Raw genomic sequence first — 144,179 nt, forward strand, 5'->3', positions numbered from 1 at the left:
ATCTGGCAGAAAATCCATGGTTAAGAAGCCCGCAGACTAAGTGACAGGAGTGTAGTTGCAAAGAATTATTTCATTTTTGAAAATCACCTCATGTAGAATATTTTGAATCTGGAGACATGCAGAAAGATTCCTCCTTTTCCAGCAAATACTTTAGCAATCACATAAGAGGTTTACAGATTAAGAAATCCTGTCAATAAGACTGGTTTTCAGTTGTGATAACTCAGAATGTTGAGCCATCACTCTATATTTAAAATTTTGATAGTATTTTAGATGTTAGTGGTAAGTTCCTTTCAGTGCTGCTTACTCTACTTCAAAGAGATGAAATTTCTGTGAAGTAGAATTATAGGAAAAAGGATAGAGAGAAAGATCTGAAAATTATTCTGAGGGTTAAAGAACCTCAGACGCTGTATAATGAGTGACTAAATTGCCTAGGACTTCTTAGGACTGTCAAAGAAAGTACATTAGTGCTTGATGGAAGAGGTGATTTAAGTGGTGATTTTTCATTTCTTGTAACATTTTCCTGAAGAAGTGAGAAGCACCTGTAAAATTCCACAGGTTATATTTAAAATCAGATTCCTCACATTATTTATGATAGAAGGAGTTTCTCTTTCCTGTTCTAAAAGGAAATTGGACAAGGTAGCCAGCACACAAATAAGTTTCCACAGATGCAGTGAACTTAATGTGAATTTTTACTCTTGTGGCCTAGAAGATGGTGGATCTCCACAAATATCCCCTTTTTATAAGTTAACTAAACTACCAGAAATAGTCATATTGTTATGGTCCAGGATTTCCACCATCCACAGTCAGCTGCAGCATCCTACTGCCATCATGTGTTCAGCTCTCTCAGGGCATAGTCACACAATCATTTTGAAAACAACTGGAGTGGTTTCAGATATTTCTGCCTTTCAGCTATTATTTACTGCATTATGGCTGGAGCTTTCAGTCCCTAACAGAAAGTAGCAGAAGAGGAGAAATTGAAGTTTTATCAGCAGCGTCACTGATGTGCCTTAGTAAGCTCAAAGGATGTTATACTGCTCTGTATGACAAGTATCTGATAAATTATGGCTCAAGCACACAGAAGCTCAAAGCAAAGCTCCTGGCCATTTGGAAATTGTCAGTGCATGCTAAATAGACTACACTCTACATGATAGATGTTGTTCAGGAATAAGTCCCATGGGAAACATAAGATTCATATCTGTAACTGGTGACTAGTCTCCAAACACTGTAGTGTTTGAAGACATGTCTTTAAACACTCAGTTCTTTTCCTTTTCCTCTCTCCCCTCTTTTGAAAATATACCAACCTCTCCCACAGTTAAAGTAGCTCCTCAAACTACTACTCAAATTGGCTGCAGCCTCATCAATCCAAAGATCAAAGATCCCAGAACTTTCATCACTACTTGGGGGTATGTTCATGTGGAAAGGCATGCAGATGAACATATTTTAAGTCTGAAAAAACTGAGTCTTCACATTACTTTTATATGCTGCCAGGTTTCATACACTTTCTTCTGAAAATGACAAATAAAGGGGTCCTTATTTCTGCATGTTGAGCCCTTACAGTCAAAAACCATCAGTCATCCACACTCCACCCTCTAAGCTGTCCAGCTGAGATGCTGGATAAAAGAGTTGTGCTAAGGCACAGAACAAATCCCCTGTCTAAATCTACTGTAATTTACCTTTTTGATGCAATACCATTCCAATCTCTATTTCTTAATGAAACAGAGCACAAAAAGTGCTTCCTACTTTCAGACTGAAGAAGCTGCTATATTTTGAATTATCACTGTTTTCCACCTAGAATAGGATCCCTGCTGTTTCGGGAGCATACTGCTTCTGGAGCATCCTCAGGTACGAAATTCCATATGTCAGCCTTGCACTACAAGCACTGCATAAATGACAAAAAAAAAAGATGAAGAACAGAAAAATTACCAAAATTAATGTGATACAACACACAGTACTGGTATACCTTGGACACATTCCTGAAATCTGACATTGTTCTGCACGATATCTTTGTCTCTGCACTGGAGAGACAAGGACCTGATGGCTGAAACACCCACTGAATAAGGAATTGGCTGGATGGTCGCACTGAAGAGTTGTGGTGAATGACTTGATGTCATCCAGAGGGACCTGGACTGGCTTGAGTGGTGGGTGTGTGCAACCTTGTGAAGTTCAGCAAGGCCAAGTATAAGGTGCTGCTTCTGGGTCAGGCAATCCCAAGCTGGTCAAATACGAGCTGGTCAGGGAATATATTGAGAGAAGCTCTGAGGAGAAAGACTTCAGGGTGTTGGTTCAGCAGAAACTCAACCTGAGCCAGCAATGTGCACTGGCAGCCCAGAGAAGCTGTCAATGCCCCAACCTTGAAAGTGTTCCAGGACAGTGATTTGAGCCACCTGGTGTGGTAGAATGTGTCCCCCTCCATGGCAGGGCATTGGAACTGAGTGTTCTTTAAGATCCCTTCCAACCCAAACTATTCTATGATTCTATAAAATTGTTTGGGAAGCACAAATAACTCACAAGTAGTTAAGAGTGTCCTTTAATGCCTTCAGATGGTAGGCAAGCTACAGTTGGTACGTTGCAGAACACATATTCTAATTATGTAAAAGAAGACCATCTTTCTTTGAATTTATTAGTGCCTTAGAGTTTTATGTAGAAGAAAAGCAAATAAACTTCAGTAAACAGGCAAAATCAAGGAAGCATATAATTTATCTTTTCTGACATCATAAGCTAGTAATGAAAGCAAACAAATGACAACAGCATAATTTTTTCCCCTTGACTTCCAAGTTTGAAAACATCTATAATCTTTTAAGTTAAGGAAAAAAAAAAAGAGAAAACAAATATAGATTTTGAGTGGAAATGCCATACATGTGAAAGTGTCCACGAAGTGCATTTTTTCAAATTATTTTTCTTCTGTTTTCTTTTAAATAAAATACTTACAAATAATTGTAATCCAAAACCTGTGCACCAGGCAATTTGCTTTTGCATTCTTGCTGTCATTGTCAATAGTTTATTCTTTGAAGGTCTAACCTCAGGTGCCAGACTTAGCCTGTTAATGCTAGGCTACATCCTCTTGATGGATTTCCAACAACAAAATTCTGCAAAATTGTTTTTGTTTTTTTAAGATTCAAGTTTCATTTGGAGCTTGGAGTCAAAGGAATTTGGAAAGAATGAATTTTTTTTTTTTTTTACCTAGCTCAGCACAATCCTTGTTATTTATTTAACTATTTAGAGTTTGAACCCTGTTTTATAGTGCTGACAAAAACTAATTCTATTTGGATTTTTCTAAACTTTTTATTTTTCACAGATGAATGTTTATTTATACCTTTATCCTGAAAGGTTAAAAGAAAAGAAAATGGCCTTTTTGCCATAAGTGATTGAATTGGTTACTCTGGGCAAACACTGTAATTAATTTCCCAACAATGGGTTTGGGTCACTGACAATTTCATGATGAAGTAAAATAAACAATTTCTTTAAAAATATAGAATTTAAAAAATGTTACACAGGAATTTTTTCTTCCAAAGCGTACTTTTGATAGAGAGCTAGACTTCTTTTTCACCCATATGTGAAGAAATATGGGTGCAAACAAGAATGGACACACATATCCCCTCATGCAAAGAAAAAACTCATGGACTCAGATATATTTTTTATTTTAGTCACTATTAAGGTATGTTCCTTCAAGTTTCACTAGCTTCCTAAGCTCTCCCTAAATTCCTTACACTCCATTTGTGTTGTACCCGTGCAAGGAGCTTAAACCACAATAAATGAGAATTGTCATCTTTACACAGGTTTTTCTTTCCTGTCTTCTATATATTTTCATCTCAGGAGCTGCCTTTTCCAGGATTACTCCCTTACCTCAAACTACTAATGTGGGATGAAAGATTTCCAAAATTGACGTTAAAAAGATTAGGGGTAGAATAAGGTATATTAGGGCCAAAACCACCTGCAAAGAGAAATGGAGGGGAGGGGGAAGGGAAGGGAAGGGAAGGGAAGGGAAGGGAAGGGAAGGGAAGGGAAGGGAAGGGAAGGGAAGGGAAGGGAAGGGAAGGGAAGGGAAGGGAAGGGAAGGGAAGGGAAGGGAAGGGAAGGGAAGGGAAGGGAAGGGAAGGGAAGGGAAGGGAAGGGAAGGGAAGGGAAGGGAAGGGAAGGGAAGGGAAGGGAAGGGAAGGGAAGGGAAGGGAAGGGAAGGGAAGGGAAGGGAAGGGAAGGGAAGGGAAGGGAAGGGAAGGGAAGGGAAGGGAAGGGAAGGGAAGGGAAAAGAAAAGAAAAGAAAAGAAAAGAAAAGAAAAGAAAAGAAAAGAAAAGAAAAGAAAAGAAAAGAAAAGAAAAGAAAAGAAAAGAAAAGAAAAGAAAAGAAAAGAAAAGAAAAGAAAAGAAAAGAAAAGAAAAGAAAAGAAAAGAAAAGAAAAGAAAAGAAAAGAAAAGAAAAGAAAAGTCTACTGATAGAAGTGAGTATCTCTGTCTTCATTGAGAATTATGCCCTTTAAATCCATTGAAACTATGTGGACAGCATTGAATAATAAGCTGATCAACTTCTGATGCCTATGGAAGACTGGATTTGAAAATACACAGAGTATATCACATACCTTTATTATTTCCTACAAAATGTGGGCGTATAAAAAACTTACAGCCCTCAGCAGAGAACTGTGGAAAACAAGAATGAGATCTGAAAGTTCTTCTCGTTCAGTTACAGTACATGTAGTACAACTGGAGAATAATGTGAAGAAAACATTGAAAAAAAAAATCAGAATTTTTTACCACTATGATACTAAGAGCTTTTAGCAAGAGCCATGCAGTTTAATACAAAAATTCAGCATTATCTCTTTTATGGGAGTAGAGGGATTCAGTTCTAGCTCTTATATAGCCTCTCTAAAAGCAGTTTTTTTAAGCTTGTGCTAATTTAGAAATTGTCATGCTCTTCTATTTTACTTTCATAGTTGAGTGTTTAAAATTTATTTAAGATTTAAATGTAACTAGTAAACTCAAGAAAAAAGATTGATGTTAATTATGGTCTTATGTCAGACTGGCTATTTTACTGCATGTTAATCTTGCACAGAAGAATATGACTTTTGAATCTGTTTTCTTAAATCAAAAGAAAGAGAAAATAAATGGTGTACCTTAGAATAAGGTACACTGTTAGCTTAAATGAAAGTATTTTTAGCAAAAACAATAGTGGAAACTTTCAGGCAAAGTCTCTTGAATTTTCCAGTTCTTTGAACTATGGTTCACACTGGCATGAACATGTTTTTTCTGGCCCTTAACAGAATACACGCTGAGAGCTGATGCATCTTTTCTTATATTCGCACCAGTTAATTGTTTCAGTGAATGCTGCACATTTGTCTACAACTTGAACAGGGAGTGCAATTCTCTGTATAACTTGACTAAAGTATTACAGCCTTCTTCATCAATATCATTATGTCAACAACAGTCTGTTACAGTTTCTAGCTTCTTCCTTGAAAAGCTAAAACCTAAGTAAAGAAAAAGCTAAATTGACCTTTTTTTTTTAATCTTCAGGTTGTTCTGATCTTGCAAAGAGCAACCACAAGTTCCAAATTCTTTCAGAGTATTTTCCCATACTACATTCTCTACATTCTCTTTCAGTACATTCTCTTTCAGTGAAATCCTCCTGTGTAAGTGGTACATATATCTGGTACATATATCTCAGTGACCTACTGATTTCTTCTGTGTTGGTCGTGGCTGTATGGTCCTCAGATTGAGATATACAGCAGTTTTTAAGAGCAGTCCCTTGTATGTACAGTATGTTTCTAACAGACAATTTCACAGAAACAGTCATATAGTATTTAAAGTGAAAAAATCAGCTGACCATTTAAAGTTTTTGGGCCAGATTGTAGAATAAGGCATGAAAGATCCATAGGCTTTTATATAGCCTCACCTCCTTTTAAAGTAGGTAACTCAGAAAGAAAGCAGAGTAAATATATAAGCAGGAATTATCCCCTTCCTTTCCACTTCTATTGCACACACTGCCCAGGCATATCTTGTTTAATATGCATATCCATGTTTCCTCCTTTCCATGGCATGTGAGACCCTGTGTAAGAACTCAGTCTAGCTGGGCTTTCACACAATTCAGGCTGGTTTCCTGAGTGAGTTAAAGAACAAATAAACTGCTGCTCTCAGCACTACCCTGAGAAAGAGCAAGCTTGGAAATCTCAGTGCTACTGATGATTTGCACTCATTTGTCCACCACTGCTGATTGGTTTTGCAGTTGATCATGCAAACACACCTGAAATGGTGTCAAAGCACCTCTTTACTCAGACTTCACCAACTGACCTTTGAATTCAAAAGAGCCTGGTTACACCATTGGTTTAGAAAGAAGAAACAAACCAAGAAATGAATGGAAAATTCATCAAGAAAGCAATCCCAAAATGCTAGGTGTAGAGACACATTGACACACATATTGACAGAAAAAATATGCTACAACCAGTAAGAATTCACCAAAAGCATTTTTTGAAATCAGATAGGCAGAAAAGGAAAAAATAAGCTCCAGATCATCAGCAAAACAAAACCCGAAATCCTAGCAACAACAATGACTTCAGTGAGTGAAGGACAACATTACCTGGTTCTTTGCCACTGGCAATTCTGTGCTTTTCAAGCATCACTTGCAGCATGCTCTTCAGATTAATGATTTGAATTCTCTTTGCATTGAAATTTGTTCCAGAAATAACAGTTTAGATCATATTAATTTCTGCTCTGAGTTCTAGGAAAAATACTCCTGAAAAATGAGAAGAGTTTTGTGGCATTTGTGATACAGAAAATTAAGGAGGGAAAAATACCAATTCTTCCCTTCCCTTCCCTTCCCTTCCCTTCCCTTCCCTTCCCTTCCCTTCCCTTCCCTTCCCTTCCCTTCCCTTCCCTTCCCTTCCCTTCCCTTCCCTTCCCTTCCCTTCCCTTCCCTTCCCTTCCTCCTTCCCTTCCCTTCCCTTCCCTTCCCTTCCCTTCCCTTCCCTTCCCTTCCCTTCCCTTCCCTTCCCTTCCCTTCCCTTCCCTTCCCTTCCCTTCCCTTCCCTTCCCTTCCCTTCCCTTCCCTTCCCTTCCCTCTAAACTGTTGTCCACTGTAGGGTATTTATCACCTTAGCTCTTCAGGGAGGAATCCATTCTAAAATTGTGTTTGTGGTCATCACATTAAAGCCCCAGTTTTGCTCAGGCTGCCTCAGTTTTTCTATAAAGTGTCCTAAATTATAACAGTAAGGAATCTGATAGGTAAGAAAAGAAAGGATTGATACTGAACAAAGCAATACAGAGTGTGATTAATCTGAGTCATCCTTTAAAATGTGTGTAATGTAGAAAAAAGTAGATCAATCCACAGGGGAAAAAAACCCGAAGAGCTTCAATGTAACCATGTTGTATGGGCCTCTCATGAACATTCAGTTTTCATTACTTACGTGAGAACTTACATATTTTATCTTGGACAGAACTGTGAAAAAGCACCAAGGTAGTTCCTCTTAGCAACAGCTGGAGGTCCTTTCACTATCAACTTTTTAGCACATCTTTGTGTGCTAAAAATGAAGAAGGAGAGATTTCCTTTTATTTTGTCTACCAGTACACCTTCCTACCCTACCTCTGACTTCCCAAGGTTGGCAGTTTGGGAAGACTATGTCTAGGACATCATCTTGTTACAGATTCTTAGCCTCCTTCATAGACTCCTAACAATTTACTTTGCTTCACTTTTGCCTTTCTTTAAATTTCCACAAAATTATTTTCTTTTAGTTATGTGACCCTCATTTGAATTTAAATTGAATGATCATTTTTTTCTATTAAAGCAACCAGTGGGGATAAGAATATCATGTTTCAATATCTTTCACCATGTTTATGATTATTTCTCCATTAACTTTCATTGCATGGCTGTCCTGTAAAGTTCCTGTGTACCATGGGCAACAGTTCTACAATCACCTGTTAGGCCTTTACAATTATCTCATTAATTTTTCATCAAAACATGGGTGTTGAAGATATTGGAAACTTTCAGTATGATAAGTTGATTGTAAGGCTGAATCTTTAAATAAAATTGATTGTGCCCAGATTTGTTTGGGGTTGGGGGGTTAATATTTTTTATTATTTTAATTTAAAGGATAAATGTGGATTGCTTAACATGTCTGTTTCAACACTTTGTGAGTAAATCACTTCATGCAGAAACATTATTGCTGACATTTAGTTGGGGGGCTGCCTTATTTTTGCATTCAGGAATGTACTTGTTCTCAACCAGTCAAGTAAGAATTTTGAAAATATCAAAATATCACTCTACTTTACTGGTTCACCAGAATATCTGATTCAAACCAACACTGAGAAGATCCTGAATGCTATGTTATAGGAAATCCACCTCTTGGATTAGGGATATGAAAGATCTTCATTCATTACAACATGAACAAAAGATTAACAGAACCAGTACCCTAATAGAGCTGACCATTGAACCTGTAAATACAGGTGTCCACCTCCCAAAGCTGTCTCCTCAAACAGAAGAAAATGAAGGAAGAGAGGGCAACTAGTGTAGCTGCAATTTTACATCACCAAAGGTTTTTGAAAGAGAATTCTGCCGCCTGAATCAAATGCTCTGCACAGAGTGCTGTCTTCTGGCTTCGATAGGCACTGGACCATGGGCCAGTGCCCATGTCATGATATATTGACTGTGTGAACATAATGACACAAATGTCTCACCAAAGATGAGCTGTCTTTGAATCATTTCATCAGTCTCTAAATACATATCTCATTTTCACCATCATTTATTTCCATCTTGTTCTATTTTTTTAAGACCACCATGTCTTACAGACTGAATAAACTGAACTGCTACTTTCAGATTTCATGTCATTTATGCCATTTTGTCAGCTTGCCATAAACTAAAACGTCAGCCCCTTTTCTTTAAGGAAACTTTTCACTATTTAAGGGTCTATACCAGCAAAAAGCTGACTGAGGACACCTTTTGCTTGTGAAGCTGAAGGTGGGAAAGTGAGCATGGCTAATAAGTTACAGTTCACTAAGCAGCATCACAGATGTCAGAAGCACTAGGTTTAATGACAGCTAACAAAGCAATGGGGAACAAAGACACGTGGATCTCTGCAAGGGTTTTTTTAAGAGCCACCATAATAGACCCCCACATAGTGAGGTGCCTATAAGTATTGGCATCATCATTCCTGACAATATTAAAAAGTTTCTTTCCTACTGCCTGCCAGGCTTGCGATTGGGAAGTCCCAGAAGAAGGGAAATCTTTTACATATATATATGGGCACCCAATCCAGCAAGGTGCTTAGCCAATGTAGGAGCTGCCATAACAGGTCTAGGCTCTGTCTTTGTTTCAGGGATATTTTTACTCCCATAATTCTTCCACTGCTCACCTGAGAGGTGATGGGCACGTATGCAGGTTCCTTTGCCAAACTTCTCCTGGTCTAACCCAATTCCTGGTCCAATGAAAGTGGCTACTGGTGCAGTCCACATCTTTCACCACCTTTGAAAGGTCCCGGTTTGGGCAGCCATTTGCAGCAATGAGGAACAAAGACACATGGACCTCCTTGCTTCTCCCAAAGAAGGTCATTTATGGTAACAAACCAAGAACGTTTATGTTCTAAACTTGAACCAAAACCAAGCACTCATTGGCTGCCTGCCACTGCACTGTCACTGTTCATGCATCCCTTTACCTAATCAGCTCTCTGATCATGTGGTGTCCATGCACCTCCTCAACCAGTCACTGCCTCATGCGCAAGGCAAGCACAGAAGCCATACAACCTGTGCTGGTTACATGACCTGTTTCTTACCTCCTTGCTAGCTGAAAGTTTCCCAGAGTGCTTTCTTTTGAGCAAGAATAGGATTGAATAGGATTTCTTGTCTCCCACAAGCTAAGACAGGGTTTTCAGGCAGGTTTGTAACCAGAGCAACGGAACTACCTGCTTCAGCTGTTTCTTGGTGGATGACTAGAGGTGAAAATGTCAAGTCTATGCTATGGTTTGCATGGTATGCCATTCCCCTACATGGTAAAAAATATCTGGGCACCAAGACACATTTCAAATTCATAGTCAAGTACAATGTCAGTCAGAGCTTGATTTAGGTGAAAACTATGAAGCCAATGCACCTATCCTGTCGTACAAAAATCCAAATAGGGGAAAAAAATATGTTGGTTGAAATAGTGAAATGACACATCTCATTAACTTGTGTAGGCCATTAAAATTGAGAATTTATATGACTTTTGAGCCTGAGTCAATGCTTCACTCAATAGCAAATGGATTAAGAATTTAAAGTTTCAGCTCAGCCACAGCCTCTTGAGGTAGGTGCAAAGGTTCCATAAGTCAGTGCTAGTCAGACCACGTGCAGCAACAGGATCACAATTATACACAGTTATACGCAGCGACTGGTAAGTCACTTGATTAACTGTTTGTCTTATCCTTTTTTTTTTTGTTTTGTTTGTCCTCATATAAGGAACTACCTTAAAATGTACTTGCTGAAGTATATTTTATGGATATAAGTGTTTAACTGCTGTTTTATATATTTGTATTAATAATTGTGAGTCAGTAGAACAAGTAACAGTTGCCTGACTAGGTTGATTTCAGAGACAAAAATAATTCTGTTCCTCAGCTCTATAAAAAGAATAACATAAACAAGGATATTCTGTAGTGTTTTACAGACTGAAACCAAGAAGCCCATATTCTGATGCTATCTTCAGGAAAATGTAAATTCATGGCCACCTTTTTTTTCCATGTGCTTAAGGAGAGCTCTGGATCTTTCTTTGATTTGGGGTTTCAGAGTATGCAGATGTGAATATCACAGCAGCACTTTGAAAATGTGTGAAATTAGAGAAGAATATAGATAGTTCAAAAGAGACCATTTAAACTTCAATAACAGAATATTCCTGAAAAAGGTATTTGATTTAAAAAAATATGCAAAAAATAATCTTTTATAGCTCATAGAATCCATGTGAAAAAGAAATGACACTTTTAAGAAATTAGACATATGATAAAGAGTAACTCTCTCCATAAAGAGACCAGAATAGGCAGAATTAAGAACATTCTAAGCCCATACAGGTAAACTTAGGAGCCAAGGAGGCTTTGTAAAGATTAAAAAAAAAAAAAAAAAAAAAAAAAGGATTTTAAAAAAGAGTGAGATGTCAGAAAAGAGCGAAACCCAGTGATACAGCCTGAACAAAAATACTGGCCCATTGAGAAACAGCTTACATATAAATATTGCTGATCCAATCTTTCCCAGGTTTCACTCTCAAGGATTTTAGTACAGTCATATTTTCTTCACTAATATAAGTAATCCCATTGCTTACATTTTCTTAGTTAGTCCAGATAATGGGCATAAATGCATATTTCAAAATTAGTCAGGACTAAATTATTGAATTATCTGTTTTCAGCTTTCTGCCTATGAAATTCATGACAGGACCATAAGTAATTGAACAAGAAAGACTTATATGCTGGACTCCTGAGGCTGACTAAGCAACACCACTGAGGTTCTTAGATTGGGATGGCCAGAAGTGGAGCAAAACAGCCATGGTGTTCAGTGACCCTCCCTAGACTGTTCTGCTCTGGGCATGGCACACAGGCCAGTAAAATCACGTTCTGCTGGACTAGGACACAATCTAGGGCAAACTAAAAGATCTTCTGAATTACTGTATTCAGGCCCTTTCATGCAAGATTTTTAATGCAAGATTAAATCCCATTAAAATCCACAGAGAACACTAGGAAATGTATCATACGTATCAAAAGATTGAGAAAAGTATGTTAAAAATGCTGGGGAGAGCCTAGTGTTAAAGGTACACTAAATTACAAAAATGTAGAAGACATTTAAATCCATTTATGTGGAAATTCTAGTTTGATACAGAAGCCAAAATCAAGTCTAGTCAATCAGTCAGCCCTGTTTTACAGGGTTTTTCTTTATTTTCCTTAATCCACAAAGAATTTAAAGCCTCAAGTTTTACCAGCATCCAAATGAGAGAGACAGATCTTGACAACGTGGACAAATATTAGAGATGGATGAAATAGTTAAGACAACACAGCGATCAGCCCAAACCTTTACTAAAAAAAGCAGATGGAAATTTTTGATAATTGAAAGTGTGCTGTCAATTTTAGGTTTTTCTACAGTTTCATGCATATATGAACTAATTCCTGAGTCTGAGGCTAGAAGAGATGGTGTGAAACTGACTAAGACAACATTATTATTTTCAGTGGGAATGGAAGATGATTGCATTAATGTTTTCACATGTACCTTTTTTTCTCATGGGATTTCCAGTGCAGCTATTTTTAAGCAACAGGAAGTTTGGCTAACTTGGAAATAAAATATGAACAAATATGATCATATAGATTTTGGAGGGCTGGATTTAACTTCTTCACCCTTCCTTTTTTCCCTTTAATGTCTGTCTAGCATATGAATAGCCAGCAGGAAACGAGAGGGAGAGGGGAAGAAGAAAGAATTTCACATTCCTGTATTTCAGCCAGCACATTCCTTGGGAGCATAAGTGAGGTGGTTCAAAAAATGCAGACTTTGGAATTTATGTGATTTTGGTATGTGTAGTAATGCACTTTGGATGCATTAATAAAAATGGTTAAAGAATGTGCACCTTTTCAGGGGGTCAGTTTAATCTACTTAGCTCTACAAATTTCAGCATGTTTTTTTCATAGATTACTCTGAATTAAAAGTCTCATAGAAGCATCTATAAACATCAAATTGTGCAGCTGTTCATGCATCTGCCAGTGGGAAGTGGAAGAGAAGAGAGTGTGATGCCTCTCAACATAGCGTTAAGAGCCAAGACCCTTGGATGCAATTCTCAGCTCAGCCACAAATGTCCTTGTGACCTTAAGAAAAAGCCTCTCTCAGCTTCACCTGTAAATGCTTCTCTTTCTCATAGGGTCACTGTCAACTCAAATTAATTAATAGCTCTTGGGCATTTTTCCATCCCTTTAGAGAAGGTACCATAAAACATAGTCTATTCCATTTGTCCTGAGATGAAAAATGTACAAAGAGAGGGAAAATCTGCAAAACAGATTAACACCACCCCCTAGCACGGCCAATAGGAAACAAAAACACAACTATAATGGGCCAGTCTGAACTGCTGACTCCTTGCAACCCTTTCACATGTGCCAGAATTCAGCCCTTTCCTTCTGTATTTCCCTTTGCTACCCTTCCTACTACCTGCACAGCTGCTAAAGATTTAAGTGCCCCACGTTTACCAGATTAAGTTATTTTAACTGCAGGTCATTTAACTGTTCATGCTCTCATTCCAGAGTTGGTACTGTTTCCACTGCAAGAGGCAAACCTGCAGCCAGAAAAAAATCTACATTTCTTCTCCTACTAGATTGCATCAGCTTTTCTGGCCTATATCCATTAAGACAGCTGAGCAAGTAGGGGAAAAAAGTCCATTTAGTGTTACTCAAGATATTTTAAACAATCCTATAAAACAATACAATCCCTACTTATAAGTCTACATATAGTAACCCGAAAATATTTTACAGTAGATCAAATATTTTTATTTTCTCTGCACATGGCTGACAGTTCATATTAAAATTTAGCAGGATTAATTTCAATGTCCATTTCAACTCTGTGTGATGTTGTTGATTGGTTATATACAGTGCATGTAAAAAAGAACCATCAGGAGTCAGCTCTAGGCTGAAATTCACTGAATGTAAATCAATACAGGAACCATAAAGTCCAATCAGGTTTGGGAGGTTGCATGGCTGGAAAACACTATAGATAGAAAAGAGAAAGCCTGATAAATTTTGAGTCCAAAAAGTAATTAGAGCTTTCTGTGTCATGGTACACAGAGATCAGTAATTTATTAATTGTTTCTCTGAATAGGAGGAAATTAATATCCTTTTAGAAAGGTATCAACTCAAATCCTCGTATTTCCATGGTTAAATTGTTCACACTATTTAAAATCAATCCTTCATATGTTGTCTGAATGTGTCTCCAAACACTGGTCTTGTTGTGCCTTTTTATGATACAATAAACTGTTGTTTGCTATCAGAAATCCTTACACATGCAGAAACTTTGAAACTGTAACCAAGCAATTTCTTCTCTTCCCGAATTTGTTCTTGGCTAATCCAAGGAGACTGAACTTCTTGGTTTATCTCTACAAGGCATACTTTTCAGATCCTAGACTCATTTTTTTTGCATTTTCAGAAAGATTTACAATTTTTTTTAGATGTAAAGATTTTCTTATACCCTATTTCTGTTTTAGAGTGGCTGTCTACTGTTCCCTTGGCTATGAAATGCAAAGTTCTTTTTGAAGCACTTACATTCCTGAATATAATACAATAAAATGGTTACATTGGAGTGTCATTAAGACTGGTGTGCATTACAGAAGAGAAATCACAGAATAGTTAGAGTTGGAAGGAACCTCGGGGATCATTTAGTCCGACCCCTGCACCAAGGTAGAGTCATGTAATTAGTTTCTCTAATTACCCATGGAACATATTCACTAATCAAATTAACATAAATGAGGATTCATTATGTTGAAAATTGCATAGAATGCAATTATAAAAGCATAGTAATATACTAGAGCAATATGTCGCATAACATATATTCTGTGTGGTAGCTGATTATAGTCAGTAAAAAAATTCTCCCATTTATTTTAGTTTTTGAACTGGTTAGCTGCAATAATTATAATAATTAATTAACAAATAATTATGTGTAGTTTATTTTAGCATAAAAACTGATGTGAAGGCTCATTATCCATTCTATGAAAAAGCAGGATGAGAGAGAAGCTGAAATAGAAAAAATCATTTTACTCACATGGTTACTGATTCACAAAGGCCAGCTGGCAGCATTTTCTTTAATGTTGTCAATAAGACATTGAGTTCAATTTTTTAAACTTGCTGTCCCAGTTATCACAAAATATAAACACAAAAGCACCTCTGCGTGCTAGAAAATAATTGTGTCACAGCAAACAGACTTTACTATGCAAAATTAGATAAAATCATAACTAAATGCAGTATAAGGAAAGAACAAAGTTAGAAGATGAAAGGAATGAAAAACTGGGAGGTTGTATAGACACTGTGCATTTCTTAATAATAACATTAATTTTATTAATATTAATTATTTTTCAGGTTACTGTTTCATTTTGTAAAGATAGACTTTGATTTTTACATACATTCTATAGTTGATTCCAATTTTATTTATGACTGTTCTATAGTGAAATTTTTTCTTTAGAATCCAAGATAAGCATGACAGAATTTCTTATTTTATTAATTCAGTGACACAGGAGCTTTAACATAGCCTTTAACAGTAGCTTTAACATAGCCTTTAGCTAGCATAAAAGTAACTTCATGTTTCTCCATGTACCTAGACAACATTATATTCAAGTCTGCAATATAAGCTTTCTGAGATAAGAAAGAAGCTTTTCATATCTACAGGTGCCTAGCCCCAGAAGCAGTTTAGGAGGTCTTCCTGACACAGGGTACATTACTGGAAGCCAAATAATATTTGTAATGCATTGGAAAAGTAATGAAAAAAGAATAAGAAAAATGTTCAAAATAAGGTAATTGAAGTCAAAGAATTAACTGGGCTTTTTTTGGTTTTTCTAGTTCTTAAATTGATGGCAATACTTGCTTTCACTATTCAGTTATGAGTCAGGAAGACAAAAGTGGTTCTTCCTGAGAAACTAGTAAGACCTGAGAAGATATTCAATCTTTGTGTTGCTCTTTCAGCCAGAGTACTCAATCTCCAGGATGCAAATTTTTTGAACCATTTCTAAATTCACTTTTGCTGTGCTGGGGGACCGGAACACTCAATGTCCAAGAAGATACTCTGAATTTATTAAAGGCAGGCATTTGCAAAAAAATCCAAACAAACCCAAACCAGTTGTAGTAAATGTTTAATATTTATTAATTAATTTGATTTTTTTGATTTTTCATGTGGAGATTTGCTTTTTGTTTTCTATTCTGTCTTTTTACCTCTCTTCCAAGTTTTCAAAACAAGCGAGTTCAGATCTTGCTTTGTTCATACTCAGAATTTTCAAGCTTGCAACCTAAACGTAGGTTCTTTAAACAAAAGTTTAAGACAATTAACCATACTGCCTGCTTTTAGAACCACAGAATTATTCAATCCTAGCCATCTGGGAATTTACAGGTGATTAGTATATTTTCTTATATTTCTGTTTAAAAAATGAACATCTAAGCATCTTGTTCAATGCATCTATTACATGTAACCAGACCCTGAAGTCTTGAAAGACTCCATTTTACTCATAGAGCATCTCCATCCTCCAGCAACTTTATATCCTGTATGTACTTAGCAATTAGCTATCAGAGTTTATTGATATCTGTAAATAAGATACTGGAATATCAGTTTTTACCAGCTGTAAATGTGGCCCTGCTTTCAGATACTTGCCTTTACTTACATGTAAAAATGGAAACATTCCAATTAGAATTTTCCTACCTGACAGATTTCAATTTTCTCTTTTGATTTCTTTTATTTTCTTGTGAAACCTCAGTAGAAAATGCTTGTAATGAGGTTATTAAAAGGGTCTTTCTTTGTGTGCTGGAGTTTTCAGAATAATAATAAAAACCTACATGCGTACGCACAAAATAATTGAAGGGGGAAAAGAAAAAAGCTCCAGAACACTCACTGAAGCTTCATGATCAATAACTTTTTTTGTTTGTTTTAATATTATTTCATTCCTGACATTGCATTCCCTGTAAAGTGCTCAATTATTAGCACTGGAAGAAAACAGGAGAATGACATGCTTTACAGGTCGTTCATCTGACTTAAGTTCATATGTTTCTGTAAATGCTGAGGTAGTAATGACTTCAATTGGAATTTGGCATCTCATCCATCTTTTCTCCTCTCTGTTAGGGAAATTGACCTTAATATGATGACATTTCCATGCACTAATATGTAACACAACATGCAAAATCACCAGGGAAATTTAAAGGGAGAGAGACTAGAAGGAACTGCTGGTGTAAAACAGCTTTAAAGTGAATGTGCAAACTCACACATTGGTAGGTTTTGGAATGAGTACCCAGTCTTATTCTTCAAAGGGACATAGTGCCCTTTGCCCAACCAAAAGCTAGTCCCAAGTGCTAGAGCAAAGGACAGGAAACGCTAACTTGTGTCAGAAAAGAGAAAAACACAGGTTCAAGAAAGCAAGACAAAAAGGGAAAGGAAGAAGAAAACCACATAGTTTCTTCATTTTACCCAGATAAAAAGACCTAGTCCGCCATACTCTGTGCAAAAAGAAATACACTGATGGTTTTTCTATCAAAATCTTTATCAGGGGAGATAAAAAAGCAAGATAGATAAAATATCACTCTAAAACGAAGGGAAAGACTTCTAAAGAATGCCTCAGAGTGGGTCTTTATGTCAGCTGTAACCCACAAATGTTTGGCAGGTTTTTTTAGCTGATGTTTGGTCATTAACAGTGGTAATAATAAATAAAGCAATCATAACCAAAAGCAAGGTAAGTTTCACATAACTAATGAACATTTTACCCAGCTTGAGAGGAAATCTAAAAGTAAAAGAACACTACTTACATCATGAATAGCTAGAAATCTTATCTTGTTAATTCTATGAGTTTTCCCAGGCACTATGTGTCTTCTATGTTGTCTTTTGCATAATGTCAAGAAAACTGTTGGCAGCTTTACAAATAGAGATAAGATTAGGTTGAACTAGTGATTTTCATAGATAAGGTGTTTTGCTAACAGTAATGGTCTCTCCGAAGACAAAGGCCATGCTGGTAATCAAAAGAACAGAGGATTTAATCCTCACGCACTTTTTTGATTACTAACAGCAAAGTTTTTAAAAGGCCTGCTTTTAAAGTAATATTCTGCTCAGCAACTGAAATTTCAAGAGGCACAGAACCCTGGTGGCACAACGGGGAATAGATGCATGCATTTTCCCTAGCAAGCTGTATTTCAGCTGTGGATTCGTTGCCTGTGTATATTCATAGGGAGGAAAGGAAAAAGGGACATGAGATGAGGTCGGATCCTGTGGATCCTAATTTTGATTTGTTGGTAAAGGATATTTGGGCAGGTTTCCTTTATCTCATTGGGTTCCATTATAACATTTGCCAAATGGTCTCAATTATGTGACTGTGAGGCTTTCTGAAATAAATAGAGAGAGCGGATCAACTTAAATCTAATAAATCGAAGTTTTGTTTTAATACTAATTTTCTGCTTCAGCAGGCATTTAGGCTGAAATGAGAAGCATGATAGACATGCTAAAGTTTAGATGATTAATATGGCTTTTAATAGTGATATCAGTGGACGGTATAAAGAAGGACAGGACTAAAACATTGAAAGAGTATATTCATGCAATTGCACCTGAGAGACCAGAGTACAATCTTCATATGGTTTTATTGCTACTATATTTGATGAACACAACTTGGATGCCTGCCTTTTCTTTCTTCCTCCTCCTTCATGTCTCCTGTTCAGTGTCTTGGTGTCTGTGAAACATATTTTTATGTTCCTTAGTGTTCCTTTCATATTGTGTGCTCTGGGCATCTTATAACTGTCATGTCCAATATAGAAGAAAAAATTCCCTTGGGCTTTATTGTGCCTGAATCAGCATCTAAGGTCTTGCCCTATCAGAAACTGAATGTCAATGGCAACTCTTCAATTGATAAAGAGGAAGTCTACCTTCATACTGAATGAATTTTGTTTTCAATGTGGATTGCAGGCCTGATCTCTTACCAGTGATGGAGTACATGAAAAGTCTGTGTAAAAAATTATGTCCAAGAATAAATTTAGCCTAACTTTATTAAGCCTAGTCTACATCTGTCTCCATAAAAAATACAATATTCTTGATTTACACAGCTTCATATTAAAACATTACATTTGGAATTATTACACTGCCACAGACAGTTAATGAAGAATCAGGTTGTCAAGCATAAATATGTGGTTCAGGAGACACAATGTGTCCCTGGTTCAAGCAGCAGCTTACACTCTAGATCAATTCACTTTTTCTGTTTTCTTCTTGAACACCAAAGAATATCTTTGAACATCTCATTCACCTTTCTTGTATGGAAAGAAACAGTGAATACAAATAAGATATTATTTGTAAATGCCAACTATTTTACTATAGAAATTTCTTCTTCGCTTAATGGGTCAGTAATTTCAGACAACTGAAAGCATAGAATTAAACTAACTTTAAAACTTTATTATGCAGGTCCTGTCATGTCATGTTAGAAAGTTAACTTACCAATTACAGAGTTTTCCAAATAGTTTCAACAAAGAGCATTGCACAAGAACACAAATATCCAAGGGTTCTGTGTTGCATTTTCCAAAGACAATTGCAGACACCTAATTTTTAATTTTCAAAAAGGCTTAGCCAAAGTCAGCTGAAACATATATATATATTATAAAGATTTTATCCCTCTTTCGTGGCATAATTCTCAACTGTAGATTACTTTAGATTGAGCAATGTCAGTAGTTGAGTTCCACTAAATAATAGGAACCTATTCCAAACAGCAGAATAAAAATTTTCAGCAACACATACTTAAAATTTGTACTATACCTTATTTGACTTGCACAGCTTCATTGATTTTGAAAATCAGCAGGTTTGTAGGTGCAGCAAGATGTGCAGAGCCCAACAACTCTGATGCACCATATTACCAAATGCATGGACAAACCTGTACCTCGGGAACTTAGGACTGTTTCACTCCCCATAAAGTACTGCATTGTAGAAGAACCTCTATGCAGTAAATGCATTCTGTTCAAAACGGTCTTACACAAAGTTTAGTAAAAGCAATATTAGTATTTTTAAATCATGAAAGAGTTAATCCTGTCAATGTAAATGTTCAGAAAATCCAAAGACTTGGTAAGAAGCCTAGAGTTGAGGATTGTACATTTCTTTTGCTTGAATACTAGAGATTTGAAGAAAGATGAGATAATGACACCCTTGAGATTACAGATGGGGATTTTTCCCCTATGAAAAATTCATAACTGATGGAAGTGGAATGATAGAGCATTAAAATTGTAAAAGCTACAAGGGTCTTGATTTCAAGAAGCATGACTATCTACACTGATGGATCAGGAGCACTGTTTTCCAGCAAGTGGCAGCAGCATCCAACATGAAGAAGTACACACCCAGGCAAAATCAGTCAGTCATTGTCTTGGATTGGAAAGACAGGTGTCTGCTAAGGAAGGCAGGAGCCTCCCCTGAAATGCAAAAATGTAAAACCCCTCTCTCTGAATTGTGATAAATTTGAAATTAAGGGGGGCTCTCAGGCAAAAATATCGGAGCAGGAATAACAGTTCTTTATTAGGGAAGAAAATAAAAAGATAAATTAAACAATGCAGCAAACTAAAACAACACTGACAGAGTCAGAACTCAACCTGACACCCTGTTGGTCAGGGTGTTGGTAGCAGTCCAGTTGGAGTTGTGGCTGCAGTCCTCCTGGAGTGTCAGGTGTGGCTCTGTTGGAGCAGGGATCCTGTAGAAGGGTGTAGTCTTCCTCCGAAGATCCAGTGGAAGAGGCAGCTGCTGTTCCTCTGGGAAATCCAGTGGAGAAGCCGTGCTGGCGTTCCAGAATCTCAAGACTATATCTGGGTATGAATGCTTGGCTCCTCCCTCTGGGCAGAGCGTCTCCCAATGGGATGCTGTAGTTCTTATCAGTCATGCAGTGACATTCAACAGCCTGTTATCAGCAGATGTCTCCCCGATGGAGGAGTGGGTGTGGAAGAGATAAGGAAATCTGCCCACTGAACAGAAGACAACTGCCATACAGATGGCAAATAGAATAAAACTTGCTTGGCAATCCAGGACAGTCATAATTTAGAATTCAGTGATACACTAAATTAAAATATAATAATTTTTTTTAAACTTTGAATAAAATTATGCAAGAATCAGATCCTTGGCTACTATAAATGAGACTCCACCTGGAGCCATCTGTTCAATTCTGGGACCTTCAAATTAAGAAGGATGTGGACCTCCTGGAGCGAGTCCACAGGAGGCCAGAAAGATGATCAGAGAGCTGGAGGACCTGTGAAGACAGGCTGAGGCAGTTGAGGTTGTTCAGCCTGGAGGAGATGCCAGGGAGACCTCACAAGATTTTCCAGTGCCTAAAGGAGCCCTACAAAAAAGTTGAAAAGGGAATTTTTACAAGGGTATGTAGTGACAAGGCATGAGGTAATGGTTTCAATCTGAAAGAGAGTAAGTTTATATGAGATATTAGCAGGAAATTCTTTACTGTGAGTGTGGTGAGGCACTAAAACAGGTTGTCCTGAGAAGTTTTGGTCCCTATCAGTGTTCAATGCCAGGTTTGAGCAACCAGGTCTGGTGGAACATGTGTCTGCCCATGGCAGGGGGTTTGGAACTAGATGATCTTTAAGGTCCCCTCCAAGTCATACCATTCTATGATTATATGCATTCTAGGCAGATCTTGGAATTATGTGAAGGTCTCCCACCTGCAGATGTGATGCACACTAGAATCAACTGGCCATATGTGCCATTGGTTGAATTTTCAGGTGGTAGAATGGCAAGAGTTTGTGTCAAAGTAACAAATTATTGGTTTTTCCTTATTATTACTCTTATGATTTGAACCATTATTGAAGACAGATAATGATCTTGCATTTTTCTGAAACAGAGCTGGAAACAGACCTGTAATATAAACTCAAGTCCTGTGACATTGTGTGTTTGTTTTTAGTAGATAGACAGTATGCGGTGGAATTTCCAAATAAAAAAATTTTTTTTTGACAACTTAAATTTTTAGATTTATGGCTCATGGTACCAGTCTTCTGAGTTAACTGGGGTCACACAGGAAAAGGCGAATCTGGTCTAAGACACTGTCAACAGTAATTTTCCCATGGACTTAAATAGGATAACATCAAACTGATCACATCGAAACTTTTTTTTTCAGGGAACTAGATTTAGATGCTTTGAACAAGCAGTCTTCACAGGTCAAAATACATACAAAAATGAACCATTCTATGCAAATTTATATTGCTTGTACAGTACTTTTCAGCACATCCCCAGTAAAAATGTCAAGCTAACTGCCCTCTATTGTGTTGAAATATCCTTTGTGCTTCATTTTTCCCTCTCATCTTGCTGCGTTGTGTGCAAATTTTGGATCTCTTTTATTTCTTCATTACTTTCCATGTGCTGTTTTTCTTCATTGCATTTACAGGCCTAGATATTCTGAAAATCAGGATCCGTGTTGGTATGGTTGGAATTCAGTGATTTCCATAAGCCTAAACAACTAGATTCTCGATCACTGTTAATTCTGACTAGTGAAATGTCACTGTGTATGTCATAAATTATCCAGTTTATATATATGGCAGAAATTTGGAAAATACTCATCCACATACAGGAAGGAGAACAAATATTGGACTGAGAGACCTAAGTATTTCCATGATGTATGCCCAAAGATTTTCCATTCCAAGGGGGATGAGACTCCAAAGGCAGCTATTGTGGCTGCCTTAGCCCATCTGAGACGCTGAGATATGCTTCAGCTCCAGCTGTGCTACACTTTGAAGTTGTTCCATGTGATCTCCATGTTGTTTCTATTCTTTATCTTGTCAAGAAAAAGCAAAGCTTTCAGTCTCTTACAAAAAAGAAATAAAGGAAATAAAAAGCTTGCAGGTCATCAATCTTCAAAATCTTTTTCTGCAATTCTGATCACTGTACCCAGAAAAATGGATTAGACAGAAAAAAGTCTATAAAAACAGACGGATAGAGTAATTTATGAAAGAATGTTGATTATTTGCAACATGTCGGAAAGTTCTGGGGATTCAATAACTTCTAGGCAATTTCAGCTGCTGAGAGTACAGGCTGACATAAAACTTCAGCTCCACTGTTCAGTAGGTCTCTGAGGACACGTTTTTCTCCTGCTGCCATCAGTTTAGCCTAAACTAAAGCTGAAGTATCCTTTAACATGTATATATGATAAACTATATAAAGCTCCATGAGAGAAAGAGGGTACTCAGTGGCATATGCTTTTTGTTTGCTATTTAAAGCATTTGTTTGCCATTTTGGGATTGCCATTTAAAGTGGATTTTGAAGAGCTATTGCTACTACTGTGTTACAAGCCATGCAAATATGACTTGTGAATGCTTTTCTTGGGTTTTTCCTTTTTTTTTTTTTTAAGCCTTTAAAAATCCTTTTTCTCCTGGGAAATTTGTTCTGCATTTTAAGCTCTTCAGTTTATATACTGCACTTTAGCTTTCAATATAAAAAAACTTATTTTTTTGGTATCACCAAGCACTGGAAATAACTTCTTGATAAAAATGTCCAAAATCATATTGGTTTCTATTGTTGCTGCCCCATAACAGAAGGATATGACAACTTCTCTCAGCTTTTGGCTTTCCCTACTTTAAAACCCTGAAGTGATCATCAAAGAACAATTTAATTCTTGAATGTTGTTTTCCTTTAAAAATAATCAAAATGTCCTAAGAGGTAAAAAGCTGGCAATATACAAATAACAATAGCAAATTCCTCTTTGACAGTCCTTTTAGTGGGTTACTTGAGTACAAATGCATTTATTTTCTTTTCACATGCCTAAATGCAGTGGTTTTTATCCCTATTCAGAAAGGATGAACTGTTTATTTGAGGGCAAGATCCTGCCTTTAATTACATTAGAAATAATTTTGTCCGTAAGCTTTTTCAGACTGGAGGAATCTTTATTATAATAACAATGATCTAACAAATAGAAAACATAGATAGCTTGCCTGTTTGCAGGACAAAAACATACCAGAGATACATCTAGAAATATCACATTGTTTCTGCTCAAGACAGTTCAGCTTGTCCACTATAACCTAACCTCATATAAAAAAACAAGAACGTATGGAGAATTTTGAATACTGCATGCCGCAGTTTAAGCCCAGAAGTCACTTAAGTACCTTGAAATCTCTTGCTGACACTTTGCTGTCTGGTGGGGAATAGACTTGGGAAAAAAAATTAGCCATCTTGGGATAAGAACTGCTTAATAATTGAAGTAAAAAAAAATTCAATAATGCAAATAAAAATCATAGCAGCAGCACAACAACAACAATACTACTACTACTACTACTACTACTATTATTAATAATAATGGGAGACAGAGAAGGGAATAAAATCCAAGAGAAACAAGTGGTGCTCAATACCCCAGCTCACCACCCGCTGTCAGGTGCTCAGCTGGTCCCTGAACAGCAATCGGGGGCTCGCAGACAACTCCCCCCAGTTTATGTACTGGACCATGTCCTATGGTATACAATATCCCTTTGGCCAGTTGGGGTCAGCTGTCCTGGCCAAGCTCCATCTCAGCTTCTTGTGCACCTCCTCACTGGCAGAGCATGGAGAACTGGAAAATCTTTGGCTCAAGGTAAGCACTACTTAGCAACAACTAAAACATATGTGTGTTATCAGCATTATTCACATGCTAAGTCCAAACCAAGGCTACTAAGAGGAAAATTAACTCCCTCACAGCCAAAATGAGGATATTGCATGAATTAATTTTTCAATTATGACAAATAAAACCTATTCCTATGCTTATCCTTACCAAATTTATGCCAAATCAATTAAGAAACATATTTTAGTTTTTATGCCATTTTAAAATTAGGAAGATTTAAAGAAAATATATTGGCCACAGAACCTACAGAAAAACATCTACAACTTGATGGGTACAGGACTTTATTCTGTGGCCTAAAAACTGTAAGGCATCTGTTACTGTCTGAGATGCCAAAAGATCCCACCCAATCCCTAGCCACCACTTTGAGACTGCAGATGTCCCAAGGCTTTTGGGCCAGCTCCTTCGGAGGCAGCTTGGATATCTGAGGAATTCTCTAATGACCCTAGCACAGGAAGTTTCAGCAAACAAATTGAGCTCTTCAAGCTTCTGTTCCTTCAGTTGTATTTTCAAAGCATATTTCAGCGGTAGAAAGTACTGAGAGCCATTTAAGTTTGCCTCTGAAGATTGCCAATCAGGTTCCTGCCTTGGTACCTCTACTCTGAAAAAAAAAAAATAGATTCACTCATGGCGCAAAACACAAGTCACAGTCACTTCAAGTTGATGGAAAGACATCCCCCCCACCAGGTGATTAGAACCAGGTTGTTATAAGCTCAGTTGCAAACATGCTGCATTATTTCAGAGTCCCACAGGGGTTTGGGCAGGTGTACAATCTTCTTTTCTTTTTCATGCACTGTTTAAAAAGCTCAGCTGAGAGATGAGTAAATAATAAACAAACAAAAAATATAGATTATAGTTCCATTTGGAATTGAAATGGCACCATATACTTGGCTTTTGACATGGATAATGGGACCTTGGCTTTAAAAGGTTTTATTCAATTAACAGAAAGTCTAGTTCTGCAAGCCTAACCTCCCTGCCTCCCTTCCCCCTCACACCAGGAGTTTTAAAAAGCTATTAAGTTTGCATTTGAACTAATATTTAAGTGCTGGCTTTCTTGGGAAGCCCAAAATATAGTGTATGCCAAGTTATGCTGTGGCAAACTGCTGCACTTTTCAGGTGACAACCATACCTCCTATTCTGCTCTCAGTCAGCCTTCCACATTGACAGTCTGTGGCTAAATTCCATGGAATTAAGCAGCAATAGACAGCTAAAATTATCTTGTGGGCTCTGCATTGCACCAACGTGTTAGTGATTAAACAAATTATGACTGTGTTTATCTGTGCATTTTTCTCTTGTTTAAAGATTTCATCATTAAGTCCATAACATATTTGCAAGTAACTTAACCTCTCAGGGCCTTAGCTTTTGAGTTGTAACATTGGGTAAAGGGTTTACCTACCAGCATATACAAATTAAATTTTTCAGGTGCTTAGATATCAAAAGAATGGAAGTCATACGTGTGCCAAAGAGACAGAGATCAATTTTCAATGCACACAGATGTTGCTGGAGCTTTCAGCAGTAAGCCCTATTCTTCCTCTTTCCAATTACATGTACGTGTGCTCATGGTCACATTCAATTGACAGCTGCAAATCAAAAGCTAATTTCTTAAGAGGCAGAGTGTTAAGAATTTCCAGGGGAACAGAAGATGGTAGTAGTATTATTTTTAAATCTTACACTCTAAGGGGCACTATCTACAGTTGTCAGTATGCAAAGTCAGTTCACATTACTCTACATTTTGAAGCATAGTGGTTCCAGCTTTAGTGTAAAGAGCTGTTCTGCATAACATCAAGGTATTAAAATGGCACTTCTTAAGATGAATGGGGCCTGTGGGTCAGAGACAGAGACTCACACTCCAGAGTTCTTGTGACAAACAGCCTCGAGTTTATTCCTCCAACTTGTTTTATAGGTGCTCCAGTTACACATGTGATTGTTGAGGTCTTAGCCCCATCCACCTCTCTGGCCTCTCTCATTCATCTCTAAATACATCTGCATTTAGAGATGAGTGACACTGGCTGAGGGTCCCTGTGCAGATTGAATCCAACCTATCCTTGCCCACCCAGGGGCTCCAATGCCGCAGCACTTTTCCCTGCCTCAATTAGTAAAATTGAGAAGCCTTTAACTGCAAATTTAAAAATATCTGATCATGGCAGTTGATAAAAATACCTTTGAGGCATCTGAATTGTTGGCATATTTATTCCAAGATAAAGTTGGGGTGATACAATCTCAAAGAATCTGTGGTGATTCTGCACTAAAGTATGCTTTTTGTCCTATAGCATTTAGTAAAAGTACAATCTCACTAAGGCCTAATTTCAGCCAACCAAAACTTGCTTTGACATTCGATATCCAAAAATACTACTTTTAGGTAGTTAGCAACTTGGACAACAAAGGATTTAAGAAAACATTGATCATTTTTACTTGATTAGCCTTTCCTAGTGCTACCAAGTTCATATTACTAATATATTTCTCTATTTTTTGCTGAAAATTAGATTAAATGAATAAGCCATCTTTACCTAGGCAATAAAATCTGACAAAAGTACATCTAAAGGCAGTTGGAATTGATTTTTGATAGTAGTATTCACTGCTGCAGAGTCAGAATAGCAAGGGCCCCAAAACTAGCTGTTTTCTTGTGTCCAGAGATAGAGGGCATTTGTTTGAATAACTGGATTTGTAAGAGAAACTGGGGGAGGAAATCAGGTCTGGAACTTCAGTCCCCTCAAGGAGCGTCTGTGTTTCTTAATTTGTATACTATGGGCAATAGCCATAGCATGTATGCCCATCCTATTCTGACTGTAATTTTCTTACTACATCTAGCACAGTAAAATTTAATTTCAGATAAGATTTCAACATACATAAAAATAATTCTGGACAGTGCTGCATTACAGGAAAGGTATTGCAGTCTTATTACCCAAGGCGAGTGTCTGACAATTTTGAGCAACACCAGGTATATGGTATGGACAAGAGAGGTGGATCTGCTTATGTATAGGTTTCCACAGCATCCAACTGTTTTGTCAGAGTTGATCCCAGACAGATATATAAATCTCTCAAACTTCACACAAGAATATAAATCTCTCAAACTTCACCCTGAGTTTACTTGTAAGCTCTAATAGGTGTGTTAAGGTAAAGCTTGTTGTCCAAGTAGATGCATTATTTTCTTGTCTTTCCCTTTCTCTGAACTATATTTTAGTTAAAAACTGAGGTCGGAATAAAGTATGTAAGAAATTTCAAACATCCTTACTTTCACTGCTAGAATTTTGGTATCAACTTGTTTTATCTTAATATTGCCATGAGAACCTGAGTCATATCAACTGATGATTCAACCTGTTGGACTTAAATTGTCTTAACAGGCACAATAGGTTTGAAAATTATTGAAAAAATAAAATTGTACATCTGAGCAAACTAAAAAGTCAGCAACACAGTTTAAAGTAGGATTCTACAAGCCTGACCTGTGTGAGTGTGTTTGCATAATTGTGTCTAATGATACAAGGTATGGCTGCCTGCCGACTATACTTCAAATATTTTTCAGCCAATTTTTGAAAGCTACCTGTATATTCCAAACTGGAAACTGAAATTTGCCTAATCAGAAGAAAAATATAAAATTTATTTCAAAAAACCCCAATAAACAAACAAATAGAAATTGAAATTGTTGATAAAATAAATATTTTTTAAACCAATTACACTTTTACCTTCTGATCAGTTTTTCATAAAAACAAAACTTTCTAAAAAGGCTTTTTAACCTGTCATTTTCAGTCAGGTCAGTATTCATTTTCTATTTCACCAAAAATTCTATATGGTACTTCAGACTAGAGGAAATAAAACTAATAGAATTATGTTTTTCATTGAATGAAATGCTGTAGTTCAGTAGACAGAGGTGGAAATTTGTGCTAGAAAAAAATCACTGATATGGAAAAGACTGACTGGGATAAGGCAGGATATGAGTACAAACTGTCTCCAAGCCAGAAGATAGCAATCAGGTTTGGTCTTGATATTGGTCACACAACCAGAGATATTCACCAGAGATTTTCAGAGCTACATTTCTGTCATGTTGGAAATTCAAGTTATCTCAAAACAACATGTAGTAGAAAACTTGCAAAGAAGTTTGTAACATTTTGGTTTTCATTTGTAAACCTGATAATACAATTCTAAAGTTTCATGACTAATGGGAATAAAAGAAACATATTTTTTTGAAAAAACCATGTTGGTAAGATACACCTTAAAACTTTCATTTTAGTCACGCTGGAAAGACACTAGAGTATTGTCTCCAACTAGTTCACTCATGCAGTTCACTGTCCATTTTGCAAAACATGGAAAAGTTTGCTTGGAAACAGATTTCTAAGAAATACACTTTTTTTCCTAATGGGGAATTGCTTTACCAGCTTTTGGTTGAATTCAAAGCTGGTATAGGTAGATGCACTTCTGCATAAAATCTTTCCTACATAGTAGGCCTCTAATATTTTTAGTCCAGAACAGTATAGAAACCTCTTGGAGAGAACAAGAAATTGAGCAGCCAACCTCCAAAATTAAAGATTCATGCCCTGATTTAAGTGCTCTTCTGAACTATTAAAACCAAAAATCAGGGGCAGAGACTCTTTACCTAGTCAAAGTTAAAAAGTGATCTGTTTATTACATCAGTGGGCAGCTCAGGGAGGTGGGGGGGCGTCATCCCTGAAATGCATGACCACACCACACAAGGATTTTTACTTTCTATTTATTTCCCAAAATAATACATATGCATAACCCCAGCACCTCCCATCCCCTCTTTGTATTAAAATGAGGTTATTAGTCCTTCACGCATGCACAATTCTTCTCTTGAATTGGGTCAGTGGTCTCGAATTGGGTCAGTGGTTGAATTGGGTCAGGGGATGAAGTCAGGAAGGTCTTCATCAGGTCTCTGTGACCATCTGGCACAATCCAAGGCCCCCTGCTTCGTGGTGGACTAACACAGAGTCCAGGTGCAGGGCACTGTTCTACTGGTTTCAATATGTTCCTGTAATGAATGGTTCACTTGCTCCACTTCTTTCTACAAATGAGCTCATATAATATAACAATTAGCTTCAGCTTAAGCATCTAATAATCATTAACCTATTGTTGGTGTATCTAACTTCAATATGAATTGGTTCTAACCTTCAGCTAAAATCTTATCCCTTTAAAATCATGATTCACTTCTAAAATATCATATAAAGCAATTTCATTGTGATATTAACGTGAAGCCAAATCACGGCATACATCATGCTATTTAAAGAAATGGCAAGAGAGAAAAGAAATCTTTTGTGAAACCTCCTTATTTCTGCACAGAAAATATCAGGAGTTGAGCAAGATTGTGCACTCAGACAGTTTCTTTCCTTGCTGTACCACAAGCACAGGTGGGAGAGAGGAACAGGTATTTACTCGCCATCTGTTTCACAGCATACATTCTTCCCGATGCACCGACGTATTCAAAATCAACCAACAGAACACGAGAGAACATCTATGTGCTAAACATAATCTTTTCCAGAACAAGGCTGCAGCCAACCAATGGAGTAGAGTATGAATTTATTAGCACCTGTCTATCCTAGTGATCGGTCTCCCTGTCACATTTCTTTCAGGCGTTATCTGTTTCATACAAAAGCTCCATCATTCTACAAAACAAATACATTGAAAAGAGAAGCACAACCTTAAAAATAAAAAGAGACAATTTTGAGAAACAATTATCATTCTTCTCTGCTGGCTATAAAGAGAATTGAAGTGAAAAGCCTAGGAATCTTTCCTCATGATATGAATCCAGTTACCATCAAGTTCCTTTAAAGAAAAGTGCAACCAGAATATGGCAGGTCTGTCCTATAAATTATTATCTTGTAGTCCCTGATCGTCAATCAAAGGCATGGACTGATGCATATAATTTACTAAAGAACAAGATAATATTCAACTTAATTTGACCCTCTAAGTCAATTGCCTGAAGAACAGAATTCTGCAGTGCATTTGAAAAAGCAAGCAAACAAAAACCCAAGAAAAAATCTATATCTAGCATTGAAATGTAAAAATCATTGGTAGTTTAATTGAATCGCTGCCTGTTCGCAGAATAACATCAATTATCCTGTGAATCATCTGACTACATTTAATACTGTTATACTCCATACATCATTGAGACTGTGCCCTCAAATGTTATGGCATCAGAAGTCCTCATTCAGGCAGCCAGAAGACCTGCATGCTTGTACATGAGTTTTTCCAACATGCTAGATATTAAAGATCTTCAAGCAAAGGAAAACATCCTAGTGTTTCATGATCATCTTTGTTTAAAGGTTAGAAAGGATTATGTAGAACACATTTTCTTTCAGTTCAGATTTATTATATGTGAAGTGTTATATTGTCAATCAGTGCAATATTGCTATAAAAATCATCAGGAGGGCATGTTTGAGCATAACATATATTTCATTGCACCCATGAAAGAAAAAAAGTTACTTAAGCTTGAATAGCAAAGATGTATCAGACATTAGGAAGTTCTAGAAATAAGGATATCTGCTCTGTCAGGAGGGATGTGTGTCTTGGTTTGAGACAATTTAAAGAGTGTCTGGAAGGAGTTGTCTCCTCTAAGAGTTCCAACAATCCCCTTCCACCAATAAGAAATAATTACTAATAGATGAAAATGAAAAAACAAGAGTTTATTAACAAAAAGAATGCTGACAGGCAGGAGAGGGAAAAAAATGTAAATAACTGCTAGATATCAAACTGCTGGACCTCACCACTTCACTGGAACAAAGAGAGACCTAATCTGTTACGTCTGCATACTATCATTTCTCAAACACATCAACATGCCATTTCAAAAGTGAGTATTAGAAATTAAAGGACATCAGCATTGGGTGACTAAAAATGTTAACTCAATTACAACACATTTTGGCACTCTTCTTGCTCCAGATGTTTTAAGTTAAATATTGGGCATCTTCCAATACAAATGTTAGCAGTTTCTTTATTGGAAAATTAAATGATGCAAGTGTTATGATTATTTCCAGATGTTTTATTGATAGCTAGGTAGGTAGGTACTGTAAGAAAATAGCAGCGACCACAAAAACGAATTTGACAGGAAAAGGCCATACAAGCACACATATTCTAGAAATTCTTTATTTTTAGCACATTATCTGTAATGAACTAAATGCAATTTTCTGGAGGAAAAGTAGACATATGCCAGAAATGACAAAACTTGTTGTTAATTCATATACAGAGAGCCATTAATAAAGCAGTTTTTTCTATTATGAAAATATCTGAGATATGTCAGCTAGTTGTTTAGAGGTAGCTGTTAGAAACCACTTTCCCCCTCCATACCATCCTGCTCTGTAGGTATCTGTAGAAACCATCAGCTTCAGCCTCCTCTCCAGAATGTTCCTGCAGTTTGGAGGCTGTCTATCCACACAGATTATTTCCAGGGTCTGGGGTTAGAATGATTAGAAGGATTAGAAGATGAGGAGAAGTTCTTTTGCAGTTTCCTTTTCCTACACCAATTCGGTGGCAATTTTAGTTTAACTGTTCATGTGGCAGATTCTCAGGTCTTCACGCTTTCATTTAATTTTTAAAGCCTTTGAAAAGGCACTACGCCTTTATCTCAGACGCAGTAATCAAAAACACTGATTAGGACAAAAGCCTATTTATGGCATATAAACACAGAGTCTTTAGTTGCCCTATTCAAGGTATCCTTCATTGCATGTTTTTTCTGACTTTCTATCCCTTCAGCATGTTGAAGTATCTAAAGGCAATAATAAAGTCTCATCTTGTGTTCAGCAAAGTTTAGATCTCTTATCAAGGCAGGAGATAACAAAGCATATGAGAATACCACTTCTGTGATACAGTAGACTTCAGTTAAAAATTCTGGCTTCCTTTTGCCTAGAGACAGGCATCTATATAGCTGTTAATACCTAATTTCCTCATCCATCTTCAGATACTGGAATGTTTTCTTGTGTCACAAAGAGTGCACACCATCATCTCTCATATTTCAAAACAATTGTGTCATTAAAAGGAGGAGTTGAATCCCAGTGATAGGGCTATAAGAAGCAATTAAAAAAAGATACAGTATTGGGAGGACACAGAAGACAGATTATGAACTTTGGACCTGGTTACCACAGAGATTTGACAATTAGAATGCCTTGGCAAGAGCAAAGAGCTTTGAAGATTGCAAGAAGATTAAATCAGATTGACTTAAAAGAAAAGAAAATTACATCAAGACTTCTGCAAGCAAGCAATATTCTAAAATGCATACATTTTTTTATGTGATGATTAACCCAATCATTGTAGTAAAATATTACTAGCCTCCCTAAAATAGTATATAAGCATAGGTAGTCCAGAAAAAATTTGGATTCTTTTGATCATCTCACAGTCTTCCTGTCTCTCTCATCATCGCTGACAATAAAGCAGTGCTTAATGAATTTCTAATTAATGATTGCTTTGCCTCAAGTTTTTCACAACTCACAGCATGGAATCATATACATATTGTACAATTCCTTATGGCATATATAGAACTGCCATATATATGGATGTATTGGGTTTCCATGACCTGGTTTTTGTAGCAGGGGGGCTACCAGGGTGGCTTTTGTGAGAAGTTGCTATAAGCTTCCTTCATGGACAGCAGAGCCAGTTCCTGGTAGCTGCAAAGACAGATGGGTTTCTGGCCAAGGCTGGGCCAATTAGAAATAATGCCAATGCCTCTTTGATAACAGATAGAAGAAGAAAGAAGAAAAGTTATTTGCACAGTTTTCATTGTAGCCAGAGAAGAGCAGAGCGAGAACATGTGAGAGGAACAACTCTGCAGACACCAAGGTCAGTGAAGAAGGCAGGGGAGGAGGTGCTGCAGGCACAGGAGCTGAAATTTCCCTGCTGCCTGTGGTGAGGACCATGGTGAAGCAGCTGTGTCCCTGCAGCCCATGGAGGACCACAGGGATGCAGAGGTACATCTGCAGCCCATGGGGGAGCCCACACCAGAGTGGGTAGATGCCTTGAGCAGGCTCCATGCATCCTGTGGGAGGCCAATGGTGAGAGGAATTCCACTGGACCAGCTTTGACAGGGACTGCACCCTGTGGAAGAGTGACCAGCAGTTTTGGGAGGACTGTTGCCTAGGGAATGGACTCACATTGCAGCAGTTCACAGAGAGCTCCTGCTTGTGAGGTGGAAGCTGAAGAACCTGTGGAGGGACCTCATGGTGCAGCAGGAAAAAGACTTGTCTCCCTGAGCATCAGGAAAACCACAAGGGATGAACTGACCATAACCCCCATTCCCTGTCTCCTTCCACTGCTGGGGTAGGAGACAGAGCTAGGTAGTAAGGGGGAGGGTTTTTTTTTAATGTCTTATTTTACTTCCTATTATACTGCTCTGATTTTGTTTGAAATAAATTCACTTCATATATCTAATTAGAGCCTGTTTTGCTCAGGATGGCATTTGATGATTGATCTCTCCTAGTCCTTATCTCAACCCATGAACCCTTCACTCTGTTTTCTCCTTCCTGTCTGGCTGTGGAAGGGAGTTGATAGAGGAGCTTTGGTGGGCGCATGGCTTCCAGCCAGCATTAAACTACAGCACTGGATCACGCAGGAATAGGAAAGTTTCAACTCAAAAGCAAAACCAGATAGTCTCTTGACTATCCTCAATAGTCTCTTGTGACTTTTCAGAATGAATGGAAAAATAATTCTTTCTCCAAAATTCTCCAATAATTCTTTCTCTAAAAGTAGGATACTTCTGGCTACTCCTTAATTACAGTAACCTAAATACAACAGGGAAAATGGTATGGTATTTAAGTTTAAAAAAATTGGTATTTAAGTAAAGAAATCACCAGAGGCTGATTTATTGTGGGATTTTAGTTGTAGACAGTAGTGGTTACTGTGGTAGACTTGCACAGTTAAACTCAGTTATCCTTTTAAAAAGGGAATGCAAGATTACCCGTAAGAGTGTCAGTTACAATAAGCAATGATAAGTAAGTCACTTTTGCAGGAAGAAATTGTATTTTCCACCTCCACACTGCCCCCCCTTTTTTTTAAAATACTTTTTGATTTTAGGCTGAAAAATTCCATGAGGTGGAAACTCTGTTTAGTCTTGGACAAGTATTCTTTTAAAGGTTAATCCTTTAAAAAAGTTTGCTTTTCTTGCTCTGATGCATACTCATAATTTTAGGATTTTTTAATTCTATTTTTCTTTCTAGGATTCCACAAATTTTCTTGATATTTTGTTATGAAAATTACACATAATTTTCAGTAAGAGCTAAATAAATTAAGTTTTATTGTCATACATGCTCCCGCCTATTGTAACTACAGATGAATAACTGCTCAGATTCCTAGAGATGTTTCCTTCTAGCATGACAAATGTGGTGTTTTCCTTAATATGTAAATTCAAGCTCCTACTAAAATGCAGACATTACACGGAGGTTCACATTGAGTTTTATTTCACCCCTCTGTAGCATCCCATGAACTCTCCCCCCTTGGTCAATCCCCAAGCCCTCAGCCCTGGAAACATTAACTACTTACCATAGAGTCATCCCTCCCAAAGGGAAAAACAGTCTCCCCCATGGACTTGGTGTCACAACTTCCTCTGGTTTCTCCTTCCCCTGTCACTGCCTTGGTACCCCTGGTGCCCCCCCCTACCCCTGGACACTTCTGGCCCCTCTGCCCAGCCCTTAGCTCTGCCCCCCACCCCTTCCCCTTCATAAGCTCCTGCTCCACGTGGTTTTCCTCTTTTTCCCCGGGTTCGTCCTTCAGTGAAGGTGTTACTCTGCTGGAATAAAACCTTGCAAAAGAGCTTTTCTTGCCTCTATCACTGAGCCAGTTGTGGTGAGTGCTGAGTGGAGGTTTGACTGCATTGCCTGAATGTTAACTCAGCTTGGCCTTCAACAGGAGAGGCTTGCTGGGGACAAGAGATAGGCAGCAACACCTACCACTTTAACACCCGCAGTTTTACCCCTCCTTCATAACATGCTTTAAATTTTATCTATGGAACTGTTAATGTTGCTTCTGAAATCTCCCTACAGTTTGCTGTCAAGTCCTTATACAGTATTAATGGGAGCTTTAGTTACTAAATTTCAAAATTGTTATTTAGAATGGAACATGTTGATCATCTTGCATGCCATCATGCATCTTGTACAGAACAATCAGGGGATCAGGTCCAGCCACCATTAGTTTATGAGAGGCAGGTCCATTCTGAGTAACCCAATCTCCTCCTTATGGCAGCATGACTCACATGGTGAATGAGGGAAAGGCTGTTTATGATAGTGCTGACAACAACTACTTGGACTTTTGTAAAGCTTTTGATGCTGATACCCACAAAATTCTCCTGAAAAAACTGGCTACTCCTTGCTTGGATGTGTGAACTGTTTTCTGGATAAAAACTTGCTGAATGGCCAAGCCCAGAGAGTGGCAAGGAATGGAGTTAAATTCACAAGTGGTGCTTCTCTGGGCTCAGCATTGGACCTTTCCTGTTTAATATCTTTATCAAGGATCTGGATGAGGGGATCATTGACTGCACCCTCAGTAAGTTTGCAAATGACACCGTGTTAGCTGGGAGTGTTGATAAGCTCTGCAGAGGGATTTGGAAAGGCTGGAGGTATTGTCCAAGGCCATTTTTATGGGGGTCAAAAAGGCCAAGTGCCAGGTCCTGCACTTGGGTGACATCAGCCCCATACAATGGTATGGGCTTGGGATAGAGTGGCTGGAAAATCAATTGTTGGAAAAGGACCTGGGGCGCTGGTCAGCAGCAGCAGAACAAGAGCCAGCATGTGCACAGGGGACCCAGTAGGCCAATGGCCAGTGTGGCCAGCAGGACCAGGGCAGTGATCACTCCATGTACCCAGTGCTGGTGAGGTGACACCTTGAATACTGTGTTCAGTTTTGGGCCCCTGAGTATAGGAAAGACACTGAGTTGCTGAAGTGCGTCCAGAGAAAGACAACAGAGCTGGTGAAGGATCAGGAGCAAAAGTCCTGTGAGGAGCAGCTGAGGGAGTTTTGGGTGTTTAGTCTGGAACAAAGGAGGTTCAGGGGGGACCTTAGAACTCTCTACAAGTGCCTGAAAGGATGTTATGGAGACATGAGTGTTGGTCTCATGTCCAAAATAGCAAGTGATAGAACAAGTGGGAAAGGCACTCAAGTTGTCCCAAGGGAGGTTTTGATTGGTTAGTAGGAAAAACTTCTTCACAGAAAGGATTGCAAAGCACTAGAGCAGGCTGTTGGGGAAAGCAGGTGAGTTAAAAGGCCTGGAGGTATTTAAAATGTGTCTATCTGGGACGTTGGAGGAACATGGTTTAGTGGTAGGATTGTTAGGTTTTCAGTTGGACTCAATAAATATGATTCTATATTAGGGAGCTAACATCTGTCCCAACTTTGGAACAGCAAATAGCAATGTTTCCTACCTACTGTTTCCAGATCTTTCCAGAAAAGATGCTTGTTTGTCAAATTTTGTCCACTGATATCTAAGGAATCCTCAGTAAGCATTTTTTTTTTTGGTAATTTCTAGGAGCTCTGCCTAAATCTGGAGATCATATTTAAGCCTTGGGAACTCTGACTTAAAAAAAAAAAAAAAAAGATGGATCTTTGTTTAGAGTCTAAACACTAAGAAAAATGTTTCTCTCTAGTGATAGATTATTCTTGTATTACTAATAGGTGTTTTGACAGTCAGCATGGATTCAGATTCTTTGTTCAGATTCTGAACAACTAACTTTTTGGGGAATCCAGTTATAAAATTTCTGAATATGGTCTCGTACGCAAGCACCTTTGCTATTTAAATTTCCTTAGGATTTGCATTATGTAACAAACATTCTTTCTCAAGCACGAGACTTTTCATACTGTTTTATTTTCAAACCTAAGCTAAAATCGTTAGCCAAAACATTATAAAAGAAAAAAGATTCATATAAGTCTTAGGCCAAAAAAATGCTCTCAATATCAAATTAACTTTTTTAATATGAGGTAAACATCAAAGTATGGAACACTTAAGGATTTAAATATCACATTCCAGTAAATAATTTAAACCCCCTCATGAAGCAATGATAATCAGGAAGACCAAGACAATATTTAATAGTGAAAGATAGATTTCTGGACAGGATATTGAATCAGGAGACAGAAAATGTGTTTTTTTGTGACTGAATTCAACAAAGGATTTTGTGACTATATTCAACAAAGGCATCTGAATTCAGGGCAGTCGTGGCTGCATTTCTCTTCACAGAGAAAAGCAATGCACAACTTCTGAAGGTTATTTTCTGGGAATTACAGCGAGGACCCTCAGAGAAAGAAAAACAATTCTTATCTATTCACTGCTCCTGTGTTGTGCCAAAGTAGATTGCAATATGGAGATTGTTCACCCAAAGTGATGGTGTTTTGTTTCCTTGGCCTCTCAGGGCCAAGCACGTGCCCAGACTGTCGGTCAGCTGACAGTCACGAGGTTCTTTTCAGTGGAGTTGAGTGCTTGTGCAGATTCAGTTTAGATGTAGTGTAATATAGTATAGAATAATATACCATAATAAAGTAATTAATTAGCCTCCTGATATCATGGAGGACTCTCCTCCCTGGAGGAGTACTTTTCTCACAGTCTTTTCTCCCTGCCACGGGGTTCGCTTTAAATCCTATAGGCAGTCAGACCTCTTCAGTTGCTACTACTAACCAATGGCATGTACACTTCCTGTGTACTACATTGTTGTACAGAAATTTTGTGAAGTTCTCTGCTTCTGGGCATCCTAAAAATGTTGCAGACTGAGTAACCCAACATAAATATTCCCAGTTTGCAACCACTTCACTGGGAGAATTTGCCGACATGTTGGATCCTCCAGAACAAAACTATTACCTTAGTTTAGAAGAATTATCTTGTATTTCAGCAAAATAATCATTGGAACCTTCTTTCAGAAATAGTTCAGTGCTATACTATTGCAAAAGACCAAAATCAAAGCCACTTCTCAAGTCAGCACTGAAGTAGAGGAGACTCCTGCTGATGTTACACCAGCATGCAGGAAAGAGGAATATTGGTTGATGAACAGCACTGGGTCTGTCTTACCACTTCCTGAGTAAGTGTTCCAGTCAAGAGGTCTTTAATGATAACCAGTCCTTCACTTGTCTGAAAATAAAAAATCTGTTATTGAATCTGTTTAGTTCCACTTGAACAACTGAATAGTGAATTTGAAAGAAGGTGTGACAGTGGTGGCAAGTAGTGATGAATTTAGCAATGAGTTCAGTCACATCTGAAGAATAACTGTGCCATCTAATAATTTATTTGCCCTGAAATGGTCTTGATTTTAGATCTAGTGTTTATGGTGCAACAGCTTCGAGATGCTGATGTAGTACTGCTAATAATTTTGCCTCCTTCTTATTTATTCTGTACTTTTTACAGTAATTTTCTGCTGTGTTTTACTGTTGTTATTAGATTAGTTAGTAAAACATACAACAGTCAGGGAAGGCCAGCAGATTGATATGGCACTTAACATGAATTCTGACCTGGATTGTAGCTGGGAAGGAGTAAGTTCACTCTTCACCATCTGAAAGCTCCCAACTACTTCCACACCTCCTGGAAGCCACAGAGTTGTTATTTTGCAGAAACTTTTGATGAATCACAGAAAACAAAGAAGGGTCCATTTCTGCTTAGCCAGCATAGAAACATTAGAGATTAAATCAGTCTTTCTGCTTGAGGTTGATAAAAACGTGAATCTTGAAGTGAATTTTGCTAGTAGGTGAGATCCTAATACAACACTTGACCTTCATCAGTTACCTAGGGTTCACAAGATTTGAAAACTCAGAAACTGTGAGGATTGTTCATATATATTAATCAAAGTCAGGAAAAAAAATTAATAGCCACCCCAAAAAAACCCAAAAAATACCCCACAAACCATTGATCTGTTTCAGAGGAAGATTGTGCAGAAATTGGTAAAGAAACACTGATATTGAACTACTGACTAAGTCTTATGAGTTAATTAATACAAGATGTTTTTTAACCATTTATCTCCTTTTCTCTTTTTTGAAAGTAAAAATCAGACATACCCCAGGCACACTCCCAAGAAATAAATACAGTTTTCCATCATGAATATTATGACATTAAGCACTCAAAGATCTGAAAATTCTGAAGCAAGAAGTATGTTGACTACTTAATTCATTGTTAGTACACAATATCAAAGAAATAAGATATGTATGGGAAATTCTTGATCCATTTTTTCTCCATCAGAAAGAATTAATTGTAAAGTGCACAGTAACTTCTCAAAAGTCAAGAAAGTCTAGAAATGCCTTCTGAAATAAAAGAGTTTTTTAAAAGTAAACAATCCATCCTTCAGAGGATGTATGAATTACAAAGTTGTTTCTTTTGTATAGCAGGTTCACAACCTATTATTTTACCTTTCCATTTTGTTAAACATAAAATTTCACACACTGTTTCCTATAGAGAAAAAAATAGTATGAAATATGACTGAGTTAATTCAGTTGAAGACAAATGGTTTCTCAGAGTTTGTCTGCTTCTGAATTGCTCAGGATCTTGAAAATTGTCATGTTCTGTGTAGGTCCTGTTAAATAAGATAATTAACAAACTAGACATGTATTGTATACTACTCTCTCTATATTTTCAGGCTAAAATCTGAAGCTGCAGATAATTTAGATAAAGCTGAGGGAAGCTACTCAGTCATACATGTGTGATGATAGGCATTACAAAAACAGAAAGCACACTGTAATTTATTACAGTTCCCATTATTGGTCCAAACACCCAGCAAATCATATCAAAATCATGGTATATTCATCATATCAAAAACAACTAGGAGTTATAGGTGTTTTAAGTGTTTTACTACAAAAATTAGCTAAACTTCTCATAGTAGGTAAATGTTTAAGGAATTGTTTATTTTTCTAACTATTCCATCCCTGGACAGTAGAAATAGAATCCTTGTAGCACTTAAGGTTGATCTGTATTATCTTGTTCTGTAGTGTGCATGTAGCATATAGTATTCCATATGTTAGTTTTGAAAAAAAAACAATGATTGTATACATGATTTTGCACTGAAACATTCTCTCCCAACTTTCTGCTTGACTGTGCAAAACTCATCAATATTACTGAACACAAATTGAATCAAAATAGAGAATGATTTGCAGTAGAATACTTGAAGCCTACACTGTGAAAATTAGGGAATTTTTTAAAATAAACAATGACCAATGTATTGAAATATTCATTGGGAAAAAAAATTTTGCAGAACATTTCCAGGGAGAAAAGAAAAACAGCAGATTTCTTAGAAAATTTACATTTGGCAGCTAGATTTATTATCTGCACATGTTACTAAGCAAGAGGACTGTTCTGAACCAAGTGTACTCAGAAAGGGTATCCTGTAGAGTAGTTCATACTGTTATTAATGACAAGAAATTTAGGGCAAAAAATAAATCTGGGTTATCAATAGAGTATATACTGCTTTGACACACCTACTTCATCTCTTATATTGTCAGTCTTTTAAAACATAAGACAGATTGCTGTAAGGTCAGATTTTGTTCCCATTAAAATGTGAATAGAGAATAGAGTCAGACACAAGTAGGCATGAGACTTATCCTAAAAGATCTCTGTTTCCTTTTGTATGACAGGAAAACTTCTAGTTTTCCAAACTAAACTTACAGCAGGAAGTCAATGCTGAAGATTGCATGTACTTCTCCACTTGTTCATAGTGAAGAAGATGCTCATATATAATTTCTAAGGAAGACAGTGAATCCATGTTTGTACTGTAAAACCTCCAGAAAACACAAGGAAAGTGTAATTGAAACCTTCCTTCATAGTCTGAGCTGAAGCACAGGAACCAAAAAAAGATGTGGAAGGCTTTTTGCAATGAGGAAAGATTCAGCTGAAGAGAATTGTTTCAAATGTTTCCTTTTCCACATCCAGTCTTTTAATGCAAGAGCCCCCTTTGATTTTACTCCACAGCATTTCCTGTACTCTTAGACCACACCATCATGATTTGTACAAATAGAGACTGTTTTTTAACCAAAGGAGAGAACTGCACACCCAAAGTAACTTTCTTCATTTTTTAAAAGAAGCCATGGAAATTAAGATAAAACATGAATTCTGCTACTCCTAGGTTGGTTTGTGCAAAATTATTTTTAGCATGATTGTCCTACAAACAACCAAGATGCCTCTGGGTTGTATGTGGGGGTTGATTATTGCCATATGTGAACAGCCTAGAGCAATTAAGAGCCAACTCAGTATTAGTAAATCAGCCTTCACAGGGGCCCTGTTTTTGTTTGTTACCAGCCCATAGAAATCTTTCTCATCGTGACCACCAGACACAAGCACAGAAGCCCAAAGGGATATATTATTCTATTGATATAAAAATACAATGTCCAGTAATCATAACTGTTTCAATGCTTCTGTCAGCAGAATCATCCATTTTGGAAAAAATTGTGTACATTTTACAGGAATTCTGAAGGCTTCATCATGCCAGTGGATCCCCAGAAGTGGCAACTTCTAGGTTTTTGCAACACAGCCAAGTTCTCCTCTGTGAAAAGGCAAAGTAAATAAGAGGAATGATAGAATGAAAGAAAAAAAATTAAAATGGCTCCTGGCATAAAAAGGACATGTTTGGAGCATATTTTTTTACCATTTTCTTCTAGAATTTTGACAATTCTAGGAAAAAAACTACCACATATTCAAATGTATCTGTAGCTAATAGCTACAGCTGTAGCTAATCTGTTAGCTTCAGGTCTTTGCATGTACTGCAACCACAATGAAGCATAAACTTTCTTCTTCCAGTTAAAGAGGTCCCCAGTCAAAGGAGTTCTGAGATAGCTCCAAATGGCCAGGCAATAATCTCTATGATGTTGTACTCACAGCATTCACCTCTTACTATGCTCTAATGGTACTTTATTGGAAGTTCAGGTTACCTTTTAAAATATAGAGAAAAATTATGGTCTTTTCTTCTCTAGCAAAATATGCTCCTCATGTTGTTTCATGCTCAGGAATAATATCTTGCCTTTCTCCTCATGCTGTGATGAAAATAACCAACATAAACTGATCTGTTTGTCCTAGTCATGCACACGATACTCTGGATTTGTGTCACAAAACCATATTTTGCCTAAACTAATTTTTTTTCTGACCTTGCAGTTTCCTTCCTTCCTGAAAGGAAGGACAACAAGGATACATAAAATAAGTAGAGTAACAATGCTTGGTATATTGTTAAGCAATTCTTATATACTCAAGTTCAACAATACTTACTTTTAAGCACTGAGCCAATCCTAAATTCATACTTTGTTGGGACTAAGAATTACTCTAAGTTATCAATGTGCTCAGTACTTTCCTGAATTACAGCTCAGTTTTCACTCCAGAGTCTGATAAAAATTTAAGATACAACTGAAGGGAGACATTTTTTGTGAAATTCAGAATAGAGTCTCTGGACAATATAAACTAAAATTGCTACAAATTCTCATGCCAATCTTTTGCTCTGAGATCATACTGTGTCATACAGAAGACAAACCTCCTGGCTTCAGAAACAAGCATTTGAGATGGCTGAGAAGAAAATATTATTTTCTGCAGAACCTAAAACTTATTTAAAACCTTATTGTCATAAGCTGAACCTTAAAATGCCATAAGCTGAACCAAAAACTTCTATTAATTTTTTTTTAGTGTTTAAGTTTCCTGGTTAATAAAAATGTAATTTTGTCTTAAAGGCAAATTGCTAATCCACAGATAAAGGATACAGATGTGTGGGTCTTGACTTACTTTACTGATCCTTATAAGGAACTTGATTTAGTGGGGCAGGGATTGGAGTTTCAATTTGCAGTGTTTCATAATTGTGAAATGCAACATTGCTTACCTCTGTCTGTATGACAGAGTTGTGTCTTAGCTGCTTAGAGTTTATTTATCCACCCTGAGGTGTTAGTTCTGGATGAGCAATCATGGGTTTACATAGGCTAAAAATCTGCTTCTAAATCTTATCCAGAGAAATCCTTTGTTTTCTGCTGGAAACCAGGAAGTTTAAAATAAAGTTCTGGAAAGCTAGAAAAACAACATTGTGACCCTTGAAGCCAGCCGAGAAGGTGGCCCCAGACCAAGGAATTCAACCATGCAGAGATGGCGTCTGTTATCTACTGTGCAATGTAAGGAAACTTCTCTAAGCTTCTGTCTATCCAGTAAATTTTTACAGGTCAGCACCTCCAAGTATATAGGACATAAATCCCTATTGTGTACTTGAAAAAGCTTTCAATGTTATGAAACGCTCAGTTCTTGTAATGAGATTACTCTCCCAGAAAGTTATCTTAACAGAATGGATATCCAATAATACATTGTATTAGCAGTCCAAAACTGAATATGCTCGATTAGAATTATTTGGCTCTTTTTAATATTTTATTTTTATTATTATTATTGCCATAATTACAGGTTACCTCACTAGTCAGTTATTGTAGCATGGGTCCCCACCAGGTAATAATTAGCATTGACTCCATGATTCCAGAAGGCTGATCAACTGCTTTATTCTACTATACTATGCTATATTGCTAAGAAAGCTCTTTGCTCTTGCAGACAGTCTGATACAGCTTTGACCTAATTGGTCAGTGAATCCAAAACGCTGTCACCAGTGGCCAGTCAAGAAATCACCCTTTGGTAAACAAATCTCGATAACACATTCCACATGTTCTCATCAACAGGTGCAGCAAGTAAAGGTAAGAATTGTTTGTCATTTTTTTCTCTGATCTTCTCACAGCCTTCCCCAGCACAATGCCTGGGAAAGTTGTGCCTTGCTCTCTGTGGCCACAGTCAGTTAGTAAACACAGAAGGGAAATAAAACAGATTGCTTGCAATGTACATCATGCAATCAGTATGACTCCAATTTATAAAAATAATTTTTAGAAAGCATCTTTTCCCAGTTTGCTTCTTTAGGAAATCTGAGACCAGATCACTTTTAAGTGGTGGCAGCGTTCACCCTGCTTTTGCATGAATTTTTTGAGGAGGGAAATTTCAGCTTGACATGATGTGTGACATTGACATTAACTTCAGAATACAGTGACATTTTGGTGACCTCTGTCAGGGAACTGAATAATAGTGAAAAAAAAAAAAGAAGTGACGTTGGAGAGCATTTCACACACTGCACATAAAATATTTGGAATTACAATGACCCTTCAGTGTTCAGCCCCCTAAAACAGCCCAGCAAAGCACAGCACACACTCTGAAGGCATTACCTTATGGATGTCTAGCCACATGCACTTTATTTGATCACCCTCTCTTGCTGGAGAAGGTTTTAACTAAAGCACTATTTAAGCATTCTGTATTATAAAATTAGTTATTCTTAAAGTAATATATATATAAAATTCAATTACTACATGTAGCATTTTATGACACAGATTTGAATGTATTTTCCTTTGTTTCCAATAATAATCTGGGTTGTCAGAAGGACTTGTCTTTTTTTCTATAGTACTGTGAGGAAAGATAAAATGTATAAGAGAGGTTGCCAAAGGTGAAGGGATTGAAGGACATTACAATACAAAATTGAATGTATTTATTTGAGAAACAGAAACCCCACTCCTTCATCAAAAACATATTTAGTAGAATGACTTATAAATACTGTACATACTCTATATCAGGCACTATCAACAAAATTTTTTTTCAATTTCTGAATCTTTTAAAGAAGTGCTTATGGAACAGATGATACCCCCCTGCCCCATCAGACACCAGTAAAGTATTTAAATTCTGTGCCCCCATGTATGGTGTAGATGCGCTCTCAGTTTTATCTGTGAAGACTGTAATATCTGAGCAGAGGAATGAAGAATAAACAATGCAAAAGTGAACTGTGCAACCAGGTGGGAGCAAGATTAGATGGGGTTTTTATGAGTTACTGTGCTGTAAGAAGACAAAAGAGTAAATCCACTAGGGCCTAGACTTCAGAACTGTGATCACTCAAGGAAAACAGTATGCAAAAAAATTATAATTGTTGAGTATTGACAACACAAGCCATAAATCATGGTAGCAGTGAAAGAGTTCAACTTTAAAGCAAATCACCTATAACCTGTAAATTCCTCACAGCTGTTTTTAACCAAGGTGTCAAGCCCTTTAAAAGTACAATGAAAGTGCTGCTTTAATGACTGATGTAAGTTTTCTTCTCTTTTGTTATTTCCTCTAGATGAGACAGTAAATATTCTTCAAAGTTACTTCAGGGATTCAGTTCAGATAAAATAGCAATCAACCTGAAGTTTGTCACCCTCTCAAATTAAATCTGTATCGTTCTGTATTAAATTCATGTGTGATTAACATTGTGTTGAATCTCGTTGGATTGAAGGGTATCTGGGTGTTGGGCACCATATTATCACAAAAATTACTGCAAACACTCTTGATTAAACTCTGCAATTTTGCTTCAGGGCCTGAACTGGGCTTGCATAAGCCAAAATATCTAATTCAATGAGCACAGTTACAGTTTCATCAATGACTTCAACAACAGTATATAACCAAAGATCTAGGTTGAAAACTGCAGTGATGAGACAGAGCCCAGTTCTTTCCAACTTCCATGTAGGGTACTCACCTTTTTAGTTTGTCAACAGGTCTGTCTACCCATCTGAAGAACCAAGATAAACGTTCTAAATGAGAGAAAATGGTTATCAGTGGGTTATGATGATGCATTGGGTTTGCATGATCTGGTTTTTGGTAGCAGGGTGGCTTCTGTAAGCTTCTAGAAGCTTCCCCAATGTCAGGCAGAGCCAATCCCTGGAGGCTCCAAAGATGGACATGCCACTGGCTAAAGCTGGGCCAATTAGAAACAGTGGCAATTCCTCTGTGATAACAATTTTTTCCTACTGTAGACCAGATTTTAGTTGCTAGAAATGAGCCAGGCTGAGAGTTTTGTCTTTGCTGAGGTACAGAGTTTCATCTACTGAAAATAGTGTGAGATATAAAAATGACTTAAAACTGGAAAAAGTGAGTCTAATTTTAGTCTACTAAAAAAATCTCAACTCTAGATACAAAATATCATAGGAAAAATTAGGGATCCAAAAGGGAGAAGAATGCTGAGCAAGAAGATGCCTACATCAGGTATAGAAAATTTCAAAAGAGGAGCTGAGTCATAAAGTATCCTGGACTGTCTTCTCTAGCCTAATCTCTACATCAAACCCTTCTCCCATAAGCTAGCCAAAGCAAAAAGTTTTGTAATATTTTATCTTAAATTCCAGACAGAATAGTCTGCCAGTCATTAGGAAACTAATTTTTGGTTACTGTCCTGCTTCAGAATAAATGACAATTTTTATCACCTTGGTAAATACTTAGCCCAGACAGATGTAGTCATTGCATGTGTGCTGTCCTTGGACTTTTCTGTAGAGAATGATGATTTTTGTGGTGATTATTATTAAACTAGGAAGGCAGAATGAAAATTAGTGGGACATGGCAATAAAGCACAGAAGACATTCATATCACTAATGACCAAGCTGCTTTTATAGGATTTTTTCCCTGTATTTATATGCTGGTATCACATTGTCATCAGCATAGTTGGTATGAAACTTCAAAAACACAGACTAACATTTCCAACAGTGTAGCTCAGTTGATTTACCTAGTGATTTTGATTTCAAGGACAAAAAATACCCATGGACTTTTTTTTTTTTTCTTGTAGCAGAAAGGAATGGAAACTCAGTTTCTTTTCTTTTCTATTTGTAAGCACATGCTCATCTGGTAAGACAAAAACACTGTGGAGGAATCCCCTCTTAAACCACTGACAGCACAGTACACAACAAAGAATGCAAAAGACTGAATATATAGAATTAATGAAGCTTTATTTGTTCATTTTTTGGTTCTTTAGGATAACAAAAAGGGAAAGATAGCTGCTTAAAATTAACATAGAGGCCACAAAAATTCTGAATATCAATATTGCTGATTAGTCTTGGATTATTACTTCTGCTCAGCTTCAGGAAAATATCTGACATTCTTCCATTTCAGTCTAATTTCTTACCCTTCTTTGCAAGTTTTTGCACAAGAATCAATAATTCCATCCAAGGAGATGCAGGCTGCAGGAACAAGTTTGAGTGTGGAAATTTGGTCTTTTCAAGTTTTCATTCCATCTGTGACATTCTATGCACAAACTACAGCAAGATGCTTCCCCTTTCTGCCTCAGATTGCCCATTAATGGACATCCCCAAAAGGGCTGCAGGTGATCTGAATCTCTGTTTGCATATCAATGCTGCCCAAAAGCCATGTTGCATGGATTCCTGTTCTATACCCAAGAAAGGCAGAAGTGGCAAAGCAGGCCCTGTACAGCATGATGGCAATGAAAATTATGTTTTGATGAGATAATGGGACTGCAGACACTAAAGCTCTAGTTGAGGATCTAATGAGTTTACTCCATAGAAAGTAATTACTTACACTTTCCTTTCCCCCCAGGAAAAAAAATTGGATTCATAGCTGTTCTGTGGAGACAAACAAAACTCCACAACTTCATGGAAGTTGTAAAGCCAGTGTGTTTATTACTGCACTGGACCATGCGGAGATTACTCCCCTAAAAAGACATGCTGCCTACCTCTGGGAACTCCAGATCCTTTTTTATCCCCCTCTCAAATACATATGCATACAATTTCACAATAAGTTCATACATATTCATTTTTACAAATTTTGCGTGGCATTTGCCGCTATTTCTTCTTTATCAGAAAGAATTCCTAGGTCAGGTTGACCTGCTCTCGCAGCAGTCTGTCTGTCTCCCCACCCTTATCTCTGTCCTTTGGCTAAAGCAGTTTCTCTGAGCCTGGGCTTTTCACGAGAACTGGCAGTCAGACTAAACACCTATGTTATCAAACTACAGATTTAACTCAAAGATGTACATTTCACCTAAATCAAAATGGATTTCTACTCTAGAAAATTTCCACTCTGTCTCATAGCCTTGCTAGAAATTGCCTTCAAGGGAATAAGGCACTGAACTAGAGAATTCTACATACCTTTCAAAAGACCATGAAATATTATTGGATTTACAAAGCACTTTTATATTTTTCATTGCTATCTGTATGCTCACGTTGCATTTCCCTTACTGAATACTGTTGCTGTAAACAAGAGACAATAAGACCGAGTGACAATGCTAGCAAAAGATAAAAAGGTCGAAGTATTATCATTGGAAAAGATTTTTTCCAAGATATATAAGGCATAAATACTGAAATCCTGCAGTTTTACAGAGTTATAAGATAATGCTGTATTGAAACTTAATAGCCTGATTTTTATCTTTCTGTTCTCATTGATTTGTTGCAATTTATGAAGTTCAACAATGCTTTTGTCAAGATGTACGTATTTCAGTGTGTGCATTGCAAACTTTCCCAAGGGAGGCCAATGGTTTGACTTTTGTCAAGGTCAAAAGACCAAGAAAGTCTGCCAAAGCAACACAATGAGACATTTGAAGAAAGATATGAGTTCCACCACATATCTAGAAAAGAAAGTAGATATCGGTTATGCTTTTTCCTTTCTGTCTTGAATTTCTTGGGTTTCAGGTACAGCTGGAAATTCAATCAATGACTGAAAGAATGTGGAAAATGAACTCTATATATGTCATCAAAAGTAATTGCTATAGCTGAAGTGTAATAGACTCATCTGAGTCTAATGTGCTGCAAAAAGTGAAAAATTGGGACCTTTTTGATGGGTTTTTTTTTCTGAACATTTATGCAGAATAACCCCTGCCCTCAAATTCTCTCATCTTGGTAGAACATTATGTTTTGTCAGCATTTCCTGAGAGTGGCAGTACTCATACACAAATTGTGTTTTTCTCAGCATTTCTTTTCATGTTCTTCTGAGGCTTACTAGGAGATTCCTTCATCATCTTCTCAGCCATCTTAAGTTTACAATCACATTGGAAGAAGACAAAAAAGCCAAGTTCTATCCTGGTAATCTCCTTACAACAATATCAGTGGGGTTACCCTACTACTGCTGATGATTGGCTACCCTGCCCCTCGCCTACCAATGGTCAGCTGCTAGTAGAAAACCCATGCAAATTTTTGCACACTGGCTTGTCTACAAATACATCCTTAAACTACAAAGTTGAAAAAGCCCTTCTGTAATTTAAAATAAATATGAAGTCAAGTATATTTAAAAAAATGAGGAATAAGCTATTAACGCTGTATAAGCACAGTGTCTAGCTTCCACTTTTTTAGATGAGATATTTTGCTTTGGAAAATTTGTGAAGAATCTTTTTTTAGGAAGTATATTTTCTGCTTGTTAATGCAAGATATTCATGTATTATTTCCTATTTTCAATGTATCTCACAATTTTACCTGTTTATACCATTTTTGTCTTTTGCTGTGTATATCTCTCCAGAGCACTGTAATTAAATTTTAAATTCTTGAGATACAGGTATACAGTGTGAACATTGCTTTGCTCACTGAGAGAAGTCCTCAAACCAAACAACATATTCATACTTTTCCAAGCCTCCCTGTAGGAAGGGTGGGAATCAATAACCAACAGAAAGTTGGGAAGAGGAAAAGTGTTGCCATGGTTTATGGAAGCAGAATAAGCTATTAATATATTTAAAGCTAATCTGTTTTTCTCTGTAGCTGAGGCTCTGAAGATCTATATATCTGTAAATAGAAAATAACACCTTAAAGTTTCTGGATAAAAATTATGCTGCCCCAATATTCTTCAGTGTGAAGTCATTGAAAAATCCTGTTTCTTAGACATATTTGAATAGAAAGGCCTGCTGATTTTCACTGACTGAGGTATCACTTAAGTAAACTTCCAACTGAACTCCTGTCAATTCAGCTTCCATGTGTAGGAGCACAGTTTGTGGTAATTGGGAGTGGGGCTGCAGCCGAGCCTCATCCTTAATGGGCTACAGCTGTGCAAAGCAGGTGAGCAGCACTGACAGCAATGAGCCACGGAGTGCCCAGGTGCACTGACCAATGACAAAAGGAACAGAAGGCACACAGGTGCAAAGCATGAACATGTGGGTATAAAAGGCTGGGCTAAAGAACAAGAAGGGTAGCTGCTTGAAGCCTTTTGATGTGTCATGGTGTTAATCTGTATGGGCAAATGTTTAAGGACTTCTGAAATTGTATGGGGATTCTCTGTGTATCATGGCCATCTGGACTGTGGCATATGCTGTGACATCCACAAACCATGTATTTAAGCACTGTGTATTTATATCTCTCAGTGTGTTTCACAAAAGCAATTTAGTCCAGTTAAGCTGATGCCTCCGGTTTAACTTTTATATTTTTCAGATTCTGTACTGCTTTAATGCGTAGTTCTGAGCTTAATATTAAGGGATGGTAAGCTCTCTTCACAGAGGAGGTAGACAAAACAATTCCTTTTCTAGCTTGGGCCCAAGGACAGCCAATCCAAATCTCAGGCCCAAGAGCATAAACAATGGCAGAATGAAGAGAGAAAAACAGGAAGGATGGGACTTCATAAGCTAAAGCTATAATTGGACAATTAACTCCAATATGCTAATAGGCCAGAACTTATAAAAGTGAGAGACCCTGTGACCAGTTGTCCATTTTTGTGACCATTTTGGGTTCATCTTGGGTGTAGCCCTGGCTGGACTCTTGTAATGCCCAAGGTGTGTCCATTGAGGCCTGTTAATAAAGACCTACTTTATTCTTTAACCCCATCTTCCCTAGGTCAGCCTTCACAAGGTGTCAGTGCTATTATATGAAATTGGGTTTTAAGGACCACAGATATAATAAATAAATAAATATTTTGCCTCTTGATAGAAGTTTGCAAACAGGATGGAAGTCAGACTTACTTAAATATGGGCTGAAATAAAATAGGGAAATTTCATTTTTAGTTTCTTCACTGCAGAAACTGGAAAACCAACAGGGCTTTACTTTCAGCAAAAGTTATCAATTTTAGTAAACCTAATTTCCACATGTCTATCTAAGTAGTGTTAAAACATTAAGAAATACCAGGGAAAGATTCAATTAATAGATATATAAATTAAGTTCTTACTGGTAAGAGTACTTCACTTCTAAAAACCTAACTCTATTCGCAAGTAGAATTGAAATTACATTGATTTATGTACCAGGGACACTTCCAACTGCTGAAGGAGTTTCATGATATCTTAGTTAGTAGATTAGAATACATGTTTGATTAGAACCTAAATAGAGGCTCAGTAGAGATTTATATGCTTTTTGTTAATGAAAACAATCTATATTCTATATTCAGTGATCAATCTTTTTTTATAATCTATATTGCTATTTCCTTTTTAAATTAGGGATTAAGAGGGTACAGAGATACTTTTAAAATAGTATAAATGCCTCATTTTTTCTTGCTTATTTTGTCCCTCGTCACTGTTGCTTGTTTCATTCTGCAGAGCTTACGCATTAAAACTTTATCCTGCAAACAACTGGGCCTTAAACTACTGTTTTCCATAACAAGAACTTAATATAAATCAAAACACATCGTTCAGGGAGGGGAAAAGGTAGTCAAAGGTAGTGAAGAGACTAATGGCAATAGTGATTATCTGAATTCTAGAAATATGTCCAAAGCATTGCACAGTGAACTTCATGGAAAATCTTTCACTGACTTTTTTTTTGCACAGACACGCGTGCCCAGCCTCATGGGTTAGAGACAAGATTTATTAAAAGAATGAAGGAATATAATATGCTCTCTGAAAATAATTTAAGAGATACCAAGTAAAATTAAGTAAAGACAACTATCAATCATAAAGTTTTTTTGTCAGTGGAAATATTTCTCTTCAGAACAGAATGATGAAGAAAAATGGAGACAGCTGATAAAGGCCCACATACAAGAAAATGTTCACTAAGACAGCTCTAAGGAAAAAGCAACTGATGACCCACATAGAGAAATTATTACCCAACGTGACATTACTTGAGCAAGCCTCTGCTACCTGAAATTTTTAGTTATTTTTTCAGTGTAGTAGCTCCAACAGAAGAGTCTGAGGGGTCAATTTTGTCATAAACTGTGCTTCAGAGTATTTTCCTGGGAGGATGAAAGCATGAACTACATCTTGCTACACTCACCTGAGTTTTATTGACACTTCCTATGGTCATGTAGGTAGCTCACACTAGCTTCCCAAGTCTCCAGTCAGTTTTCATCTCCAGTCAGTTTTTATCTCCAGTGGTTTTAGTCACCAAACCAAAACACCATCTTCTCTATTTAAGACCTTCTCTAGAGAAATTTCTCAAATTCTCTGTACATATGGGTGAAGAAGCTGATTCTTCTGTCCTAATTTATATCAGTAATTAAAATGCTTGATTTTGCTTATTTGACTTAGTACTTTTCCCACTTGGTCTCCTCCTTGTTCACATAAAATACTCAAGGTATATTATAGGTAGCTTGCTCTCATTTAAAATTGCTCCATTTGGTGTGAAAAGATTAGAGAATAGCATACTATGCAAATATTAAGACACCAGAAATTCTTACATTCATGGAACCCTGATATGTGAATGATTTATGATAATTGCACTGCAAATCGATTGTTGTATCATGTTGTCATGTTAATTAAGAGTAATGATACTACCACAACAACAAAGTTTTCAAGTTCTCTGTTCGGGTGTATTCTGACCATGCTTTTTTTTTTTTTTTTTTTTTTGCTATGAACCACCCAGAAGGTAAAAAAAAAGTACTCAAAAACACTGGCAAATACTGAACATATTGATGACTTAGCAATTGCTTAGCAGATGTCTAAGCATGCTGTGCTTAAATAGATGGCAGTACTTGAACTGGTTTCATCAGGGCAGTAACTGAGCACTTTAGAGAGGTTCCATCTGCATGTGGAAAAATGCATACATAAAAGATTAGTAATATACTACATGCTAGAATTGTCTGGTATTCTATGTTGTAAGATTGAGCTTTTGGTTGTAAAATTTAATCTTTTAAACTGAAATATTCCACACCGAGTTTTAGCCTTAGGATGACCTTTTCTTGAAAATTTAAGGAAAAACAGCTCAGCTGTTTCCAAGAATGAGGTCAGTGAAAAACATAAGGTGTTGTCCATGCATGAAAAGTCTAGTTTTTAATGAGTTCTCATTCATTGGAGGAGAGGCATGACATGCTATAAAATGATGGCTTGTGGACCAAGAATATAACTTACTTCTTTTGAAAACTAGCAAACTTGTACACATTTCTGAAGGCTCTAGATCTTTGAATAATTGCTTTCTATATTTTCTTAGACTTTTGAGAGACTAAGAATTATTCTGAAAGGTTAGGTTTGCATGAGGTATGCCTCAGCTGAGTGGTTTTTCAAAAAGATGAATCTCACATGCCTAAGCTCCATCTCCTCGTGCTAAATCTGTCTCGCAGGGTTGGATTTTATGCAGCCAGAACTCCAGGCAAGAAAACAACAGTTCTAATATGTAGGGAGCAGAAAGTTAAACCAAGAAAAACAAGCAATATTATTACATTTCTCAAATTAAATTCATCCATAAAATATTGTAAACTGATGTTATGACAATCTGTTCTTGCAGTTGTATTTCTGGAGCGTTTTTATTTCTGGCTAGGTGGAGCTCAGCATTGCTGAAGCACAACCTTGTTGTTCTTGTTGTAGCTCAAGTAATCAGGAGCCAGAAGCAGTTTTTTGCCAGCATTGTTTGTGCAAAAGGTGCATTTGTCAGGAATAGAAGAAACCATGAGTGGAGAGGGATAGAAAGCAATTATTGACAAAATTCAAGGAAAGGGGAAATAGAATTCTGCAAATCACTGGAGATGAAAGGGTAAATCAAAGACTGGAAGAAAACTCTGATTATACATTTTTCTGGGGTTATATGTAAAACATGGGGACCACTAACAGGGAGATCCAACTAGGACTTGACAATATTTAGAAGACAGAGACTTCACTGGAAAAATAATGGAGATTGCGACTATGTAGATTGAAAAACAGTTGGACAGAAATCAGAAACAGAAGTGAGGCAGAGACAAGGAAAAATTGTGAATAAACAAGCTGGGATGGGTGAAATCTTTATTGGGAAAAAAAAAAAAAAAGCTTGAATCACTAAAGTGAACTAAACGCTTAACCTTTGGATTTGAACTCCAGGCCTGAAACCTCACAATTCTGTTGTTAGCTAATGTCTATAAAAATGTGAAAGCAAAAATTTGCATTCATTTCTAGCATTGTACATTGGACATGACATTTCCTTACTCAGGTGAGACTTACCCAGCCTGTTCAAGTAACAGTCCTGCATGAGTGATGGACCGTAAGCATTTTAAAGTCAAGGACTTGGATAAAAGAAGGCTCAGGGACGACCCTATTGCTGCCTGAAGGGAGGTTGTATCCAGGTAGGGGTTGGTGCCTTCTCCCAGGAAGCAAGTGACAGGATGAGAGGAAATGGCCTCTAGTTACACCAAGAGAGTTTTAGAATAGATATTAGGAAAAATGTCCTCTCTGAAAGGGTACAAGGCACAAGGAATAATCCGCACAGAAAAGTGATTAAATCACTGTTCCTGGAAGTATTCAAATGGTGTGTGATGCATGTTTAGTGGTGAACAAATAAATATTGGTTATGTAAAAAAGAAAACTGGAACAGCAATTTTTAGCAGAAGATGAAAGCTTCTATTTATTTTAATAAATAAAGGAAAAGAAAGCATGGGTTCATGGTTAATGATATTCTGGAGCACTACATTCCCTATTTATATTTTCAGTGAATTAAAATGCAAATAAAACATTTTACAAGTAGTCATTAATTATCCAACTTCTCCTTGATGCTTGCACAATTATGTTAAGAAGTGATATGCTGTCATATTTCCAACTGAACTTATTCTTGAATATACAAGGAGGTATACCACAACAGTTGTAAGAGCTAAGGTTCTTCACATTTCATTTAGACATTCAGAATTAATAAATAATTCTGTGCAGGATAATTTTCTGACTCACCTGCTATTTCTACATGGGGGATATTACTACTCCCTTTCTTTCCTGAATCATTGTGCTAAGAAAGGAATAGCTATGGGGCATTAAAATACTATCTGGGAAGGGTGCCATAACAAAGTCTGTCTGGAAACAAATGACTCCTTCACAAAAATGAAAGAAAGTGCAGTAGTGAAGAAGGAAAAACAAAACCAGCTAGTGATTAAGTGAGAGGTCACGTGGAAATCCCTAATCTTTGAAAGAGCAGTTCAGGATTTTCTCATAACACTGCACACAAAAGCACAGAAAAAAAGGTACCCATTAAATATTTCTAGACATATTTAATGCTGAAATTAATGTTCTTCAATGCTAACAGCAGTATATTGATGCATGCATATATTTTTGATGGAAAGTATCATTGTTAGCTGCAATTTTGAGGAGCCCTTATTCTGTGTGTGTGCCAATGCAAACTTCAGATTAGGAACAACTAGATGAGAATTGAAAGGAATTCTAAGGAAATTTATCTTGTGGCTACAATCTGAAGCTTCACACTCATAGCAATAGTGAACTGAAGTGTTAAATATAAGTATTACATAAGGCCACTGGTGCTGAAGTCTTGATTAAACGTAGAGAAGAACTTCAACATTTTAGTGAAAAAAACCACCACAAAACCAGTGAAATTTGAAAAGTATGAACTGGGTAAATTAATGGCTATTTTTTCTCTTTTTTTACTTTATTAATAATTGTGAGGGGAAAGAGTTTTACCAGAGTGTAACGTCATCATTCATTGTCAACAGAATCAATAAATTTGGAGATTATTAATTTTGTTTTGCAAGTAATATTGTACTCATTTGCTCCTCCTCCTGCCAACCATATAGACTGTTGGCTCTGGAAAGGCAGATTTAAAGGGATGAAGATATACTTGTTGAAGAAGAGAGGAAGGGAAGGATGGGAAAGATAAATGAGATAAGGGAAAGAAACCCTTTAAAAAAAGAAGTTGAAGAAAATCCTTAACACTAACAAAAATAGCAGAAATCAGGATATTACTCAGACTTATCAGCCATGAAAAAAGCTGACAAATTTGGAGTAAGTGGTATTTAGTGCTATCAGCTTAATAGATATCCCAGAGAAAAGTACATTGAAACACAGACACTGCAACTTTGAGCACTAGATCTGGATCTACATAAAAAAGCAATTGCCTAGAAAAAGTTTCTTAATTTTTAATATGCTTTAAGAGGAAAGAACAAACTAACAAAAATGGAGCAAATGGAAATAATCATGCATCCAACAACTGAAACCTAAGCAAATGTAAATTATTCAAGAGGAAAGAGGTAAGCTTCACATTACCAAGGATGAGCACATAAAGCAAAAAGACCTTACTGTAAAATGGATAACATTTGGAAAGTTGTGGTCAAGTGTGCTCCAGAGAGCTATTCCTTCTGCCTCACTCAAATCAAATCTTTCTATGAGTCTCCTTTTTCAGTACACAAGCACTTCATGACAAATTCACAAAAGAGAACTTAGAACAGTCAAATGCACATTCAACTTACTGAATTTGCTCTAAGATCATGTATAGCAACTGAAGACACTTGCACCAAAGTAGATTTTGAGCCTGATTAAAATAGCCGCTTTTTTAATTTTCTCTGATCATTTAAGACCTGGTAAATATTCAGTTCTTGGGGTTTTTTTAGACTCAGTTTCCTCACACTGAAGAACATTTTGATTAGTATAATAGGCACCCTGAATTATGCTGTGAAATATGTCCTGCAGATTCTACAGCTGCAGGACATACAACAGCACAGATGTCCATAATTCAGCAGGCTGAGCTTTGAGTGGACTACAGAACCAAATCTACATGTACACTTTTCATTTGCATTTTACTTTAATGTTTCTGTTTTAGTAATTTTCACATACTACACCTTGCCAAATATACCAGATTTACTTGATTCCTCAGTCAAACCATGAATTATTCAAGTATTGTCTGAAGAGGTTTGTGTATTTCTTGAAACTGTCTTGAATTTAGGGTGTATTAACCTATATCAAGAGAGAGTTCACTTGGTTTCTCAAAGAAGTTTCACAAAGGGTTTTGTAGCATCTGCATTTCAATGGGCATGCATGCTAACAGGAATGCAACAACTATGGATAAATCTGTAGTTTTCTTTTCAAAAAGAACTACAAATCATTCCCAAAAAATCTGTTTCAAAAATATTTATATGCATATCATCAGACCAGTTCAAACATCTTTTTAGATGCATTTGAAAGGCTGTATTTCAGATTTCAACTTCTAATAACAGAATTAAATATTGAGTTTTCCATTTTTTTTTCATAAGAAGCATTTCAGCAATGCAAAATTGATAGTTTGGGGAGTGGGGGGGGTTTGGTTATTGAGATTTATTTGGGAAACTGACTTCGATAAAACAGCATTTTCTGACAGGAAAAAAAATTAAACAAAAAAGACCAAAACCAAAACCAAAACCAAAACAAAACCCAAAAAAAATCCCCCCCAAAAAAAATCCCCCCCCAAAAAAAAAAACACCCACAAAAAAAAAAAAATGCCCACAAAACAGGAAAAAACTTACTGACAGTTATAATTTTCTAACAAACTTGAAAAAAAACTTTCATTTTTAATTCCTTCATCTATTAGAAATCTACAGGATGCTACTGCTGCCATATAAATTTTTTTGTATTGATACTGCAACAAACCTTTTAATAATGAGGTGGAAACTCCTGAAAACAGGAAGAAAGTTGCTAAAATGCAGCTCATTCTTCCACATAAGTACAGTAATTGAGAATTCCTGTCAGCAGCATCTACAGAACAAGGAAAATATGCAAGGTCTATTATATACATCACAGGGTTTTCTGCCAGGAGAATTTTGCTCTAAATATCTAATATGTGAGTAGCCTATCTACTAGTGTTGAATTTATCCTTCTTTATTCTTGTTTTAATTCATCTTTTATTTTTTTTAAACTTAGCTTTAGAGCAAATATGATATTCAGTTGAACTATGAGGGCAATGCCCTCTGTTTTCTGCTTTGGATTACTTGACACAGACTACTCATAACTAAGAGACAGAATGAGAGCAACAACCTCTTGGACCTCAAATTTGACATCCAGAAGTGTATTTTATAGTAATTACATACAAAGGGTAACTCTGGGTTTTTATTGCATTATATAATTCTTGATGCAGCTGTACCGTACAGAACCCATCACTCCCACTGAGACATGCTAGAAGGACCAGCTGGAGCTACTCAGTATCCAGTGCACCTAAGAATCTGAAATGTCACACTGAAGGAGAATTCAAAGAGATGAAACTCTCAAACAAACAGAATTTTTTTGTTGTTTTGTTTCATAATACAGATGTACACACAGACTGCTCAACATGATCAGGGAGGCAAATAATGGCAGGCCAGCTAGACTGTCTGGAGAGCACGTACTGCCTTCTGCTCTGGATGTTAGATGGTCTTTAAGGTTGTCACATTTATTGGGTGGAATGACATAATCTTGAAGTCTGGGACCAAGTCAGGTTACTAGACCAGTGTGAATACATCAAGATGAAAGTGGCAAAATTCTTTATTCAGTTGATCCCTGAAATTCTTGAAAGGAGTCCTACAAAACAGAGCTCACAGATTGCCTCATTAAGGAAGGAAAGAAGGGGTGTGTCTGCTGTTTGCTGTTAGGTGCTTGCAGCTTAATGCCATCAGCTTGATTTCAGCACCCATTCCCAACTGTATCTCCTAGAGCCATGAGTGCTCATGCTAGACACAGACCTAAATGTGAAAAAAAAAATCTGTAAAAAAAAGCATACATAAGTTTTTTTAGATGGCACTGACTTTTCACTATCAGTTGCATCTTCATGTCTCAGAATAGAGACAGAACCCCCCAGGCACAATTTTTCTTTCACTCTCTCAAAAGAACCCCAGTAAACAAGATACTCAACACTTCAAAGTTCTGTATTCTCAAAAGAGAAACAGCTCTACAAGAAAATTTGGCAATATTTTTTTCTTTATACTAATTAAACTAGGTCTAAAAATTCCAAGCCTTTAGAGAGCTTGTGAATTACTGACACATTTGAAAAGGTATCATACTTAATTTTCATTCCTGAATCCACTAATGTTTTGAAAAACTCCCTTGCATCTGTTTCTTGTGACAAACAGGGTGAATAGAAAATGGCTTTGATCTTTTTTAAAGTTTATGTTGGGTGCTCTACTTTTAAGAGTCTTGGTCCTGCATAAACCTGTTAGGAAAATTTATTGAATTTAAAAATGGCAGAAGGATACCCTAAGATATAACCTGTCAGCTAAATTCACAAGCTCAGTACCAACTCTGTTTAGGAACACAGTTTTCCAACAGCAGGATTGTTAATTGTTGGTCGTGCAGCAGGATTACAATGCCACTGTAGAACACAAATTTTGCAAAACACATACCAGTTTTACAGGAAAGATTACACAAAATATAACGTCAGATGTTGGAATGTTGGGGGGCACAAGACAAATGATGGACTTTGGACCTGGTTAACATAAGAGATTGGAGAACAGGATGCCTTGGCAAAAACAAACAGAACTTTGAAAATTAGACCTAGATTGCAAGAAGATTAAATCAAACTGATTTTTCTGGTTTACTGGAAAAAGAAAATCCCATTTAACTCCTCCAGCAAGAGATGTTGTTATATGAATAAGTTTGTGTGTGTGATTTTAACCTAATCATTGTAGAACACATTACTAGTCTCCCTGAAATAGTATATAAGCATTTGTATCCCACAAAAAAAATCAGATTCTTATCACCAAGTCAGTCACCTCACCTCTCTCCATCGCTGACAGTCAGATTTGGACACATCTAAGCTTTAACAGTTCTCCAGCAGACTATAATGCATCATAATCCAGAAAACAAAAAAGATCTCAATTCAAAAAAACCTCTGAGGGGATCTGAAAGAGGTAAAAAAATAGGATAGCACTCAGATCTGCTTTCATGTACATGCCAGCTGGCATTTATCCTACTATCTTTATTCCTAGGATTAAGTCTAAAAATAGCCACTAACATCTAACAGTACTCTAGACAAACATTCAAGCTACAATCTTACTAGTATCTAAATTGTGACCAAAAACCTTAGGAATATTTGTCTTATCTGCTAGTGTTTCCAATCCTGCCAGTTAAACTGCTTTATAAACCATAGAAATGAATACGGAAGTTGAGGAAAACTATGAGCAGAAAGTATGAGCTTTAAGATAACACATTTTTACCTTCCTACTGAGCACAGTTAAAGATGACCACAAGCAAACTGAATCACGGTCACTTTTTCAGTCTCACTGGGCCAAATACTCAAATTAAGGGAAGGACACAATGTGGACCACTGAGACAGAGTAAAAATGAATGCCAAAAAACCCATAAACAATCAATTCAGTCATAATAGACCATTTCCAAAAAAAAACAGAGTTCAAGGGCTAAACTTTCAACATATGAACAAAGGATAAAATGAAAATGAACAGCTGGAAAATATATTTTAAATTAGCATATTTCTGTGTATTCCTCTCTTAGGCATCAGTTCCAATCCAATTAAATTCAATGTTAACACTAACAATTACCTCAGTGGCTTTGGAACCTTATTGACTCCAGCTTGTAACACTGATATTTATACAGCAACTTGACTCTAGCTAATGGAATCCCTTAAGGATTTTTGAAAGGCAAAGGGCTAAGTACCCTCAACTTTCCTGGGAGTGGGTGCTTATCATTCCACACAGTACTGTGTCACATCTATGAGAACAAGAACAAAACTTGGTATGTAAGCACCAGCTTCTGCTGAACTGAATTCCACATCTTGCAAGCCTTTTTTGTACTGGAGTTTGGGCTGTGAAAGCAAACTGCTTAGCTATCTACTTTGGACTAGAAGTAAAAAGAAAGAAAAAAAAATAAAAGAATGGTGCTGGGACAGTATTAATTTATTAGCTAGTAGGAGGCAATGGGTGTTGGTGCTTAGCCACAATTCCCTGCTGTCAAAGAGCCACTCTAAAATGGAATGGACGGGCAAAATAACCTGATTCTGAACCATTAGCCAATTTGTCTTGTTTGGACCAGTCACTAACTGTCACTAGGACATCAGGCCACAACAAATGTTTATGTTTGGACTGAATGGATTGCAGGATATTAGATGGCAAAACAGCACCGTTTCTATCTTTGCATTTCCTTGGATACTGCAACCAAACAGTCTAAAAAAGTAGTTAGAATGACGCTTGAACTGAATATGTTTTAGTTTTAGAAGCTGTGCTTTGGAAGGAATGCACAAAAAACTTCTACAGGAATGTTTGGGAAGGAATTTTTTATTTATTTCAAGGAGAATATCTCCTAGTGGTTCACATTGTTTTTAAACACTTAAGATGTTCTCAAGACATTGAACATGGATCCTTTTATACAGATGGTACAAAAAACAACTCTATAGTTCACACAGATTTTCATTTGTTGCTTTTCGATGGTAGTAACAAATGTATAGATATCTTGCAGTTCTTTCAGCTTTCCAGGAAGTATTTTCTGCCATTCAAGAAAAACAGAACACATTCTGTTAAAAGAGTCTTGGTAAGTCTCAGCTACAAGCTCTTTGTATTTATTCACCATCTTGTTTTTATTCTTGCTTGCTCTTTTGAATGTTCTGTGAAGAAACTCACTTGGCAATGAGCAAGAAATCCTTAAACTAGACTTAGTTGCTGATTACAATCAGTGGCATTTGGTTAGCTGATGCATAACAAAGGTGTGCCACCTTGACCAAGCATCAACAGAAGACTAGTTTCCCTGAGAACAAGATCTCCCTGCACAAGGAGGCATATAAACTGCGCAACCCAGACTGCAATATATAACACAAGTTTGTTTCTCAAAGGCTAACCTTCTTGAAAAAGTTAGGAACTATTTGTAGAACAAATTTGTCAGCATGTCCTAATTTATCTTCACTAAAACCTTGTGCAGTCCCTGGACATGTTAAAAAAAAACCTGGATGTGGCACTCAGTGCCATGGTTTAGTTTATGAGGAGGTGTTAGGTTAAGTCATAGGTTGGACTTGATGATCTCAAAGGTCTTTTGCAACCTCATTCATTCTGTGATTCTGTGCCTCATGTTGTTGGACTTGGCCCTCTATCCAGCCTGTCCAGGTCCCTTTGTAGAGGCCTCCTACCCTCCAACAGATTGGCACATGTTCCCAGCTTGGTCTCATCTGCAAATTTACTGATGGTGGACTCGATCCTCTCATCCAGATCACCAATGAAGATATTAAACAGGGCTGGCCCCAGTGCCAACCCCTGGGGGCCCCCACTAGTGATTGGCCACCAACTGGATACAGCACCATTCACCATCATTCTCTGGGCCTGCCCATCCAGCCAGTTCTTTACCCTGGGAAGAGCACACCTGTCCAAGCCATGGTGGCCAGCTTTCCCAGGAGTGTGCTGTGGGAGACAGTGTCAAAGGCCTTGCTGAAGTCCAAAGAGATAACATCCACAGCCTTTCCTGCATCCACAGGCAGTCACTTGGTCATAAAAGGAGACCAGGTTGGTCAGCACCATCTACCCCTCCTAAACCCATGCTGGCTGGGTCTGATACCCTGGCCGTCCTGTAGGTGCTGTGTGATGGAACTCAGGATGATCTGTTCCATAATTCTGCCAGGTACTGAGGTCAGGCTGACTGGCCTGTAGTTTCCCAAATCCTCCTTCCAGCCCTTCTTGTGGATGGGCATCACACTGGCCAGCTTCCTGTCAGCTGAGACCTCCCCAGTGAGCCAGGACTGCTGGTAAATGATGGAAAGCGGCTTCGCAAGCTCGTCTGCCAGCCCCCTCATCACATTAGGATGGATTCCATCTTGTCCCATAGATTTGTGAACATCTAAGTGGATCAGCAGGCTCTGACTGCCTCCTCCTGCATAACAGGGGGACTATTCTGCTCTCTGATACCACCTCCCAGCCCAGGAGGCCAGCTGTCCTGAGGGTAACCTGTCTTTCTGTTGAAAATTGAGGTAAAGAAGGTGTTAAGTACCTCTGCCTTTTCCTCATCTTTAGTTACTAAATTTAACCCACATCTTACAGAGAATGGAGGTGGTCCTTGCCCTTCATTTTACCATTAATGTATTTATAAAAAATAATTTTTATTTTCCTTCATGGAAGAGGCCATATTGAGTTCTAACTGGGTTTTTGCCTCTCTGATTCTTTTCCTACATGACCTAGCAACTCCCTTAATCATTTCCTGAGATACCTGACCCTCCTCCCAAAGGTGATGCACCCTCTTCTTTTCCTTAGGTCCTTCAAAAGCTCCTTGCCTATCCAGGCTGCTCATTTTCCTCATCAGCTCATCTTTTGGCACATAGAGAGTCTGTTCCTGTGCCTTCAAGATTTCTGTTTTGAAGCACGCCCATCCTTCCTGGACTCCTTTGTTTCTACAGGCTGCTTCCAAGGTACTCGTAGAATAAATCTCTTAAACACGTCAAAGTCTGCCCTCCACGAGTGTGATGTGGAAGCTTTATTGATGACCCTCCTTGTTTCAACAAAGATTGAAAACTCTATAATTTCATGGTCACTGTGCCCCAAACAGCTTCCAACCACCACATCTCCCACCAGCCCACCTCTGTTTGCAAATAACAGGTTTAGTGCCGTTCCTCCCCTGGAAGGCTCACTCAACAGCTGTGACAAGAAGTTGTCTTCCATACACTATAAGAACCACCTAGACAGCCTCTTCTTTGCTGTGTTGAGTTCCCAGCAGATATCTGGCAGGTTTAAGTCACCTACAAGAACAAGGGCTGGTAATCTTGAAACATCCTGCAGCTGCTTCTGAGATAAATCATCGACCTCCTCAGCCTGACTGGGCGGTCTATGACAGACTCCTACCAGCATGTCAGCCTTGTTGTCCTTCCACCTGGCTCTAACCCATAGGCACTCGCCTTATCATCATTAATCTCAATTTCCATGGTGTCAAGAGCCTCCCTAATATAAAGAGATGTAGCTCCACCTCTTCTCCCTCTCCTGTCTCTTCTGAAGAGCATTTAGCCATCCACTGCAGTGCTCCAGTCCTGTGAGTCATCCTACCACATTTCCGTGACGGCGACTACATCGTAGCTTTCTTGCTGTACCCTGGCTTCCAGCTCCTCCTGTTTGTTGCCCATGCTGTATGCATTAGTGTACACACACCTTAGCTGGGCTGCTGATTTCACCCTTGACTCTGGCTTACCACCCTTGGGCTTGTTTCTTGAGAGCACAGTTGCACCCCCTTCCACCTTCTAACCTAGTTTAAAGCTCTGACAGTGAGTCCCACCAATTCATGGGCTAGAATCCTTTTGCCCTTAATAGATACATGGAGCCCATCTGGCTCCAGCAGGCCAGGTGCCATAAAAGTTGTTCCACGATCAAAGAACCCAAATGTTCACAACCAACATACAGATATTTCCATTTGAAATTACAAATGTGAATGACACATCCATTCATACTCTACTTGAGATGTATGGACTATGCAGGAGCACTTCAGCATGTGTCATGACAATCTACCACTGACTAACTGGGTAAATAATTCAGTGCCAGTTTTTCTTCTAGTGAAGATAAAATCCTGTTTTCATCATAATAATATACTGCTGTGCGTTTAAATTTCTCAAGGTCTTGTTTTTAAGAAAAATAATAGCTTACAGCTATTTAATCCATCTAGATTACCTGACAGACCTCAGCATGGGACTGGAATTCATAGGAGCAAGGTAATTAGAGATGTGGAAGACTTATTAGATCACTGCGTTCATTCCTTGCAATTGCCTCAGAGAACAGGCATTGACTTCCAACATACTTTGGATTGCAACCACAATTACCAAGAGACACAGAAAAAAATTAACAGTAGATCACTTTCTGGAAAGTGTTAAAAGCTCAGTGCATCTGCTAGAAAGTGAGTCTGCATCTGATCTTTTACAGGAGACGTATGTGCTCACCTAAAAAAAAATCAGTGCACATAATAGAAAATAAGAACTCAATGATGAAAGAGTTGTAAGGACTTTTTTGTATGACAGTATTTTCATTACTTGTATTTTCCAAAGAAGGAAAAATAAAAATTTCTGATAGCACCAGAGCAGTATCTAATATGTCTTGTTAACCAACACTTTAACTCAAATTAAGACCAAAACTGAGAAACAGAGACAGGCTGCAAAGCTAGTTAATAATATTTTAAAGAGATTTTAAATTTGGAACAGATGTGAATGATAGCTACAGAACTCATTTTAATAAAAATTTAATCTGCAAGGTGAAAATTCTGGGTGAAGAAAAAAAATTTTAATTTAAAAAGACTTCAAAATTATTTTTAATCACTTTTCTTAATGACTGAAATTAATAGAATGCTGTATCTTTGTAATGAGGACAAGAACAATCTAGAAGGAAGAAAATTTCGCTTGGATTGTAATTTTTAAAAAGAAATACCTTTCATGAAATATGTCCAAAACCATTAATTTAGCAAGCAGTCTGAGAAAAGTCCATGAAAATAGTTTCTTAAGGTCTTGAATCAAGAATGTTTTATATATATATATACATATAAAGCAGAAGCAAATGATTGTTGTGCGAATATGCATTAAACCAAAAAAAAGGACTGAGGAGCATATAGGAACTTAATTGTATTCTAAAATCAGGAATCAGCATCAATAAAAATATAAATAATCACAAACTTTATAGAAAAAGCAATTGTAGAGCAATTATATTTAAGGATGATTTTAAAATCAAAACCACATTCCGTTTTTGACTACAAAAACATAGTAACAGTTGTTCTTCAAAGATTTAATGACATAAAATAGAAGAAATAACATGAACAGGAAAAAGCATAGAGGCATAGAGAAAATCAGTTATTTGCCCAGGTGTATGAAGTCCATGTATTCGCTAAGAAGAAAGCCTAAACTGCCTGCCAGCATGTCCAGTGCCATATTTAGTCCAGCTTTACTCTTCATAATCATATCCAGAACTGAGATTAGACTCATGATCTATGGTGATTAGTAGTGGTGGATTGGTGAGGAAGCAGAAATTTAATATTACATGTTCTTATTCCTATAGCTGCACAGTTTTAGATTTGACAAAAGTAGGTCCTTAATTGAAAAATTATGCATGTTAGTTATATCTGATGCACTAAAGAGATGTATTGCAAAACATGTATTTTTGTGCATGATTCATTCAAGAAATCTGTTTCTAGATACTAAAAATATGCACAGGAATTCATTCACACATGAGATTAGTTTGTTTTCTTTCTTTTACTATTGATGAACAAAGGCAAATGAAAGCTATGACCTTACACACACACACACACACACAAACACACTTGCATATATTCCAGTTGTAGGATAATTTTAGTATTAACCATGAATATTTTAACATCAAAAATAAGATAAATTAGGCAATAAAGAGCTAGCCACAGAAAGAATAAAAATATCAGCCTTGAATACCACTACCTGTAATAAAAGCTTAGCTATAAAATAATGGTCCTGTTGAGTTATTAGAATTTTGTCACTAAGAGATGAGGATTTTACCATTTGATCCTTTTTCAGGAAAAAAACCCCAGCAAAATGCATTCATAGAAAAAGATGTTGGTGTTTTCATTGTCTGCCTAACTGTTTTTGAAAAAGGATGGTTTCCTTAACTTGAATTAAGGTGTGCCAAGACAAAACACTTACAATCATTAATCAGCACTTAAATTAGTGTTGTTACTCATGGCAGAAAGTGGTACTCAGCAGGCTTAAGGGTTCCTGTGCTAAAGTGTAATGGAAGAGATAGGAGACAGAGGAGCTAGACTGTGTAGGGAATTCAGCAAAGGTCTTGTAGATGGATGATGATGTTTACCAGAATCACTATAATTGTTCCTCTGCACAGATGATGAAAAATTAACAACAGCCATACTTTATGGACTACACACTTTAAAAAAAAATATTTTTCACTGTATCAATAAGTCGATAAAATGTTTTATTGACATGTTTTTAGAGCAGCAATTCACAGTGAACTCATTGCTCAGGCCCTGAGCAATCAAAAAATTTTTTTAAAAATCCCCTTACTTTTGTATATATGACAGGCAGAATTTTAAGTCTTTACCCAGTCAGGGCATATTGGAGGGAATGTCTTAGTACCCAGCAGACTCAAAATCTTTTACAATTATAACCTGAATAATTATGTTTGAAACATAACAGACAAATGTTGTTTATTCCATGTGATATAGGGGTTGTGCATGTGAATGATTTTCACTGTTGGAAAAAAAATGTATTTTTATGGTACTAGATTTGATCTGGGGTCCTTTCTAAAATATCACCATCAGAGTAGATATTAAAAAATATTTTTAAATTTAAAATATTTATTTGTTATCTTCAACTCTTTATATTTGTTTTTTCTGGTTGCATTTGGTTAAAATATGATAAAATTACCTACCTAATAAAACTAGATATTGGGACAATTTCTTCATATTTTTGTGAAACAAGGTAAAAGAAATTCTCATTACAAAAATAAATTCTTCTTAACCAACCTTCCTGACCTAGTCCAGTCCTGAATATGTGAAGAAGATATGTTACAACCTAACCAGATCCATTCAAACCATTGAAAAGAGAATATTAAAAAAAATTCCTCCCAATTTTCTATATAGCTGGACGAACTAGAGAAGTGGACCCATGAGAACCTTGAAGTCCAAGCACAAGTGTTACACCTGAGTCATGGCAATCCTAGACATTAGTACATACAGGTCACACCAAGAAGGACTTGGGGGTGCTGGTGGATGAAAAGCTGGACATATGACACCAATGTGTGGTTACATCTCTGAAGGCCACCTGCATCCCAAAAGTAATGTGGCCAGCAGGTCTGAGGAGATGATTCTCTTGATCTACTCTGCCCTCGTGAGACCCCATCTGTGGGTGCTGTCCTGCTCTAGGTTTCTCAAAATAGGAATGACATGGACTTGTTGGAGCAGGTTCAGCGGAGGGCCATGAAGATCACAAGGGCAGATAGTGATAGAACAAAGGTTCTATGGTTTTAAAACTAAAAAAGGAGAGGTTTGTCTTGGATGTTAGGAAGAAGTTCTTTACTTAGGGTGGTGAGGCACTGGGACAGGTTGCCCTGAGAAGCTGTGGATTTCCTATCCCTGGAATTCTTCGAGTCCAGGTTGGATAGTAATTTGAGCAACTTGGTCTGATGAGTGGCCACCCTGCCCAGGGAAGGGAAGCTGGAATGAGGTGATATTCAAGGTCCCTCCCCACACCAGCCTTTCTTTAATTCTATTATAAAGTTATTATTTGAAGTTTTCTTGCGAAGTGATTGGCCTAAGAATGAAGGATAGCTTACTTGACCCAGTTCACTGACTGAAGAAGCAGCAGCGTGCCATTCACTACTGTACACCTGCAGTGTGGCAGCAGCTCTCTGGCCACAGAGAGCAAGGCACAACTTCCCCAGGCATTGTCCTGGGAAAGGCTGTGAGAAGATCAGAGAAAAGAATGATAAACAATTCTTATCTTCACTTGCTGCACCTGTTGTTGTGAACATGTGGAATTTGTTTGTTTACCAAAGGGTGATTTCTTAATTGGCCAATGGTGATGGTGTTTAGCTTGAAGGACCAATTGGGTCCACCTGTATCATGACTGTCTGTAAGGGCGATGGGTTTCTTAATAAGTATAGAATAATAAAGTGATTGATCAGCCTCCTGAGAATCATGGAGTCAATGTTAATCATTACCTGGATGGGGGCCTGTGGCAACACTGCAGAATTCAGTTTATTGCTCTGAGGGGACTGAAGAATCATGCTTAGGAGAGCAGTGAAATTTCAGTGACCTCGCATAACCTTCATATCAAAAATCCAGGTGAGAAAAATAATAAATAACAAAAGAAAAAGCTATATTGAAGGTAATGAGGCAGGTACTTCACATGCAAAAAGATTTTAGATAGCAGAGTGCAGGCTCTTAGAGAAATGGATGCTTGCTCATGTAGCTTAGCAAGTAGAAATACAGTTGTGTGATGCATGTGGAATGTTTCAGCAAAGGCATAGCAGGGCATTTCACACCGACCCCACCAGTTTATCTGTTGTTTGTTAACCTGAGTTAGATAACTAAAACAGGACAACCTGTCTTGTAGCGAGTTATTTTGGCACCATGGGGTTAACACTTGTTTCGCATCTCCCAATTGCCAATAAAAATCTTACCATTCAAGTGAGATCTGGTAAGAAAAACTGGATTTTTGACTAACTGACATCCATTCACTTAACAGCTGTAAAAGCCTTATCAAACTTCTCCAAAGCAGAAATCTAGGCATTTTACTGGGAAAATGAGGAGTTTCTCCCATGAGTAGGTGTTGTAGATCGGTAAAACCTTACAAAATAAGGGCCTCGTTACCCTTGTAAAATCATGGCTCAGGCCTGTTACTTCAGCTAGGTAGAAAAAGAATACGCAAAGTGACTCAGCTGAATTAGAGGTAGAAAAAAGGTTATATAACTATTACGCGTTCATGCTGTGGTTTATGGTTGTTGGTTGAATTACGTTTGTTGTGCTTAAATGGATACAACTGAATTAAGGCTAACTGTCTAAAAAGGCCTAGTTTTTGCAATAAAGGAGCTCTCTTTTGCACCTGCTGGGAAGTTTGCATCGCCCTGCTTCATAACAAATAGGGACTCCTGTTTTGTGGTAACTCCCCGGAAGGTTAGATGAAGGAACCTGTGTACATTGTCCTTTTGGTGGTAAGTTACATTTGACTCCAAATCCATGCTGTTTCTTTTGCTAGCTTTAATATAGGTACCTTGATATAGTGCGCTGTTTTATGTTATGCTATAATCTAGTAGTAGTTCTTCACTTCCATACTGTGCTGTAAGTAATTAAGATCTTTCATCTGTTATCTCTTGTCTGTTTAATAAATAATTTATTTTTATAAAAAGTATTATTTACCATCATTAGAACTTCTGATTCCTTAAATTTAAACTGTTGTCAAAATCTGAGGCTAAGGCAGGGCTTGTCCAAAGCTTCCACTTGTCCCATGATAAAACGTACCATAAATATTTTCAGCATGTGTAAACAAATATAGAAATTATGATAGTTAGATTTCATGGTAATAGATGAATTGGTCTCTTAAAGGGACAATACTTAGACCTAAAGGCAATACTAGGATTTCCAATGAAAAATATATTGGGTAACAGGATTTAAGGAAAGTTAATAAATAGTGAGGAAGTAACGCTCTGTAGAAGGATCTGGACAGGCTGGATACAGTTAGTACCAAGGCAAATTGTATGAGGCTCAACAAGGTCAAGAGCAGGGTCCTGGGTCACATCAATGTCATGCAGACTTACAGTTTGAGGACAGAGCTCCTGGAAAACTGCCTGGCAGAAAAGGACCTTGGGGTGCTAGTTGGCAGCCATCTGAATATAAGCCAGAGTGTACCCAGCTGGCCAAGAAGGCCAATGGCATCCTGGCCTGAATAGGGAATCGTGCGGCCAACAGGACCAGGAGTGATCAACCCTGTACTCAACACTGAGGCTTCATCTCAAATCTTGTGTTCAGTTCTGGGGCCCTCACTCCAAGAAGGACATTGAGGTGCTGGAGTGTATCCAGAGAAGAGCAACAGAGCTGAAATAGCGTCTGAAGTACAAGACTCATGAGGAGCAGCTGAAGGAGCTGGGGTTGTGTAGTCTGGAGAGAAGGAGGCTCTCTATAACTATCTGAAAGGAAGATGTAATGAGGCAGGGTTCAGTTTAATCTCTAAAATAACAAGGATTAGAAAACAGGTCTGCTTCTTTTCCCGTCCCCAGGGAAAGAAGAAGACCTCTGTTCTTAGGGATGAAGATGATCTCAGTGACAGATAAAGAGAAACTTTGCTCTTGAACAGCTCATCCTTAAAATAGTACCCCACAAGTTGACATGGCCCATAAACACAGCTGTGGGAAAGCTGCAAGAGATGGGAGAGACTTCACAATTGCAGGTTCTGGGCAGCTGCTATTTGTGGACATTAAAAGCCGTGAGAGAACTAGTTCATGTGGAGAAGTCTTCATGGCATGGCAAAGGAAACTCCTCTCCCTAAGTGAACTGGAGAAAGACTATTCTAGAAGTGATAAACTGATTGAATTGTTTCTGTATGTTATTAGTGGGAAAGAAAAGGTTGTAGGGGGGAGGGGAAGTATTTTAAAGATTTTGTTCTGATTCTTATTATTCTTTCATTTAGTTACTATTAATAAACTTTTCTTTATACCTTTTAAAAGTTTTGAGCCTGCTTTTCCTCCTCCTAATCCTGTCTCACAGGAGGAAATGAGTAAGTATATTCTAGTGGGTGCACTGGCATTTAGCCAGCACTGAACTCACCACATAATTTGGTGCATTGGCCAGCAAATCTCAAATCAGTGAACCAAAACCACTGCAATCTTATGGAGCAGCTTAAATTCATTTCAAGTAGACATGAACCAAACAGGTATGTCAGTAGAACATCTTCAGAGAGTACTTTGTGTAGAAATAACAATTGTCTTGAATATTTTTGGATTACTGAATGTATCTGTTTCTTTACTGCTACCTATATCCAGCTGAGGTAGCATACTTTTCAGTTGCTATTTTATTCTGTAAGAAATATAAGAAAAAGGGCAGTCATTATTTAATGGTGGGAAAAAAACAACCATGTGAATTGTTATCACCTTTTGAGGGATTTTTGCAAGTATTGTAATATTAAGAAAGTGCTCTGCAAAGTTTTTAAATGGGAGGGTGTTAACTATGCCATGGAGCATAAAAGAGGGACATAGTGTAGGAGGGAAAAAGGGGGACTGAAGATGTGCCAGAACCAAAGTGAATGTTTGCAACTTGAGTCAATTGTTTACATTTAACAACAGAAATGAAAGGTTGTGAAAAGAATGTAATTTCTTTTCTGCAACAAAAACATACCAAGACTTATTTAATTATATTGGTGACTGTTCAGTTATTCTGCATTGAATCTCCCAAACCTGAAGGGCCTTCTCCAAAATCCTCCCACAAGTACAATAGCCATCAACTCAGAAATCAATGGGAGTGTAAGGCTTTGCTTAATGAACTTTTAGACAGATGTGGAAGGCCCTGATTCTGAAGAATCCTGTACAGGGAATTAAGAATGGCTATAGCGTATGCTTAAATATGACTACATTCATGAAATACTTAGTGTGACATTTTTTCAGACTCCTTAGATTTTAAAATATCCATGTGTCCAGGGAAATAGACCAAAAAATGTGCATTGAAAAATCTATTGACATATGTCAGCAAAGAATCATGTTTACAACATAGCAGTTTTATGCTATTTAATGTTTTTCTTTCCTATTTTCTTTTTTTTTGCTGTTTAACATTTTTCTTTTTTTTTCCAAATGCAATATTGATGTAGTATTTATCATAAGTAATCCTTCAGATGATGATGCACACATAAAACTCTATAAAGATAGAACACGTAGTTTAATTAGATTTGGGCAGTAATCTTGATGAAATACAAACCATCTTTCTCTAAATTTCTGTTTTTATCTAGCATTTCTGATTACATCCCAAAGCAACTATGCTCTCCTCCAGCACTCCAGGAACACCATAAAAGCCAGGAAGAACCAAATTAAAAAAAGTGCTTCTTTACACAGTGTACAGATCTTTAGAAGCTTTTTTGACAAAACAACTTGTGGAATCTAGAGGTTTACATAGCCAAAAGAGCAAACTTCAGAAATCCCCAGTCACATAATATTTGGAGGTTGGGACAATAATACAGAGTACCACCACACAAATGTAAAGTTCTTACTCTTTCCTAGGCTGATAGCTGTCATTGGAGACATGATGCTGGGTTGGATAAACTTTTTCTCTTGCAAATGCTCACATTCTTATGTCCATAACTTTAAGCTGCCGAACAGCAGTGAAAACAACTTGCCAGACTATAGACTTTTGGCTGAATTAGAAGTACATATAACACCCAGCCAGAATGTCCCCTGCACAAAACATGATCAGAGACTATGCTAAACATGACTGACTCAGTATCTTGCACAGTACAGCCAGTATGACTGCTGGAACACAAGAGGAATTGAATTATAGGAGTAGAAAATATAAAAAATGTTTCCAGTGACCAGATTTCCTTTATGAGAGTTATGAGCGTTTACTCCAAAGTTCCTGACACAAAGGAGAGATAATAAAGTCATTAAGTTAAGCAAGAAAACAGTTACACCTAGTAGTGTTTTCTCTGTGCCAACTTTCAGGCAACATCTTAGAGGAAAATGTAAAAAGTTTCGACCAAAAAAGTAGCCCCAGACATTTCTTCTAGGAGGAATTAACACATCTCTTCTCTTCTGAGAAGTCCAAATTAATAGACAAGAATAAAATACACACATTTTAAACACTGTGCCACCCAGATAATTACACTGACAATAACATTTCCTTGAAATATCAAGCATTTGAGGTATTGAAATTCAATACCTCATCAAGACAATAAATTTTGAATTAAATATTTCATATTCCATTCATTCTACTTTCAATGACATACACTAAAATCATCCTGAAAATAAGGCATTTTCTGATGTATTGCTAAACCAAGGTGGGTTAAGGAGAAGAGAATATGCCTTTCACATTAATTTCCTAACCTTTTTAACCACAGAGTTTATAGTTCATGTCTAGGCACTCATTTGTCAAAAGATGAAAGCAATGCTCAACTCTAAACACTTACTGACTTAAGACTCACTATGTACTTTGTGAAATAAATATGAACCTAAGCCTAAACTAGGTTGCCCTAACTATCCTTCTGACAAAGGGACTATAACTACCTAAATTGGACTCTTTGTTTTAGATATCATAGCCTCATAACTTTCCCCAGACTATTAATTAAGTCCACAAAAAACACAGAAAATATTGATACAAAGGGGGGGAAAGCCCTTCCCACTAAAATAAATGCAATATAGGTCAGCTTAAATTTAGCTTAAAGTAAGAATTTCCAGATTAGCAGTAATTTTATATTATTCCGTATCCCCTCTATATCAGAGAGCTCCTACTTTCACTTGGCTATGGAAACATCACTCTTATTGGATGATCTAACAGGAGCCCTTTTTAGGTTTAGATGCTTTCAAACTTCACTATTTTCCCTTCTAATTTTCCTTCATAATGTTAAGCTACTTATTAGTCAAATAACTGAGTGAATTATGGCTTAATCTCCAAATGACTCTGTGAGTATTCAGTTTAATTCTGCAAGGGAAATATTTTCTGTGGAAGCTGCTCTGCAAAATAAGGTCTTACTGTCTGGTGTGCACATTTGTGTAACTCCCACTGAGATGTAGAAACCACAGGAAATTCAATACAGTCTTCAAGAAATATGATGACACTTGAAAGACAGGGTGAGAGATAAGGATGTTATTCAGTAAATTTATTATTTTAGGCCTCACCAAGATGACCCTGATCTTGAGACCAGTCATAATTTATCTAATCCACTGTAACATAATTTCACAGGCCTCTTTTTTCCCCTCTGAAAGGATTGCTGGAGACAACTAGACTAAGAATATTTATTTTGATTTATTTCAACGTTATTTATCTTTCATTAGAAGCTTATTTCTGTCATTAGAAGCATGCCTATAATTCAGATTTGAATGCAGTTTCTTGTCTCCTCACTAATCTCTTAGTTAAACAATGTATTTATGTTCATTTTTCTATAGTCTTATAATGCTTTTGTTTATTTCTTGAGAAGCTCTTAAAAAAATCTCTATTCTGTTGTGAACAGACAATCCCTTTTGTCACCACCTTCAGATTTCTAGGATGCATAAACTATATGACTTTGGATTTCAGCTAGTCTTTGGAAATACTAACTTCTGCCAGGCTTTTCCTACTTTATTAATTTATTAATACATTATTAATGTTCTTAATTGACTTTTTGGGAAAACATGCATTGCTTTATCCCATGGCTGATGGTGAAGGAGTGAGAAGCCAGCTCTCCATGCTGTAGTGAATCATGGAGTACATGCTGAATCCAGTGTTTTGGGGGGAAGATGGCTATAATCCTTCTAGTCTCTGGAAAATCCATTTTAGTATATGGGAGAGTGACAGAGAAACCGTTGCTAAAAACAGATAGGTTTATCCTCCTGTGTTTCTCAAGCAACTAAGGGAAATCTGATTCTCCATAAGGTCATCAAATGAAGAAATGCTCTTTAGGTCTGAGCAAGAAATGAAAGGATTTAAACACTTCAAATTTTGTCACAGTGAAAGGTAAGAATGAGATTCCTAAAGATGATAGTCCTTCCCAGTGAGGATTAAATATGCCAAACAACAGGGGACTAAAGAAGGGTTCCTCTGAGTTTATTTAGAGGGATTCTCCAGTATATTCCATGGGTGGCTTTAACATTGTACTTGAAAAAATATTATTTTCATTTGAGAAAAGGAATATTTTGTTTCAGGATTTGAACGTGGACTCAGGGTGGTGGTAGTGAGAGACTGTGCTTTTTTCGAACTGAGCAAAACACCTCACAGCAGATACCAAGGAGAAAGTATTTTCATGGGAGCACTGGCATTGCACTAGGGTCAAACCTTGACAGTCTGAAATAATTGGAGGAGATGGATTCATTTAAATCAAATTTTGCGATCCACCTTTACTTACTGCCAGTTTGGGTCCTAGAGTGAAACAAGGAAAAGGGAGAGGTGAAAGTAACTGACAGAATGGAAGAAAATGTTTGGTTTAGGTTTCTTAACTCTCTGCTCTAAAAACGGGAAAGTGTCTTGCTGACTTACTCGTGAACAAGACATTACCAAGTGACATTCCTACCTAACTCCATGTTTGGCTGGCTCTTTGTACCCAGAAGCCTGGCATGGAGTAATTGCTCTTCACTTCATTAGTAATTTTCACATTTTGCTTCCTTTTATAGCTGCTGCTATTTTGACTTATATGTTTTAGATTAAACAGTTTCTTCACCAGGAATTGTTACAGCAATTAACTAAAAATTTTTGTGAAATTATGCCAGTGAATAATATTAACTTATGGGAGAAATACTTGCAGAACAAACCTTTATCCTATATTGTTTTCCTATAAAATTATTCAAAATATGCAGTCCATCTGTGCTGCTCTTACTCATTGTTCATTAAGCTGTAAAATCTACCAATTTCTTTAAGTGAAGTTAATCGCATATTAAGGTGCTACTCATTAAGGTTCTTAATAATACATTTTCAATTTATTCACTAATACTTTCAAGGGAAATACTATGCTGTAGAAAATGCCATTAAAATATACAAACTATAAAAATTCAACTGTCTCTAAAACTAAAAACATGAGAAAAAAATCATATTACAGATTTTCCAGTACACTTTCCCTTAAATAAACATGTATAAAATCTCACTAGTACTGTTCCAAATTTTAAGTAATACTTCAGAATAAACTAGAAATACAGTTGAAAAGATAAACCAATTTTTATCGACCTTTAGATGACCCATCTTCATTGAAATTTTCATTTAGATCAGTTAAGCAGCCAATTTTTCAGATATTTAATACCTTTCAAAAATTGAAATGTGAAGTGTTTCAGCTCCTAAAGGTATCTTTCTGAAGCTCTAGCAGTTCAATAGTCTACCTAACTGAAAGGCTATCCATACTCAGACATTCTGGTTACCCATTCCTTAGCTCAGGAAGTTATTTCATCCTCTAACTCTCAAAACAAACACGTATTCACTGGATATCAATTTACACATCCCATGTTTATGAATTTTTTGGCTTCTGAATCACTTCCATCCATAAGCAGTCACATCTGCTCCCTCAAGAGATGCGCTAACTTTATCCCTTTTTTTCCTCCACCTGGGAAAAGGATCAAATGAGCTTTAGTCTGTCTAGTTCCAAAGCTGTAGGGAAACCGAGCAAAGGACTGAAAATACCTGATTAGAATAAAGGAATGGAGAAGGGATAAGAAAGGGTTTCCTTTGAAAACTTTATGGAAGCTACTGAAAAGAAGCAGGGGAAGACCTAAGTGTTTTTTTCATGGCAAGCTCTGACTACCAGCTCTCCCCCAAAAAGTGAGGATCAACTTCAGAGCTGACATTTGTGAGAATTTGAACTTTCTCTAATTACTAGGAGAATCTGTTCTTGCTAGGGAGACCTCCAGGAACAGGTAATCTGGAGAATTACTTCAACTACGTTTAGGAGCACCTTTTTCTTAAATTCATGAAGAAAAAGACTTAGTTTTATTTATTTTCCTTTGTATTCTTCTCAAAATGAAAAATAGCTTTTCAAACAGAACAGATCTTGCTCTATGTCACAGGAATTATTTGTGTTGGTTGTCGATAATTAGATAATATGTACATTTTAATTATAGCGAGAAACATATCACATGTAATTGCTGAGACAAAGCTGAACTGCAATAATATATTTGTTCATATTTTTAGGAAAAACAGCCTACTTTAGGACAATTTAAAGTTTTTCTGTCAGTTTGGTGTGACAGTTGCAAAAAAGTAGATGAAAAAATAAAATATTTCATTTTGACAATGTTTACCCAAATACAGAACCTAAAATAAAGGATTAGGTATCATTTCTGCAGAAAAGGATTATGTGTTATTGTGCATAATCAGAAGCTAAGCAGGAGTAAAACATAATACAATATTGCACAAAACATCGTCATAGTTATAGACATCTTAAAAGATAGATGGGAAATTACTTGTGCAGAAGGAATGTCAGCAGAGGGATATCCGCAGGAATCCAGCTTGGATTCCAAGTTTGGACAGTACACTTTAAAAAAATATTGAGTTCAGAAGATACTAGCAAAAATTGTTGGTTTAAGAAAATTTTTTACAAAGAAAGATGCATAAAATCGTGGCTGGTAATTTGAAGGAAGTGGAAATTGGCAGTGGAAGTGGTAACGTGCAGCAGCAAGAACAAAGAAACAATCTGGTTTTAATATCTGGTGTGTAAGCAAAAAATAATTTCTTCATTTATGGCAAAATAGATTAAGAAGATGTATAAGAACAAAGTGTCTTCATTGGCTTTATCTATAAACAAATTTGACTCTATAAACACATTCTTTCCACCAAAGAACTTAAACTCACCAGCTGAAATAGCATAGGATATAAATTCAAATTAAAAAACCCTTAATGTATAATCACTATTCATTTCAATGAGTGAGCTGAATTGCTGCCTTGCCAACAGCCATGTAAAGCAAAGGAAATGTGGTACTTTGTGGAATTAGAGAGGTAATGTTTAAGTCAGAATAAAATCAGGACCACTCTTATCTTGTCAATGCATATTGCAGTACTATCTTCAAATTTTGTAACAATATCATAATTCCAATATGAAAAGTCATCAAACATCAGTTATTGGTCTCCCCTCAGGTCTTATGTATACTCCAACAACACTCTTATAACTCTGTCCCTTTGGAAGAAATGCTATAATTCTCCAGCACCAGTTTAGAGAGTTAATCTCAATCCTTAGTCAATCAGTCACATGATTCCAAATTTCCTATGAGTACAGGCTCCTAAAAGATGAATCTAACGCTATTTATGATTTTTCTCAATTTTTATTGAAGCCTAGCAGAAATAACATGGACATTACCAAAGATATGTGGACCTTATTTTGAAAACCCCAGTTTTGAATCAAAGTAAAATAAATGACCACTTCTAGTCCCAACTAAAACTAGCAAACAAGCAAGGATTATTATTTAAACTTCTAGAATATTCCTTCACTCCTGCTTTCTATTTGTAGTTTTAAAATTATTTTTCCCCTTACTGTTAGCAAGGAGATCACTAAAGAACTTATTTAATCTAAATCTCATCTTTTAGTTTATTTGATAATAAATTTTGATAAACATCAGAAAACAATAAAGTAACAAATGTTACCACTTGAGTACTTTTAGTAATTTATATAAAATTAAATACATTATACTAAGCTTCAGACCTCAGGTAAGCTGTGTAATTTAAAGTGTCATATTTACTCTGATTAGTTTTTAAAAACTAATAACAGTGTTGCTGAAATAAGGCCAGGATTTTCTAACACTATTTTTAACATTAGAAAGTTGGCATGTCTCTATTACAGTGCTGGGTGTGCACGGGATCCCTCTCCCAAACACACAGCCATTGTTCCAAAACTTTTCATCATTAATATATTTTAGCAAACAAAAAAAAAAATTATGTTCATTTGCTATAAATTACATAATTTTCTCCATCAATTAGTATTCTACTTTTTATTGGTTATTGATTTCATCATTTCAGGAATTTTCCCAAACCGCATTTCCAGAGTAGCAGCTTATGGCAAGCATTTAATTCTGGCTACTGTGGCATATGACAGGGTGGAAAATTACACTGCCTATGATTAAACAATTCATTAGAAAAGTTAATTAAAATAATTAATTAGGAAAGATATCAGGAAAGTCATATAATTTCCAACAATAGCATCTTACAGAATGAAGAATTTTGGATTTCTTTACACATATTCATCTCCATTTTATTGCAACTTATAAACTCACAGTGCTATTTTGGTTTATAAATGGGAAAAAACAAGTTAACAAATGTCTGTCTTTATCCTTAAGTTCAAATCTGATCTGGGCCAAGGGTCCTTCTATATCAGCTATTCCCAGTCTCACTGCAATGGTTGAATTGCTCAGGTTGACAGTCTGAAACTTGGCCATAGGTCATAGCCAAGGTAAAAGAGCGGCAGAGGGGAATCTGTGACACACTTATCTGCACTTTTCACATTTTGCAGGATTACACAAACTGCTAAGGAAATGAGGAGCTGTTTGATCTGGGGAAGAGTGGGGAGCAAGCAAACATCAGCTCCTGCCAGCTCTGAAAGACAGCCATGGAGTCTGGAAATAGGGTCCAACAGCTGAGGTCGTTCACACCTTCAATAAGCAACAGTTTGCTTCAGGGCTTGGCGGTCAGAGTCCCCAGATCATACAGACACTGTCAGCAAGCACTCTATCAAGCTGCTCTTAACAGTTGTCTTTATAATGCATCCAAAAACAAAGGCTGGTTTAGATAGAATTTATCTACATCAACATCAACTAAACTGTAGGCAACCTTTTAAACACTGTCGAGTCCTTATACAGTGTGCCTTAGAAAAATAATTTTAATACACCTAAAGCAGATTGCATGAGTAAAAGAAATCTGTTTGATGGGGAAGAAGCATTGATTACAAAGCAGAAAAACTGAAAGAAACAAACACCTATCTGTAAAAGTTGTTAACAATTTCTTTTTTCCTTGAAATCTCCTTCCTGGAAGTTTTTGTGTGATATTTTTGTTTTACTGATGAGTGGGAGAAATCAGAACAAAGCAAGACAAGCATCAAGCCTGTTTTTTAAATGACTGTACTTGCACTGCATCTTGGACTCCACTCCTAAAACACACCAAAAAGTATTTTGTGGAGATGAAAACCATAAAGAGTGTGGCATTCACATTCTCTGAAAAAATTCCTTCATGCAGGATTTACTCCTGGGAAGCCAAGAGGTCTCAGAGAAAAGGAAAACAAATCTTACATCATTTGCTTCTCCTGTGTTTTGCTCATGTGGAATAAGTTTGGAGATGGTTTACCCACAGTTGATTGCCTGATTGGATTCTCGTGTGAGTTGTTTTCACTCATTGGCCAATTAGTGCCAAGCTGTGTCAGGACTCTGGAAAGAGTCACAAGTTTTCATTATTATCTTTTTAGCATTCAGTAAGTATCTTTTCTGTATTCTTTAATATAATATAGTATAATAAAATAATAATTCAGCCTTGTGAGAACATGGAGTCAGATGCACCATTCCTGCCTTCGTCAGGGCATCCCTGCAAACACAATAAAAGAGAAAGAAGGAACTCTCATTTACACTAAGATGTAGCAAACCTGGCTTTAAATTCTACTTTTGCCATGGATTTCCTGTGATACATTTGTTGATCCATTTAATTCCTCTTCCATTGCTTCTGATCTGTGAAATCTGTTTTCCCAGAGATGTTTTGCTGAGCAAAGCTACTTTCTGCTATGTATGGCTAATATCAATCACAGTAACATCCAATCTAGAAGAAATTTCCTCCTTTTTTATCCCCTCCCCCTGGATTTTTGGAGACATTTTGGAGACTGCATTGATCTTCATAAATGAGGTATTATGGGAAGATACGCTTTCCCATATATAAGATATATTCTTTCAACATACACTTCCCAAATGGTTGATGGTCAAGAGCTACATGTTGCCTTCCTAGCAGTATATAACAATGAATGCTCCAATCATCTTCATCAAATGTAGTGCAGGGAAAGGAAGCTTAGGGTCCATTAATGACTCCAGTAATGACAAAGGAACCGTACAGCCAGGAAGACTGTTTGCTTGTGTAGAAAGGAGTCTGGGACACTGTCAAGGACAGAGTAAAGTTAAAATTTGACAGTAACTTAATAAGAAAATCCAGAATCAAAATGCAACTTAGGCATTCCTTTATACTCCTTCTATAATCTAATAAATATAACCTATATTTCTATTTTTGGTTTCAGAACAAAGTAACTTAGACTGTGTGGGGCAAAAATATTTGAGTCTACCAACTTACATCAAATCAATAGAAGTATCTCCGTTTTCAGTTTTCAAATACTGGCACTTCATTCCTACAACCATGCAAGTAAACATGGAAAACAAATTATATTTTTCTGTTCCTGAAGCCAACCCTTTCAAGAATAGCTTTGCAGAAAGTAAAGTGTTTTTTCTGAAGAAAACATTCACATAAACATTTTTTTTGATTAATAATTTTGACACTATTATTAAATATTTTAACACATATTAGAAAATGTCAATTTTCATTGAATGTTAAAAACTTTTTTGGGTAAATATGCTCAAAGGCAGGGGCAGCAACCCCCCCCCCCCCCGACTCAAAACAAAAACTAAACAAAAAATACATATGAGATAAAAAAAAGGTCCCCAAGACAAAAACAAAAGAAAGAACAAACAAAAAGAAAGCACCATAGCTATCTTCTGTACATCATCCAGTGTTTTACTTTTTCTCTTATTGATTAATGGGCCTATGTATATGTTTTGTTTTCTGGGGAAGAACCTTTGTTTATTTCCTTTTCTCGCCCTTTCTAATGAAATTCATAACCTGTTGGCTTCTTATTTTGATTGTGTTATTTCTTCACAATCATAAAAAAAATTCACATTTTGATATCCATAACAAAAGCTTTCCAACATTATACATAATGTCCTTTCTTGCCATTAGAATAACTTGCCATTATGATTTTATAGTGATTGATGATGCTGGAGAGCAGTAAAGAGCAAGGAGAGAATCACAAAGTAAGCATTACATGTGATGGGGCCCTGCTCTCCCAGGGATGGCTGAACCCCTGCTGGCCCACAGGAGGCAGTGAAATAATTCCTTGTTTTGCTTTGCTTGTGAGCATGACTTTTGCTTTCCTTGTTGAACCAGCTTTATCTCAACCCATGAGTTTTTTCAATTTAACTCTTTCAATTCTGTCCCCCATCCTGCTGGTGAGGGAGGGACTGGACAGCTGTGTGGTTCTTGGTGGCTGGGGCCAAACCATCACACATATATAAACATTAACAAGACTATTCAGTTTCTGCATGCATATTTCTTGATTACAGTATATGATACATTTTATGAAGCTGTTCTAATTACTGCACTTGTATTTCTATATTATTACTATCATAAGTATTTTGCAAATTTTCTTATACACGTGAAATAGTTTCTTTCATTATTAGAGGCACTATTTAGGTTGCTTTTGTTACTTACCAACTACTTAATGCTCATATCTTGTTGCAGGCCACCAGTCAGCTATTGGCAGATTTACTACTTGAATAGGACAGTCAGAAAATGCCATCATGTAAGGACTCTTCCCTTTCCAAATGCAGATAAAGAAAATTACAGGGAAGGAGCTGTGACTACATGATTCTGAGTTGTGCAGTTTATCTACCTTACCTTCCATAAATTAATCTTAACACATATTATCTAGTTTTATAATGAGATTAGATGAAATTGGGAAAAATATTCTTCCTGATTTTCATGTTAAAAAGATATTTAGACTAAGCAATGTGTCCTGGACAACAAAACAGAGGAAGGATAAACATTTAAAAACAGAATTTTGTAATTTAAAAATCCTTTAATACTTTTCAGTCTTTAATGATTGTTAATCTCTGCAATTTTAGCAGTGGAGAATGTTAATTTTGCTGACTATCAAGAAATTTGGGGAAACATGAATACTTTATGTTTATTATCTTTACTCTTCTCACCCTAACTCAAGACTGAAAAATCAAATAACCTCAATTTAAGGCAAAAAAAAATATGCAGCACAATAAGATGCGAACAGAAAACATGGTAAGCCATATTATTTTCAAGCTTCCCACAGCTCTAATGATCCACATGTAGCTGAGCAAAAATTATATTTGCCTCCAGAAAACAGATTTAGAGCATGGTACTAATAATGCCATGATTGCAGGCTTGATCCCCATATGGGCCATTCATTTAAGAGATGGACTCAAAGATCTTGTGGGTCTCTTCCAACTCAGAATATTTTGTGATTCTATGATTTTGTGAAGAGGTTCAGAATAGGAGTGACTGAATCTTGTCTCAGGCTTTACTCGTCTAAATGAAATTATCCATAAACGTAGCTAGTTTGAATTCCCTAGCTTAATCCACTTCTGGGTAGAGCCAAGTACGAGGTTGCAACAGATTTAAGTTTTCAACACTCACAATCTGTCAATTCACAGATGCAATAGCTTGAAGGCATGTCTGCAGAGAAGTTTTAATCTTTTAATTTAATGCACTATCAAGTCAAGATGAGTCAACACTCCTCCCATCATATTTGACTAATATTTATTTATGCAACTTGAATAAATATATATATTTCTCTGACAAACTGCCATTGTATTGTAGGGTATGCCCTATATGGGATAATTTTAAATAGAAGAGCAAGTATGTGGGTGGTTTCCATTATGCCAAATGTGATGAAATCCCAAAAAGAAATGCATTAAATATGAAGTTAAAGCCTCACTATTTAGATGTTTGGTGCTTTCTGTCCACTAAATAATAATTTTACCAATTTATTAACATATCTGTCTATTGTAGTTCATTCTCTCAACAATGATTACCAAGCTTATGATGAATAAGAACTGTAATTTGATACCTTATTCTAACAGTAATTTTCCACAGATATGCACTAAATATTGTTCTTTGATTCCCCTCTGCTTGAAAACACCAACAGACCATTGAGCACATTCACTTCCAGTGTAATCTCTAAATAACTGTTTTACCTCAGCATGACATTTTAAACATAGAAAAAGTATAGTGCTGATTGGAAGTCAAATTAGCAAGTCAGTGTAAAGGCAGGGCATGGTTACACAGATAGGAAAAATGTAGCTATATGAATTGTAACAAAACAGATAGGCTAAGGTTCAATATCATCCCAGCCACTGGATTTTCATGAACTAGAGCACCTCCAAAACTCCATCAAATTTAGACCTCAAAAAAAATTTTAAACCTCTAGAAATATTGATTCACATGATGGTCTGGATCATCAGCTCCTGTAATTGGTTGTTGGAGGTTAGAATTTTTCCCCTTTTTTTTCTTTCTCTCAGGGAATTTTCTCCCATTTATTGCCTAAGAGATGATAATGATGAAACTTTAGAGAAAAAATAGACCAGGCTGGGAGGAGGGGAAAGGGGAAGGGTCCAGCTGGCTGCAGTTTCTTAGCTTGGGGGTTTTCTCTTGGGAAGTATAGATATACCACAAAGTTTTGGCTGGGGGCTGAGGGTCTGGGCTCAGCTCTTTACTCTCTTGCTCTTGGATTTGAGGGGAGATGTCTGGGCTGCAGTTGCTGTGGGAAGGATTTGCTGCCAATGTGGAGTTCCATTTTTTATTGCTTCTCCTACCATGAGTGAGGCTTTGCTTGTAACAGCAGCCATTGAAGGGGACATTATCAACATCCAATCTCACTGGAACAGACCCTCACCACCTACTCCAGGGCCTCAAGGGAAAACCCAGGACCCCAACCCACTCCAAGGGAACATTTGCAGGAGCCTGGCTGCTGTTGCCCAGCCCAGCTATTTTTTCTGCTGCTGCGTCAGGTTTTTCACTGCATTTAGCACAACACCGTGTCCTCCTGACCTGCATGGCTTGTGCTACAGCTGCAGAATTTCTGCTACATTTTGTCCACCACCCTGGGTGCGCCTGCTTCTGCTGTTCCAGCCTGCTGCTCCCAGCTTCCTGCTGCAGCTCATTTTGCCATCCAGAGGGGCACCAGCACCAGCTCCCCTCTGCTAGTTTGTAAAGGAAGCCCCTTTCTATCTCTCCCACCGACTCACCTGCCATGAACCGCATGGAGAGGCAGCTGAGCTCACACCACACCATCCCCTGCAGCCTCGGGGGGATCGTGGCACCCTCCCTGCCTGGCTGGGAGCCACCCTGCCAGCCATGGCCATAACTACACCAAAGGGACAAGCACCTGACAGCAGAGAGTAGGCTCTTACTGTGTCTCTGGTTTTTTCTGTTTGTTGGTGCTGCTGTTATTGTTTGTTTGCCTTGTTTATTTTTATATATTTATATATGTACTAGTAAAGAACTGTTATTCCCTTTCCTATATCTTTGTCTGAAAACCCCATAATTTCAAAGCTATGCTAATTGGGATGGAAGGATGTCATATTTTCCATTCCCAGGGAGGTTCCCGCATTCCTTGGCAGACACCCCTCTTTCAAACTGACACATTGGTAAAGCTTGTTGGAGCTTGTCGTTACTTTTAAGGAGAAGACATATTACAAACTTGATAAAAATCATAGCTAATAGTTCTGGGGAAAAAAAATAAATTTGCATACACAACAATTGTACATGGCTTAATGGTCTAAAACCTGCTCATATGTGCCCTCCACATTTGCTATATGGCATTTCAGTTGAGAGTTGGAATCTATGGAAACCATTGAGACATTTTCCATATGAGCACAAAACCTGTTAAAATGTATTGAACATGTATTTGAAGTCAAGTAATTAATTAACCATACTATTAAACATAGTGATTGTCTGAAGCATGAGTTGATTTATAAATATCATGTCCTGTGATCTGAAGAAAAATTATAAGCCAAAGAGCAGAATTTGGTTTGCAATGCAGTCAAAAAATAGTTAGTAGGTGTGTCTAAAAATATTTATCTCTTACAGGAGATAGACATCTAAAATGGGCAGATGTTACACAGTATCCAAGATTGTTGTTATACTGAGGCAGTGATTCAACATTCAACCAGGGGAATCCAAATAGGTTTTAGCAGGTCTGTACAAGGTTAATAAATTAGCCTGTTTCTACACTGGAACATGAAAGAGAATAGGCTACATGAACACTACCACAGAAATAGCCACTTTTGTGGAATTATCTCTCAAGAATAATTCCCACAGAACATAATTCCTACAATTCTTCACTGGGGGGTAGTATCAGAGTGTGGGTTTGTGTAACTAAAGGCTCCATGGCCAACCCTTTCTTTTGCATGCAATGTAGTAGTAATTGTAATACTAGTTTTTCCTCTGCCTATTGTTATATGTACAGTTTTTTAGTGTAAATTTTAGTGCCAGCTCCTCTTAATGGGTAGTGTCTAAAAGTGCTGAAAGCCTCTTCACAATTTATTTCAGAAGAATTCATTAGTGAAATTTGGAGAAGTTGGGTTGACCATGTTAACAAAGTAGCAACTACCTAGCAAGATAAAAATGTCATACAAAAGACATCTGAGCAAATATAAGAAAGTGACAAATTTAGTTTACTTTTCAAAGAAATTAATTACATGTTTAATTTGTAATTGTTTTGAATTGGCATGTAGAAGGAGATCTGATGACTAGGCATAGCACTTATATCACATATAGGAACTATATCTGGTTAATCAGACTCATAGCAAATGCAAACTTCAACTGAATAAACAACCCCTCTGGAGTTGATGGCACCACACAATGAATAACTAAGCATGAGCAAGGTTATTCGTCTAGCCATGGAAAACCAAAAAAAGACAATTATTTCCCTTCAGTGAGTCAAAGCTAGCTGTACTCAGAAAAAAAATCCACTGATACAAATGGAATTTTCCTTGATTAAAGCGGCAGCGTCTGGTTAGACTGAATATCAGTCTAAACCCCAGGGGGAACAAGCTGAAACCCTTCAACATACTGTCAGAGATCCTAAACATTTAAGGATTTTCCAGGATTTCTAAATGCTTCATAAATAATGTGGGCCACCCAAATGCTTATGGACAATGAAAAGCAAAGGAACTTGTAAATAGAATACTAATTTGGAAATCTATCAGTAACTGGTTTTCAACATTAATTGACCACCTCCTCTGGGAAAGTCAAGAGGTGCCTTTTATGATGGTGCCAACCCCACCAAAACTTAATACATACTTTGATTTACATGTGCTTCTTTCAAGTCCATAAGTTAGATCCTACTCCAAATATTCAAATGACATTGGGTAAAGCCATAATTTTAAGAGAATTAGGTTGTTCTATTTCCTTTTTTATATACTTCTGGAACTGACACCATACCAAGCAACAACAAAAAGCATTTGTACTTACAAGTTAGACTATAAATGCTTTGATTTTGCATAAAATGATGGGTGATTTTTTTCTCATCCTTAGTTTTAAAGGTCTCATATGAGAGACATAGCACACTGGGTGATACTAATTTCAATTTTTTTGAGTGACCAACATTAAAGAGTGAGACTGCCCTTAAGGAATTTAAGTACATGGTTCCAGAAACACTGTGTTGCAAAGTTTGCAAAATTACAGATGACACCAAGCTGGGTGGTGCAATTGACACAATAGAAGGAAGGCATGCCATCTGTGGGGACTTGGACAAACTAGAGAAGTGGGCCCAGGAGAGCCTCATGAGGTTCAACAAGTCCAAGTGCAAGAGTTAGACCTGGGAGATGAACTCATTGTTAGAGCAGCCCTGCCAAGAGAGATGAAAAACTGGACATGAGCCAACAGTGGACGCTTGCAGCCCAAAGGTCAACCACAATATGCTCTATATCAAAAGAAGTGTGGCCAGCAGGTCAAGGGAGGTGATTCTCCTCATCTACACTCTCATGAGACCCTCCCTGGAGAGCTGTGTCTAGCTCTGGGGCTCTCAGCACAAGAAAGATGTGGACCTGTTGCAGCACACTCAGAGGAGGTCCATAGAGATGATTAGAGGACTGGGGAACGTCCCTTGTGAGACCAGGCTGAGTGATCTGGAGTTGTTCAGCCTGGAGAAGGTTCTGGGAAGACCTAACTGCAGGCTTACAGTACTTTTAGGGGGCTTTTTTGTGTAAAAAACAGGGAGGGCAATTTTTTACATGGTCAAATAGTGATAGGGCAAGGAATTGCTTTAAACTGAAACAGGAGATGTTTGGATTAGATGTTAGGGAAAAATTCTTCATTATGATGGTGGTGAGGCACTGCCCCTCCAAGGATGTCCCATTCCTGTCAGTGTTCAAGGCCAGGTTGGATGGGGCTTTGGACAACTTTATCTAGTTGGGTGTAGGTTGGAACTAAGTGAACCTTAAGGTCTCTTCCAACCCAACCCATTCTATGATTCTAGAGGATATGAAAAATGTGCTCTACACATCAGCCAGGGAGAATGACTCTACCTGGAAACTCTTGCAGAGATCACCAGGGGAGACTAGAGGTTGACTAGAGGCTTTTGGAGTTGGGGGTAGAGAACATCTGAAGACCAATATTCTCCAACTAAAAAAGAGATACTGTCAGCTTATTTTATATATATATATATATATATATATATATATATATATAAAATATATATATATATATATCAGGTGTTCAAATTGCTTTGAAAATTATTGTCACTGAAGTACAGCTCCTCTTGGCACCTGGGTTGCCCATGTTGGACTAAATGTTCAAAGGGAGGGTCTTTTCTACACATCATGCAAATGATGCTCCATGGAATAAGAGGTTGAACTGATCACATAAGATCAAATAGGAAACATTAGTCATGCAGAGACTGATCAGAAGCCAGAGATGTTTTTCTGTCACCAGAGGAGGAGGTAACATGCTGAAGAGGCCCCACTGTATAATAAATTACCAGAAAGTAAGAAGCAATATGCCTTTTTTAAATGATGGGTCCTACTGCATTGTAGAAAAGCATCAGAGATGAAAAACAACTGTATGGGGTTCACTACGGGTCACAGAAACTTGGTGATAGCAAAGGTGACTCAAATCAGTTTGTAGAGGTGAAAGCTATCCAGTTGGGTCTGAAGGAGAAAAATGGCCAATACTTTCTGTACATACTGACTTATGAATAATGACCAATGCTCTGTGGGGGTGGTTGGTCATCAAGGAAGAGATGCAACATACAGATGTGCTCATGATTGAGGTGTGGACTTAACCATGGACAGTGTTGTACAAGTATCTATGAATGTGAAACATGCATGGAAATTAAGCAAGCCAAGCATTTAAACTCTCTCTGGTATGGAGGATGGTTGTTGAAATATAAATATGGGCAGGCATGGCAGACTGACTATATCACAGTCCCACAAACCCATCAAGGCAAGCTCCATGTATGTACAGTGGTGGAAATAAGCACTGGATGGCTGGGAAAATACCCTGCGCTTCATGCCACAGCCCAGAACACTACCCCCAAAATAACTGCGTCAGAGAACAGTTCCCATTTTGAAGACTATCTAACAGACACTTGGGCCAAAGAACACGGCACTGAATGTGTATGTATATCACAGTCCCTATCATGCACCACCCTCTGGATAAACTGAGCAATGCAATGGACTGTTAAAAACCACATTGAGAGCAATGGGTGGTGGGACTTTCAAACATTTCATACGTTTAGCAAAAACCACCTGGTTAGTCAGCACGGGGGAATCTGCAAGTCGGACTGGCCCTGCCCAATCAAAACTTCTGCTTTGTATAGGAGGGGATAGAGTTCCTGTAGCACAAGATATTCCTGGGAAAATAGTCAGTTTATTCATGCCTCAGGCAATGACAAAACTCATGGGATTGCTTTTGTGCAAAGACCTGGGTGTACTTGGTAGGTAACGAGGGAGGATCAGGAAGTCTGGCGTGGGCCTCAGAATGATTTGATTTTGGCTAAGAATAAGTAAAAATGTTAATTTCAGGATGGTAATTACCATATAGCACAGTGTGTTATCGGTTTCATGGAGGCTATATGCCCATTACCACACTGGGTACCTTGTGGCATGTATTTTTGCTATGCCAGGTCTGCAGATCTGAACCCAACTCACCTCTGATTGATATATTAAAATATGTAATTTAAGGAAACCAGATAAGTGAAATGGTGATGGAATCAGAGTTGGCTTCAGCAAGCAATGATGCACATACCCATCTTCCCTGTCTGAAAGACTGTTATGACATATGGAGCTCAAGGTCATGGATTAAATAAACTCAACGGACTTCTATAGGAATGTCCAAAAACTAAGGGAATTATATCTGTCTGTATATTTATTAAAAGACAGAAAAAGTTGGGGGAAATCTGGGACCTGGCATGATACAAATGATATGAAATAATGGGCAGATACTGGTTGTGGCTGGGGGAGAGTTTATTTTCTTCTTAGTCACTGGTACGGTGTTTTGGCTTCTCCAATACAATAATGAGCATGAATGCAACAGCAATACATTATGTCAGTATATAAATTTCAATGCCAATTACTTACGATTCTAGAAGCAGTAAGTAATTTTAATAAATAGATAAGAAGTAAATAAAATATACTTCTAACCCATCTCTGAGGATTTATGAACCTTCAAAGATAAAGTTTCATTATACCTCTGTATGCTATCTCAGTGTTTTATTTCACATTAATAGAAACTTAAGGGAATAAAACCTAGATTACATAATGCACTTGAATGCAATTTTTTTCCTATCAAATAGGAAGATTAAGCACTGGCCAAACTCTCTTACGAGAGTTTTGTCTAAATTCAGCAAAACCATTGCAATAGTGTCTTGGTTTAAGAGAATTTTAAAGAGGTGGACACTCTAAAATGGGTTGCCTCCCCTTACAGTTTTATCCAATGCCTTTCCACCAATAAGGAGAAACAAATATGAGTAGATAAACTATAGGACATGTTCAGTGAAGTAGGCCATCTCATATGCAATAAATCCAGCACTTGTTGAACTGATGAACACATTGACATTGAGTGCAAAGTGACTGTCTATAAAATCCATGAACAGCAGGCCATTCCTGTGATACAGAAACACCAGTACCATATACTGCAGCTGTACTGATTACCTAGTCAGAGAAGTTCTTGGTTTCTTACTTGGTTGACAGAATAGTCAAATTAGGTTTGGGATGACAAATCACTGTTGTCCTACACAACTGAGAATCTGAAAGTGCTCTTCCACATAAACTCACTGCAATAGATATGAGCTGCATATAATGCAAATCCTTGAGTAGCAATGGAATGGTTTAGAAAGCCAGAAAACAAATACCAGCCAATGTATTATCTTACATTTTTCTTCAAAAAACAGATTTTCAGGGGCATATGAATTCTGATGAAACTTACTGAAGCAACTACACCTTCTGGAGAGTAGCGATGTAATTAGTAAAAGATTGCAGCATGATGCTTGTAATTCCTGATTTTAAAATTAAATCTGAATCAAAGTAAATACCCAGTGTTTTTATTTTGTAAACAACTTATTCTCTCAGTTCTGCAATACTCCTTTAATGTCTGTGTTGTTGGTTTGCATTTTGCTCAGTATCAAGAAATGAAAGAATACTTATTACAGCAAAGTACCATAAACCAAGCTGACTGCCTGCATTTTTGATTTTAATTACCACTAACTTGACATAGTCCTTCTTGCAACTGTACCATAAGAAAGATTTGAAAAATAAATTGCAGTAATTATTACAGTCCTCTCTTGTTCCATTCTAGACTGACATAAGTAAAATAAACTACAGTTCATCAAAGATAAATGTCCTAGGGTGACGTTATGATGTTTGTACCCCCATTTGTGTGTTCTGTTTGTGCTGGATATTCTGTTCTGTGCCTTCAAGACTGGCTCTGGAGAGCAAAGTTTATTTTGGTTTTGTTATCAGCCTGCTCCTCTACAGCTGGCGGGACACAGAGATGGGGCAGTACAGAGTGCAGCTTTGGCTTTTTGTTTTGCTTTTCATTTTACTCTTGCTCTTGCTTCTCCTTTGCTCCTGCTTTGCTCTTGCTTTTTGCTTCTGCTCATTAGTTAGTTTAGCTAAGCAGTTCAGATTTTTCCCTGGACTGTTTTTCCTTTCCCTTTTTTGGAACCACTCAAACCTGCTCCAGACTGGGACCTGGGAACACTGAGAGTTTGCACCCTGTGGCTGCAGCAGCTGCCCCAGTGCCAGAGGGACTGATACCAGAGCGACCACCCCCAAGAGAGACTTTCTGAATTTGCCATCTTTTTCAGAGCGGTGAAAGAGTGGTGTCATCCAGTATTGTTCATTTTGTGTGCTGTGCCTGTTAAATAAACAGCTTCTTTCCACTTCTCTCCAAGGAATCTTTTGCGAACCGGATGGGGGGAGGCACCGTGTGGGTTTGCTTTCTGGGGGTTTTCTCCCAAATTTGCCCTAAACTAGGACAATAAATATTTTAACTGGAAACTGCAGGGAGCTGTTCACTGCATTTAGGAATTAGCTGTTCACTACCATATGAATTCTTGTGATGTTGGGGAATCCCAGCTTTGCCAAGAACACTCTTTCTTGTACCATGAAAGGAAGCAGCAATGTGAATTATATACTCATACACTATCTTACCAGTCAATTAGCAGCATGTTACTGGTCAGAACTTCAAAACATTTCAGTTTACCAATACTTTGATTTTCTTGCACTGAAACAAACCTCTATTACAATACTTTAAGAAGCTTGTCACATAGTCTGTGGCAGATAAAACCAGCAGTTTGAAACACTTATGGCTCCAACTCGCCCACCCTGCCCCCCTGAGAGGGATGCTACCACTATGGCATGGATATCTGGTCCTTTTGTCAATCATCTCCTGCACTTTTCAGCCTGGTGTATTATGGTTTGTGATGGGATGAGACATACCTAGTTCAGGAATGGCAATGTCCAGAAGTGGCTAAGGCAGACAGCTGGGGAAAGTAATAGTTCCAGCTGTTTTCAGCATTCAAGATTGTCAGAGACCTAACAATGCACACATGTCCTGTGCCCTTCTCACACTACCACAAAAGCAGTTCAACCCAATAACACTGTCTCTAAAGTGGCAATGCCAGGGTTTGATGCCATGTCCCCCCACTGTGTAATGAGGCAGTAACTTGTAAGGAGGGACCAATGCATGGCTTGAGGTGGGGAGTGTGCTGAGTGGTGACAGGAACTGCTTGACTGTCAGTACTTTGCCAATTCATTAAGTTCAGCAATCAATGTCCTGAAAATGTGAATGGTTTTCTTACAATGTGCATGTAGCTGAAGATTTTTGGATTTTCCTTCCCCAGCTAAACATAGAAATAAAAAAAAAAAAAGATAGGGGAGACTTCTGTGATTTTCATAGTTGAAGTTCACATTAGAAGGTTAAGAACAAGTTCAAAGCCTGGATGTTTATCTGAAGAAAATGAATTTTTGCTTTGAGACTTGAAAGAAGTCATGGGATTTATCCACTTAACTCATACGAGTGAATGAGGGTTAAACCAGTTTATGGGACTCAAGGGATAAAGAGTCACATGAGGGATCAGTATGATATTATCTTTGACTTCCCATCAAGCCAAAAATACCTCAGAAGCAGAGGTAGACCTTTTAGGATATTTTGAGAGTTTTCCTTGAAGGCCCTCATTTCAAGACACAAGCTGTAAGAATCAATGGGAATTAGCACATGTCCTGCAATATTAAAAACATTCCTTTCCGCCTTCTCCTAGAGCAAAGCTGACCATACTACTCAAGTTTAAATGCAGTTTTAAAGCATTTCAGCCATATTTGCTTCAAGATTGGTGAAAAGATATGAGATAGCCTAGGTTTAATTTGAACTGCTCCTCAGCTTTCAGCACAAAACTTTACTACATTTCACTTACAAACTTTAATGTTGAACCTCAGTTACTTAATACAAAAGGAAATTTAAAAGCATAGAAGATGTAAAGAATTATGATAATACATTCCTGAGGTGTAGAAGAAGTAAAATAACTTTTGATTTGTACTTCATGCAATAGATAGATCAGTTAATAATAAAAATAACTACCATTTTAGATGAAACAAATAATTAAACCTAATAAAATCTGTCTTTTAAAACTAGACATTAAATTAAGCTACAAGCTACAAGACTTCAAGAACCCAAATGATAAAATACACACTGAAGAAAACCAACATTTTTCATCCTTGTATGAGTGGTAGTATTTCCTACTGCAGTAAGGAAAAGGGTTGAATTAGATCATCAGCAGTGATGTCTTTTCAGCCCTAATATCACAAGCCAAACAAGATTAAAATGATAAAAAGCAGTTACCATTATTGCAGGTCCTCCAGGTGTACTTATGGTGGGATGTACATGTGATTTATACCTACAAAAGTAGCTATAAACCTACTTTTTTAGGTTTAGAAAATTAGCATAATTGACAAAAATGGTGTAGAAGTCAGTTAATGAAGTAATTCCCCTCTTGTTTCGGCCCCCTACTGAAGCCTCCCCCTTGCTTCTAACCTCACACTGAGTATGTCTAAATGCCTGGTAAAGTGACATGGCTTTGGTTCACTGAAGAAGCAAAATTAGAACAAGATTCCAAGAATGTGTTTGTCTAACCTAACAGGGTAGATAGCTAAGAAACTATGTAACTGTACAATAATAGTCTATAGAGTTACGAGTACATGAAAAATACATAAAAACCAAATATTTAGGCATCAGCAGATGCAAAGCAATGATTAGAGACAATGTTTAGGAATTCCTAAATTATTTGACTTCTATTCCAAGTACTAAATATCATTTTGAATTTGGTTTCAGTGGTTGTCCCATAATATCTCAATAAATACACTCAGCTAATTAATGAGCTTTTCTGGCATCTGTTCCTCTCTTTTTTATGCTATGCCTAAGTAACTAAAATCTGGAGAGCAAACTATAAACTGCAATCTGCAAAACATTGTTTCCTTAATTTAGTCCTCAAAGTTAACCACTAGTCCACCTATGAAAGAAAAGTCAAGCTCTTTCAAGCCTTATGCATTGTTTAACCATCTCAGGGAACAGTGTGTTTCTGTTATAGACCCTTATTTTGTTCCTTTTAATGAGTCATTGTATTTTTCAGTAAGGGAGCGTGTTGCTGCAGCATATGAAAATAGTTACATTTGGAGCAGATATGAACAGCATGTACTTAGTATCAGTTTTCCCTTTGTCCTCACTTGCTCTGAGCAAGATATTGTAAATGGAGATCCTCTGAAAAGAAATTCTGCCCCTCTCAGCAGGACGGTAAACAAGAGAGCATGCACAGGCAGTATTTGTGGCTGTGATGCTCTCTTGGGACAGGGAACATATGAAGCTACATAGCCCATAAGCCACTGAAACTCTTTGCTCCCATTTTCAAACTGCCGTATTCTTCATCCAAACTTCACTTGAGCACTAAGGCGCATACAATATTTCAAACTATAACCACTGCATCATGTAATGTGACCAAATCTACTGCCCAGAAAAAGCATACAAATTTTTAGAGTCCAGGGCTGTCAGAGTACTTAAAGAGGGTACACACATTAATTATTTCTCTTTGCTCACAGACAACCAGATTTTCTTCCCCAAAATGTATGTTAGTTGGCTGAAAAGAAACACCATGAAGTTGCATCTGACAACAGAATTCCTGCTCACACAGTGTGTAAAGCCTTATAGAATTCAAACTTTAGCAAAGACAATTAACATAGCTACACCTGTTTTGTCCTGTAAATTAACCCAATTTTTCAGTTATGTTATGATAACTTAACTGAAATTGTGTCATAGAAAAAAAAGAGAGAGAAAAATAAAAGGAAAAGGGGGAAAGGGGGAAAGGGGGAAAGGGGGAAAGGGGGAAAGGGGGAAAGGGGGAAAGGGGGAAAGGGGGAAAGGGGGAAAGGGGGAAAGGGGGAAAGGGGGAAAGGGGGAAAGGAAAAAACCCCCACTCAGAACATATGCTTGTCGGGTTAGAGTAAGCTTTCATTGTATCTTTTCCCTAACTTTGCAGGGAGTGTTTTACTCAAGAGATTTGTAATTTCATCTATTTCATTTTTCTATGCAAGACAAGAAAAAGTACTTATCGCCTTCTTGCCCTTTATAGATTAAATTTGTTCTCCCAGCTCAGTGAAATCATAGCTCTAAATTACTTGTATTCATTATTCCATTGAGGAATGAGTGTATTGGAGGCTTTACTATCTATGACAACGGACAGTAAAATCACACCCTTGTGAAGATTTTCCTTCATGAAGCACAATAAAAGTAGACTAAAAGTCATTGGAAATTCTAGTTCATAGTTTTTGCATCAGCAAAAATAAAAAAAATACAGGCTCTCAATACTTAGCACTGAAATAACTTGAAAGTCTGAAATCAGTTTAAAATTATTTTCTGAAAAAAATGTTTCTTCAAGGATTTTCCTGAAAGTTTGTATGCACAGATAATAGTTGTGGTCTCTCTCTCTTGTAGACTTCCTTCTGTAATCATGCAGAGGATGCATAACTCGCTATGCAGCAATTAAATTGGCTGTTTCATTTTGAGCTAAATCACAGATGTGGTTAATATGACAGTGTCTTGGCAGACAAAAAAAGTTGAGATGAAGAAAGCAGAATAATCAGATAAACAAAACCTAGAAGGACTTGAATGAACATCATTAAAATGCATATAAGATTACTTGGAAATAAATATTGGTAAATTCCTCTTCTTCTGTTTTCTAAAGCATTTAATTTGACAATTATTTCTTGTATGATTTACACCATAGACATATACTCTGCCCAGAAAATGTCCTAAGAAAAGGAAAGCTGTGTCTAGCATTTTGCACAAATATAAAAACTGTTCCTTGCAATCCTGATGGAAACGCAGTATTGCTTATCATACACTTCTAAAATTACAGACAGGGATTTTTTGTTCGCATGAAAAATCCATGAATGTGCAAAGAGATACAGAAACCTGCAAAATGCAAAATTATCTGAACAGATCTCTATAAAAACTATTATTTTAAAATCTTTTCAGCTCTGTAATCCTCCTTGACTTAAGCTGAATGAAACATTTTAATAAAAAGAGGGCCTTTCAATTTCAACGGTTTCAGCTAACCAGAAATAATGATATGCCTAAAGTACACTGAGAAATATAAGCATTAGTTGCAAGAGAAAGAACATTTCTTCAAGTAACTGTTTCAAGTGTTCCAGCTCTGGGGACTAATAACTGATTGCTACTAATTTGCATGGTCTCCAGTCAAGTTCCCATTGGACTCATGTTCAAGCCAGAAAAAGAACATCTTGTCATAACTAGCATTATTGTTCAAAGTTTCAGGAAAGTGTCCAAGATTGAATAGGTCCAGGAAATTCTCAATTCAAACCTGACTCTCACAAACAGTTTCCGTACTGGGGCAATGTTGGGTGTATTACAGTGCTGCTGATGAGGTGTACCTGCTCTGCCCCAAAAATTGTCTCTTTAGAAAAATCACTCTCAAAATTTAAATGGCTGGTACATAATCCTGAAGAATCAGTATTCCTCTGATTTTTTCAGAGACAATATAACAGCAACAGCAGAAGACTTTCTGCTGACGTTTTAGGTACAGCATCAGAATATCATACTTTTTTTCTCCACCCTGTCCCATGATAAAGAAATAAGCTTCAGTTCATCGCACTCTCGTGAATGGCAAGAAAAGAACTGCATATTGACATGAAGACCTGTAGCAGCTGGAAGGAGATAGAGAATTTAAGTAAAAAATAGCATCCTAGTAACAGTGTGGTCATACATTTGTGAGTCCTATGCTTTTTGTCGCTAGAAACTCTTGTCTGTGACATCTCTGGAAGCAGAAGTTTTAATAGCATGGGAGCTTAGACATCACCTTCTAAAATACATGGTTACTTCTTGTTGTAATGTAGCTGTTCATATTAGCAAAATAAGAGCATAATTAGTTTGTATTTGGGGTTTTAATGCATTTTAGTTGCATACAGATCAACAAATGGATGCTTTAAACCTCTTGATTGAGAGGAGCTTTTAAAACTCTTTCTGCTTAATTTCTGTGAGCCTCAGGTGACCTTCTCTAAGCAGGCCTACTCACAAACTGAGCCTAAATATCAATTTAGATTAGGAAGGAAAGAAAAAAAAAACCAGTGAGGACACCATCAACTTTAAAGTATATTGGCAGCTGTATGTAAAATAAAACAAATCTTCCTGTACAGGATGTTTCCTTATGAATATATCGGGTACAGCTCCACTTCCCAGTCAACAATAAAGCAGTCCGAAAAAAGCAAACTTGAAAAGAAAGGAAGTATGCAGCACAGTACATGACGCAAGCCTCAGTCTAAATGAGAAACTATGAATCACTGGTACAATATGCCATTACTGCTGCCGTAGTGACAGACCAATGCATAATTGCAGTGAAATTCCCCTGCTCGCTCTAAACTTGCAGTGCCTCACGTTTCATCATAAATTCAAAATGCAGAGGAAGGTTATGGCTAAACACCTCAGGTCCTCTATGTGTATGTTCTCTGAAATAATATTTCTGAAATAATATGTTTATAAAACTCCCTATTTGCTAAGGCTGAAGACTTCCATCTATGTCGGAGTTTCCTATTCTGAACTAGGCCTGCTGTAAAAGGACAAAATTTTCAGTGATGCACAGTCTTCAGGTGGTCATTTCAATCCAGCAAATTTCTGACCCTTCTAGCGCCTTTTACTACTCTCTTTAAAATTAAAATAAACACACATTTGAATGGCAAAAATGACACATTCATTCACATTTTTAATAGGAAACATTTTCTATGTTTCCTTGTGGAAACACAAGGAAAGGCAACCCTATGATTCCTGATATGATACTTATCTGAAGATAAGTTCACAATAGTGAAACTCAAGAGTTTCATCACTGACTTGTGTGTTGCTTTTTTTTTGTAATGATCAAATGCCTGGAAGGCAAGTAACTTGGGATACCAGAATGTTGGATAAGTATAATTTTATTGCTAAAATTACGCTAAAATAAAATTTCACAAAAATTTATTTATTTATTTTAAGGGTATGAATCCCAAAATATTTACAAACTAAAAACATGTCAATATTTTCCACAACAATCCCCTCTATTAGAGTTTCTAGGTGCATATACAACCAGATATTTTGTTGAATACATTATATTTCACACAATGGATGGTATTTTAAAATACATCCAGATACATCAGGGATTATTTTATTTTTGTCAAGGCAGACAGTATTGTTAAGAATTTATTTATACTAAAATAAATTCTTCCTTCTCTCTACTTTTGAATAATCTGAATAATCTATCTACTGAAAATTGGCCATTGTGTTTCTCATACAAGTACTCTAATAGTCATTTATGTGTTTTCCCTTAAGACAGAGAAATCATGTATAGCTTTACTATGCATTTTGAAGGTTTCTTAAAGTCTGAAGTTCTCATTAAGAAAGTGATGGTTAGAAAACTTTACTTACCTTGATCATCAATTCCTCTAGAGAAATACTTGGCTAAAAAAGTGCTCACACACAGCTCCATAGATTTTAAATGCAATCCTAGGATTATGTGACTAATCATATAGAATCTAGAAAATGTATCTCAAAAATTCTGCTGAACTCCCATTCATAATAATTTTATATTCTGCTAATGCATTACTAAATCCTTTAATGCAATTTTTTTTTGCTATGAGAATCATAGTTAACTTTTCTGTCTTCACACTACATGTTCAGCAACAAATGACTGTGAAGTATAAGGTGCCTATATGGCAGGATCTATCTAATAAGCAAAACAACAAGCAGACCAAGTCTCTTGCCAGATCTTTAATGACAAAAGAATCATAATATTGTTGACACTTGACTGTGCCAGATCATATGCCTAAAAGACTGGGAAACACCACATCTAATGCATAATTAATTATCATAAATTCAGATATGTCAACAAAAAGCTGGGAAGGATTTTTAGTTTTGGTATTTTTGCTCACTAGAAGGATGCCAACTGTGCCATCAGATGATTAAAAATGTGTGAATTCGTGTGAATGGATAGAACTACCACTAGTTAATGTCTAGAAGCATGTCACAGAGTCAAATAGTTGAACAGGAAAGCATACTTGCAAAAGCTTTACTACTGAATAAAACTGGCATAATAGATGATATAATATTTGGTTACAACCTAAACTCTAATTTTTCTAAAGCATAAAACTCACCAGATAAGTGATGAATACTTCCAGGCACTCTTTATAATAAAAGTGAATAAACTGCAGATGCATTTTTACACACAAGCCTGGAAGGTAGTTGTGCACCATTCATACCTACTGCCACAGAAAGACTGAATAGAATTTTGAGCATTTATATATTTGATCATTTAAGAGCAGCAGAGTTACTATGTCTTCTGGTATAAACTAAATCTAAATGTAGTTGAGGGAATTGTTGATAATTTTGGATGTACATATACAACTTAATAAAGAAGTATGTAGTTTTCGTTCCTGCTTGCTTGTGCTGTGATTCTACTATCTCATCTGTAAGGTTGCAACACTTGACTACAAGCAGAATGATTTTTAAATTACTGTTTCAGTTCCTATGGAACAAACCTAACATAAAAACCTTGCTGAAAAGTTTTTAATGACAGCAATAAGACTACATACATGAGCAAGCAAAATTAGCCTGCTCCTGAATCAAAATGTTGTGTTATAAACCTCAACCAAAGTAAATAAAATAACAATAAACAGGATACAACTGATGTCAATATTTATTCCTTAACAGAAATATTTTTCAGAGGCATCTGTGTGTTAATTACACCTACCGAAGTGATGCAAACAAACAAACAAACAAAATGCAACAATTTCTGTTGGCCTGAAGAAATCAGTTAATTTATTAAACAGTGTACTACAGTACTTTCATCTAAAGATCTCAGTGTAGCCTGGCAGAATTAAGCAAGTCTCATATTAGAACCTTGAGGTCGTTACTTCCTCACAGTATGAATTAAGCACTCAGCTAAAACCTAAAGAATACGACTCAGTCGAGTCACTAATTGCTTTGCATCTTTGGTAATCTTTCTCAGAAAAGTTAAATGATTAATTAATATGAGTTTATAAATAAACCTGCATTATACAGGTTTCCATTAGAAACTGAAATCTGACAAATTCCGTCGGATAAATTTCTTGTTTTCCTCTGGCAAGAAGTACATCATTAAAAAGTAAATACTTACAGATTTTTATGAATCCAAGTCTCTTCTAGGAATACAAACGAAAGTCTTTACATGTGTTCAGTACTCTGCAGATCACAATAAAAATGTGAATCAACTGTAGATTCTTTGCTAATTGAGAGCTGAGAAAATTCAGCAAATTTAGGTGACTAAAGGGAAGCAGGTAGCAGATTCTTCAAAAACAATCTGTACTGTAAGTTTGAAAGCCTGTGCTATATAACTATTACACAAAGAGCAAGTTGGTACTGAGGAATATTGTAATATGTCCTCTAGCCTCTAAATAAGTCAATTAATGAAGGCAATTGAATGCTAATGTGCAATTTTAAATTTCTTGGTTTCTTGGTGTTGAGTTCATAGTCTCCCTCCCCAACTCCACCTGTTTTCACTTGACAAGTGAAGCAAGTAGCCAGGTTTTCCATGTCATCAAGGACTGAAATGTTTTCTGCATCAATACAGATTTTCCCAGGTAAAGAGTCTATTGGCCAAACCTAGGAGTTACAGACATTGTCACCCAAAAACTCCTCCAAACTTTATTTGCCAGTTGTAATGGGAAGAAAGGACAGCCAGTTCCTGCTGCGTGGTCTTTGCTAAGCTATTTTGTTCCACTTCTGGATGAATAACTTTTAGGAGAGTCAGCACAGAACCAGTTTCAATAATTTGCGTGATGTCTTTGAAGCCTGTCTTCTGCTCTGTATCCCATTAGTGAGCCAAACATTTACACACCCTCTTGGCCTGCACCTCAGGATACTGAGTGCATGCATCCATGCCTGTTTATGAATCTGTATTGGCCATTAGATTTGGAACTTCTCTTTGTTATTGTATCATAAAACTGTAGCTCCTTTTGCAGTAAACTCTATGTCAGTGTGAAGAAAGATTGTATTTGTGGCACTTCTTACTTTCCTATATCCACTAAATACCATTTCTAGGTATAAACATCAGATTTCCCTACAGTCTGGGTTATGCCAGAAAATTCTTTGCAAACAATAGTGATGTTTGTAAAGACTGGAGACTGCAATTCATATGCAAATTAATCCTGTAATAAAAAAGAATGGAGAAATAAAAGAAGTAGGGAGCTCTAGCTTATGTTTTAGCCCAGGCATCCTGTATTAATGTGGCAGTCTGCAAAGAAAATAAACGAAAAGAAAGAAAGAACACGGACACAATCATATAGGGTCCATTTTATACACAACACACATGCCAGATGTTTATCTCATGCAACCATACAGATAAATAAAACAAGCATGATGATCTGCTTTTCTTTACCTGCTTAATATGATCATCTTAATAATTTCAGCTGCAAGTTACAGTTCAAGTGGGTGTCAAGGAGGAAACCCTAAAAGAACATAACCAGCATTCTGTCAATGCTACTTCTGGTACCGCAAAGTATGTTGCAAGGATTAAAAAAGAAAAAAATATTCCCTTTCACATTCTTTTTTTTTTCAGATTCCTTTCCTTAGAATTGAAGAAGTTGTGTATCAATTTAGTTTAAAAAAATAACCAAACAAAAAACAGGGAGGCTCAAACAATAGTTCTGCTAATTTCCCCAGATGCAATCACCCAATTTAAAAGAAGATATTAGCATGCCAGAAAAATATTTACTTTATCATATGCTGGGAATATAACAGCCAATTACATAAACATTATTCTAAAAGATATAGTACAGAAGAGGTAGAAACTGTGGAACTCATAACTCTAGTGAAAAGACACAGTCCAGGCAGCTACTGGCTGGAAGGCAATTTGTGTCATGGAAAGGAATAAGAGTCTTCTCTTATCAAAGCAAGTCCTGATACTGCAGTTCTCATTAACTCCAAATGCTAGTTGATATAAGTGAAAATGCTAGTAGAACTTGTAATTTCTATTACAAATATTACATTCCAGTTATCACTACAGAAGTTACTGCAGCTTTTTGATGAAACAAGCCTTGCATTTTATCGATAAGTTAATAAAAATGAGATGTTAATCGTGTGAATTTCACTGGGTGTCAAAATAGCAAATTCTGATCATGCCAGCCCTACCAAAGACAGCTAGAAAAAGACAGAAGAGGAGGAAGGAACTGGAAAAGGAACAGGGTGAGAAAGAGAGAGAGAGAGAAAGAGAGAGAAAGTGGGAGTTACCACGAGTGCATCAGGGAGCGTTGTCGATGTCCATGTGATGCGGCTGCGTGCGCTCTGCCTGCTGGGGAGCCTGCACAGCGCCCAGAGGAGCGTGGCTCCACGGGCACAGCCACTGCAGGATGGGTGAGCAGACATGGAATGAGTGAGGAGGAGCTCGGGCAGGAGGTCCAGGGGCAAGGATCCTGGTGGTGGGTGCATTGGAGGCAGGCAGGGTTGGACCCAGGGGGCTCAGGTGGGGACACAGGGATGAAACAGCAGGGAAGCAGTCGGGGACACAGGGAGGCAGGACAGACAGGAGGACAAGCAAGAGCCAGTGAGGGCAGAAGAGCCAAACGGCAGGATGGACCTGGGGCAAAAAGTGCAAAACAGGCTAGGGCCAGGGCAAGAAGCCAACCTCAGCAGGCAGGATTTAAAGCAAAAACCCAAGCAAGACCCAAAGGCCTCCAGACTCATAAAGCCCGAAATCAAAAAGCAAGTCTAAAACAATGAAACCAACCCCAGAGTCGCCAAGCTGCAAAAAACATCAGACCCAAAAGCCCCCACAGCATGTGAGACAGTTAATGTTTATATCCCGAGGCTGCTTCCTAAGTCCGCCTGCTGACAGGACACCATTGGCCCAGTCCAACATTCCACTGGAGTCCATTGGTGGAGACCTTTCACCATTTGAATGGAGATGCCTCTCTGGAGGGTACAGTGCCTTTGGTGTTCCCCTGCTGACTGCCTGTCCCATCTGAAACATGAAAGGGCTGCCAGACAAAGTCCCCACAGAGACAATGCTTTCTTCCATCTTCTCCTGGTTGACTCCTGCAAATGGAAGATGTGTAACCCCTCCCACACACGCCTCTGACCATCAGTATTGAGACAAATCAAAACTAAACTGTCTCTTCACACCTCCTCTAAAATTATGCAGTACATAGTCTGTGAGAATATCTTTGCTGTGGCCTCTGATAGCTCAGATAGTATTGAGAGAGCTCTCTTTTCTAGTCACCCATTAAGGGTTGTGCAGGGTAACATTAAATGAGAGCTACAGGATGATTCTAGTCTGTCATCCCCTTCTTTACAAAGGTCTTTTATATGTTTAAACTGCAGTTCTAAGCTGATAAATTGATCCACCTCCTTCTTGTAAGCTATTTAGTGGAACCACAACCCTGGTACTTGTATCTCTGTCTTCTTTCAAGGATGATGACCTACAAGAAACATAACAGCCACAAAACACTGTATGGCTTTTATTGATGGATTGTTGAGACACATACATATACTCTGTTATATCAATATAACTGTAAATATGCCTTAGCTTTTTTTTTTTTTTTGCCATATTTCTCTAGGGGGTCACATACTTATCTCTGTATTTCTGCAGGGCTTTGAACCAGATGAAGTGAGTTCTGGCCTCAATTCCTACTCCAGTCTGCAGGTGTGACAGCTTGGATGAGGAACCAGGCTGCCCCTTCTTCCAAGTGTGGTGAGGTTACTGCTCTATAGTGTGTGCCTCTAACAGGTACAATCTGATTCATTCCCAGCTGTTCCATAGGACCTTTGGGCATTATCATTCTTTCCATACCCCTTTCCACACCCCTCTGCTTTACTGAGAGAATATATTCCACACTATGGGACAGTATGTTTATGTTAATTCATTCTCAATTGGAAGTCAGAATTGGTTAATTGATCAAAGGGTAAGAGCTGACAACTAAAAGTACATTCATAATGCAGAGGGGAGAGCCCTTCAAAGAGATAAAGAACACACAAAAATAGAAACAGCAAGCACTATATTTGATAAAATTCGTGTACTCCTCATTCATGAGCAAAATGCAAAGTCATGAAAAACATAAATGCAGTGAGATAACAAAGAAGAAACTGAGATAAAGCCAGTAAATGAAACATAAACTACATGTTTAGAACTTAGAAAAAAATCCAAGAGCTAATATTTCCTAAAATACATAGGCTATAAAATGAAAACATAGGCTAAATAACCTATAACTGCCCATCTGCTTTACTAAAGTACATGTTTAACTACACTGGTAAATCAGCTGCAACTTAGAGGCTTGAGTCCTTAACATGTGATAATAAACACCAAACCAGAACTATTTCAGTCTCTTGCCAGTCATCCATTCTGACAATTATGTCTCTGTCTTGATATCCCATTTTTCCCTCAGCCTCTCTTTGTCTCTGTGGGTTTACAGGTGCATCAGCTTACTTGAATTTCTGGCATACAAAATCTCCTATTTTTTCATTCAAACATCTCCTAGTACTCCCTTCTTAAACTAATGTGCAAGATTACTCAAGGATAAACACCCCAATGATCTAAAATTAAGTCATTGTGTCTCTAAATATCAACATCAAGTCATTGCCTCAGCTTATTGCTGCAAGCCTTGTTATTTCCACATTCAAACTCTCTGGCCAGTTTACTATCCTCATTCATTGAGTCATATCTAAAATTAAAAGGTAAGCTCTTTGAAATATGGGTAATATCATAGAATCATAATATTGCCTGGGTTGGAGGGACCTTAAGGATTATCTAATTATAACCCCCCTGCCATGAGCAAGGACACCTTTCACTAGGCCAGGTTGCTCAGAAATCTTGTTCCATAAAGGCACTACAACAGTTTTAGGAAATGTTAATAATTTCAGTATTATAAAAATGCCTTAAAACAGTGAAGGCTAAACAGCTCTAGTAATTATCTTTCTAATTAAGTTTTGAAATAAATTTGAAATTTATTAATTTTCTGATTCTTCAACATAAATTTTGTGAGCCTTTCAAATAAAAAAAAAATCCTACTTTTAGTTAATGTATTAATTAAAGTTTTAGGCTTAGTCTGTTCAAGTTATTGTCACCATCCCATCTAAAACAGTCTCTTCCAGTTATTTGTCTTACATACATAGAAGATACTGCTTCATCTGTTGTTTAAAAAAAAAATATCTGTCAGTATAGGAAGCTGTTAGGACTGAAAGATATTGAATATATGTGATTCTAACTGCAGCTATTACAGCCCAAGAATCTTCACTGTACCAAACAAAACACAGTACTGTGAGGCTTTTAATGCAATGACACTCTGAAGAGTACAATCACAGCAAACAAATACCAACTTTCAGACTTGTTTTGAGGCTTAGTAAGATTTCAAATACTCCAGCTTTCCCAATCACTGCTTTAAAATTAATACATACATTAATACACACAAAAATAAGTGAAGGTATAGTTTATGGAGGTAGTTTTAACATGGAATAATCTAACATCAAGGCTGTCACTTCGCTGTGAAACATATTGCTCTGTTAGGAATACATTTTCAAACTGCATTACTTATAGCATATTAATTACTCTAACCCAGTTAAGAGTAGGAGTTACCAGAATGCTATTAATACATTAGAGGTAATGCAGTACAGTTGGGTGAACTGGAACTAATCAGCATAACTCACATTAAAGGATATCACTAGAACAGGTTTATTTTGAATACTTTAATATTTTTGCAAAGACTTCCTCATGTAACATTGGTTTTGTACTTAAGTCCAAAAAAATATCACATCAATCAGTTAAGGAACCTTTTTTGCTTCTGACAGATTTGAGTTCTGCTTGTAAAAATAATATTTCTTTTCATTGCTACAACTGGAATTTACCTATCATCTATTGAAATAATTGCCCTTAAGAGATGACCTCCCAGTTTCTGAATAAGTGGATAAGCCCAGTTTATATGGTAACAGTGACTCAGCCTTTAAATATAGGGGCGTGAACTTTTACCTCTAATTACCAGTCAACCTCAATCTTTCCTAGTTGAATTTTTCCTCTACTGGCATGTATTTAGGGGTAACCCTTACCATTTATTCTACAATATATGATTAAAATTTAACCAATACAAGTTAAATTATATAGTTGTGTTTGAATACATTTGACAAGTTCATAGAACTTGGTAAATAATTAAACTGGCCTCTCCTTAAAACCTATGTAGTAACTTCATATTTCCTCATTTTCAGAACAATATCATGACATAAAAATACATTCAACCTTCATCAAAGTATGATTTCATCAAAATGACAAAAATTTTAGGTCACTTAAACAAGAGTCTCCTGAGTCTTAGGCCAATTCCAAAGTATTCTTCTTTCTGTATAAGATATTTCAGAAGTCTATTATCTAAAAGAATTGCCTGAAAACCAGTTAAAACCATAAACAACATGAAACAAACACCCCCACACCTCACATTTAAGGATGAATTCATTACTTCTGAGAATTTATTAAATAAAATTCTTCAGACAAGTATTGTCTAATATTTACCGGTAACTAAAGGTAGCAACATCTATTATGATTGCTCCCAAATTTCTGTCATTAATCACAATTGAGTTATTTGTAACTATGCCAAATATTTATCACCCAAATTGAAATTCCCCTGCCTCCAGACAAACATTTCGACTAGATTGACTCAGTAATTTGAAATAACAAAGACTCACATAGTTTGACTTGTTCTTGGTTGTGCATATGCAGAAAGATTATTTGTATGAAATCTTGTACTTGTAAATCACATATGATTTACCACTAAGAACTCTTTCAGGGTACAATGATTGCCAGTACTTCTAAGGAGGCATCATGTTTTAAGCCCATCTGGAAGTTAAGCCCCACCCAGCTGCCCTCCTCCCCCATCCCCCTCTGATGAAAGACAGGCAAAAAGCAGAGATTACAGGTTGAGGTAACAATTTACTGGAAACAGCAATGAGACAAGAAAATGAACAGTAACAGCAACAATACTAATAATAACAGTGTATAAAAGAGGGTGATTACATGCAAAATGCTCACCAAATCTGACTAGATGTGACTACAGCTAGCAGCACCCCATTGTTCCCTCCACCATGCTTTTTTCCTCAAGCCTGAAACAAGGAAAAAACATGGCATGATCAGCACCACTCCACCACCCTGTTGTCTGCTGTCATGGAAAAGACAACAAATGGTTGCAGAACTTCTCCATGGCACCTTTTTTCTTCCACCCAAAGCCACTCCCCCTTCTTCTCAGAAGTGAGAAGCCCTTACTTCTCCCCCTAGCATTAACATCAGTGGTATAGAATAAAAATCTAGACCCACCCACAGGCTCCAGGCTCCACCCCCTCTCAACTACTGCAAAAAAGTTAACCCTGACCTTGGCTGAAACTAGGACATTATCCACCCCTTTTTCTATGCCATTTATGCCATGCCCAGATCCTACAACTTCCAAATATATACATATATCCATCACAGATGTCTTCCAGGGCAGAAGGGCTGGTGTGCTGTTGGATGATTGCAAGCTGCATCAGGAGCTCCCACCTGGTGTATCTGGAGCCATCCATCCTCATTGTCTGTAGCAGTTATGGATGGCATAACAGTGGCCGTGTCATTCAGCGATCAATATTATATAATATACAGTTCAACATTGCAGACTGCTCTCACCCAAATATCAAATCCCCTTGAGGTACACATTGTGCTTCCCCATCCCTGTGCTCTACCCACCAAGTGCACACAGGTCCTTGAGCAAAAAAAAATCCCACAGATGGGTTTGCCTTTGCTTGAGGCAGGACTAACCCAGACTGTCTTCCCTAGCACATTCATTCCTCATACGCACCATAGGGACTTTATGCACTTCTGTGGTGTGTGGAGATCTTGACTGGACAGGGCCAGCTTGATTGACATTAGCATTAGAACCTCTAACCTGGTGGCTTTTGTGAAATGTTGACCCCAATGTTTGAAGGTCCCACCACCCATTGTTTTTAATCTGTTTTTTATGAAGTCCATTGTACTGTTCAGCTGTCCCAGAGACTGGTGCATGAGAGGGAGTGCAAGGCACCCACTCAATACTGCACTCCCTGGCCCAGCTGTCTATGAGGCTGTTTTTGAGATGGGTCCCATTGTTCAACCCACTTCTTTCTGGGGTGACATGTCTCCACAGGAGTTGCTTTTCAAAGTCCAAGATGGTGCTGTTGGCAGTGGCATGAGGCAGAGGTTACATCTCCAGCCATCCAGTGCCGTTCCTTGATATGACATTTCTCCTAATGTTAGAAAAATACCACTTAATTCTGCCATACCGGAACTTCAGTCTTCTGAAATCAGTCAGAAACATAAGATGGGCTGCAGTTGAGCTAATCAACTATCAGCATGGGCCTCTCCTTATGAAAACCACATTAGATCTTTCAAATCCATTTGTTTACTACACAACTGCAGTTTTCTCTTGGTGGAAGCCATTTTCAGGCAGTGGCTCTGTGAATTCAGGGTGCACTCTGATGTCCAGTTTCAAGTTGATGCAGATAGGTGAGAAAATGCATCAGAAGAAAACTGATGTTTTGGGGTTCCATGCTGAAAAAGTAGATCAGATGCTCTGACACACAGGTTCCTCTCACTTCTTGAATTTCTCAACCCGAGATAGATCCAGTAATTTTTATGTTTCAATTCTCTAAAATAAGGAAAATTTACACATGCTACTGAACAGCTATTTTGAGGTCTTTGTGTTCAAAGTTCTTTGAGGCTATATTTTACCATTTCAGCGCTGTTCCTCTGTCCTGCAATGCAGCTTCAGAAAAGACTAGGAGACATTTGTTACCTTTCTCCTCGGATCATCAGCTACATGAGAACTTAAGTACCTGGAGAGAAATATGAACTGTGAAGAAGAGAAACACTTACATGTTACTTAGACATAAACTGTAGCCAACAAGGAAATTTCAATTACATGTTATTCATTTGCTTGCACTCTCTACAATGTATGCAATCAAATGAGTACAAGTTCCCTTCATGGAAAGTATTCCTCTATGGGCTGAGATTTTTTAGAGGCAGAAAGCTGACCAAACAGCTTTATTCTCTTAGAGCTCCTTAGATTATCACAGTAGAGGTGGTAAAGCTTTATTAAAGAAAAAACCAACAAGAATTTACTACAGCCTTATAATTTTGATTCTTTTTCCTCATCTGTGAGTGTGGGTTCTGCCCATGGCTTCCCATTACTGTCCCCTGTCTTTTTCATACCTTCTTTTTGATTTGATATTACTCATGCTGGAATGCAGCAGAAGAGGAGAAAAAAACATTCAGCTTCTTAATTGTTTTCAGACACTGAAATCAGACAGGTCTTGGAGACACAATGGTCAGTAAACCAAATTGTTGCTTTTTCAGAACAGAAATTTAAACACCATTTTGAAGTTAGATTGTGAAATATACCTATATCACTTTTTTTTTTTTTTAACTTTCCAAAAAGACAAGCCTAAAGAGGGAAAGGAAATAGAATGAAAAGAACATTTTGAGCTCAGAGGAAGTCATCTGCGCAATAGGAGAGCAGACCAGGAAAAAAAAATCCCTGCTTCTTTTGGCTTAGCAGAAGTCAGGACTTCAATAGACACAATCTATCTCATTGAGTTCTTTTTTTTCCTATTGTGTAGAAGCGTCAGGGCTTCATCTAGTGTTCATAGAGAAAATTACAGTTAAGAAGAATAAGATCTAAGCCAAACCAGGATACACAGCACTATTTTTAGTCCAGACAATTTCCTTTTAACTGTTGTCAGGAACAATGTCCCATACATTATACAAAGTTCAGGCTGCTGGTCACATAGATGACTCACAATATTACCCACCTTACAAAATATATTGAGAGAATGCCTCACTCTATAGATCATATGCACCTAGTCCAAACTGTGGAGATTTGATAAAGTTTCCTTGATGTTTTAATTGTTTTTAAATCAGTCTATGTATAAACATAAGCATCAGTTAATGTATACACATATTCAAATACATAGGAAAATTTCATTTCATTTGGTTTTAATCCTTCCCTTCAACACAGCTATGGCTCATAATTCAAGTGGCTCGAGCTGTCAGTTGATCAATGATTTCAGAAGGAAAGTTGTTCGCTATCTGATTGTTTCAAAAGAGCTGAGACAGTTTAAGAATGGGATGCCAATCTGCTCCTGATTACGCTGACATCTAGCTCAATGCCAATGAAGAAACCAAGGAGAACCTTTTCATCAGCTGTGTTGGACAACTCCTAAGATGGTACAAAATGTACTCAGTACTGTTTATAAGGGAAAAATCTGAATTGTGGGAAAGAAATGGTATAAGATTCTTACACCTTCCTACAAGTTGCTGACTGTTAGAGGCCCTGAAGATCCTTAGTTCATTTTCAAAGCAGACCTAGAAGGTTATTTTCTAAATGGAGCAGGTCAAGATATAAAGGAAGAAAGATGACTTACTGATGCTATGACATGAATCAGAGGCCTCAGAATATCTAAAGTATAGTATGAAAATAGGAAGTCATGATTAATAGATTTTAAGTTACATTCTCAGGTATCCCCAGTTCTAGAAAAATTTCTTCCTTGAAAATATGAACTGATGCTTGAGTTCTCTGTATACCCAAAACCAACTTTTTAAGATGATATTATTACAATTGTATGCTTCTTTTCCACCAGTATGCTTTTTTTGTTTTAATTTATTTTCTACCCTTTCAGAACTAGCAAGGACTGTCTATCCCTTCAGCAGCATCTGCCAAAAGGAATATTTTTTTAAATAAGTTGAGTGTAGTTTCCATTAGCCTGCCAAATTTTTTCAGGAGTAAGCCTATTGATGATATAGATGATTAGTTTATATTGTAACACTGTCTCTGGAAAATATGGAAGGGACACTGTGCAGAGATACCCTAGTCCCCAAAATGAGAATAAACTGTAGCAAAAGCTGTATCTGCCACATTGTTTTCTCTCAAAGTAACTGTGGTGCAGTAGAGGAACCGCTTACCTGCACTCTTTTACATCCCTACTACCCAAGTGCTAATATGATCAGGGACACAGATTTTACACATTGGACGTAGCTATACTCCATTGAGCAAGTGCACTGCAAGCTGGTATGTTCCAGTTTTTCAGTATTTTGCATTGAGGGCTGGTATGCATCTGTGCAAACAAAAACTAGAATTACTTTAAATTCAAAAAGTGATGAATTTACTGCTATTTTCAAAAGGAATCTTTCATAGAGCTCTAACCTCATTGTCATTTTCACTTGCTTTCCCTCTTCATAGCCTTCTGAAACCAAAACCCAGACAGTGACAAGGCAGGAACTAAGTGCTGCCTTCCTTGGTTCTAAGACAGCTTAGATAAGACATCATGAACCACATTTTACTAGCATATTTCTTTCATCTACTAGCTGATACACAGCCCACCAACTCAGTGTGAAGAGGTAAGGTGTCATTATAGTCCCTCTGTCATGCCCAGTGTCTGCACAGAAAAGAAGCACTGAGATGGGTTAACATATGAAAGAGATTAGGCTGGATTGTTGCTTTAATAAATCACATCATCTATTGACAGATCACTTATTGAGGTTTACCAATGACTCATGTTTAGACAGACAAGGAAAAAGATATTTTCTGGCTAGGACATGCCAATCTCTCCTAGAAATATTAGTTCATAGTATATGAAATTCCAACATCAAGGCTAAATAAACATAAATAATTCCAGTATAATTCCCTAAACACCAAAATTTCAGACATAAACCTGAGCAGGAATCCAGGCGAATTATCAGAATTATAGTTCAGTGAAGTTTAATTCAAAAGATTACTCATTAGCAAAGCAACAATAACCATTGATACTACTTGTAGAGCCCTGAACTGCATAACATCTTTTCTCTGCAGCAATCAGTCCATGAGTTATCCAACCAACTATTTTGGAGCATCTATTCATTAGCGGCAGAAATAAGAATATCATTTGAATTACTAGAAGCTATGCCTGTAATTTTGAAAAAGCAGAGCCTAGAGTTGGTTCTAAAGATCTTCTTTAGGCTGTCTGGGCTTATTGGGAAAAAAGCCCCAAACACAGCCAAACTGCAAAACCACTTAGAATCCAGTATGAATTCTCCGAACACTTTTGCTTGTTATTTACTCTGCCATATTTCTGAAGCAGCAGCAGTGTTAATGAAAGCATAAAACACATGCAAATGAAAAGGAATAGAGGAAATGCAATGAAACCTCTCATTGTAATTAAATTTACTTTTTATATAACATTTCACGGTTTGAGATCACAAAAAAAATGATAATTGAATCAATTTGAGGTTAATGGTATTTCTCTTACACTTCAGAACAAAGGGGAAAAAAAAATCAAAGTCCTCTGTCATATCACAAAAAGGCAATGAAGATTGTGGCTCCAGCTTAGACATCTGTCACCCTGATCAGTGTGCACATCAGTATGTCACGGCCTAAGTTACAAACAAGAGAGATATCTTTTGCTGAAAATCAGAAGTAGAACTCAGACTACATCGGCAGAGCCAGGTAAGCCTTCCAGCAACACTGGAATCTGTGCAAAGGTCAAAATTTTGCCTTGTAGCTAAGTAGGAATGCCATGTTCTAACATGTCAGTTCAGCTAACTATTTTCAAACTTGTTCACATTTACCTGTTCACTTGACAGTCATTTACTTGCACTGCAGTACATATGCTCTATGAACACCCAAATTTGAAATCCTAATTTCTATACATTTCAGCGTCATTTTGTGTTAACCTTCTAAGGAAGGAGTATTGTTGGTTTATGTTATAATCTTCCCTGTGTTGTCCTCAGACTTCTCCCCTCAAGCATGAACATGTACATCCACTGTCTACTTGCTTTCTACTACTCAACACATTATTTTTCTGAACTCCAGAAATTCATCAGGATTTCAAAAGAAATTTCTCCTGAATTTTTTAGAATTACTTTCCTTTCTTCTCATTAACACAGAAACTTCTCACTCACCCAGCCTTGAAAGTTCTCTCTCTTGATTCAACTGTACATGTCGGTCCAGTTTACTGGGTTATCTCATCTCTCTGGGAATTATTTTTTTAAAACTTTTTTTTTGCATTTGAAGTGCTGAAGATTGTCTTTCTAACTGTCTACTTGTTTGCATTTGATTTACATGGCTTACTAATTTTTTTTCCTTATGTTATGGAGGAATTTTTTCATTACCGTGACAAAAATAAAAACAAAAAAAACCCAAATCCTGAATAATCAAACAAATTATTTAGATCAGGATTTTTAAAGGTGATTAATAGCATGTATTTTCTTAACATCCTTCTGCTCAACTTAGAACATTTATAATGTAACTTTCATTAGTAGAAGGTCAATTTACTCTTTCTGGACACATCAGCCTAAAAAAGAAGCTGAAGTTACACATCCAAAGTGTAAATATTCATACTTCTTTCTTTTACCCTGTCATCTGGTGATAAAATAAAACAGGCAGATTCTTTTTTAGAAATGGCATAGTGAGCCATTCATGGTATAAATTCTGCAAACAGCGGTGCCAATTTTATATATTCCAATGGGAAGTCCCCACTGATTGGAGGTTACCTAGTGTGATGCCCATGTACAAGAAGGGTCAGAGGATGATCCAGGGAACTGCATGCCTGCCAGCCTGACCTTGGTGCCAGGGAAGGTTATGGATCAGCTCATCTAGAATGCCATCACATGATATATACAGAATAACCAAGATATCAGGCCTGGACAGCAGGAGCTTGTGAAAGGCAGGTCCTGCTTGGCAAAACCTGATTTTCTTCTATGACAAGGTAACCCATTCATGGATGAGGGAAAGTCTGTGGATGTTGCCTATCTAGACTTCAGTAAAGCCTTTCACAGTGCTGTCCCACAGCATTCTCCTGGAGAAACTGGCTGTTCATGAGTTTCATAGGTAGACTGCTCACTGGGGGAAAACTGGGTGGATGACAGGATCCAGAGGATGGTGGTGAATGGAGTTACATCCAGCTGGCAGCCAGTCACAAGTGGTTTTCTCCAGGGCTCAGTATTGGGGTCAGGCCCATTTAGCAGTCTTATTGATGATCTGGATGAGGGAATCAAGTACAACCTCCCTTACTTTGCAGACAACACCAAGTTGGGCAGAAGTGTTGATATGTTTGAGGGTAGGAAGGCTCTACAGAGGGATCCAGACATGCTGGATCCATGCACCAAGGCCAGTTGTAAGAGGGTCAACAAGACAGGTGCCATGCCTTGCACTTGGATCGCAACAACCCCACACATTGTGTTTTAGATGGGTAATATGATGGCTGGCTCTTGCAATTAGGGGCTGAATATTGTGTGTATGTTAAGAGATGCATGTTTATGTCACTGTGATCTGTTGTTCATACATCCTCTGCTCTCCCCATAGTCCCCTTTCCCCCTCTGCACTGTTGCTGCTGGGCAGCCTTGGTCATCCAGGACATGTGAGGGGAGGGCATGTAGATGTACCCCTGGCACGGAGCATGTGTGAATGGGGGAGGCTTGCTGCTAGGGAGGCGTGGTGTGACAACACCTGACCTCAAATCAATTTGCAAGAAAGTAGTCTGCACCAATGGATGGCAAAGGAGAGCTGGTCAGCAAACTTTGGGAGGTTAAGGTTGCCTGATGCAACACCAGGGGTATAGAAGGCAGAGCAGCTATTTTGTGGGTGAGCTCGTGGCAGCCGGTCACAAACTCCCAGTACGCTGTCCTTTTTGAGTCCTTTGCTGTATTTTTTTAAGGTTTAATAAACCTTATTTTTTTTTTTTTTAAGTGAGAAGTCATTTCTCACACAGTGCAACAGGCTGGGGGCAGAGTGGCTAGAAAGCTGCCCAGCAGAAAAGGGTCTGAGCGTGTTGGCTGGCAGCTGGCTGAACATGAGCCAGCCATGCCCACGTATCCAAGAAGACCAATGGCATCCTGGCCTGTACCAGAAATAGTGTGGCCAGCAGGACCAGGCAAGTGTCTGACCCCCTGTACTCAGCACTAGTCGCCCCAGGCTGTACCACAAATCCTGTGCTCAGTTTTTGGCCCTTCCCTTCAAAAAAGACACTGAGGTGATGGAGTGTGTCAGCAAAGCTGGGGGAGTACCTGGAGCACAGGTGTTATGAGGAAGTGGTTGAGTCACCATCCCTGGCGGTATTTAAGACATGTGGATACGGTGCTTAGGGACATGGAGGGATGGTGGGATTGACAGTGTGAGATCAATGGGTAGGCCTGATGATATGAAAGGCCCCTAACAACTCACTCGATGAGACTTTTAAAAGGGCTTACAGTTGTTCATGTACTCTGAGTTAGATACGTGGGTTAAATACTGACAAGATATTCTTAAGAGAACGGAACAAACAGAATTTTACCAGCCGCTTTAGAAAATCAGAGAACTTTGGAAAAGGTTTAGTGCAACATTCAATTAACATAAAACACTTTTCTTAAGATTAACCTGGCCCATTCAACTAAGCAAACCCTAGATTTGATTTTAAGTTACTCAAAAATTCCAAGAAGAGTTAATTAGAAAAAGAGAAAGAGACAGAAAAGATATAGGAAAGCGCACATGCAGCTGCCAAGTCCAGGATTCCAGCAGCGTTCAGATAGAAATTTCAAGGGAAATTTCCCTTGAAGGGTCAAGACACATGCTTGTCTCATGTTCAGCCCTAAATACCCCTTGGCCTTCCTGTGGTGTTCCCTCAGGAGGGATTCCCAGTCATGTGGCCTCTCAGGAGCTAGGCTGGGGCTCAGAGGCAGGTGTAGAGCATTGCCTCTGGTGTGCCAGGGACTGACAGCCACTGCCAGGCGTGGGTTCAGGCTGTAGGGTGTACAGGGCAGTGCACTGCCTCATCAGAACAAAACCCAACCTGCCCCCTCCTCCCCCACATAGGTATCCCAAAATGTCATATGGACATTAAGCTTTCCAGTTTTTCACATTATATTAGAGGTCTTTTTCAACACATAGGATTCTGTGATGCTATAACTACTCTGATTGTTAAGTAGTTCAGTAGTTCAACAGACAGAATTTGTCCTAACTAGCTTTCTACAAAAACTAGAAAAAAGTAATTTAAAAAAAAATTAACTCTTGGATAACACACAAGTGAAGTGTTAATATTTCTGCTTTCTTCACACACTTTCTGTGCAATGGCATGAAAATTTACAAACGTGAAAGTTTTTGGGGGTCAGAAAAGAACTTTGTTTAATGTTCATGGAAATTTTGGCCTGTGCCTCCTCTTACTTGAAACAAGACCTACCACTTTGGTCACATTAAAAACACTACATTCATGTCATAACAGCAATTGGATCTCTCTGTCATCTAGATACATATTTCCAAGAGAACTAAATACTACTTTTTGTTCTAAAGCTAATAGGATATTTCTGAAATAAATATTTATTTATTCTGATAATACCATTGATACAAAAAGTACAACCATAGCTTGAGGGTAAATTTGTAAAAGCACCTATTTATTCTCAAAGTACCGTCAAAAGAGAGTTTATTTAATGTAAACTGTCTTTAGCTATGCAAATATTAAGCTATTGGCTTTTCTTTGAAGTCTTGACAGCATCACAGTCAATAAAGTCAAAGGCTGCAGTGCCTTTGACCAAAGAGTGTTTACAGATGGATGTAACAGTATTAATATCCTTATGTGAACTCTCTCAGCAGCTTGTTATCCATCAGCTCAATGGCTGCTGCCTCCCACGTTATGAACAAGTCTGAGACTAAGTAAAAAGGCATTAGAGTTACTCTAGGAAGAAAACAGCTTTTCACGATGGCTTCTTGATAACCTTTCATAGCAAGCAAGATTAGAACTTGTTTTCAATATATTGAAAGTATTTTTAAGGCATAACTTGCAACATATTGTGGGTAGTTTGTCTTTGATGGCAAACAACCTTCCATAAATTAAACATTAAACATTTCCACCTATTTAACAACACTCTCAAGTATTCTGCTTTCAACCAAAGAGATTTGAGCAGTTTAGCATGTCTGCTAGCTCAGACTTCCTCCAGTCCATTCACAACCTGTACTTGCATGGTTTGCAAAAGTTCTGACTCACTACACTTTTTTTGTTGTTGTTTTTACAAGGCTAGAGATGATGTCTAATGTTTTCTTGTGCAAAGAGTCTGAAAGGTACTTACAGTAGTCGCATATGGTACAATATAGCCTTGGTTAAAATAGGGTACATAACGGATATAAGTTGAAAAATATTATTATTTCTTTGTGAAAATCCTTCAGTTTATGTATATAAGCTTTCACATGGAAAAAACATACTGTTGCAAGATTGTTTTTCAAAATTGAAAGAATAGCAAAACTTGAAATGCAGGTTAGTATTTAAAAATGTCTGTAATGAGATCTAAAAATAATTTCAGTAATTAAAATAAGTTATCTGTTAATTAGAAAAACAATGCATTATCCCTATAAATAGGAATCTCATAGCAAAAAAAAATTATGAGATAATAAGAAATTTACTTCTCCATTTTATTGTCAAAATTAGCTGTATTTGAGGATCTTAAGAAATGGATATTTTAGTAAAGTTTGGCAGGTTTTAAAAAGTAAGGAAAGTATTTAACAGAGTGGAAACAGTACTTAAGATCATGGTGAATATAGTACAAAGTCTATATTCTGTAAACTCAGTGGCTTAATTTGGCTATTAAGGCATTATTTTTAGTCTACAGAAAGTAGGAATACATGTTCTTAGAGGGTGTAAATATGCAGCATTTCACTGCTGATTTCCATGAATTAAGGACCTGACTCCCATGGTGAATAGACAGATATATTTCCTTGGAGATGCTCTCTGCTACTTTTAATTTAAAGATCAGTTAAATCATTCCCATATATTCCTTTCCAAAGATAATGGAAAAGAACTAAATAATCTTTAAATATATACCTACTTTAAACACTGAAAATCACAGGAGTAGTATTATATAGCAAATTTTAGAATAAAGCATGCTTATTTTTGGTCAACAAAATGGTCAACAAACACATTTTTGTGGGCTTGCCCAGGAACTGCTCAAGACATCTAATAATCTAACATAAAAGCTTGAATAAATATCCACAAACCAGGGTAATTTTAATGGGTATAGTATGTTTTTCCTTTCCCCATTAATAATTGCTTTGTGTTGATGAGCCCACCCACAGTGAGATCATACTGGAAAGTAAGGAGGGAAAAGCAGACAAATGTAAACTAGAAGCATATCTAGGAATATCTGGTTTTAAGGATGGGATAAGTGGGTGACACACCCATTATTACAGATGGCAGCTTTTCTTAATAGACCAAAATACACTTAATGTTGGAGGAAGTGAGACTGCTTTAGCACAGGGCCTAGTCTAGATGATCTCTAGAGACCTCTTTGAACACCAACTATTTTGTGATTCTGTGACTAATTCACTGTCTGGTAAATTTTCACACACTTTTCTTTCCCCATTTTAGTATGTATTTTAACATTAAAGAAGCAAGTTTATGCCTCAAATAGCAAAAGTATCAGATCATGAACTGCTTTAACCTTAGTATTTGCAATGCCTCATGTTGTGACTTGCAAGGCTAAGCAATCTTTTTCTTCTTTTTATAACTTATTTCAACAGAGATGCATCCATAAATCTGTAGACTAAGACTGCATTATGAATCATTATTTTTTTTTCTTGATAATTTATCCATTCCTGTTCTTACAGTAAATATTTTATGATCAAATTACTACTTCAGTCAAAATATGAGTCATACTGGTATGGGCATTCTTACTGGGGAAAAAAAAGTATCTAACTGATGAGCGATATAATTTTACGTCTCCCTATATGCGACAGTCTTGCAAAGGACACTGCACAAAATCTTCAAAGATATTTAAGCATGCTATGTCCTGTTACAAAACAGGGGCAATAACCTGTCAGACCTTGATTCTATTCCTCTTAACTTCAAATGGAGCAGAACTACTTTGCTGAAACCCAAATCCTGGCAAAGAACTTAACTTCTTCATCGTTTCATGTCGTCAACAAAGACATCACATTGATCTCTATTAAATTTGATAATCACCATGTACAGCTCTCTTACCCTAAGTTATAGGTTGCTAAATTCTGATTCCATTAATTTATTTTGTTGTATTTGCAATCGTGCAAATTTGGTTTGGATCAGGAGTGCTTTTCTGAAGCTAATCTCCTCAGCAGTCCCCTCTTGAAGCAGTTTTCCATCACAAAGCAGTTTCACAGCGTGTAAACAGAATTCCTTTGGACAAAACTAAATCAGGAGGAATAATCCAAGAACCCAACCACATGGTCCAGTTACCTGGGAAAGTGCAGTCCCTGGGACCAAAGCAGAGCTGGTCTGAACTGGCTCCTCCTTCCTCTTGCTATTTGATGATGAAGGCATAAGTTCAATTGTTTTGATCAGCAGACAATTACGGCTGCATCTCATTTGAGTCTGCATGTTTTAAATGTGTCTTTGTAAGAGATTCACCTACATTTCTTTGAGAGAGGGAGGATGTGAGACAGTACGGGGAGAGGTAGCAGAGAGCAAGTAGGCTGAGAGAGGTTGAAAGAAAGACGGGAAGAGAAGAATAGGAAGAGAAAGAGGGAGACTAGGAGAAGAGGCAAAGGGTAAGAGGACAAAGAGATGAGGGAAAGATAGGAAAGGAAGGAGAAGATGAGAAAGAAGAGGAGGAAGGGAGAGAATATTAGAGTGAAAGACAAAAAGGTGGGGGGTGAGATAAAGAGAAAGGGAGCAAGAGAGGAAGATACCTCCTGAAAAAATTAATTAAAACCTGCAGATAAAATGCTGAATAGAGTTAACTTTCTCACTATATCCTGAAAAAAAATATCTACATAACAGACTTGGCCAAGATATCTATCTTTCAGGTAAGACAAATCACCAAGTTTATAGCCTTGTTGGGATTTAGAATAGAACAGTTTAGTTGGAAAAAACCTACAACAATCACCTAGTTCATCAACAATCTACTAAATAAGATATATACCCATTTACATTGGGATGGCAGAACCTAATAATCTACAAATTTGATGATTATTTGTCTTAGGTTACAAATGCAAGATGTGGCTGGGGTTGAGTATTCTATTGCCATTTGTCAGAGGTGGGGCAGGTATCGTCTGTTAATTGGGCCACCACTTAAAACCAGGTGGGGCAGTTTTTTATCTGTTCCACAACCAGTCCTCCCTCTGGGAAATATCTTCTGTTAATGGGCCATTGAGTCTCAGTTCGAGACTGATAAAATTACATCATCCCCTTGTGAGATGCTCTGCCCAGAGGGAGGAGCCAAGCTCTCCTACCTGGATATAATCTGAGATTTGGAACACCACAGGCAGCCTTTTCCCACTGGATTTCCAGAGGAGCAGCTTTCTTTTCCACTGGATTCCCAGAGGAAGTCCAGGCCCATCTACACCACCACTGGTCCTTCAGAGGAAACCTACACCCCTCTACAGGATCACTGCCCCAACAGAACCACATCTGTCACTGCAGGAGGGCTGCAGCCACAATTTAATGAGACTGCTACCAACACCCTGACCAACAGGGTGTCAGGTCATATTCTCTGTCAGTGTTGTTTTGTATTACTGCATTTTTTTTTCTAAAAAGGAATTGTTATTCCTACTTCCATATCTTTGCCTGAGAGCCCCTTAATTTCAAAATAATAATAATTCAGAGGAAGGGGGTTTACATTTTTCATTTCACAAAAGACTCTTGCCTTTCTTAGCAGACACCTGTCCTTTCAAGCCAAGACATTATTATAACTGAAACAACTGTGACACCTAGTATTGTTTCTTCTTAAAGCTTTAATTTGTATTAACAAGCCTTTGGTTCAATTTTTTTGTTTAAAATTATGGTTTTTCAAATTTATAGTTTCACCTACATTAATACTAAACAAAGCTGCTAAAAGAAATCATTGATTTTATTAGAAAAATACCTCAGGCCTTATAAATTTACATAAATATTATTTTCCCAGACCATTCTTTCCTTCTGTCCCACCCCCCATCAGGTCAGCAGGCAAGCAATTGACTCATTTCAGCAAGAAGATAGGTTTCTTGCCTTCCTCAAAACTCTGATAGCACAGGAATTAACAATGGAAGAGAATATTTCTATCATACCATCACATCTGGATTTTTAATTTAAAAAACCCAAAAGAACAAAACCAAATTAAAAGAAGACCCCAGCAATTTAAACACATACATTTTTCTGTGTGCATTGCATCTTTTTTCACGGTAAAACAGTAGTTTGTATGCCAGGTGAACCCCTTTCATCTCTATACAGGCTGTTATCATAAGCTGGAACATACATATGAGGTATCAAAAATGGCCTTTTTGCAGTTGGGAAAGATAATTGTGGGTTACTTTTCTCTTTTTTTTCACAGAGAGAGGTAATATGGTTTGAAGTGTCTCAGAGGGGGCACTGAATTGAGTAGTACAATTCCTAAACCATGACAATAGAGAAAACATGTTTTCCTAATGGAAAGCCACCTGGAATATTTTTTCCTTCAGTCCTCCTGTCAGCTAAATATATATTCAAAGTTACATGTCAGTATTTAAATAGTGCATATTTTATACCATTACATGTTAAAACGTATGCAAGCAGATTTGCCCATATTCAGCACAAACTGATAAAATGTCAAAAGCAAAAGAACTGGAAAAATTGCATTAGGTATGAAATTGCACTAAATCAATGCCGTTAGGTTGTTTTATTTGCAATAAGCATGCATGACAAAGTACACAACCTCACAGTACTCCAAAGCAGATAGCAGTAACAGACTTCTAGAAGCCTAAGGGCACAAGCTTAATTTCAAAAATAATTGTTCCTCCTTGCCAAAGTCTGTCTCACATTGGCTGCACAGTCCTACAGGGAGATCAAGCATAGCTGTTGTGAGCCAGCACTCTCAGTAGTGTGAATCATGCATCAGATTACAGGCAAGGGCAACTGTGCCCACATTACTGAAAACTGTGTATCAAATCTGGTCCACAGGTTATGTCTATGCCAACTCTCCTAAACAAAAATCTACTGAATATTACTGGGATATTACTGTATGAAGACAAAGCTTCAAGGTATGAAGAAGAAATTAGAATATGAGTGAATTTCTAAAAACAACCCAAACAGTAACTACTATGAGTTCCCGCTTGTGAAAACAGATTAAATGAAAACTCAGCAACCATAGCACTCCAAGCAACAACCAGGAGACACAGCTAGACAGAACTGTGTTGTAGATATAGGGCTATCTGAAACAACTTAGGAAAGCAGCTTTGCTGACTTTGTATGATGTGGGATGTTGACATGTTTCTCAAATAAAAAACATTAACAAACAGCCTGCCTAAGCTAGTCTTTTCTAGTGTGTTCAAATCTAGTATAAGATCATGCTTTATGGTATAGATTTTCATAACAAGATGGAGTTTAGAGCCCATATTGGCAAGTGGTTCATGTCAATGAGACAGGAAACAGACAGGCAGAAAAATTAACAAAAGATCTAATTGCATTTCTTTTCTCTCTTAAAAAAAAAATCTCAACAATTTTTGCAACATCCACCAGTTGATTAATTCCATTATGTTTTAATTTTGTTACACCTTTGTGGTGTCCTAATGTCTCCTCATTGTGAAGACATACTGATGCAGTTAGATTAACAATATGTTAATCTAACTGCATAGGACATAATACTAAATGACTGTTTTCAGGCCATGTGAGGTTGGTAATGCTGGGATGATGGATTAGATTCAAACATGGTTAAAACTGTAAGAAGAAATACACACAACTATTTTCATTGCTTTTACTAGCATTCCTTCTTGCAATTAATTTCAAAGATGTTTAGAAATCTGGATGGACACTTCTTAAATATGAATTTTAAAATCTTACTATTTTTTATGATATATTTAGAACAACCTAATATCAGCTACCATTTATCCACACTCAAGAAAGGTTAAAGAGCACCGCTGATAAAGGATCATTCAAATATTATTCTAAAGAACCTGAATGAGCAAAGTATTTTATGATGTTCAGGACAAACTAGTAGAATTTTCTATTCCCTGTGCTGCCCAGTCAGGGCAGCTTCAAAACCATGGAGAAAACATTTGTGGCTCTTTAATGCTTATATGAATTCACCACTTGATCTAGCAGGTGGTGTCTAGAAAAACAGTTACTACATTGCAGTGACTTTCAGTCACCAAGCAGCCTACAGACAAAACAAAAATAGTATCTGCTGTAGTCTTTGAAAACTGATAATCAAATATTGCACCACAGCAGGCAGATATGAAATGGATCATTATTGTAATAAGGGAAAAGAGCAAAGTGATCAGCTAAATATGCATTTTTATCAATGAATAAACACTTCAGGGTCTGCATTTCCTACAAAAACTTGTTTTACTCCTATTCTAAAACTAGCATAATACATGCATTTTGAATTAAATGCCTGAGGATTAGTAAAACTGCTGTCAGGCTAAATGGTGTCTGTTTCCAAAGCCTTCTAAGAAAAAAAAAATCCTTGTCCCCAAGTGCAATGAAGTCCATGTGTAGATAGAATATGAGTACATGCATTCCCAAGAGAGCTCAGCATAGTCTGCCATACATTTTACCATAGTGGTATTCAAACCATTTTAAATTAAAACTTGTGTTAAATTTGTATGCTATCATTATGACTTACTCAGAAGGAACACATATAAGTCCACTATTTTTATCCTGTTTACTGCATCTGCAATACATCTGTATGCCCCTGTGTGTGCAATGATTATAAGGCCAAGCTGTGAGACTGAAAATTTTCACTTCCCAGAAAAAGTGGATGCAACAAAAAAAATTATACAGTCAGTATCTATGATTTTCTGCTTCCGTTTAACTTTGCTCTAAGCACACAGAGCTTGGTGGTCATTATCTAAGTGCTAAGGGGACATTCTTCTTACACTAAGTCTACCATCTTTTTCCTTTACATATTTTATTTATAAAGTCACAGATATTCTAGTACCTAAAAGAAGTTTGCAATCAATGTAATAAAAAATATTTCTTAGAGATGTAAAAAAAGCATGTACCAATAAAATGACAGTGTTGTATTTCTGCTAAATTAGCATTGAGGGTTACTTTTAAATAAGTTCACAGCTTGGGTTAGAATAGACTTATGTTAATTTCTGGTCTAGTTCAGCATTAGAAACAGCTAAATAAGTCTATGAACAAGGTCCAGGGTGATTACAGTAGCATGTAAACATGAGGAAAGCCATGTGCAAATATTAATTATTTACACTAAGTTGCACAATAGTTTGAACACCTTATTTTAGTCATCTAAGATTAAATCAAAAGGATAGAAATTATGTAGAATATCAGAACACCTAGCTTGTAACTGATCTGTCACACTAGAAAATATAACCCCAGTCAAGTGTCAAGTCAGGTGTACAAAATGGCTAAGATCAGCTGGGAGTCAGAGAATGGGATTCACGAGGTCCAGTACAAAGTCACCTGAACTAACCAGCAACCTCTGTCAACAACTTCACTTCCATACCTGCAGAATACACAATCTTAAAGATATATGAAAATTATATCTACCATAGCTCCAGAAAACAACCTGAAGAGGTGCTCCTCCTTCAGTCCCATGTTACACCCAGTGTCACAGTGCTTCGCATACCCAAATGAAATGTGATACATATGATCTAAAATCCTCATTCCATTTTCTTTAATGTTCATTGGTCACGAATATGTGTGAACTATGGTGTTTTTATAGACTCTCTTGTTACAGAAGAAATACAACTCTATAAAATAATGACATATTTGTTAATTTATAAAATGAATTTAAATGGATGTTTGACCTAGCTGCTAGGCTATAACCCTGTGAGTCTCAAGGTCCAGACTTTCAAAGAACAAGTATAGTCCAGGGGTGAGAAACCACAAATTTTGTGTCTTTTTATGCGGAGCAATTTGGCACCATCACCTACCAACCAGTATGGTGGTTTTAAATTTACTCAAAGCTGAAATCAGGGTGCCTAGATGATTCAACTTGTAGCAAGTTAGGTATTTTCACTGTTACTGGCAGCTGAGCTGAGAAGGTGACAAATTGTACTTAAAAATATTTAGGAACCTAGGCCATTTGAAGACAAAGGTCCTTGATTTCTCTAATGTAAAAAGCATATTCCTTATTACATAAGTTTCTGAAGTCTATTAATTCAAACCTCATTTAAACTTGCTAAATCTCACCAAAAAAATCACCCAGACAGGCTGCTAATTATGAATGAATGTTTTCTTGGTTATATTTATTGTGAGAACAATCCCTTGTAGGATTTCATGGCGACTAACATTCTCCCTAACAAATCCAAGTAAGCATTTGGCAGATAGAAAGTATTCCTGGGGGATAGTTTGCATCTAGCTCGCCTGTTTTGGAAGCTAAGGGCTCTTACAACATAGGCATGGGCCTCCATGTCAGAAAGCCATCCAGCCATCTTTAATTTGCTAGTGTAAAAGTAATCAATGAATGCAAATGAGTTGCATAGATTAACTGTAGATCGAGTTACAGGATTAGCTTCATGGCATTGTGGCCATGCTTTTAATATATGTAGACCACAATGCTGCAAGGGGCCTTTGTTGTATAACAGCTGTTTTAAGTTCTGGCATTCTTCCCAGATCTTTGGTCCACATTCCCTTCTCATCTTCACACCACGTCTTGTGATCTTATTTCTTCTTGTAGTATGTTGCAAAGATTTATCCTACAAGGAGTATCTACCAGTCAAATTTTCTAGACCTGACTTAGGTTTACAAGTATTATTATATCTCAGTTTTGCAGGTATACAGTGGAATTGGTAACCAGTCAACATGAGTAAGCTGATTAACTAAACTACTGTGAGAAATCCAAAGCCAAGACAATGTGCATAAATATAAACTTCCCATAATGAAGCAGCTGGGAGCTGATGTGCAGTCCCACTTCTGAAAGTTAGTCTCTCATATAACACCAAATTGTGATTCCTTTGACATCAATTTTTTTATGGTCAGTTGAAAAAATCTGATGAATTTCCAAGTTTGGCTGATGCTATCAAAATTTCCTTGCAGGCCAATGTGATACATAAAAACAAATTCTTATAACACAAAACTGTCCTGTCTTGGAAGGGCCTTTAGTGTAGGGTTGTTTTTTGGGTTTTTTTCTTGCCAGTTTCAGTATTTGGTTTCTGATATTACGCTGAAATGCACTGATGTGCTTTACATCATAATGTGTAACATTTAGACATGTTTTCCATATGCATTGCAGTAGTTCTCAAAGGAGAGAAATGATCACTGTCCATGCCTATATTTATGAACAGCATTCTAGACAAAAGTGCTATTTCTGAGCACTACTGTAAGTAGTGCCCACAAATGTAAAATTTAAGATGAGAAAATTATTTTCCCTAAAATGTCATTATTGTCTATGTTTGAAGCATATGTGTATTTGTAAGCTTTTCTCTACAGTTTTGTGGATTGACAAATTATCTTATTTCTTTGACAAAATAAGTTTTTATATGAGATTTTTAATGTTATAGTATTCTAGAATTATATCAAGACTTTAAAACATATTTTCTTCACAGGAGATAACAGGGTGCTATGAAAAATGAGCACTGAAATAATGTGATTCATCAGTGTCATAAAGTAATTATGTGTTTCAATCAGTAGTTGTAAACTACATTTCTACTTTTAATTTATCTAGACTTTAATTATGTGACTAATATTAGTATCTAACTGAACACAGTGGGAAAAGAAATGTCTTTTATCTGGATAAAACACACAGGAGAAAATTGGCATTTTTATATTCTACCACCACAAACTAACTAAGATTAACCTACAATATATTTAGTTAGGAGTAAAAGCAATCCCTATGTCAAAGCTGTGGCTCTGGGGAATTCTTCTGTATAACACATGGGTGTTAGCCTATGGTCAGAGGCAGTCTGCTGGGTTTGCACACAGCATACAGAAGTTCACTCAAAAACTGGTGGGTTTCAGAGCATTAGAGGACCTTGTCTAACACAGATCATGAGGCTTAGAGACAATGGGTGGTATCTATTAAAGTTATTAAACCAGTTTTCTTCTGCTAATAACATCACAGGAGGTAAAAAAGATTTACCTCTAAGATGTCTCAATTGATTACTATTAGGTCAGGACATCTTAGGCCTTTTGTGAACCTTGAGTTGCATATCCTGACTTATCCAGAACTGACACTGAAATTTTAGAGGGAAATGAAACTCAGAATTTCTCTTCTAATATTTTTTTTAGTCTAAAGTCATAACCAAAAGTCAAAAGACCTTATAAATCAGAAATATTATTTCAGGAATGTAAAAAATGAACATTACAACCAGACAAGATTTCAAATACATACTAAACGAAACTAAATTACTAAATAAAATTCTACCAAAAGTATTCAGTAACATTTTCTGTGAAAAAAATAGGCCAGATGGGCATTTTCTGATGGAAAACAATGTTGTGAAATGCTTTGCCTGCCCCACCAAAAATTAAATACACAGTTATACAAAGAGGTAAGCTATTTTTCCTTACCTGACTATGATTAAATTTGTGTTAACATTCTTGGGAGCTTCATGAATAGAGAAGCTCCCAATGCAAAGGTATGAGACACTTGCCAGTTGCATTTTTAACAGCCTTTATCAATTATTATAGTTCATCTACTGCTTTTTGTTGTACCAGGGGCTCGCAGGGATCTCACCAAGCCTCTGCAGGCTCTCCTAGGAGAGGATGGTTTTGCCCCAAGCCGGGCACAGCCCTACAAATGCGGCTGGGGGAATGGAGATGGGGAAGGGGAGCGGCTGCTAGGCAGGGATGTGTGAGGTGATGTGGGGTGAAACGGCACTGCCAGCCCCCAGGGGAGAGGGGGACGAGGTGCCAGAGGGGTTCCAGGTGTGATTACGGACTGAGTGCAGCTTCCCTCCTGCTTGGGGCACAGGCGAACAGAACTCGGTAATTAAAGGGAAGTTGACGCTGAGAAAAAGGTGGGGGATATTAGGAGGAAGGTAGTTTGGGTTTTGTCTTTGTTTCTCATCATCTAGATCTATTTTAATAGGAAGTAAATTAAATTGCTCTTCCCCAAACTGAAATTGGTTTGCTCATGATAGTAATTGGTAAACAATGTCCCTGTTTCTACCTTGACCCACGAGATTATTCTTGTTTTCTTCTCCAGGCCCATTGAGGACTAAAAGGGTTGTTTGGCACTGGTCAACCATCACACTTAGAAATAAATCTTTGACAGAAATTTTTAGGCAAGAAAAACGACATTTCAGAAACAAATGAGCAATTATTTCTTGACTTCCTCCCCATTCAAGTCTCTTTCCCTTAAAACTTTCTGTGATGTCTCTTTTCTGCTTTAATTTGCGGTATGGACAAGTGGTATTGTTTGTTCTTTTAATAAGTCTCTTTTGTTGAAGTTTATGTGAAACACAAGTGTTCAGTAAGATGATTGTGGATGCTTGTTTGGATGGAAGCACAGATCAGTTGGTGGTAATCCTGGGCTCAGTGTGCAGCATGGACCCCTGACTGCGTGCCAGCTCTGACACCTCCTTTACATCAGGAGGAGCAAACTCCAAAATGCTGCAAACCAAAAGTAGGCTTTTTGTGCTTTCAGTTTCACATTATTGAATGTCTCCATATTTAAATCACAGCACATTCTTCAGTATGTCAAGGCAAGATCAGTGCCATTTAAAGATCCCATTGCAAGTGCTCTTACTAACCAAACAATCTACAACAGAACCAGTTAAAATATGACTTGTCTTGACCCATTTATAGGGCCTTTAGGACAAACAGTTTAAACTGGCTGCATCATATTGCTGTTGCACAGTGCAAGGAAGGTAAAGAGAAGATTATGACTTTGAAGTAATTAATTTAGATCACATAGAAATTCTCTGAGAAGAGTAGAAAAAATTTCTTGGTAAATTAATACAGCAGAGATGATGAGAAAAAGTATTTTTCAATGTCTGCATGGGTTTTGTATTACTTTCTATTACTGAAATACATGCTTAGCCTACCTCTGGTTATATCTCCCCCCTCCTCCTACCATGTATTTCTAGAATTAGATTTTCTTGCTAGCATGTCAGATAAAAGAAAAAATTATATAATACTCAAGTGGAAGTCTAAGTAATTTTTTAGATGAAAGGATATAGAAAAGCTACACCAAAATAAACAAGATGGTGGTTAAGGATTAGGTGTTTAATTTAACATTGCAGCAACAAAAGAAAGATAATTTCAGAGCAGAAAATTATTTTATTATTTTTAAAATTATTAAATCTGTGATGAACAGTTTGTAAGGAATATGTTCATCAAACTGTAATTTTTTTACATGCATATGTGTATGTAGTATAGTGAGAACACAGGCAGAGATGAATTGTTATGGAACCTGTAAAGCTTGAAAGGCAAGCAAACCTAGTCCTGCTTGTATCACTTGGCTAGCCATGTAATATGACAAACACAACACCTGCCCCAGGTATTTTTTGAAGACTCCCGTAGGTCATACATTTTAGGTGACTTGAAGGAGCAGAAAAATACGATTGTGACATTAGGAGGAGATTCTCCAAGACTTTTGAATCACAGTAGTGATGGACAAGATTCCTGCATGCTTGTCAGTTCATGTCTTCCAGATCATGAGTTTGGGCATTCATGGTAGGACATTTTCAACTAGTTTAAACAATTCAGTACACACCTGGAAGAAGGCTTAACAGTGATGAGTAAGCATATTTAGGCTTTCTTTGATTAACTCATAGTTAAATTGCACATAGGTGAGTTTACGGTTCAGGCAAGGCATAAAGGAAGTTATCTTTACAATGTAATTTAATTTAGTTACAGGACTGAACCAGCAAAAGAAAAATCCGTTTAAGAAAAATCACACTTTGGAAGAAAACCACTGTATTCATTTCAGGGATTTAATCTCAAGACTATATAAGTCAGAAATCATGGTGATTGACACATGCTAGAGAATTCTATAGTATATATATATGGCCTGTGTGAAACTGAATCTGTAATTTGGTATTTAGGAACCTCATCTAAAATTCAAGGTTTGGTCTGATCAGAAAAGTGATCTGGGCTTTATAAGGTGTTCCAAACACTGCTAGTTATTTGCTGTTCTAACATTGTTTCTTCCATATTGACAGGAGCTGAGATACATGAACCTTCTTGAAAAACATTTCTACTGACAAATTAGAAATTTCAAATGGGAAAGTTGTTGTCAAAAATGTCCACTTTAAATGAACAAATAACTTGTTAAATATGAAAAACATACAATTATCTCCAAGTTGCAAGAAATTCTTAATAAGTTCAAATAACTTTTTCAAAATACTAGAAATTCTTCACAATAAATATATGTGAAATAGAAATATATATTACAGTCCTAAAAGCTTTGCCAGAAAGTGATGGATTTCCTCATCATATTTCTACTTTTTTAAGAAATAAAATAGGCAAGAACATATGTAATATATTCTGCTTTCCATCTCCACTATATTATCAGAACTCCAGATACCTTTCTCTAGTTGGGAAATATAACAGGAATATGTATATATATATATATATATAAAATATATATATGTATATATGTAAAATATAACAGGCTGTACTTATTCTGCTAAAAGAATATTATAATTGGGAGTTTGAAGCAGAAGGTAAACAACTGAAATACTATATACTGGGCTTGTGTGGCTGAATGTGAATGCAGAAATGGATGAACATAAGTCATGAAAGGCTATGTTCACTTTGGCAATTGGTAGATTTAAACACATAATTAGGCATTAAATTTGCAGCCTGAGTGTTCTGCTCTGCATTTTTGTCCTTATGTGCACCTTCCCACCAATACCTTTTGTCAATTCCTCTTCTGACAGGATCAGTGTATTGATTTAATGATTTTCAAAGGAAGAAGAAAACAATGTGTTTTCTAGATGTGTACATCTAGATGCTAAGCTTTTTTTTTGTTTATTAAGAAACAATTTTACATGTAGGTTTAACATGACCCCATATGTAAACTCAGGGAGGTTTTTCCATACCATGTGAAAAAACATAATGCAAGAGAAGGACAGATAGAAAACTATTTCAATTTATTTTTTAAACAGGGAGTAATTTCATCATAGTTTACCCAAATGCTGCTGTAATCAGTAGCCCAAAGTAGCTGATGCAATACATTTTGTTTAGTGTTAATAATTTCCTAATTATATAAAATCATTATATTGAATACCAGGAGTCAGTATAATCTTTAGCAAAGAGGTGCAAGTCTAATAAAATGAAATGTTAGACTCCAACATTATAATTTCATTAATACTAGCATTACAATAGCAATTTTGAAAGAAAAAAATATTCTCCAACCCCTGTTTTTGTTTTACGTACAAAATATGTGCATCATCCTACTTTATATCTAGCAAGGAGATGAAAAGATGAAAAAGGGTAAATATATTTTCTTATAAGCAAGCTCATGTTTGTGGTCATCAGATTGGAAGAAACCTTCAGTAACTACATGCTTATCTTTAGACTTGAAGTTTTCTGGAGCAGCTTTGAGAGAGATTTTAAAAGTATTAATGATAAATAAAGGATTTGTTTGTTCTTCAGTTCATGTAAGTTTGCATTGAAAGCAGATCACTGAATACACCATTTTAGTTTTGTCACCTTTTGTACACAGAATCTCTCCTGAGCACTTTTTTGTGTCAAACATGAACATATTTCAGCATCCCACCTGAAGAAGACATATAAAACACTCAGTGTAACAAAAAACTAATTACCTGAGTATATGGTTAGGATTTGTTTCTATGATCAATACTGTGAGACTTCTCTGTTCCCTAATGCTCTCTCCAAGCATTGGCTACTATCAGGAATGGAATCCTAAAATTAATATGACTTTGGTCCAGTGTGGAACAGCTGTTATGATGCATAGGTATTTATAAACTCACACATACAAGAAAGTTAATTTAATACAAAATATACAAGACTGTTAATTTAATAACAGTCTGTGGATTATCTTAGGCAAACATATTCTTTTTGTCTGTTAAATCTAACCCAAAATGTGACTGAAAGCTAAAAATCCACAAAAGGATATAGGCAGCTTCTTGAGGAGTAAGTGTAAAGATTTAGGTTTTTCACAGGCCAAATTTAAAATTCAAAAATTACCCTTTAAAAATCCAAGCCAGAAAGACAAAAACACAACAGCCAAATTGCCTCAGAATTTCAGCCATTTCCTGCATATGTTATGGACTAGCACATCCCATTGGAATTCTAATAAGGTTCCCCTCCTATGCATCAAAATAATTCCTGGGAGTCATTCCACTTCCTCAAAACCCCTAGTAAACCCAGGCAAAGCTCCATCACAAACTTGTCTTCCAGGCATGACTTCATATTTTCTTGACAACATATTGGGTAAGTTGAACTAGGACTCCTTGAGTCTGAGAACCAGTGCTGCGAAGCTATCCTGAAATACACATTCTTTTCATCAAAAATGTTTTGAACTCCTCAAATGCATTTTTCAGCTGGATTTGGTTCAAATCTTCTCCATGTCCTTTGTGTCTCGGGATATTCTGGTCTCTGTAGGGACAAAAACTGGCACTAACTTCCAAATTGAGCAATGTCTATATAGGTCCTCTGAGGGTTTCAATTCACTCTTACCCTTCTCATTCAGGGCCTTCCTGCCTGTCACTCCGTTCTTTGCCCTACAAAGGAGTTTCCTCTCTGCCCTCCATTGTTGCTGTTTTTCTCTTTCTCTGCATGCACATCCCTCTGTTGCTATTTTCCAAGCACAGTGAGCTACACACCTTTCACTAAGTAAGGGATCATTTGACAGTTGTAACTAGGAGATTGTTCTCCTATCTTTCTGTATATGCATAACAATGATACAGATCTCAATGGAAGATTAAGGCTTTAACTGGCATTCATTAATTATCCCAACCACAGATTTAAATTATGCAGGACAGTAAACTTCATACTTTACTGGTCATTTGGATTTTAAAATGCTTACAAAAAACCCTAGGTTCTTCTCCTATCTTACAGTTAGAGAAGCTAAGGAGAAGAGTGACTTGACTGCAATGTTCATCAGGACCAGAATTATACTGATAATATAAGTGATGCAAAAATATGTATAATAGTAACCATAAGTAAAATAAAATTAAGTTTTCTTTATTAAAAGAATACAGAGAAGATAGCAATAGCTGATTAGGGAATTTTCTAAAGTGTGTCAGTTACTTTTAAGCATAAAATAATTTTACAAAAGACTAGATGCATCTTCTTTATATTTTTTCAAAACCCATTCTAAAGAAAACCCCAAAGTCCTCAAGCTACATATAAAAATTTTTTTATCTCAATGAAAGCATAGATGCACTAGAGAGTGTGATACCATTAAGCATATATAAATTTCTACACCTTCAGGTGTAGAAATTTCTGAGGTGTGTATTTATATGATAAGATAGCAGAAGTGTTTGGTAATGTAATGCAAACATCACACTCTAGTATGGCTCTATAAGATAAACAAGTAAACAAATCCATCACTTTTAATACTAAGCAACCACTTAAATACTTTCATTCTTAGAACATTAGTCTCCTGTAGATCACAGGAATATGACTTGATGACCAACTTATGCATTTTTCAGCTCAGTGCAACTCTGAGAACTTTTGTCTTCAGCCTTTTATTCTAAAATTCTTCTAACATTGAAAAATAAGCATGGTACAGGTTTCTCTCATTTCTGCCTCCCCATTCACTGCTGACAAATTGATCCAATGAACTTGCTTAGCTGTGCAGTCCTTTCACGCCTTGTAAAACAGGCTGGCAGGTGACTGACTTCTTTAATAGTGGTGGAATCTGATCCAGATGTACCTAATCCTCATCTCTTTTCCATCTGAAACACTGGGACTAATGACCAAATAAGAACTGTTTCCAATAAAATCTAAAAAAGGTTTGCGCTGTTTAGAGTAAGGAAAGCTGTTGCAAACATTTATTGTACTGAGAAATAGACCCTTGGTGATTCAAGATTTGGATGCAAATCTGTCATTTTTGTGAGGGGCTGAACTCCTGCTGAAGTTTCAGGACCAGGAAATAATATAGAAAGAGGTAAAGGGGGAGAGAGAAGTCCCTTTAAGTTTAGCTGCCTTGACAGAGGAAGTAAGAAATTGTAGCATAATAGCCAGTTGTTAATTAAAGAATTGACTTTTCCTTGAGGAAAGGGGGCAGGATAGAAAACAGGTAATGTGTATTTCACCATACTGTTAATCATAGACCAGACATGTTAGAACCAATTCAGTCTTGAGTAGGTAACAGACTTGAACACAGCATTGTTCAAGTGCTGCAGAAAGCTCTTGGATTAATCATGAGTCTGGTATAGCTCCATCAGGGCAGTAATTACAAAAGGGTTACTAAGCTTTCCTTCTTAATTCGCTGTCATTCCAGTATTGCATTACTACACCATACCTGACTCACTCTGATGTAGCTTCCATTATTTCATCCATTTCTGAAGTGTGTGAAATGTGGTCTGTCACCTGAACTCTTACTCATTCAAAGAAAATATGCTGCTTGCATTTACTCATCTTTCTCAATCTGTGTGTCATGTCAATGAAATGTGCATGTTCCTTAATATATGAGGACTACACTTTACAATAAATTAGACCTTTCAGGAAAATAATTAGGCAGGTTGAATGCATTTAGTTTTTTAATTTCTTTTTCATCAAACATACATCACATCCTGCAGCCTGCTTTAAGCGCCCTGATGAGAACTTTGTGCAACTTTGTATACCTATACGAAAATATTCACTGGATTTCTAAAGGTATCAATTTCATATTACCAATGAAAACCCAAAAACCATACTGCTTCTTTTTTTTTATTTGAGTGAATGATGAACAGTTATGAGTAGATAAGTGAAATTTTAAGATGCTTTCAGCTGTCCACAGGATATTTTAAAAATAGATCTGCAGAAGGGATTAAAAAATAAGCAATAATATATGAGTCAAGAAAATCAGAGTGTCACAGAATCACAGAATTTTTCAAGTTGGAAGGGACCCACAATGATCATCAGGTAGTTTTATCCCCAGTAACTCTAATTTGGATACACATTAAAGTAAACAATACTTTTTTGTATAACCAAATACTATTTGCAACTTAAAAAAGGTTTATCATCTGCTAACTCATTTCTTAATTTCTTTTTTATAAACCACTAAAATACTGACAACAAAAAAACAATATAAAGTAAAAACAATATAAAGAAGACCAGTTTGACTTTCAGAGCAAGTAATACCAGTCTTAGGAAGGTAGTTTGATTGATAATATTTATTTTTAGTACAACAAATAGTAAACATTTTCAATGTAGACATGGCAATTTATTGCTTTGCATCTTAAATGCATGCCACTATTAAATATACCAATTGCAATCAAAAATATCCCAGCTAAATTTTCAAAGTTTAAAAGTTCTTCAGCCAGAGTATACTATCCCTGAAATTATCTACCAGCTTTACACTAACATCTGTTATTTCAGCTTTGAAGTATAATCCCATCTGCTTTTCTGACAGACTGATAGATTTTATAAGCCTACCTGAAATGTGTCTTTTGTTAGCAGAAGTTCCAAGACATAGATTTTTGTGAAAAGTCACTCAGTGAATTTAAATAATATTTATTTTTTAAAAATCATAAATTAAACCATATAACTACCTAACAATCCTGTTCTACCTTAAGAAAGAATAAATATGTGCTGGAAGTAGAAAGGCCCTGTGCAGGAGAGGAGCTAATGGTGCAAATATACATGATGAAAAAATGTAATAAAGGTGGGATTCACTTTACTTGTGTGAGTGGATCTAATCAAAGGTAGACATTTGTGCTAACCAAATCACAAAATAATATGATAACCAAATTTTGCAGTAGAATAATGAAGATCCTTTTTTTTGTTCAGGGATTCTTATTTTAAAAGACTGCATCATTCTATAGCAACAGGGTTAGTCTATCCTTTTGTTATCTGATACATAAATGCTTTGACAGATGATATAAAATTCTACAGTCTATTGTCCCAGGATTGTGTCTAAAATAACGTATTGTACAAAGACAACCACTGAATACCCTTTTTGCTGGGTTTAGTCACAGACATATATTAACACAGACATAGCCTAGCAAGAGGAGAGAAAAATTATAGAAAAATCAATCAAAAAATCTTTGAAGAAAGTTTAAAAATTTAAAATACTGCAATGAATGAAGTTCCTCCTCTTCCCTAATTTTGTTCCAGCACAGTATAATAAATTTCTTATGAGAATTTAAGGCATTATGTATGTATATTTCAATTTGTTCTCAGCACTCAGAGGAATGTAAGTTGAATGGAACTCCTAAGTGTGTATTACTTCATTTGCTATGTGTATGGACTTAAAATCTTAAAGATGGCATATTTCTCTTTGAAAACTTTGAAAAAAAATAACTAATTTCTTCTTTTCTTCATACGTAAAGCAAGTACAAGTACACAAAGAAAGACTTTGAGTAAGAAAAATTTTAAAGAAAAGTAAAATGTCCTTTGTTAATTGGTTGTTAATGTGAAATACAAATTGTTTACAAAAACCATGTGCTGAAAGAAACTGTAACTGGGGACAGCCTGAAAGTATTCATGTCTGTCCTCTCTCCTAGCCAGACTCTTAGGGTTCTATGTGTTAGGTGAAAGTTTTTTGCACAGGAGGGACTAGTACCCAGTATTTGAGTATTGTGAACCTCACCAAATTGAACAGAAACCTCAAATTTAATGCAAAAGTGATAAACTATCAAATCAATCCCTTTAGAAGATGAAAAAATGAATCCAGGCTATATTTCTAGTGAAAGAAGTGCAATACCCACAGGGAAGTACATTTTGACTGTTCTGGCTAGTATCTTGTCCAAAATAACCAAGCAATTGTAGTCAGGCCTTAAAAACACTTATTGAAGAATCTTAAAGTCTTAGGTGGTATAGATTTAGAAACCTAAGCAACTGTTGAGCAACTGTTGCAACTAAGCAACAACTGATATATCAAGGTTTTCTAAAACTTTCCTTGAAACTATTATCTATAAAATAAGATTATAACTTATTTCTAGAAATCCAGGAAACTGATGATTTTGTACAATATGGTAAAACAATGCTTTCAGTAATAATGCTTCTTGTGATGAAACAGTTAATAAAATTAGATCATCATCATCTAGTAATGAAAACATATTATCTAGGAATTCATAGATAAATATACTAGAATCTGCCCTAGAATATACTTCTTAGTGCAGACAGATCTTAGCACTAAGCACCTACTTAGAAGCATTGATTATATAAACTATTTCAGAAATTCTTCAACATCAAATGGAAGAGAAGTGGAAAGAATAGAGGAAGATTTTACTTCATTAAGATTTTACTGTATACATACACATTATTTAAAACACAAATAATTCCATGGCAAGGAAGACTTAGCAGGATTCTACATCTGAAGAACTGTTTGGTGAAGAAAAGTCATTGGTGTATTTAGGTATGACATCCTCTGAAGCTCTTTGGCTCAGTGCACTATATGGGCACATCCTGCATAAGCATAGACATTAGGCTGGGAAAAGCACAAAATGCATGTTTGCATACTTTTAAAGGCATATGTGGGCTTTGTTTTGCTTTATATTGTCTTGATTTTTAAAGTGTTGAGCCAAATCCGACTTCTACAAAAACCATTTAACAGGTATCCAGATACATATTGGCATGTCTGTTACACAACATTCCTTTTGATAAAATGTAATCAAAGATCCCAAAGATCAAATAAAATAAAATTGATTGTTCATATGCTGTATATTCAATAATAACTTTTGGAAATCAAACAATGCGCATATATATTATGGAACCACATCTGTATCAAGAATTCTTCAGTCTTCCAAGAAATATGTATTAAATTTCATGGATTTCCTTTAGTTTACTTCAGTAGTTCTCTGCTGTCTCTGAATGTTTAAAAGTCTCAGCTTGATCAATGAGATCAAATAAGGTTTATTTGTATAAAACTCACTGTTTAAGTAGCTTGTAGTCTGATTAAAGAAAAAGAAAAGCATTCACAAATATTTTACCTAAAACCCTTACTTTGGCTTTTTGAATAACTGCAGCAAAGAAACAAGACTGTACTGTGAAACAGGCCTCACTCTAAATCAAGAAAAAGTCTTAGTGAAAGTCATATTACTTTACTTTTTTCATATTCATCAAAACATTGAGATCAGAAAAAAATGTTTTTATTATCATAGAATCATAGAATCTTCAGGGTTGGAAGAAACCTTTAAGATCATCAAGTCCAGATGTCAATCTAGCACTGTAACACATACACCACTAAATCATAAAATGCAAGTCTTAAGAACTTAAAAAATATGCCATTGAAAATAAATGCTGAAAAATTAATTCCAAAAGCATTCATTTTCTCAGGAACCAGTGTCTCAACAAAATCCAGTCAATTTTATTTGCCATGAGATGGGGAAAACACAACAGTGTAAGTAGTTTGGTAAATTTTTCTGGCTTAAAGAGAGTGAGGAAAATTTACAGTTTCATCAAAAGCTTCACAGCAGTAGCAAAAAAAGAAAAAAATATACCAGATCTCCAGATAGTTCTAAATTTCAATCCCTATTTACAGAAACAAGATGCTCTGGGTCTGCAATATGTAAAAGACTGCCCATTTATCCAAAATTAGGATCAAGCATCCTCAGAAATTATGATCCCCTAGAAAAATTGTGTGTCAGATTAATGGGGGAAGCTTTCTAACTCTGCTTCCTAGCAGAACTTCTATTTTCTGTGTTGGATAACTGCAAGAATCTATGGAACTGAAAGAAGGAACCCACCCAGTGTGTCCTTTGTGTCTTTCAAGTGGTGTTTGAGTTACACACATATTCAAAAACTGAATATGTAAAACATTAGTGACAAGTTAAAATCTGATATTTTAAGAATCAATTTTCTGAGCACAACTGCATCTAAAGTAGAAGGAGTTAATAAGTTCTGTTCTTGGGCAGTTTCATGTCCTCATTTGTACCACATGCAGTAGTTAATGTTATTGGGCTCTACTGTCCCTAGTTATTCACGCTGGTGAAGTTCATACAGGCTCCCCAAAATGGTACATACACAACGTAAAATTTTAGTTTGTGGTTTAGCAGGGTGAGAGAGAGCCTTTGTGAGCCCAATGCAAAGTGATTAATTTTGTCCTGGATGGTAAACATATTATTTACAGAAAGCATCTGCATTTTATGTCGCTGAACTAGTGACAGAGTTTTTGCTAACTTCTTGGAAATAGAATTGGCATTGTCAGGCAAAATTTGGAAGCCATACTGAAAAGTGGGTATATTGGCAAAAAGATGGCATTAATTCCAAAAATTACTAATATTGATACATGCATTATCAACTGTTTAGCCTGAGATGCCTAAAGAAAGCCTCTTCATCAGATATTCTTAGAAAAGTCTGTTCCAAAACAGACTTCTAAGTCAGTTAAAATCAGTGCTATATTTTATGCATTTAAAGACTTTTGTTCATTATATTAATATTCTATTTGCCAGAGAAAATCAAGGAGTATAAAATTGAAATTCAGAATAGCATTAATTTCAGTTGGAAGCAAGACCTTGACACACAGTAAGGATCAATCACAAATTTCAGATCCTATTATACTCCCATTTAGTATTTATCTGTTTGACTGTTTTGCATTAGAATTCAATCAGAATTATCTGATAATCATGATGTTCTTAAAGCAGCTATCACTGCTGTTACTGGCAAAATTACATCTTTTTTATAATTATTACAACATCAAAAGTTATTGTAGTTTGGGTATTTAAACACCTATATTTCATACAGGTTTTCTATGTAAGGACGTAAAATTCTTTGAGCCACACACATGCTTTTTGTGTTTCTGGAAGTTGTTCAGATACATTTGTAAACAAAAGAGCAATATTTTGTGTTTTGCTTCAAGTATTGCATGATGAATACTCTCATGATTTTGTGCATTCTGTTATTTAAAAATAGCTTCTTCCATACTGTCCTGCGGTGACTTTATGATGCTGGTGTCCCAATTGTTTGTCTTTTTGCTCAGAAATGGGTCTTGTAGCTTTAAGCTAGGCCCAGAGAGAGAGAAAGAAAGGGGGCAGGGGGGGAGCAGTGGAATATTTTCGTGCTGTATTCAAAACATAGAGATAAGAGTTCAGCTTTCTTTGAGCTCCCGGCAGTGCTCTCCAAGTTCTCCGCTGCAGAAAAAGAGAGAGAAACTGGGAGTTCTCCCTGCTTTCCTTGCTGGATTCCCTCGTTAGCTATGGCAAGAAAGGTTTTTTCCAGGACTGTTGTTTTTTCTGGAGCTGTTGGGCTTCTCTCAGGACCAGAACACCCGGACAGTTGCCTGGGCGCTCCCACACCGAGCTGCGGAGGGACTGCAAGGGACTGGGCGAGCCGAGCCGCACCCATGAAAGCACTCTGCCCGGACTGCTGAAGGACTTTCTGAATTTGCCATCAACAAGAGATTCTATCATTTCATATTATTCATTTTCCCATGTTTGTCAGTACTTTGCTTGTTAAATAAACAGGTTTTTCCACTTTTCTTGAAAGTGATTATCTCTCGAGCCAGTTGAAGGAGGGGCTGCTGAATTCTGCCCTTTAGAGGAAACAAATTTGTCCCGAACCAGGACACATTCTTACAATAAAATAAACTTCACATATTTCACATCTATTCACTCAAAATACAAGAAACACATTGGTCTGAAACTGAAACACAAAATAAAGAAAAGAACAACCTTTCAGGTCAAGTAAACCTCTCAGAAATGGCTTTTTCTTCTCTTTTCATCACATTTTTGCATTAAACTTCATGAGGCTTGGCTCTTTTGCTGAAATTTTATTATTTGTTTCTCTGATGGTGGAGGCTTTTTGCTTTACTTTGACACAATGTTATTTATTAAATGTTCAGTAGCTGGAAACGTAACTAATGGGGAAGTTTCAATGCAAGTCCTGACTTGAGATGCACCAAGTCAGTATAAATATGGAATAATAATTCCATGCTCTTTAAAAAGAATAAAAATATGTTTGACATGATGTCTCTGTGAAAATGAATACAAACTTTTTATGTGACTAAGAATAATGACCTCTGAAGAATTAGAATATTTATAATTTTGGAAGCAGAAGTGGGAGAAAATTATAGATTCATTGGGTTAAGAAGTTTCCACGAGGCAGTTTTCTTTTTTGCTGTTGTTGTTGTAGGAAAATATTGTATTTTTTATTATTGTTTAATTGCGGTTTCTTCTTCAAATTAGTTGAATCACAATAAACTTTAAGAATTAGGCATTAGGATCACAGCAGAGAAGGTGATAAAATTTTGACTTATGAAGTTTTTATTATAAAGTCAAACCTATTAACACAAAATTGTGGAATGAGAGGCAAGAGAAATCTGCAGAATTAAGTTCCACCTGAATTTTTTTCTCTTTTAATAGTTCTTTTTAAAGAAAAATTTTCAGACTGCCATGTCTCAATCAATCTTTCATCTAATGTCATGAGAAAGTATATTCCTCCTACAGTTTAGACACTGGTATATGTGCTTCCATACTTTTCCCGGTTTTTTTTATTATGCTTTTTACTTTCACCATTTCAAAGAATTCTTTCCTGTGTAAATGTTTAGACTGTAAACTGCCACACCAATACATTCAAGATATAAACAGGCAAACTGTATTGTCCACATTATTCATAGGCTGAAGACCATTGGTGAGAGTGTTGAGGTAACATTTAAAGCCACAGTAAGGTGTTTACACAGATACATCATCCCTTACTCAGTGGAGTTAGAACATATTTAGATTCTAGGTCAACTGTCCAGAGTCTTCCAGTGGATGAAAGAAAGATGCTCAATGGCAGGGGAAAATATAATCTAAATTCAGACTGTCTGAATACCTTTACTATCTGGAAAATATGGAGTTCAAAGTGTAGTAGGTGCAAATTATTCATCTTTACAACAAAATGTTACACGAAGGAGTTAATTAATTTTTATTAATTTCACCCTTCACTAACCTCTACTTTTTTCCATTCTAATTCCTAGCTGTTCACTGAGCACTGAAATATTTTAACAGTGGATGAAGGCAAGGAATTTTTACAAAACTATTGCAAATATTTTCTTTCTTTTTTATGTTTGCATATGTTTTACTTGAATTATTTGCAGCAGTGGATGCATTAACCCAAAATGCTTATGTATGTACCCATTCACAATTTTTTCTGTTTACTCAACACATTTTCAAATTACATTATCATTTTGTCTATGAAAAAAATCTGTTTTCAAGGGGAAACGAGAGATCCTAGGTATACAGAAACGTCAAAGAAGAAGTGTCAGACATTGCCTGAAGTTGTGTCAGGGGAGGTTTAGGTTGGGTATGAGAAAAAGATTCTTACCCAGAGGTTCCAGTTGAGCACTGGAACAGAATCCCCAGGGAAGTGAGAGAACCAAGCCTGCCAGAATTGAGGAAGTATTTGTTCCTGGGCACATAGTGTGACTCCTGGGAATTGTGTTGTGCAGGGCCAGAAGTTGGACCTGATGATCCTTGTGGATCCCTTCCAATTCAGTATGTTTTGTGATTCTGTAAAATTTTAATTTTTTTTAATAAAAGATATGATGTTTCTCATTTTCCAGTCACAGGAGACTGACCCAGCTGCCATGACTTTTCAAATAGCATGGAGAAAATCTTGACAACTATGACAGCAAACTCCTTCAGGACCATGTGGTGCATGTTAGATCCCAGGAACCTCAGTATGTTCAGGTCTCTCAGGTGGTCTCAATCCTAGTCTAGTCCTGGGATGATGGGAAGGACTTCATTCCTTTAATTCCTATCTTGAGGTTTGGGAATTTGAAAAATGTGAGAAGACAGATTATTATTGAATGCTGTGGTAAAAAAATGTATTTCAGCCTTCAGTGACCAATGTGTTTTTACCAGTTCTTTGGACCTATTCACCCAAGTGGGTACCTTTTTCTTTTATCATCCTTTTCTGGCCAACATGCCTGTAAAAGTCCTTCTTGATAGTCTTCACATCCCCAAATTCAGTTCCAATGGAATTTCAGCTGTGCCTTATCTTTCCTGATCTTATCTTTGCACATCTAGGCAGCATCCCTGTATTCTCCTTTCAACACACATCCCTGATTCCATTTCCTGTACATTTCCTTTTTTACACTTCCATTTGATCAAGGGGCCCTTACTTGGCCATGCTCATTTCCTGCCTTCCTTACACATAGTATACAAGAGTTCTTGAGTTCTAGAACAGCTCTGTTCACCTTCTTACTTTCTGAGGACAGTTTTCCTTAATTCCTGAAATAACTGGAGGTTTGTTGTCCTACAAGTTTGCTCTTCCATTGCAAATTTTTTATTAGTAAACATGTTGATATTTCTCACTGCTACATTTGAAGTTCTCTTTGAACAGTTTCAGAATTAAAAAAAATGGTTTTTAAACAGCTTATGCCTATTTTGCTTTCCTGAAAGTATATTTATCAACAGCATCTAGTAAGCTTCCCCTGCCATAATAGA

The sequence above is a fragment of the Fringilla coelebs genome (assembly GCF_963513975.1).
Source record: "Fringilla coelebs genome assembly, chromosome: 1".
Taxonomy (NCBI): domain Eukaryota; kingdom Metazoa; phylum Chordata; class Aves; order Passeriformes; family Fringillidae; genus Fringilla; species Fringilla coelebs.